Source organism: Theropithecus gelada, chromosome 6, assembly GCF_003255815.1.
Source record: "Theropithecus gelada isolate Dixy chromosome 6, Tgel_1.0, whole genome shotgun sequence".
Classification (NCBI taxonomy): Eukaryota; Metazoa; Chordata; class Mammalia; order Primates; family Cercopithecidae; genus Theropithecus; species Theropithecus gelada.
In genome coordinates, this window is record NC_037673.1 from 826,997 (window position 1) to 966,507 (window position 139,511).

The window sequence follows — 139,511 nt, forward strand, 5'->3', positions numbered from 1 at the left end:
CTGTCTCTGTCTCTCTCTGTCTTCCTCTCTCTGTCTCTCCCTGTCTCTCTCTGTCTCTCCCTCTATCTCTGTCTCTCCCTCTATCTCTGTCTCTCCTTGTCTCTCTTTCTCTGTTTCTGTCTTTCTGTTTTTGTCTCTCTCTGTCTCTCCCTGTCTCTCTGTCTGTCTCTGTCTTTCGCTGTCTCTATCTCTCTGTCTCTGTCTCTCTATCTGTCCCTCTCTCTTTCTCTTTTCTCTCTCTGTCTCTCCCTCTCTCTCTATCTCTGTCTCTCCTTGTCTGTCTTCTTCTGTCTATCTCTGTCTGTCTCTATCTCTCCCTGTTTCTCTTTCTCTGTGCTTTCTGTCTCTCCCTCTCTATCTGTGTCTCTCCTTGTCTCTCTTTCTCTGTCTGTCTCTGTCTCTCTTTCTATGTCTCCCTCTCTCTCTCTCTCCCCCGTCTCTCTCTGTCTGTCTCTTTCTCTGTCTCTGTCTGTCTCTTTCTCTGTCTCTATCTCTCTGTCTCTCCCTGTCTCTGTCTCTCCCTGTGTCTCTTTCTCTGTGTCTGTCTTTCTCTTTTTCTGTCTGTCTCTCTGTTCTGTCTCTCCCTATCTCTCTGTCTCTGTCTCTCCCTCTCTCTGTCCCTGTCCCTGTCTCTCTTTCTCTGTCTCTCTTTCTCTGTTTCTCCCTGTCTCTCTCTGTGTCTTTCTCTCTCTCTTTTTTCGCTGTCTCTCCCTGTGTCTCTGTCTCTCCCTGTCTCTCTTTCTCTGTCTTTGTCTCTCTCTGTCTCTCCCTGTGTCTCTGTCTCTGCCTTTCTCTCTTTCTCTGTCTCTGTCTTTCCCTCTCTCTGTCTCTATTCCTGTCTCGCTTTCTCTGTCTCTGTCTCTCCTTGTCTCTGTCTCTCCCTCTCTCTGTCTTTGTCCCTGTCTCTCTTTCTCTGTCTCTCCCTGTCTCTCTTTCTCTGTCTCTATCTCTCTCTTTCTGTCTCTCTGTCTCTGTCTTTCTCTCTCTCTCTTCCCAGGTCCCCACCCTTCCCTCCAACCTGCACTGTGCTCGGAAGCCAGACGTCCTTAAATGCAAGCGTGATCCCTTCCTTCTGGCCTCCTGCGTCCTAGGGGCAAAGGTCAGGCGCCTAAACGTGCTCATCTCTGAGTGACGGCCCAGCGCCTTCATCTCCATTACTCAGCGAATGTCCAGTGTCGGTGAGCCCGTGGGGGGTGGGGGTGGGGGCGGCTCTGGGCCCTTATCGCCCAGCAGTTCGACTGAGATAAAGGAACCAGGAGGCTAGTGAGAGAGTCCCGTGCCTGCCTGCCTGCCGGGAAGGCCCCGACTGTGGAGGGAGCCGTGTGGGCAGTGGGGGCAGAGGGCCAGCGAGGGCCCCCAGGGAGCTGACCCCAGAGGCTGAACGGAGGCGACAGGAGGAAGGCCTGGGGAGGGGCAGGGTGTAGCACCGTCCCTGGCCCCACGAAGGCCAGTCGGTCGGGGGATTCCAGAGCTTGAGGTCTCCTGGATGGGAGAGACTTGAGGGGAGGCCAAGTTGGGGCCCAAATGGGCAGCGCCTGACACAGGAGGGGTCCCCCGACTCCCTGTGTGGAAAACCAGGAGAGAACCCCGCTCTGGCTTTGGAGACACAACCCCCGGGGTAGCAGCCTCTCCTGAACTCCCCGCAACGTTCCTCCAGCCTCTCCTGGACCCCGTGGTCAGCCCTGTGGCTTCCCTGCATGACCTCTCTGCTGGGGGGGCAGGGACACCATCTCCCCTTGCTGTCCCGTGCCTGGCACAGGACTGCCCCCCATGAAGTGCTCCACAGAAGGACAGAAACCCTGCAGTCCCCGGGAAGGCGGGGATCTGGGATGGCTGCAGTTTCCATGACGCGGGACACTGCGTCCCCGGTGACTCCAGAGGGCCCATGGGGACGAGGCTGCCCCAGAGGGTGGCTCTGGGTCCTGAACCTATGGCTGGGAGCTGGACTTCTCCCGCTCGGTGTTCTCCAGCTCAGCCAGGGATGGGATCCGGGCATCCAGGCTGGGGTTGGGCAGCGTAAGCTATTCATGACGAAGTTCATTACGAACCCCAGAATGAAACTGTGGCCCCGGAGACACAGCCATGGGAACCCCACTCTCAGGTTGATTCAGGCCACAACCCAAGCAGCCATGGTTCTGTGGGTACCGGTGAGAAGCCAGGCTCCGTTCAGTGCCCAGAGCCCCGAGGGGCCCAGGGTCTCACTGCCTGGTGTGAGCAGACCAAGTGCTGCCCCGGGGCCCCTGCTCCCGCCGAGCTCCCTGGACTGGGGTGGGGGCCGGGGATGCCTGTGCTCCAGGGAGCGGTGGAGAGGCCCACCTGGCTTCATGCAGGTGGGGGTGTGCGGCAGCCAGGGACTCTGACACTGTGGGGCAGAGCCAGCGTCCTGTGTCCTGTTTGTTTGCCTCAGTTCTTCCTCCCCGGGGCACCGGCTCACCTGTGTGCGTTTGTGCAGGGGGAGGGGTGGCCAGCGCCACGGAGCAGCCTCCGGTTGCCCGACGGCAGTGGGTGGCTCTGCTGGCCCCAGGGCTGGGCGTCTCTGCAGATAAGGCATTAACAGTCCCTCCGCGGACGCGCCCTACAGATCTGCTGACGGCTGGCTCCGTTCTGCCCAGGTGCGTGGGGCGAGGTGCCAAAGGTTCTCTATAAAGTGCCCTGCTCCCAGCCCACGGCCACTCGCCCTCCAGCTTCTGCCCTGCCTGCTGTGTGCGGAGCCGTCCAGCGACCAACATGGTGAGGCTCACGCTGCCCAACCCCGGCCTGGACTCCCGGATCCCGTCCCTGGCTGAGCTGGAGACCATCGAGCAGGAGGAGTCCGGCTCCCGGCCCAAGTGGGACAACAAGGCACAGTACATGCTCACCTGCGTGGGCTTCTGCGTGGGCCTGGGCAACGTGTGGCGCTTCCCCTACCTGTGCCAGAGCCACGGAGGAGGTAGGCTGGCCGGGCGGGGCTGCGGGCCAGGCCGTGGCCAGGGAAACTCAGACACATGCAGAGACCCTGGGCGGACGTCCTCCCTGGACCCTCGGCTCCCCAAGCACAGAGGGGAGAGGAGAAGCCGCAGGGCGTGGGGGAGCTGGGGCCCTCACCTGCCCTTGTGCCCAGTTCCTAGGCTGCTGGTGAGGAGATGGGCCTGGCCGGCACGACCCCAGGGCTTCGTGTGAGGCTCCAAGGAGGACCCCGAGTTCCAGACTGGCAGTCCTGGAAGGTTCTGGCCCGAGGGTGGGGCCGGGGAAAGGTTGCTTCTCCTGGTACAGCCCCTCCTCGGAGGACGCAGGGCCAAGCCCTCCTGGGCATCACCTCTCGTCCCAGCCCCACAGGCGGGCACCTGCCAGTGCAGGGGGCAGAGGAGGTAGCTGGGTTGGGGGCAGGTGACCCTACAGGAGCAGAGTGGGTGGCCAGAGCCTGTGGACTTGGGCCTGGAGGCCAGCGAGCCGCTGTGCCCCCCGACACACAAGCCTGGTGCTCCTCGTTCCTCTGGCTACTGGGGCCGAGGTGGGCATGGCCGCTGCTAGCATGGAGGTGACATTTGTGTTCCTGCTCAGTGGCCCTGAGCATCTGAGAAGTGGCTCCCAGGCCTGGCAGGGGGCTGCACGTAAGACCCACACTTGGGCTCGGCCTTGGGCTTGGCGAACCCTGAAGCTGCTGCCCCCATAAACCTGCTGCTTTCTCGGTGGAAGGTCCAGAAGGGCCGGGCGCCCTCAGGAAACAGGCTTCCTGCTGCCCTGGGGCTGTTCGTGGTGGGCCGTGAGGGTCTCAGCCTCCGTTCAGAGCCCTCCCTCGGTGGGCCCTGCTTTTTCTCACCGTGGAGAGCTGCTGTCTCTCATACGGGCTTTGTGATGGGAAGGTTTTTAAAGAAAAACAGAGATGGGCTTTTCCTGAATCCGTTTCGCCTCCAGTGTTGTTGAGGAGTTGATCATGGCCTTGGGGGGTGGGCGCTTCACGAGCCTCCGGTCCAGCCGGCACTTCCCACTGGAGGCAGGGCGGGGTCCTCGGCCACTGCAATGCTATAGTCCCTGACAGTCCCCAAGTCTCAGCTCACCAAAGCCTCAGGGACTTCCTAGCCACTGTCCTCACTCCCTCCCCCAGGGCCCTGTCCTGTGGGGAGGATCCCTGCTCTGACCCACACCCCAAGTTTGTTTAGCTTGGAGGAGAAACTGAGCCACAGGCACTGGGGACGGAGGGGCAGACACATGCCTCCTGGGAAGAGGAGGGGGTGGGACTGCCCGAGCCTGCCTGGGAAGTTACTTGTCTTTGCACAGACGGGCAAGTTCTAAGATGTAGGTTTGGGTGGGAATCTGATGGGGCTCCCAGCACCTCAGATAGTCCAGATAGTCCCCAGTCTGACACTGAGAGACCAGCCGCTGTGCACAGTGGAGCCTGGGAGCGAGCAGCTTTCAAGCAGCGGATGCTGGCGCCACACCCTGGGCCATGCTGGGGTGGGCAGGTGCGGGCAGCAGGCAGCGGGCTCCGGGCAGGCAGGCCCAGGTGAGGAGGGCCGAGCTGGGCTCTGGGATGTGCTGGGTCTCAGACGGTCCCGCTCCTGGGGTGGACACCAGCAGGCCCTTCTCCCCAGACCCCAGACAAGCTGCCGCTGACCTGGCCTTTCTGCTGGGCCACCAAGTCACCTGCTAGACTCTGAGGGCCACTGTCACCTGGGCCCCCATCAGCTGCAACATCACAGATGGCTCCACAGGGTTCTGGCAGTGCCCCCGGCCTGGAGGAACCCCGTGCCTTTTGGTCACGCTGTGGGGGCCGACCAGGACCCCACACACCAGACCACCAGGCTAAAAGAGCTGAAGCCTGCGTTGCAGCCGGAGGGACTCAGGCCAGCAGGGCAGGACCCTGAGAATGGGAGACAGCTTTGCAGGCCACTGGGTTTCCCACCAGGGCACTCGTCTCCTGGTGAATCTAATCGGGGCTGCAGCTCGGCCGCCAGGGAGCTTTCAGGGAGGCAGCTGAAAGGACCTGGGGACACAGGGTCCCCGCCTCCGGCTCCGGGGGCCTCGTGGGCGCCAAAACAGTGGAGCAGGCAGCATTCCTGGGAGGCCGCACCCACAGACAGCACGCCCTCTCTCTGTGCATCTTAGGGCTCCAGCATGCACGCCGTGTCAGTGACACCAGATTTCCTAATTTACGCGGGTCACCAAGACCAAATCGAGGGGAAGCAGGCAGCCGGGTCCTCCTGGCTTCCCTCCTGGAAGCCTCCTGAGTGTTTGGGATTGTCCTTCGAGGTTAAAAATCATTACGCCTCTGAGTCTCCTGTGTCTTAACAGATTTTGCTGTCCTTGGAGAGCCTGTGCCAGGTGGGCAGGCTCAAGGGACCCTTTCCCAAGGAAGGGCATTTCCAAACTCAGCCGCCGCTCACCTGAGCCAGCTCAAGGGCGTGCTGTGCCTGGGCGTTCTCACCTGGGAAACGGGTGTGATGGCAGAGCCCCCCTAGGGCGGTGTTCAGGTGGGGGGCGGGTGTGCAGGAACAGCAACCGAAAGCCGTGAGACGTGGTCAGCCAGGGCTCACCCCACTCACCCCCACCTGGGAGCACCACGCCCCCACGGCGGGGCCCCACAGTGCCGGCAGCCCAGGCGGAGACGCATTCACGGCCCTCTGAGTCTGTCCAGAAACCTCGGCTGCCCCGTGTGTCCCCGTCAGTGGCTGCTGACAGAGCCCACTCCACAGCTGGCCCCTCAGGGGCTGCCCCCCAGCTCCTCCGCACACGGCAGTGACCAGTGACGATGCCTGTGAGAGAGGCGGGAGCCTGAGGAGCTGCCCCTTCCAGGACCGTGTGGCCCCAGCACAGCTGTTTCTGGCTGTTTCTTCTTTGCTGCTCAGCACCTGGCCCCGGCGTCAGCTTTTCCCTGAGTCCGTCTACAGCTATTTCTTAGCAAAAATCCAGGCAGCATTTACTTGGTGCCACAAACACCACCTGCTGGAGAGAGAAAAACGTCCCTTAGTCCCTGCGAGAGAACTGCAGCTCCCTCCTCCCCGCTCCTCCCTCTCCTGGTTTCCCACTCAGGACAGACAGGAGGAACTGTGTGTCTGTGCTCAGTGTCTCTTTCCCTCTGGCTGCTTTCCATCTGGCCACGTCCCCCTTCCCCACCCCATTCTCTCCGTTACCTGCTTCCACCTGAGTGAGCCAACGTCTGCAGCGCAGCAGACAGGCCTGGTTTCCAGGGACCTTTGCAACCACATCCAGGCGCCCTGCACTGCCCCATCAGGTGAAGCCACGCAGTGTTGTCTGGGCGCCGGCAGCCCTCTCTCCTTCTCTCCTTCCTCTGCGCCTCACCCCACACTAGGAAGAAGTCGCTGGGTTTAAAAGACAAATGTTCATATTCTGGTGGCTTTAATTGTCGAGAATGCTTGGCTTTCCTTGAGTTTCTTGGGGCAGGACAGCCCCCTTCATTGGGAGCAAGGGAGGGCCCGGCTGCCTCCGGGCTGCGTTTGGGGTAGAGTGGGTGTGTGCCCCCCAGTCCTCTCTGTTCACTGCTCCATGCTGAGCCTGAACCCCAGGGGTCGGGGGTTTGAGGGTCTCCTGCCCCAAGGAACTTTCAGAAAGGAGAGCCACCAGGAGCAAGGGCAACAACTGAGACTCTCAGAAGAGGGGACACCCTGGTGGGGTTTTCAAGGCTGAGTAGGAGTTTTCTCAATGGAGATGGAGTGGTAGGAAGACCCAAGCATTTAGGGTTAGGGCATAGTGGAGGGAAGGGAGGAGATGGAGGATGTTTGGGATCATGCACTTGCTTTTTCCCTGGTAATTTTGTCTGGAAGAGTTTCAAATCAAGCTCTTGGGAAAAAAAAATTGGAGGAGCGAATCTTTTCTTATTTTAACCCAATGAGCAGGCCCTGCTGAGGTCTTGGGTGTCCCTGCAGGTGAGCCTGCAGCCCCCACCCCCTCCCATAGGGAACCTGCTGGTGGGCGTCTCCTGCACCTGGCCTCGGGGACCGGCTGGTGGGCGTCTCCTGCACCTGGCCTCAGGGACCGACTGGTAGGCGTCTCCTGCACCCAGCCTGGGGAACCTACTGGTGGGCGTTTCCTGTGCCTGGCTTTGGGGACCGGCTGGTGGGCATCTCCTACACCTGGCTACCATTCCCCTCTGCCTTTCATCTCACGATGAATCCAGCATCCCGGCAGCCCACCCTACATACCTGGCTCTCCTGGAATTCCCCACCTACAGCTCCTGCTTCTGAAGGAACCTGTCCCCGGAGCCCCAGCTCAGAGAGAGGGACCTGTGCACAGGCCAGGACCTGTGTGGGGATAGAGGCCTCAGGCTCCAGAGGGCCCTGTTCCACCCAACAGGCAGGCACCAGGTGGACAGAGGGAGGAGGAGAGAGAAGAGGCTGGTGTTAAACTGAGAGAGGGAGGAGTGAGAAAGGCTGGCAAGGGGCAAGTAGGGAAGTCACGGCCGCCAGTACCTGGCTCCTCCCTCCCGCCTCTACCCACCCCTCCCTCCTCTCTCTCTGTCTCTCTCTCTCCATCGCCCTGTCTCTATTTCTCTCCTTCTCTGTCTCTCTCTGTTTCTGTCTGTGTGTGTGTCTCTCTGTCTCTTTCTCTGTGTCTCTGTCTCCCTCTCTGTGACTCTGTCTCTGTATGTCTGTGTGTGTCTCTGCCTCTCTCCCTGCTTCCCTCTCTGTCTCTGTCTCTCTGTGTCTCTGTCTCTGCGTGTGTCTCCGTCTCTCACACACGTGCAGTGCCATCCCCTGAGGATGGTAGTTTGGGGTCTGACATGGCCCTGCTGGCTGGGGAGACAGTGGCTGAGTCGGGGAAGGGAGGCAATGGAGAGGGAATGGGGGGAGCTCAGGGTTTAAGCGATTTGGTGGGAGAAGAACAAATGGAACACGTGTGTGGGGAAGGAGAGTGAGGGAGCCCGGCCTGGGGGCGGGAGGATGATGGGGGCTTGGCTCTGCTGGTGGGGCGGGTGCAGGCGGGTGTGTCACGCATCCCGTCTGAGAGGCCCCAGGGACACGCCGCGTGAGGAGGGGCTGTTGCTGGGCCCCCAGTGTCATGTGAGCAGCCCCACAGCCCTCCCTCTCAGGGTCAGTCACCACGGGACAGAAAGGTGGCCCAGGGGACAGGACCTAGGTTGGGATCAGGCTCATGGGGGTTTAGGACTTGCACACCCCCAGGCCCTTCAGCCACAGCTGTGTTTGGAGTTCTTGCGCTGTTGCAGCTGCTGACCCCGGTCCCAAAGGCTGTCGGCTTCGCTGTGCTCACCCCGGCTGCAGCGCGGCTCTTCCGTCCAGCCTGGGGTAGGTGCGACGGGAGCTGCTTCCGCGTCCCCATAGCAGGGTGCTCGGGTTCAGTTAGGAGACGCACTGCGTGGTGTCAGGCCAGCCTCGGAAGTCGGGCCCCGTGGCCTGCACTCCTCTCTCCTGTTCCCTGACCCTAGTCCTTCTCCACCTTTGGGCGAAGGACCCACCGGTGTCCACGCTGCCCTGGCTGGATGGGAGTCCTGCCAAGGTCGTGTCTCTCCTCGCCCTCTGCCAAGCACCTTGGGCACTGTCACGACGCCCAGGAGTGGCTGCAGCTCATCCTGTGTGTGTAGGCTTGGGGCCTTGTGGCTGAGCTGGGAGGCTGTGCGTCCACCCACAGAGGGAGCGGTCAGGGCCGCCCGCTTGGCCGGGCGAGTGGAATTCGTGGGCGCGGCCAGGCCCCTTCTCCGGGTGTTGGGCTCTGAGAGGAAGCCGACCTATGCTTTTCAGCTTTGGTTTTTCGAAAGAGACAGAATTTAAAGACATGAGGAAACGTGAGTGTGAAATCCTTCTAAGCATCTGCGATTTTTCCTGAATCTCTTCTCCCGGTCCCAGGCTGACTCTGAGCCTCTACGCCTGATGACCGCAGGAGCCACGTGGCTTCCTCTCAGGATCAGCACATCCCTATCTTTTATCCAGTTCAAACCAATGTTCAAACAAACAACTCTCCAGCCAGTTGAAACACTAAAAGTGGCCCTCGGTTTAGACCATGAGTGATCGCTCTCAGTGCCTGGACAGTCCCACTTTCCTGCTACAGTTCTAGCCCAGAATGAATGACTACAATTTCAGAAAGATTAAATAGCATCTTATGTCAAAGGTGATTTTTCAGTTTTCCACATTAGAGAATTAGCCCCAGAATGATGGCTGAAGCTGTCCTTTTAAGGCAAAGAGGCAGCAGAGCGGAGGTGGGTAGATCCCCCATAAGACAAAACCGTAGTCACAGCACAAGCAGAAATGTCTCAATGTAGTTTTCCTTTTTGCAATTTTTTATTGTTACTGAATACATATATGTAAAATTTGCCATTTTAATCATTTTTGCACATACAGTTCAGTGGTATTAAAGGCACTCACAATGCCATGTAACTAGCACCTGGACCCAGGTCCATCTTTAGAACTCTGTCTTAAGAACCAGAACGGTCCCCACTAAACCCTAACACCCCACTGAGGCCACACATGGTTGCCAGGAAAGAGTCCCTCCCCACAGGCATGCCAAATCCACAGAACGTTCATTAAGCCAAGGAAGGACGTGGCAGGTGCAGCCGGCGCAGGTGGGGCAGGGGCGGGCACGCTGCTGTTGGAAGCCCGTGGCTGGACAGGCAAAAGCAGCTCCTCCGTGGGACCCCTGGACTGCCAGAGGGTGGGCAGGGAGGTCGACTCACAGGCAGCGGCTGTAGATGCAGGTTGGTCAGTGCACGCGGGGCATGGACCACACCTCCCTTAACGACCACAACGTCCCGAGGTCCCACAGGTGGCCTCAGCCTGTGTGATGGTCAGGAACGGCCAGCTGCCCAGCAGTGCTTCCAGAACGTGGAGTCAGCTCTGGCCCTGATCCCATGGACTGGCTGCTCCATCTCAGCTCTGTTCCCCCCGGTGGGCCAGCCACAGGGGCTGCAGGGTGCTGTGAATGGCTGCTCCTGAGGGAGGCCTTCCTGCTGCCGGGGGCCAGCTCTCAGGCGTGGCGGACTCCTCCCGTTACAGGAGCCTTCATGATCCCGTTCCTCATCCTGTTGGTCCTGGAGGGCATCCCCCTGCTGCACCTGGAGTTCGCCATCGGGCAACGGCTGCGGCGGGGCAGCCTGGGCGTGTGGAGCTCCATCCACCCAGCCCTGAAGGGCATAGGTGAGTGCCTCGGAGCCGCTCCACCCGGGCCCAGGGGTCCCCTCTGCCATGGAGCCATTCCACCCGGGCCCAGGGTTCGCCTTGCCGGTCTCAGCGCCCCCGCTCCGCCTTCCCTGTCTGTGTCTGGCGAAACAAAGGTCCCAGGGTCGTCTCCTCCTGGAGGCCTTTGGAAACTCCAGGCCACTCCTGGTCACCAGGAACCAGACAGGCCAGCAGAGGCTGCCCGAGTCCCTGGCAGCCCAGGGCCCAGGAGGGTCCAGACTCTGGACAGCAGAGTGACCCCTCAAGCCCTGCTCAGGGCGGCGCTCAGCGAGAGCCCAGGGCCCAGGAGGGGGCGCCAGCCACTGCCCTCCCAGCCTCCTGTGTCCACTCCCCCACATCTAGTGAGGAGGTCCCCAGCACCGACACCCCCAGACATAGTCATTCATTTATAAACTCTGGGGCCCAGGAGCAGACCCAGTGCAGCCTCACCAAGAGGACACGGCTCATTAAGGCCTCAGAATATGGGCAGGCGGTGAAAGACGGAGGAGGAAAGGGCAGGGTCCAGTCCAGAAGGGGTCTGAGTCCAGGAAGCACCTGCCCTTCAGAAGCCTGCAGGCTGGAGCAGAGCCCACACCCTCATCCCGGCCTCTCCCTCAGTCTCCAAGGCCTCCCTCCAGGCCCAGGGCCGTGCCCACGCCCTCTCCTGAGTCTCCAAGACCTCCCTCCTCTCTCTCTCTTTCTCTCTGTCTCTGTCGCTCTCTCTTTCCCCTCCTATTCTCTCCCTTCCCTCCCTTCCTCCCCCCACTCTCTCTCCCGCTCTCATTCCCCTCTCTGTCTTTTCCTCTTTCCCCCTCCTATTCTCTCTGTCTCTTCCCTGCTCTCTGTGTGTCTCTCTCTCTTCCCCATCTGTGTCTCTCCCTCTGTCTCTCTTACCCATCTCACACTCACATATTCACAACACACATTTGGTTTTGAGTTTGAAACTTCGATAAAGCGTGTAGTACACAGCACACTCTCCATCCTGCCTAGTTGTCCCCAAATAATTGAGAAGATTCCCCTCTGCAGTTCCTGCTGTCTCCCCTCTCAGGAGTCCTCCACAGGTTTTCCTGAAGCCCACCCACCTGTCCTGGGCACAGGGGCTTCCTGGTTTGGGGCAGGGCCAAGTGGGCAGTCCCCCCAGCCCGTAGGCAGCAACCAGGCTACTGGTACATCAAAAGTTCTCTGCCAAGGCCGTGGCCTGGATGCACCTGCTGGAGGCTGCACTGGGCAGGTGAGACCCATGCCTGGGGCCAGCCAAGCAGGCATGTGCCAGGAAGGTGTGAGCTGGGAAGGCGTATGCAGGGGAGGCACGTGGAGGGGAGGTGTGTGCAGGGCAGGTGTGAGCCGGGAAGGTGTGTACAGGCTGCACCACGGCATCAGCTGCACAATCCCGGCCCGCACTGGGTCTGCCCCTCAGATTCTGGGGCAGCCCATCCCGGCCGCACCCTGTGCCAGCCCTGGGACCTCCTGCTCAGAGTGGGGACGGGCGGCCAGAGGAGGGCGTGCCTCGGCCCCAAGCCTCAGCAGCAGCCTCCCTGCAGGCCTGGCCTCCATGCTCGTGTCCTTCATGGTGGGCCTGTACTACAACACCATCATCTCGTGGATCATGTGGTACTTCTTCAACTCCTTCCAGGAGCCTCTGCCCTGGAGCGAGTGCCCGCTCAACGAGAACCGGACAGGTGAGTCCCTGCAAGCAGCCCTGTCCGTCTCACCTGTGGGCTGCCGCGCCTCTCCTAGCAGGCACATGGCCTCACGAAACTCAGGTCAGGTGTGGCAGAAACCAGAGCCCCAAGGCAACTGGGCATCAAAAAATGGCAGCGCCAGAGAAAAGGCCTTCAAAGTGGTGGCTCTTTTGTCGGGGGTGTGGTGGAGGATGAGGCCCTTGGAGGAAAGTGTGGGAGCCCAGCGGGGGCTGTGCCCGCTCTGAGGGCCCGTGGTCACCAGCCTGGAGTCCGGGGCTGCTGGGAGGCTGCTCCCTGTTCTCCAGGAAGGGACGTGGTGTCAGGACTGCCGCCTCCCGCCCCATGCATCCCTGCGTTGCTCTGCACAGGTGGGTCTGTCCTGCCCATGTGGGCCCCGCACCGCCATCTCACTCCAGCCCTTCCAGAACCCTCTTGCCCAGGGAGGGAGCGTAGGGGACAGACCCTCTAGGTGTGACATGCAGTCAGCTCACGGCGATTCACAAATGGCCCCGGGGCCTGAATGGCTTGGTCAGCACCGGCTTCTGGTCTGACCAGCACAGTGGGGCCAGCAGGACTTCCCTGCATGCTGCTGTTCTGTTGAGGCCAGCGAGACGGCCCCTCGGGTCGGAATAAGACAGGTCCTCTCACGATACGTGCAACCCTCACTGCACTCTGGGACTGTTGGGGCCCTTTCCTGCCTCTGGGGGTGTGGGGTCCTCTGGAATTAGACCACTTCCTCCTTAGAAGGGTCTCAGGGTGGTTCCACAAGCCCAGAGAGGCCCACGGTGGTGACAGTGTGTGGAGTGGGCAGTTGCAGGCGAGGGCCCCAGCCCAGGAGCACACACGCTCTGAGGCCACCAGACTTGCACAGAGAAGAGGGAGCAGCGTGAGGCCAAGGTGCACCTGAATGTTGGGACTGGAGCCTTCTAACCAGTGCACCTGTGTAGGCATGTGTGCTCATGTGCTCACAAAGGCGTGTGTGTACGTGGGTGTGCAGGTGTGTGTACCAGATGGGTATGCAAGGGCGCAGCTGTGCATGTGTGCTGTGTGTGCGCATATGCCTGTGTGTGCAATGTGTATGCACACATGTGTGTGCACATAAGCATGTGTGCTGTGTGCATGTGCATGTGGTGTGGGGTGTAGAGGTACATGTACCAGATGTGCACGCGAGGATACAGTTATGCTTGTGTGCTGTATGTGTACATGCATGTGTATGCACGTGAGCATGTGTGCCTGTGTGCACGTGTGTTGTGTGCATGTGTGTGCTTTGCGTGTCCGTGCATGTGAGCACGTGTGTCTGTGTGCATGTGCATGTGTGGGGTGTGCAGGTGCATGTACCGGATGTGCACACGAGGGGGCAGCTGTGCGTGTGTGCTGTGTGTGGGTGTGCTTGTGCATGCACGTGAGCACGTGTGCCTGTGTTCATGTGCGCGTGTGGGTGTGTCACTGGTGTCAAGGCCTCTGGAGCAGCTGGCATTTCTTCCAACTCAGGGCCTTTCATTCTCCTCCCTTGGCGGATCCGCACCCTGAGGTGTGTGAATGGCCCTTTCATTAGGGTACGTGGACGAGTGTGCCAGGAGCTCCCCTGTGGACTACTTCTGGTATCGAGTGACGCTCAACATCTCCACGTCCATCAGCGACTCGGGCTCCATCCAGTGGTGGACACTGCTGTGCCTGGCCGGTGCATGGAGCGTCCTGTACATGTGCACCATCCGCGGCATCGAGACCACCGGGAAGGTACTGCGTGGGCCCAGCGAGGCCGCAGGTGCTCCAGAGGGCAGGTGTGGGCAGCCCTGCATCTGGCCGGCTATACTCTAAAACCCAGTTCTGGGGGTCCCGGGCTCCGCCTTTCCCCAGACCCCACCAAGAGAGCTGCCTTTGCCCTTCAGCTCACTGGCCTGGGTGGCGGGAGGGGCCCTGCCTGCCCTAGGTTTCCTGAAATGACCAGACTTGGGGCCCCAGGAACTTGGCATTGGCCCACACGACACTTAGCATTGTGTAGGAGTAATACAAACAACCGAAAAGAGACGGCGACGATGATGATGATGATGATGATAAAGTAGGAAGGTGGAAATGGAAGAGTGAGGCTCCATCTTCCCTACATGGGAATCTTTGGTGCGAGGTCCAGAGCAGCCAGCCGGTTCTCCTGGTGGGCCAGCAGCCTGTGAGGCCCTGACCCCCTCCCAACTCATCCCATATGCCCTGCCCCCTCAGGCCTGGCCCCCCCCCCGACCCCCCCGTCCCACATGCCCACGCCCTGCAGGCCCTGCCCCCATCCCCACCCATTCCACATACCCGGCCCCCCACAGGCCCTGCCCACCAACCCCCACCAGTCCCACAGGCCCTGCCCCCCACAGTCCTGGGCCCCCTTCCCCACATGCCTCAACCCCCACAGGCCTGGCCCCCCTCGCACCATTCCACATACCGGACTCCGCAGGCCAGGACCCCATCCCCACCCATTCCACATCCTTGGCCCCCTACAGGCCCTGCTCCCCACAGCCCCTGCCCCCATCCCCACCTGTCCCACATGCCCTGCCCCACCACAGGCCTGGCCCCCTCCCTGCCCATCCCACATGCCATGCCCCCCCACAGGCCGTGTACATCACCTCCACGCTGCCCTATGTCGTCCTGACCATCTTCCTCATCCGAGGCCTGACGCTGAAGGGCGCTACCAATGGCATCGTCTTCCTCTTCACCCCCAACGTGAGTCCGCAAGGCTGCCCTGGGCCCAGACCCCAGGAGAGGCCTGGCTGCCCTGTGCCCCTGCCAGCCTCAATACCAGCTCTCTCACCCATGGAGACAGGCAGCCTGCTGCCCGACCAGTCCCAGGCCTGAGGAGGTCCACAGGGCCAGTGAGGGCAAGGCCTGTCCCTGGGGCCCGGGGCAGCTCCTGGGGGCATGGCTTTGCCCCTGTGAGCTGACGGAGCCCCCACAGGGAAGGAACTAGCTGCCACCCCAGGGGGACCGTGGCCTGTCCTGACCACCCCGATAGCCTTGACCCTCCCCAGCCTCCCTGGGACCACACCCTCCCAGGTCCCCATGGCCCCACCCACACCGCGAGTGGCTGAGGGTCTCCATGTGGTGCAGGTCACGGAGCTGGCCAACCCGGTCACCTGGCTGGACGCGGGTGCACAGGTCTTCTACTCCTTCTCCCTGGCCTTCGGGGGCCTCATCTCCTTCTCCAGCTACAACTCTGTGCAGTGAGTGCGGGCGTGGCGGGCCTCAGTTTCCCTCTCAGTCCTGGGGGGATCTTGCTGGGAGGATAAAAGACAAGGTGGAAAGTGCTCTGTGGCTGTGTGGCCGGGGCCTCCGTGCCCCGATGGGCCCGTTCCCTCATGCTTAGGGACCATGTGAGCTGAGTCTAGAGTACAGCGTGTGGAGGAGGGGCAGGTCTCCCTTCGAGGAGGGCCAGGAACCCAGGGCCTGCAGCTTTCCCCACACCCGTCCCTCCGCAAGCCTGGTGCAGGCCTCTCCTGTGCTCTCCCCAGTTCCCTGCTCCATGCCCACATCGCTTCCAGCCCACCCCTGGGCATCCCAGGTGCCCAGACATGTGGCGCCCCCAACGACCTCCACGTCCCTGACCAAGGTCTGATCCTTCCACTGCCCCTTCCCCACATAGCCACTGCGCATACCCTGGAGTCCCCAGCAGCATCTGGGAGGAGCACAGCTGGTGTCAGTTCATTTCCACTCGCATTTATGAAGCTCCTACTGTATGCCCAACTGGGTGCATCAGGGCCCGCCCTCAGTGACCTGCGGCTCTGCAGGTTGACAAGCAAGCGCAGAAATTGTCCTGTGTGTGGTGACCAGAATTTCAAAGCAGAAGGGGCTGGGGGTGAGGGAGGACTCCTAGGGGTCAGGGTGGCCCTCTAGGCTGGGAAGGTGCGATTGGAGTCAGACACAGGGGACCCTCAATGCAAGGGGGCAGGGCCTGGGCAGGGAGGGTGGGGCCTGGGTGTGAGGGGCGGGGCTGGGCAGGGAGGGCATAGCTGGGGCATGGTTGGGGCTTGGCAGGTGTAGAGCCCAGGCAGGGAGGGCTGGGGTGCAGAGACAGGTGCACTTGGAGGCACGTGCAGGATGGGGTTGGGGGCAGAGAGGGTGTTGGAGGGACAGGAAGGACCCTGGAGTCATTGTGCGAGCACTGGGTGGAGCGGCTGAGGTGGAACTGAGGGTTTTTTGTGGAGTGGCTGAGGTGGAACTGAGGGTGAATTATTTTTATAACAGCTTTATTCAGAAAACTTGTATACCACACAATTCCCCCATTTGGAGTGCCCAGTTCAATGGTCTTAAGTACATTCACAGAGTTGTGAAGCCAGTCATCACCACTGTCCAGTTCTAGAACATTCCAATCAGCAAAAGCCCCACATATGTGAGCAGCTGCTCCCCAGTGCCCTGTCCTCTGCCCTGGGTGAACACTGATGCGCTGTCTGCCTCTGTGGCTGTGCCTGGTGTGGACATTTTCTGCGAATGGCATGGCCACATTGCCACAGCCTTATGTCTGATCCTTGCATGGGGCACGACATCCTCAAGGCTCATCCCATCACAGTTGGCATCAGAGCGCCATTATTGTTTAGGGCTCAGCAATATTTCATGGTGTGCGTGGACTACGGTTTGTGCATCATCCATCTGTGGACATTTTCCACATTTTGGCTATCGTGAGTGATGCTGCTATGAGCCTGTGTACGCATTTTTGTGGATGCACACTTTCATTCTCCTGGGTGTGCACCTAGGAGTGTAGTTGCGGTGTCATATGGGCCTCTGTGTGCAGTCCTTGGAGGAGCTGTCAGGCTGTTTTCCACAGTGGCTGCTCCACTCACATTCCCACCAGTGTGTAGGAAGCTCCAGTTTCCCTATATCTTCACCAACACTTGTTATCATCTGACTTTTGTTTCTGGCCATCCCAGCAGGGATGTGGTGAGGTCTCACTGCAGTTTGATTGGCATTTCCCTGAGGCTAACACATTTGGCTTTTGATGGAAGCATCTGGAAGGATGGTGTCAGCATCAGCCAAAACAGGAAGGGTGGAGTGAACTGGCTGGGTTGGGTCAGAGAAGTTGGGGCTTGAGTTCAGCACACACTGAGCACAGGGTGCCTTTAGGAAATGGTGAGGTCTCAGCAGCCGAGCAACTGGACAGGACGCCTAGGGTGGGGACTGGGGAGAGCGGGTGTGATGTCTTTGGCCTGGAGCTGTCCCTAGAGGCCTGATGGAAGTTACCGCAGGCATGAGACGGGGAAGGAAGAGACCTGAGCTCTATAACCAGAGTGGTTTGGGGAGTCAGGAGCAGTCAGAGCCCCGGGCAGCCCCTAAGCTGAGACCAGGTCAGCAGGGGACCAGGCGCTGCCCTGGGGCCACCTCTGCATCCCCTGAGCCTGCTCAGAGTGGAGCAGGGGCTCCGGCTGCCTTCCTGTGTCACTCAGTGGCTCAGCCTCTCGCTCCTGGAGCTGGCGCCCTGGGCGGGACGTGGGTGCTGCCCTGTGCTGTGTCCTGACCCGGGGCCTCATCGCCAGCCGCCATGACACTGGTCTTGTCTGCAGCAACAACTGCGAGAGGGACTCGGTGATCGTGTCCATCATCAATGGCTTCACATCCGTGTACGCGGCCATTGTGGTCTACTCCATCATCGGGTTCCGCGCCACACAGCGCTACGACGACTGCTTCAGCACGTGAGTGGCCGTCCCACCTTCCAGGTGCCTTGGCTGCGCCTCCAGGAAGCCTCCCGGCCTCCCTGGCCCCAGCTGGCCATCAGCCTCGATCTGACCCACAGGAACATCCTGACCCTCATCAACGCGTTCGACCTGCCTGAAGGTAACGTGACCCAGGAGAACTTTGCAGAGATGCAACGGCAGTGCAACGCCTCCAACCCCGCAGCCTACGCGCAGCTGGCGTTCCAGACCTGCGACATCAACTCCTTCCTCTCGGAGGTAGGCCCGTTCCGGAGCTCGAGGCAGGGAGGGGACACCCCTTGCTGGCACCTCAGAGTCCGGCCACCCCTGGGCCCCTGGCCTGTGGAGGACACAGATGCTGAGCTTCTGCCGGGAGGCCCAGCTCCCATTGTCTGTTCTTCCTGGTGTCCAGGGCTCTTCCGTCTGGGGTGCTGGTGTCTGCCAGGCCACGAGATTTCACTTCTGAGGCTCCTGTTACACTCAGAGGCAGAGGCTCAGAGGCAGGAGCGGGGGAACACCATGGGCTGCCCCTGCGTTCTTTCCCATGAAACACACAAAACACTCCCTGGGACCATCTGTAATGTAACAACTTCTATCAACACTGAAAGAGTTTGTGTAGCTGTTTTCGAACTTGTGAGGCCACCAGGACAGGTTTTATTTTGGACCGGCTGGCACATCTCAGTCACGCCGATACTGAGGATACTCTATGTGATGAGCGCGTTTGAATACTCTTTCCATAGTTAATGAAGTTTAGATGCTGCTACAATTAAAGGTCGACATTTGCTGATTTTAATTACGCAGTTTTCTTTTGGGGAACCACCCCATATTTTGCGGGCATCAGGCACTTCAGGACCCAGCGCTGCTACTCCAGTGGCCGCGGGGAGAAAGCTGGGCAGAGCGAGTCATTTCCGCTCCAGCTGGAGCCAGGCAGAGGGCTCCACGGCCTCTCCCAACCCTGTTCCACCAACTGCCGGAGGCCTCCAAGTGCAGGATGTGCAGGCAGGAGGGGCCCAGCAGGGCCGTCCTGGTCTAAATGTCTTTTTTAAAAGCAACTTTAACGAGGTATAATTATGCACCATGAAATTCACTCATTGGCAGTGCCTTGCACAGCCATGTGCAGCACCCCATCCATGCCCGCAAGGTTTCCGTTTGCTGTCGCTCCCCACTCCTGGCAGCCCCAGGCACCCCCTCTGCTGCTCTGCCCACCTGCCTTTTCTAGAAACGCCACAGAAAGAAACCCCATGGTGTGCGATCTTCTGGCAGGGCTGCCCTCGGCAGTGCCATTCTGAGAAGCACCAGAGTTGCTACAGGTCGGCGCCTCCATCCTGGCACCTCCTCCCACCTCCTGCCACCTCCCACCCTGCACTGAAGAGCAGTGTACCTTGTATGCACGTGCTGCCGCCTGCTTCTGACAATTTCCTTTAAACTCTTCAGAGCCCTCCACAAGCCATGTCCTGCTGTGTAAGGGGTTACTCTTGTCCCTGGAGCTCACATAGATGTGTTAGGCGGCCATGAAGGACGCTGTCTTCGGGTGGGTCCTTGAGTCCTCCCACCTCCAATCCCTGAGCCAGTACCCTGCAGGGAGCCCCACTGAGCTGGGCAGGTCCCTCAGCCTCATGAGTGGAGGTTTTCCTCCCGAGATTCCACAGCCAGGACTGCTGATCACCAGGACCGTGATGGGCCGGGGCCTGGTTCTCGGTGATGGTCTGGGACCAGACACAGGAGCAGAAGGTCAGCCATGGGGCCTCCGGGTGGCCGCACCTTGGTGGTTCTTATCCAAGAGCCTGTCTGTGGGCACAGCCTGCTCTAACTCGGCCGTCGGCCACTTGACTTCCGAGCACGTCCAGGGCATGAGTTTATTAACAGGCGACTCACGTAACACCTCATGTACACGGCTCAGCCGCACTGGATCAGGGCTGTGTGGGCTGTGAGGTCTCAGAAGGTCCCTGTGTTGGGAGATCCCGTCTGTGGGCGGAACGGGGCTCTGAGTGCCGCTTGGTGATGGGATCCACTTGCTGGTCGTGATGCATAGTTTAGCCTTTGAAAATACACTTTGGGCCTGAAAGATAAGATCTAGCTATTTCATGACAACTCAGACCTGCCCGCCCCGTGCTGCGTGGCTTGGCGATGCACAAAACCTCGGGCAGGGAGGAGAGGGAGTCCGTGGGGGGCAGAGGCCCTGGTGACTGTCTGTCATCCGTGCAGGGTGTGGAGGGCACAGGCCTGGCCTTCATTGTCTTCACCGAGGCCATCACCAAGATGCCGGTGTCCCCACTGTGGTCCGTGCTCTTCTTCATTATGCTCTTCTGCCTGGGGCTGTCATCTATGTTTGGGAACATGGAGGGCGTCATTGTGCCCCTGCAGGACCTCAGAGTCTTCCCCCCGAAGTGGCCCAAGGAGGTGCTCACAGGTGCGTGTGCAGTCGGGTGGGGTCCCCATGGCAATGGTGCCACCTGTGGGGTGGCAGCCCCTGGGGGTGTGTGGGCAGCTCTGTCCCCCGGCCGTGTGTGCAGACCCCGGGTGTGTGGGCAGCTCTGTTCCCCGGCCGTGTGTGCAGCCCTGGGGGTGTCAGCATCTCTGTCCACCCGGCCTGCAGGCCTCATCTGCCTGGGAACATTCCTCATTGGCTTCATCTTCACACTGAACTCCGGCCAGTACTGGCTCTCCCTGCTGGACAGCTATGCCGGCTCCATTCCCCTGCTCACCATTGCCTTCTGCGAGATGTTCGCTGTGGTCTACGTGTACGGTGTGGACAGGTAGGGGCCACAGTGGGGACCGGTGCCTCTACTGCAGAAAAGCCAGGTCACAGGGCGTTCCTGTGAGGCGGACCCCGGCTGTGTTCAGGGTACAGAGGCAGAGTCTATGGCCGGGGGCCTCGGCTGGCCACAGAGGCAGGTGTACACCTCTCCTGGCCGGGGACCTCGGCTGGCCACAGAGGCTGGTGTACACCTCTCCTGGCGGCAGCAGAGGGCATCAGCAGCGCCCTGGCCTGCCGATAATGGGAGCTCCGTGTTGCTGGGAGCCAGGAAGCCCGGTGGAGCCCAGACCTTGGCAGTGCCCATGCAGAGAGCCAGAGCTGCATGCTCAAGGCCGCTGCAGGGCCCATGGCAGAGATGCTCCTTGTGTGTGCTGGGGGGTGGGGACTGCCTTATGTCCCTGGCGCTCCAGGCCCTTCTAGGGACACACAGGCTCCAGCAGTGTGGTAGAGCCTCAGACAGGGACTCTTGGTCGGAGCCACCACAACTTTAGAAATAATCGGACAAGGCCAGGCACGGTGGCTCACGCCTATCATCCCAGCATTTTGGGAGGCCAAGGTGGGCAAATCACTTGAGGTCAGCAGTTTGAGACCAGCCTGGCCAACACGGTGAAACCCCATCTCTACCAATAATACAAAAATTAGCCACACATGGTGATGCATGCCTGTAATCCCAGCTACTTGGGAGGCTGAGGCAGGAGAATGGCTTGAACCCAGGAGGTGTAGGTTGAGGGGAGATCACACCACTGCACTCCAGCCTGGGTGACCAAGTGAGGCTCCATCTCAAAAAAAAAAAAATAAAAGGAAAAGGAGAAGGAGAAGAAGAAGGAGAAGGAGGAGGAGGAGGAGGAGAAGAAGAAGAACAAGAGGAAGAAGAAGAAGAGGAAGAAGAAGGAGGAGGAGAAGGAGGAGGAGGAGGAGAAAGAAGAGGAATAAAGAAGAGGAAGAAGAGGAAGAAGAAGAGGAAGAAGAAGAAGAAGGAAGAAGAAGAAGGAGGAGGAGGAGGAGAAGAAGAAGTGGAAGAAGAAATAATTGGACAGACTCAGTTAACATTGATCAGGCACAGCCCTGCAGGCTCCTGGCTCGGGAAACCTGTCCTGCATCCCTGGCAGTGGGGTTTGCAGGACACAAGGACAGTAAGCTCTTCAGCACTGGATGAGTGAGGACAGAGCTCGCACCAGCCCGGGGGAGCCATGGAGAAGGCTGAGGGACACGGCACGCTGGCCATGCTATTCTAACATCACACAGATATTGTCAAAGAATGTTTAGGCCTGACGTGTGGGTTAGCTGCAGGCTGGTGCTGCCAGGTGTGAGGTGCATGCATAACTGTCTAAATGTGGGACATGTGGGACCAGCTACTCCTCACATGCTTCTGCAGGGACCAAGGGTACTCACCTGCACACTGCAGGCCTGGGACCAGCTTCGGTGTAACCTCCCGCCTGCTCCATCCTGATTTCTGCAGACAATAAACTCCTTTGCGCAGAAGAGGGTTCAGCAGAGGACGGGAATTGAGTAGTAGGGTGGGGAAGGTGTGGGGTTTTCCAACTTCAGGGTGCTGCTAAGGAAGGAGAGGCTGCGGGTGTCTGGTGGCGCTCCCTCCTCCAACCCCCCATTCTGCACCGGTGACCACCTCAGGCGTGGGTGTGGGCGGGGCACCTCTGACCATGGGCTTGCCGTCGAGCACTGGCTGGTGATGTCATAGGGCAGAGAGAGCTGCTGGCCGTGCCCACAGACGGCTCTGCTTGAGGAGGTACTCATGGGCAGGAGTGAGGGATGGGGCCCTGGCGAGGGGAGACTGGGCACCTCGCAGCACGATGCCGTCTGTTCAGGTAGCAGAACGCACAGAAGCTTGGCGAGTTGAAGCCCAGCTGGTAGCAGCAGCGACAGCTGTCTCTGGCCTTGGCAGGTTCAATAAGGACATCGAGTTCATGATTGGCCACAAGCCCAACATCTTCTGGCAAGTCACGTGGCGTGTGATCAGCCCCCTACTCATGCTGACCATCTTCCTCTTCTTCTTTGTGGTCAAAGTCAGTGAGGAACTGACCTACAGCATCTGGGATCCTGGCTACGTAAGTGCCCAGGCAGTCTCCTGGGGTGGGGAGAGGAACGGGAAAGGGGAAAGGAGGACACACATCCACACACATGGCACATGCACACACAACACACATACCCACATACATGGGCACACACGCTCACACTCAGGTGCAGTCCAGCCACCACCCCACACAACTTGCTGGTTCCCCCTCCCTGACACCAGCATGTCACGCCATCCCAGGAGGGAGGTGGGTGGGCTGGGAGTTGGGAGGCAGGGGAAAGAGAAAGCTGGAGGAGCCCCAGGCCACCCTGCCCACCCCACAGGACAGGAGGTAAGAGTCATGGGGCGAGGGACCTTTGCCCCAAAGTGAACCCCGCTGGCTCCCGAGGTGCTTACTCACCCATGGGACTCTCTCCCCAGGAGGAATTTCCCAAATCCCAGAAGATCTCCTACCCAAACTGGGTGTATGCAGTGGTGGTGATTGTGACCGGAGTGCCCTGCCTCACCATCCCCAGCTATGCCATCTACAAGCTCATCAGGAACCGCTGCCAGAAGCCAGGGGACCGTCAGGGGCTGGTGAGCACACTGTCCACAGCCTCCGTGAACGGGGACCTGAAGTACTGAGAAGGCCGAGCCCACCGCGTGCCACACACTGGTGTCAGGGAAGGAGGAAACGGCAAGACCTCTGGGGTGCACCTGCATGTGTGTGAGCGTCAATGTATGCTCATGTGTGTGTATTTGTATTTTATACACATGTGCCATGTGTGCAGATATGTGTCGTGTGTGCATCTACATGTATGGGCACCATGTGGGCGTACACATGTGTGCATGCATATACATGTGTGTGACTGTGTTGTACATGTGTGTGCCATGTGTGTAGATGTGTGTCATGTGTGCACGTACATGTATGGTCACGGTGTGAATGTGCACGTGTGTGTATTCATATACATGTGTGCACGTGTGTACCTGCATATTTACTGCCCATATGAGTGCGTGCATGTATATATGGACGTGCATGCCTGTGTTGTGTGATATATGTGAACACATGTGTATACATGCATGCACATGTGCTCGTATAATGGGTGGCCGCATGCATGCATGTATGTATACCTGTGAGTGTATATACATGCATGCAGTTGTGTGTATGTGTGTTCTGCGTGTGTGTGCATGCATGTACATGTGCACAGGTGTATATGTGCATGTATGCCTGTGTGACGTGTGTATATGTGAGCATGTGTACATGGGTGTGTGTCTGTATATGTGTGTGTTGTGTGTAAGTGTGTGATGTGTGCTCATGTGTGTGCATATGCAGGCATGTGTGTATCTGTGCATGCCTGTGTGTATGTATGTACACATATGGACATGTGTGGATATGTGTGCATACACGTCGATGGGACACATGCCTGCCACTCAGGGCCCAGCCGTCTTCTGTGTCCGTCCTTGCCACAGACACGGGGTGCGTGTGCAGAGGCCCGGGGAGCGGACCACTGGGGACGTGCTGCACCCTGCACATGCCCAGGGGAAGCGGAAGCTGCAGCCGGGGTGGGGGGCAGCACCTCTGTGCTTCCTCTCTGTGGATGGCAGGAGACGAAAGCACAGGTTACTGTCTGGGCTCCTGGGAGCGACTTTTGCTGCCCACCTCCACCCATCCCCTTCCCCTTGGTGTTGACCTTTGACCCAGGGGTTCCCAGGGCCCTGTAGCCCTCGACCGGGAGCAGCCTCTCAGAAGCCAGAGCGGGCAGTTGCTGGCGATTCTGAGAAAACTTGGCTGCATCGTCCGGAGCCGTGCCTCCAGTCGGTCTCTGCCAAGTCTCTGCGTCCTGGCCGTTTCCTGGCTTAATGAATGCCAGCCATTTAATCATTGCTCCTGCCACCACAAATAGATGAGCAGTTAAATAAAACTCAACTTGGCATAATTCAAGGCAAATACCACTCTGTGCATTTTCTTCAGAGGACACGAGCTGTGTGAATTTTTAGCCAGACTTTGGAAAAGATGGGTTACAGGGTAACTCGACCCTGGCACCATCCTTGGGCACTCTATGTGTCCAGGGCACCTTCAAGGACCATGCAGCCCCCAGAAGCCTCCAGTCCCTGCGCCACTCAGTGAAGCCCAGCCTGGCACCTGCTCTGCCCCCATCATGGGATGGGCCCCTGTTGGGGTTTGACGTTTCATCTCAGCCACAGGCAGTTGGCACTTGGGACATCTGCTTCGACGGACAGGTCACCTCTGCTTTGCATGGAAGAATCTGGATGCTTACATTAAACTGATGTTCTGAGAATTCCTATGGGCAGGACTGAAAGCCTGGTGTGTCCTGGTGTGACGTTCCACTCACAGAAACCTGGTCACACTTGTCCCTTCCAGCACCCCGTCCAGCGGTGACCGCACGCAGTGACAGCACCCCGTCCAGCCAGTGGCGACCGCACACACTGAGTCCTCCTACCAGCCTCTTCCACCCCTGCTGACTGTCGCTGGGCCCTGGGATGGGCAAGACTCCACAGCAGCAGACGTGGGAGGGGAAACATCACGGCCTCTGCCCCCAGCTGTGATGCCACTGAGGGGCTCGCCTGCTGATGACTTCAACAGGGTCTCACCTCATCTTTTCCTGCTCTTAGGCCCTCAGTCAAGAAAATTCCCATCAGTGCCCCATTAATATGCTGCCCTGTGGCACCTGCCTAGGAAGCCCGGCCAGGCGTGCACACGTGTGCATTGGTGTGACCTGGCGTTCATTGGTGTACCTTGGTGTGCCTGCCATAGGACCCTGAGTGGGAGCTCCCATCTCTTCTGCATCTCCTGATTCATGCGTTGTTTCGTAGATTTCAATGTCTCTGTAAATGTGGTAGAAATGCAGGTTTTGTGGGCATAAAGTATACGTTTCTAAATAAATCCCTTTTATTTAATATTCTCACCCTAAAAGTTACTGTTGTCCAGACGTGAGGGATGAGTGAGCCAGTGACCTCAGAGGAGATGGTGGGGACGGCAGGTCCAGCTCCTGCCTCCTGGGGGTCTGGCTTTGGAGGCTTGCTCTGAGGAGGCCATGGCTCAGGCCCGTGGCTTCGCGGCGGAGGCCAACCAGCTCTTCTCATCTTCTTTCCTCACACTTCCTCTCACTCAAATAAGAACCTTCCAGAAATGTGTCCACCTGGGCCCCTGCCCTGGGACTCATGGATCTGGAGTTGTGGCCACACGGTTGAAGGGCGCAGTGTCTGGTGGAACTGGGAAATTGCGGGCCTGGGAGCCCTTGGCCTGTCCCTGACAGGAGCATCTGCAGGGAGGAGCTCCAGAGTCCAGGGAGCACTGTGGGGAGCTCCTTAGAGCTGAACTCACCCGGTGTCAACTCATCAACCCTCCCTCCACGGGCGGGGGTGCCCCGAGCACAGGGGAGACTCACCCCTCAGCCCCCTGCCCCCACGCACAGTGGGTACGTGTCACCCCGTCCTGCCCAGTGGCCCGAGGGCAGCAGTGGGCGTGAGGGCAGCCCCCGGCCTCCCAAGAGCGGCCGAGAGGATCCCTGCGTGAATCCGGGCTTTGGGTGCGTGCAATCTGATCTGAGCTGTTTCTGACAGTGACAGAGTGAAAATCTACAAGTATCTCAAGATCAAAAGGTTAAATAAAACATAAGAAGAAATTTAAAACAATTAAAATATGCCTCAGTCTTGGGAGTCCTGGTGTCCACAACAAAAATCATGAGGCTGTCCTTGCAAACGGTCCTCATGGTGCTGGGGGTGGTGCCAGGCCTGGCATTTGCCTGGAACACAGAGCATGAGAGAAGGAGCAGAAGACGTGGGTGCCAGGGAAGGAGCCCAACGTCGGAGCCAGGGCCTGGGCCCAAGTTACCCATTAACGACGCGCCACTGGTTTTCCTTTAAAGAAATGAAAAAAGAAAACTGCAGGGGGGCTGCTTGTGGCTTCCAAACGCCGGCAGAGGCTGGAGACGGCTCTCTGGTGCTGGGTGTGGAGTGAGGCACCACCCTTGCCCTGCAGCCTGGGGCATTCAGTGGCCATGGCTCATGCCCCAGAACCAGACCCGGCCGCCAGCGACCTCGGGGAGGAGAGGCCCAAGTGGGACAACAAGGCCCAGTACTTCCTGAGCTGCATCGGGTTTGCTGTGGGGCTGGGGAACATTTGGCGGTTCCCATACCTGTGCCAGACCTATGGAGGAGGTAAGCACCAGCCTGCGTCCTGGGGCAGACCCCTAAGCAGGGGAGGCCGTCTCCACCCTGACCCGCCAGGCGCCTGCCACGCATCCCCAGTGCTTGGGCAGAGTCGCTCCTCCTGGAAACCAGGGTGCACCACTGCCCACGGCAGAGTCAGTCCCCTCAGGGTCCACTGTGGTCTTCCGGGACCTCAGGGCAGCTTCCTGCCAGGCGTCAGGTTGAGTGGGCCCCCCACCCGACACACACTCCAAGCAGTGAATGTCGTCGGTTCTGTTAAGAACACACATCCGCTCTGGGTTTCCTCGCCACAGCCTTGGTGTGTCCAGACAGGTGCTCAGGTGTTCTTCCCCGAGGTTCTTTGCGGGAAGTTGGGGGCCCACCCCTCGCCTCCCTGGCTTTGGTTCTCTGGGAGAGCCCTGCAGGGAGTACCGGGATGTTCGGAACTGTCTGGGTGACTTTACCGACCCTTGGACTCACCACCCCCAGAAGTGCGTTTTTGACTGAAATGGGCTCCCGCATGCCCCGAGCCTCCCCTCACCCTGTGCCTGCTTCTCTTCATGCAGGGGTCACACTTTGCTCTCCATGTGGGGACACAGGAGGTAGGGACAGGCATGAACCACCCCTCTCAGGGAGCCAACGTACAACATCACCCATGGACACCAGAGTCGTCCCCAAGCGCCACGGGCAGGGGCTTCCCAGGCCGCAGAGTCCTCCTCAGGCCAGGCCGGGCTGCTTGATCAGCCTGTTCCTGGGGCCTCAGCTCTTTCCCTGAGAGCCCTGCACAATTATCCCTTGTTATAAGGTTACTCCTTTAAAGGGTTTTTCCTCCTGGTTAAGAAAAGATTCTCAACCTTCAGAAGATGCTGGAAATGCGGACAAACAGAAAACAAAAAGAAACACCCGTCACTGCTGCCCTCGGGGCATTGGGGTCTCAGGGGCTGGAGAGTGCGTGTTGGGCCTTGGATCTTCTCATCAAGAAAGAGTCCCCTTGAAGGCATTTCTGAAAGCACCAAAGCCCTGAAGTAGAGGGCAGAGGCGTCCCTGGCTCCCGGGGCCCTCACTGCCTGGGCTGCGGCTCAGTCCGCTAAGAGTCACCGGAGCTTGCAAGGTTGTGCGGGCAGCAGGCTTCACGCAGAGCTGGAAATGCCGGCCAGCGATTTACCCGCCGACACCTTGTTCGCCAGCGCCTTGCCCGCCGATGCCTTGCCCACCGAAACCCAGTTACCATTGCTAATGTGTCAAAGTGTCTGCCACTAGCCTCCCTTAAACTCAGCTGCTCCACACTGGGGCAAAGCTGGGGAGGCCCCCACCTGGGGTGCTGCTGAGGAGGGAGAACAGCCCTGCCTGCCAGCTGCGTGGGGACTTCAGGGCTGCTCCACTCACGAACGACTGTACCATCAACTTCCCGATGGAAGCCACCGGGTCGCACGTCATGGAACATCCAAGTTTATTTAACTTGCACGTTTCCTAAGGGCTGTGCGGTCAGCATTCTCAGCCTGTGTGTGAACATGCCCTTCACTTTGTCTCACTGTGAGGATCACTCATGGATGATTTTGAAAATAAGGTATAATTAAGAAGCAGGTACTGTGCAGCTTTTAAAATTTGCATATACTCATGACTACCAAAGGCGAATATTATTTGCTCTTCCATTCATAAGTATTTAACTACATAAATGTTCTCTTCAAAGCTGACTTGTAAAGCAACATTGTAACAGAATGTAGCAAAACATTGCGGTAAAGATTTACAGTGATTTTATCACATCTATGACACTTCATGGCACCTGCTTTATTACATATTCAGCGCCTTTAAATCAAAGGAGCGTAGACCCGTAAATGCCAAGCGATGGGCTCAGGCCAGCTGCCCGGGACACTCAAACGCTTGTTGTGGTTTAAGGCTTTAGCCCAGGAAGCTTTGATGACTAAGCTGGTGGCTCTGGGCTGGCTGTGTCCACACAAGTGAGTTCACTCAAGCACGGCCTCCTCCCCACTACCTCCGTGTTCAATCAGCTTCTGTATCCGGTAGGTGCTGTTGAGATCTGTGGATTCTTGCACCAAAAACGACACTGTATTAATTACTACGGCTTTTTCGTAAGTCTCGATGCCTAGTAGTAGGGCAAGGCCTTCTTTTTTACTCTTTGAAATTTTGCCAGCTGCTACTTTTCCTCTGAGCTTTACACCAGGTTTTCAATTTCCAGAAGCGATTCTTCGGCACTGCCTCAGCCCTGCGCTGCTTTCCACACTGCCTGGGGGCAGTTTCCACCTTGACAGTTTCACCCCGAGGCAGGGCCCAGGCAGCAGGGCTGGTACGGGAGCACCGTCCACACCCTCCCGGCTCCTGGCTCGGTTTCCTTTCTGCCTTCCTGTGGGTCTCTCCACCATGACCCTGGGCGTGTCTCTGGTCCATTCTCAGGATTCCCTGGCCTTTGCCACTGCTCTGAGCAGAGCCTGCTTCTCCTCTGCATTTGCTCAGTGGCTGGACTGTGGCCTCTGCCTCTCGCAGCCTCGGTGCGGTGGGGTGCACGTTTCTCCCGATCCTGCGTGGACGACTGGAACAGCAGCCACCTGTTCACAGCCACCTTTCCCATCTTCAGCAAACACCACTGCGTCCTCCATGCTCATGCACGACTGTGCTAAACTTCACGTAATTGTTAAAACTAGGAGCTGCAGCCTGGGCAACATGGTGAAACCCCGTCTCCATAAAAAATACAAAAATTAGCCAGGCGTGCTGGCATCTACTTGTAGCCCTGGCTACCCAGGAGGCTGAGATGGGAGGATGGCTTGAGCTTGGGAGGTCGAGGCTGCAGGGAGCCATGCCTGTGCCGCCGTACTCCAGCCTGGGTGACAGAGTAAGATGCTGTCTCAAAGCAAACACTCAAAAAGGAGTCGTGTAGACACTTACCACGGGGAATCAACCCTTCTTCTTTCTTCAAATTCGTAAAGAATGCATGGACTGACTGTCTCTTCCTGCACGTTCAACGTAAAGGCTGCCCGGTGAGAGCTGGGCCCACACAGGCCAGGGAAAGCGCCCGCCATGCTGGGCTTGGGTTGGCCAACGGAGCCACCACCCCCAACCACAACACTCTGGTTGGTTTTTTATTTACATTCATGCCCACACGGCAGTCTAAATACGGCTCTAGATGCATCTGGTGTGCCACAGAGTCAATGCTCCTGTTTCGTGAAGATCCTAGCTGTGGCCTCAATCTCATATTCACAGAAAACCCTCTCATCTCTTCTCCCCTAAACACAGCAGATTCAACTTCCCTGAATCAGTCACAGAGAGAAGCTCACTTCTCCCCAAATCTTTCCCTTCGGCGATCTCATCAGGGTGGTCTCTGCCAAACTGACCTCAGCCTGGTCACCTGAGGCCCCAGCCCAGGCTTGATGGCCCTCCCCACAGAGCAGGGTCACTGGGACCCAGGGCACCTGCCGGCCTGGAGTCTGCAATGCTCCCTGGACAGTGGATCCCACATCTGGAACCCGGAGCCCCTGACCACTGTGACGCGATGCCTACACCACCCACGTCTGTCCTCCACCCTGCCACTATGCGCCTGTGGCCGTGAAGCCCCTCCTCCGGGATGGGTGGCTGGTCACACACTGGCTGCGAGACCTCAGGTGCAGGCTGGAGGTCGGGGAGAGGAGAGGGGCTCCACGGTGCAGGTTGGAGGTGGGGGGTAGTGATGTTTTCACAGTGCAGGCTGAAGAGGGGAAAGGTAAGAGGGGCTCTCATGGTTCAGGCTGGAGATGGGGGAGGAAGAGGGGCTCTCACAGTGCAGGCTAAAGGGAAGGGAAGAAGGGCTCTCACGGTGCAGGCTGGAGGTGGGGGAAGAGGGACTGGCTTGGGTGCGTCCCCCATTCACATGGGAACCTGGCCTAAGAAAAGCAGGTGTGGGGACTCCCTGCCATGAGCTCCCTGGGGTGCCTGGGTTTTGTTCCCCTTTGCTCCAGGCCCTGGCCACGGCTGTCCCCACTCTCCCAGGAGGCATCTCCGGGTGTCAGGTGCCTCCACCTGAGGCTGAGTCCGTAGACCTCAGCTTCCCCTCTTCAATGCTTGTCTTTCTGCCCCTGTGTAAATGACATGGACAAGAGCCATCCCGCCCCCACATGCTGGCCCTGGAGTCCTGTGCAGAAACCAACGGGGGTGAAGGCTCCCCTCCTGCTCTCGGGCTTCCCTGTTCCCGTGGCCATCACAGAACTTTCTCATGGTGACACAAACCCAGAGCAAGGTTGTGTTGATGACCTGGAAACGAGCTTGTAGAAGCTGGACCCTGCCTGGCAAAGTGGAGCTGACAGGAGATGCCAAGCGTGGAAGAGCACGGCGTGGAGGAGCGTGGCATGGAGGAGCAGGGTGGGGAGGAGCACGGCGGGGAGGAGCGCGGCGGGGAGGAGCACGGCGGGGAGGAGCGTGGCATGGAGGAGCATGGCGTGGAGGAGCAGCGTGGGGAGGAGCGCGGCATGGAGGAGCGTGGCGTGGAGGAGCATGGCGTGGAGGAGCAGGGTGGGGAGGAGCACGGCGGGGAGGAGCGCGGCGGGGAGGAGCAGGGCGGGGAGGAGCACAGCGGGGAGGAGCAGGGTGTGAAGGAGCGCAGCGGGGAGGAGCCCGGGGTGGAGGAGAGCGGCGGAGAGGAGCGTGGCGGGGAGGAGGGGATGAGCACGGAGGTGAGGAGCGTGGTGGGGAGGAGCACAGCAGGGAGGAGCGCAGCAGGGAGGAGCGTGGCGGGGAAGAGCACGGGCAGCCGGCGCCCATGTGGGTCAGAGTCTTAGGGCAGAAGGCCTGAGGTCAGTGCCACCCTGGAGCCTGTCCCAGCACCTGTGCATACGCAGTTGGGGAGGAGTCAACAGCCCTGGGCATGGAAGTGGAGCTGCACAGAGATCCGAACTCGTGCACAGAAGATGATTCGCTTTGGGAACAGTGCAGCTGCCAACCTGGTGAGGCCACCAGGAGGACCGAGACGCAGCATGCAGACACAGGGGCCTCCTCAGCAGCGTAGGGACGCCCACAGAACCAGGAGCCCGGGAGAACCAGCATCCTCCCAGCAGGTCTTGTAGGCAACAGCTGCACTTAGAGGTCATATTGCAGGACTCGATCATGCCCAGCTCTTTCGCTGGGGCCAGGAGGGTCTGTGGACTCCACGGGAAGCCAGCCCTGCTCGAATCCTCAGCACCAGGCCCTGGCACCTTGTCTGCCCCTTCCACTGCGGGTGCCCCAGGCAGAAGGCACGGCCACTCGTCTCTACTGGGTGCTTCCACTGACTCCAGGAAGTAGAGCCGGCCTGTTCCCCCTGCCCTGGGGCCCGTGGGGCCTTCATCCTGCTGTGCCTGTGGGCGACCCCATCGTGGCGCTGGATGGAGATACAGAGGCCTGAGGTGCCAGGAAGTGGGGGGACAGGTCCAGCCCTGATGCAGCTCTCAGGGCCTTGGTTGGAGACAGCACTCTTCTGCGGCATCCCCATGAGTAAAGATGGTTCCAGTTCCCAGGAGAGCCGGCCAGCCGCCCCGGGATCCCCGCAGGAACAGAGCAGCCCTCCGGCCGCCCTGGGGTCCCTGTGGGAACAGAGCAGCTCGCGCCGTCTGCCACATGAAGCTCCAACAAGAGCAGTGTGAAACCCGGGAGCCAACAGGTGGCCTCACACAAAAGCAGCCAGACCTCCTCCGGTGACGGGGGTGTTTAAAAAACATGCTCAGGCCGGGCGCGGTGGCTCAAGCCTGTAATCCTAGCACTTTGGGAGGCCGAGACGGGCGGATCACGAGGTCAGAAGATCGAGACCATCCTGGCTAACACGGTGAAACCCCGTCTCTACTAAAAAATACAAAAAAATAGCCGGGCGAGGTGGCGGGCGCCTGTAGTCCCAGCTACTCGGGAGGCTGAGGCCGGAGAATGGCGTGAACCCGGGAGGCGGAGCTTGCAGTGAGCTGAGATCCGGCCACTGCACTCCAGCCCGGGCAACAGACCCCCACTCCGTCTCAAAAAAAAAAAAAAAAAAAAAAAAAAAAAACATGCTCAGTCAGCACTTTATTTCTGCAAACTCATGAATTTTCTGAAAATCACGTTAATGAAAGGAGCTATTTTCCCATGGGGAGGCTGATGGCAGAGGGTTTGAGTGTGATTCTGCCAGGCCCCTGCACGCCTCCTTCCCACAGAGACTGAGTCCCCACTGCCAGCCACAGCAGCCCCCAGGAAAATGCGGGTGCCTCCAATAATGCTGGTCCCTCAGTAAATGCAACACAGGGGTCACACTTAGACCCCAAGTCCTCGTCCAGGGCCGGCTGCCTCCTTTTGAGCCCCCTGCTCCCCTCCAGGGCCCTACCCTCTTGATCAGAGGTCTCAGCAACTGAGCCGAAATCAGAGACAGGGTTTGCAACCCGACAGTGCCCCAAGGGTGTCTCCGCCACCCAAGTGGTGCCCCCAACATTCAGGTTCTGTCTGTCCCTTGAAGACCACTGGTGGCTCCCCCTGGCCTATGCCACAGTCCCTCCCTGCCCTCCAGCCTGGGCAGATACTGAGCACCCCCTCCTTACAGGGGCCTTCCTCATCCCCTACCTCATCGCACTGGTCTTCGAGGGGATCCCCATCTTCCACGTCGAGCTCGCCATCGGCCAGCGACTGCGGAAAGGCAGCGTCGGCGTGTGGACGGCCATCTCCCCGTACCTCAGTGGAGTAGGTAGGCCGCCGTCCTCCCGTGTCCTGACTGCGGCTGCCTGGGACCGGGCGGTGGGGTGGGGGCGGGTCCGTGCCTGTGGTACGCAAGTGGCCAGGCGAAGCTGGCGGGCGGGGTGGCAGGGAGCCCTTGGGTGTGTGTGAGAAGCAGCGGTGACTCGGGGAGAATCAGAAATGGAGACGGTGTGTGCCGGGACATCCTGGAAGGACCTGGAAGCTGGCATTGCCATTCACGTGTGAGGTGTGAGGGAGGCCTGGCTTTCAGTCGTGCCCCTCAGCATGTGTTATGTTTTGTGTTTTATTCTCACTGCTTCTGGGCAGAGGGAGCTGGGAAGAGCCCCGGGGCCGCCTGACATGGTCCCTGTCTGCAGGGCTGGGCTGTGTCACGCTGTCCTTGCTGATCAGCCTGTACTACAACGCCATCGTGGCGTGGGTGCTGTGGTACCTCCTCAACTCCTTCCAGCACCCGCTGCCCTGGAGCTCCTGCCCACCGGACCTCAACAGAACAGGTGAGCTGGGCACCGCCTGCTGTGTGGGTCTGGGCACGGCCGAGAGAGGCATGGGCTGCAGCGTGCCCAGCATCAGGGCAGCTGTGGGTGGTGGATGCTCACTGCAGGGGGAGGGCTGGGGAACCAGTCGCTCTGTGCACACACACACGCCTTGGTCTCCCCAGGAGCACACGTGCAGGGGGAGGGCTGGGGAACCAGTCGCTCTGTGTGCACACACACGCCTTGATCTCCCCAGGAGCACACGTGCAGTCCAGTTCTCATGACCTCCACGCTGCCTTCTGCTTTCCTCCCAGGCCTGGACCACCGAGGTCCCCTCATAGCCGTGTGCATGGCATGGTCATGCAATGGCACTGCTGTTGTTAAATTTAAGACTTTAGGCTGGGCGCAGTGGCTCATGCCTGTTGACCCAGCACTTTGGGAGGCCGAGGTAGGCAGATCACTTGAGGTCAGGAGTTCAAGACCAGCCTGACCGATATGGTGAAAGCCCATCTCTACTCAAAATACAAAAATTAGCCAGGCATGGTGGCGGGCACCTGTAATCCCAGCTAGTCAGGAAGCTGAGACAGAACTGCTTGAACCTGGGAAATGGAGGTTGCAGATAGCCAAGATCATTCCACTGCACTCCAGACTGGGTGACAGAACGAGACTCTGCCTCAGAAAAGAAAAAAAAAAAACAGACTTCGGGTCCAGACTTCAGCCAGGAGCTCCCTCTGGGGAGATCCTCGAGACATGAATGACAGTTATAGTTTCTTTTTTTTTTTTCTTTTCTGGGACAGGGTCTCCCTCTATCGCCCAGGCTGGAGTGCAGTGGTGTGATCACAGCTCACTGCAACCTCCAACTCCTGGCTCAAGTGATTCTCCTACCTCCACTTCCCCAGTAGCTAGGACCACAAGCAAGTGCCTCCATACCCAGCTGATTTTATTTATGTTTTGTAGAGACGGGGTCTCAATATGTTGCCCAGGATGGTCTTGAACCCTTGGGCTCAAGTGATCCTCCTGCTTCAGCCTCCCCAAGTGCTAGGATGACAGGCGTGAGTCACTGCACTCAATTAACAGTTGTATCTTTCAATGACTTGCTCAGAAGCAACTCTGACTTTCTTTCCTTCCTCCCTCTTGCTGACTAAAACTCACGCTGGGCTGGTACTGGATGAGACCAGCCTCGGGGACCAACACTGAGTCTGCACCTGGATGCCCTGGGCCAGAGCTGGGCACTCTGGGGAGGCCAAGAGCCCCGACGGTGACATCAGCCTCCTGGCGCCTCTCTGAGGGTGGGTGGTCCTGTCAGGGTTCCTCCCAGCCACACTCCGGAAGTGGCCTCAGGACAGGCTCTCTGCAGCCCGAGTTCCAGGATGATGGTTTGTGGGTTCCAAATTCCTTCTACCTTGTCCAAGGGTTTCCTTTTGGGGTCACTTAGGCCAGCTCTTTGATTTTCAGGCAGGCCTGGAGGGGTTAAGTCCTCTCTCAATGCACACGGCAGGGCCCTATAATTGCCCTTCCCACATCTGCCCCACGCTCCACTGAAGGAAAGTTTCCCCAGAAAAGGGCCCGGATGGCCGGGCGCGGTGGCTCAAGCCTGTAATCCCAGCACTTTGGGAGGCCGAGATGGGCGGATCACGAAGTCAGGAGATCGAGACCAACCTGGCTAACACGGTGAAACCCCGTCTCTACTAAAAAAAAAAATACAGAAAACTAGCCGGGCGAGGTGGCGGGCGCCTGTAGTCCCAGCTACTCGGGAGGCTGAGGCAGGAGAATGGCGTGAACCCGGGAGGCAGAGCTTGCAGTGAGCTGAGATCCGGCCACTGCACTCCAGCCTGGGCGACGGAGCAAGACTCTGTCTCAAAAAAAAAAAAAAAAAAAAAAAAAGAAAAGGGCCCGGAGGGGTCAGCTCTGCCCACACCCTTCTCTCAGTCAAGTGTGGGGCAGACAGTGCCCACTCAGAGCTGGGCTGTGACAGTGCTCGGGTCAATGACTGGCAGGGCCTTAGAAGGGGACTTGGGGCCAAAGGACAGTGTGAAGGGAGGAGCCTTGTGACATGGGCAGTGGCCTGGTTGGGATACCGGTAATCCTCAGACTTTTCCATGAGTGCCCCCCAACATTTCCCCAGTCAAGTGTCCCAGGAATGGGCTGCAGTGGGTCCTGAGAGATGTCGTGGGAGCCTGCTGCTGTCAGACACTGTCTCTGGCTCCCTGCATCGACTTGTGGCCCTGTCAAGGAGGAAGTGGGAGTCACAGGACAATCTGCCTGCCTGGCCATAGCCTCACTTTCTCCCCAGGCACCAGTCAGCCACATAGTTGACACACGCAGCCACTGCCCGTCCAGTGCTTCTGTGCCATCCTTGGGGGTCTGGGATGGTGGGTGGCAGGAGAAAGTGAGGGGACCAGCTTTACACCGTGACAGTGATGTCCAAGGGGCTGCAGGCTACCCGGGCTCAGCAGGGCTCATAAACCTTCTCAAAGTGGAGCTTCCCTTTGAGGTTCACTCAGCCTGTTCATTTTCATAGCCACGTCTGTTTCTCCATCTCAGCCCTGGGCCCAGAAAGAAGTGAAAGGGCACCTCAGCCCAAAAGGGCCGTGTTGAGAGCAGCCCAGGGAAATTGAGCTCAAGAGCCACATGGTGAGTGTGCCTATGCCCCATAGCCAGCCTGTGACAGGCTCCCTGGTTGCAGGGTTCGTGGAGGAGTGCCAGGGCAGCAGCGCCGTGAGCTACTTCTGGTATCGGCAGACACTGAACATCGCAGCCGACATCAATGACAGTGGCTCCATCCAGTGGTGGCTGCTTCTCTGCTTGGCAGCCTCCTGGGCAGTTGTGTACATGTGTATCATCAGAGGCATTGAGACTACAGGGAAGGTGAGAGCTGGCAGGGCCTGACCCCCTCTCTTGCTTCCTCCAGCCCCGAGGACCCCTCCCCATCAACCTGTGTTTGCTTTGTGTCTACAAGCTCTTATGGGGGCATAAACATTTAGGATGGCAATGTCGTCTTAGGGTATTGATCCCGTTATCGCTGTGAAGCAGCCTTTTTTATCCTGGTGATATTCTTGGCTCTGAAATTGACTTTGTTTTAAAACAGCCACTCCAGATTTCTTTGGGCTATGTTAACAGAGTGTACTTTTTTCATCCTTTTTCTTTTAATCTTTTTGTGTCTTTACGTTGAAAGTGTTTTTCTTGTAGACAGCATACAATTGGATTTGGCTTTTTAAACCAATGTGAAAATCTCTGCCTTTTATTTGGGGTGTTTAGAGCATTTACATTTAATGTGATTATTGATATGGTTGGGTTTAGCTCTATCCTCAGATGTGTTTCCATTTGCCCCATCTGTTTTTTTTATTCTTGTTCCTCTCTTTCTCTATGTATTTTTCAGGATCCCGCTGTATCTCCTTGGTTGGTTTAGCTTTAACTCTTTCTTGTTATCCTAGTAACTGCTTTAGAGGTTACAGTCTACATCTCTAGCCTGTCATGGTCAATCACTAAGTGATCTTGGGATAGTCTATGGTCATTTAAGAATGTCATTGCATTTTATCCCATTTTTCCCTCCCAGGCTTTGCACTATTGTTGTCATACATTTTACTTATAACATGTTATAAACAGCAAATGCATTATTGTCAGTTTTGTTTTAAACAAGTGATTATCTTTCAAAGAGGCTTAAATAATGAGAAAAACTGTATGGATGTTCACCCATGTGGTTTCCATTGGGTGCAGCAGAAAGGACCAGTAGAACCTGAGCCTCCTGTTTGCCTGGGCCCCTCAAGCCAGAAGAGTTCTCATCCTGTATTCTCTGGTGTGTGCTATCATCTCTAGTCTGGTATCACACATGTGTGGATTCTTTTCAAATGACGGCACTCAGTCCAAGCACCCTGGACCGTGCCTCCTGACCCACGGGCCTCAGACCCAGGACCCCAGTGCCCCATGCCCTGGGCAGTGTCTCAGTGTACTGAGGTTGTCATTCCTCTTATGGGTGGGGGTCTTCATGCTTGAGAGGACTGGAATTACTAAATTAGACAAAGCAGCCAGCCAGAAATTCCAAATAATCCTATTATAAAGGTCCTTAAAAATGCATCCCAAGCTGGGCACAGTGGCTCACACCTGTAAGTCCAGCACTTTGGGAGGCTAAGGTAGGCGGATCACATGAGGTCAGGAGTTCAAGACCAGCCTCGCCAACATGGTGACACCCCATGTCTACTAAAAATAAAAAAATAATTAGCCAGCTGTGGTGTTGGGAGCCTGTAATCCCAGCTACTTTGGAGGCTGAGGCAGAAGAATCGCCTGAACCCAGACAGCAGAGGTTGCAGTGAGCCGACACTGGGCCACTGCACTCCAGCCTGGGCAAGAGAGCGAGACTCTGTCTCAAAAAAAAAAAAAATGCATCCCAGATAATTCTGCAGTCAGTCTGTGTTGGGGGAGCTGAGAAGGGGAGTGAGAGAGGAGTGTCCACTTGTAGATGCTTTTCCATGTGGACACCTCGTGTGCAGACCCTTGTCCACAGCTGATGGGAGCTGGGAAATAGCTCTATGTGGACAGAAGGGTCACAGGGTAGGTGCAGCCAGGCGAGGGCATCAGGGTGGGAGGAAGAGGACTCCAGCCGCACAGTAGGGCTGAGAGCCTGAGAGTGAACAGGAGGGAGGCCGGAGAGGGGACCAAAGCAGGGAAAAGACACAGTCGGAAACGAGGGTGACCAGGAGAGAGGCAAGTGGCAGCAGGAGGCTTGGGAGAGGGAGGCCAGGGAGGGGCCACGGCTCAGACCCCTCTTCAGGGCCCAGCCCCTGTGCTCAAAGGAGGCCTGACTCTCCAGATGGCCAGTGCTCGATCGGGCACAAACGTGTAAACAAATGTGCATGTGACTGTTTCTGGTGAGCCCCAAACCCTCCGAGCTTAGCCTGAGCCTGCACCCCACAATCCCCCAAGGTGCCCCCCAATCCATCCTGGTCGATCCCATGCCAGAAGCGGCTACTCTGACCACCAGGGAGGTGTCTGGAGCCTGCCTGCTTCTCTAAGGCTTGTGGACAGACCAGAGGCCATTTCAAGTCTCACCAACTCCACCTTTTGTTTCAAGGTGATTTACTTCACAGCCTTGTTCCCTTACCTGGTCCTGACCATCTTTGTCATCAGAGGGCTGACCCTGCCGGGGGCCACAAAAGGACTAATCTACTTGTTCACTCCCAAAGTAAGTGGGTCTTGGATCAAAGTTCAGGGCTTCCAGCACACACATTTCAGGGCGGTGGCCAGCAGCTCCCTTCCTTACCTGGAGGCGTGAGAGGCCAGGAGCCACACATCCAGCAGCTGTGCTGTCTGGTAGTCAGGGGTGAGGTTGGCCCAGGATGGCGCGGGGGGAGGGGGGCCTTAGGAAAGAGGTCAGGTTTGGAATGAGCCTGGGGCCTCAGAAAAGAGGTCAGGTTTGGAGTGATCCTGGGGCTTCGGGAAAGAGGTCAGGTTTGGAGTGAGCCTGGAGGAGGACTTCGATCTGGGGCAGGTGGACTTTGGCACCTGTGGGACACCAAGTGGACATGAATGTGAGGGGCCAGGGGAGGAGGGACAGGGTTCAGGGAGAGGCTGACTGGGGACCGGATGTACCTGCTCTGGGCCTGACACCACCAAGGGCCTTGTCCAGCTGCACACACCCCACTGGGAGCCACAGGAGCTAGTGCCTGCTCAAGGAGCCTGCATGGCTTCTAGAGCATTCTGTACTATCCAAGATCACGGCACTGCCTGCCCATTGTCCTGAGGCAGCTTCCGGGGGTTGGTGTGGGAATGGGCACCTGGGTATGGGCATGGCTGCCTGGAGTCCTAGCAGAAGACAGAGGACACCTTCCCAGGTCCTGCAGAAACAGGAAAGCCAGGCTCCGTGCATGGGATCCTTGCCCTCGGACCTTCAAATCACCCAGAACTGCCAGGTTAGAGAGGGCACAGTAAACATGCCCACGCAGGAGCTGCTCAAACCCATCTCCAGCCCCGAAAACCCTGCCAGCTACACTCTCAAGCGGGCCTGACAGCCACCGGCTCATTCGGCCACATCCCGGACAGGGGCCTGGCATCTGCCATGTCCAGAGCTGCCACTCCACACCTGCACACCTGCGTGGTCCTACCCTGTTCCTGGCATCTGTACAGGTCCCACTTGCTCATGAGTGTCCCCAAAGCCGCCTTGGGAATGTTCTGGAACAGTCAGGGCCACCGGCTGGTGTGGTTTGCCTGCTGAGTGAGACGCTCTCCCTACTCGTTCCAGATGCACATTCTCCAGAGCCCCCAGGTGTGGCTGGACGCAGCCACCCAGATATTCTTCTCTCTGTCCCTGGCCTTTGGAGGACACATCGCTTTCGCAAGTTACAACTCGCCCAGGTAGGCAGTCGGGCTCAGGTGTCCAGCCCGAGAAGCTTTCGGGAGATGCCCCGAGCACTTCCTGATCTCAGGATCACACTGTGGATCCCAGGGTGGCCGTGTGTGAACCTGAGATAAGAACCTCATGCCACGGCCTGGGCCCTCGCGGCAGCTCCCAGCACGTCCGGAGCCGGCTGCAGGAAGACGGCCTGGATAATCACACCCAGGAACCAGGGTGTAACTGGGCATGACACCAATCAAAATGCACATGACACATGGGGCTGTAAAAGCCTCGATGGTCACCAGAAATAGACTCAAGGCCCCTTGGTGCCAACGTGAGCGGGTGCTGCTTTTATGATGTCATAATATGCACAGAACCCTACAAAGTGCAATTCCACAGATCATAAAATGCATAGCCCAGTGCACTGTGATGAACCTGAAACAAACTTTATTTCCTGTGGCTGCCAGAATTTCTGCCCCCTTCAGAGGCAGGCAGTTTGCATGAGATGGGAGGGGCAGGTTGGTCCCTGGGCAGTGCTGCCCGCTGGTGGCCTTTAGGGAAGGAAGTGCCAGCGGGGATGCCAGGGAAGCTTTAAATGTTTGTGATTGACACCTTACTTCCTTGACCTCACACTGGAGCTGAGCTTGTGTGCATTTCTCCTTTGGAGATGATTTTCCAAAACGTCTACATTTCAGACCCTCCATGAGTGCCCGGCCTCTCAGCGCCCCGTGGGCCCAAAGGCCTTGGTGGGGGTGTGAATGGGTTTCAGACCCTCAGCAGCCTTGAGCTGGGGCTGCTGGAGGAGACTGTAGGGAGGGGTCCGAGGCCATCCTGAGACTCCAGGACTGGCAGCAGCAGCCCCTGGGTCAGAGAAGGGGCATCCCAGGCAGGAGGGAGGGCCAAGGAGGGAAGCCCCCTCCTCACTTCCTCCCGTGGGTGAGGCCCAGTTACCGTCTGCAAAGCCCGTGACGAGCGTGCATTTGTGCCCAGGAATGACTGCCAGAAGGATGCGGTGGTCATCGCCCTGGTCAACAGCATGACCTCCCTGTACGCGTCCATCGCTGTCTTCTCCGTCCTGGGCTTCAAAGCAACCAATGACCACGAGCACTGCCTGGACAGGTGAGCGCAGGGGCCACGCCAGGCTCTGTGGGGCACGGCCGCCAGGCAGGTGCCTGCCGCACTGAGACTCCCACAGCATGAGGAAGGGTGGCGTGGGCACTTTTTGTTTCTCTAGGGGTGTGGAGTGAATGGTGTCCCCAGAAGGTCACTTCCACCCAAACCTTCAGAACGTGACCTGGTTGGAAAAGAGTCTTTGCAGACGTAATTAAGTAGGATCAGTCCCCCTGGAGTAGGGTAGGCCCTAAATCCAATAACCGGTGTCCTTATAAGAAGAGGAGACAGACACAGAGGAGGCGGCCACGTGAAGACAGAGGCAGAGGTGGCAGCGCTGTGGCCACGGCCCAGGGACACCTGAAGGTGCAGAAGCTGGAAGAGGCGGGAGGAGTCTCCTGTGCAGGCTTGGGAGGGGCCACACGGGGATTTCAGACGCCACAGTTCTCCAGAACGGGAGAGGATGAATTCCTGTGGTTTAAGGCACCGTTGCTGGTCGTTTGCTGTGGTCCCAGATCGCTCATGCAGTTAGGGTGTCCCCTGCACAGGCAGCGGCCTCGTCAGACCCACGGCCTTCTCAGGGCACCTGACTTGCTTGTGAACTACCTTCAGGCGGGTCCTTGAGAACCCACTGGCCAGAGAGCATGTCCCTACAACATGGGGTGACTCTGACCCCACCAGGGGACGTCTGGCAGCATATGGAGACAGTTTTGGTTGGCCACATTTGTGTGAGGGATGTGCCTGGCACCCAGTGAGTGGAGGCCGAGGATGCTGCACAGCACCCTACAGTGTCCAGGACGGCCCCACCCAGACAGTGACTGGCCCTGAGTGTATGCAGTGCTGCTGCAACTCCGTGTTCCACCCCAGCCTCCTGCGGTCGGCAGCACGGCAGCACGGCAGCACTGCACCCGACGGTGCTTTTCAACAGGAACGCCACCAAGAAAACGCACACAGAAGTGGAAAACGTGGCACTTGCAGGCCACGGAAAGGACAGTGGTTTACAGGATGAGCCGGGTCAGGGAGGACGGTGGTTTATAGGATGAGTCAGGTCAAGAAGGCAGAGCTGGGCTTTGTTCAGCCCCAGCCAGGGAGGTGCACGGCGACGACTCTGATTTCTGCTCACTCTTTGAATGTCGCAAATAACCACAAAAGTGCACAAATATTGACTTGGGGTTACAAGCACATCTTAGTGAGCAGGCGGATAAGGACCAGCTGTGTGCACAACAGCCTGCGCCGCACAGCCCAAGCCAGCCTCGCATGCCACATGCGGCTGGAATGAGGGGAAGGAGGCCTCTATCGTCAGGATTGTTCTAGGAACAGCTGGAGCCCCAAAAAGGTGTTTGCTGGTATAGACGTGCCCTGCCCTTAGGTGACTGTGTTTGAACCTTAAGCCCTGAGGACAGAATGAGCCTTTGGCAGTGGAGACAGAAGGGCAGGCGGGTGGGCTGAAGTCACTGCCGCAAACCTTCAGAAGCCCAGGTCCTTGCCTGCAGGGTGGCCCCTCAGGGCGAATCAGGACCACCCTCGAGGTGAGGAAGCTGCCACCACCTCCACCCCTTTGCACCCATGGGGGAGTGCTCCCCTTCCAAGCCCAGGGGGTTAGAGAACAGCTTCTCCCCCAACCAGCAGTGTGCATGGAGTAAACTGTGCCCCCACCAGTGCTGCCCTGTCATAGCACAGGCATGATCCCAACAGGGGCCGGAGGCGTCCACATGATCCCAACAGGGGCCGGAGGCGTCCACATGATCCCAACAGGGGCCAGAGGTGTCCACATGATCCCAACCGGGGCCGGAGGCATCCACACGATCCCAACAGGGGCAGGAGGGGCCCAGCCCTCCCAGGGACACTGTTCTTCCCAGCACCGACCAAGGGTTTCTCTGGATGTGTTTGGGAACCGGGGCCATCCCCTCTGTCCCCGCAGAAACATCCTCAGCCTCATCAACGAGTTTGACTTCCCAGAGCAGAGCATCTCCAGGGACGACTACCTGGCGGTCCTCATGCACCTGAACGCCACCTGGCCCAAGAGGGTGGCCCAGCTCCCCCTAAAGGTCTGCCGCCTGGAAGACTTTCTGGACAAGGTACCTGCACACCCACTGGGGTAGCCAGGCGGGGCCGTCCACAGGAGCACCAGGGTCGTACTGGCTGTGCCTCACTGCCAAAGGCTGCAGACAATTCCCACAGACCCAGGGCCAGGGCCTGTGAACTGAGGACCCCAGTCTGTCTTTGTCTCGGGTTGCCAGGCCTCCTGGAAAGCCCGAAGCCCCGGAAGCAGCTGTGTCCTGCAGACACTGTACCCAGCAGTCCTGGGGGTTGGGCTGACCTGAAAGAGTGGGCACTGCTGGTGCCCAGACCCCAGGAAAGTGGGTGACCAGCATGAGGGTCACAGTGCCAGGGCATGGCTGGAGTCCAGCCACACTCAGGGCCAGTGGATGCCTGGACCTGGGGGCACCAGGCAGGGGTGCACAGCCAGGAGGCAGGTGTGGGATGCATCTCAGGGTGCCTGACCCAAGGCATAAAAGGCCCTGCGTTCCAGGCCCAGTTGCCTGCTGTGGGTGTGGGTTATTAAAGGGGAAGGACCCTCCCCTGCAGAGATCACTGGCAGCCTGGTCTCTCAGAAGGCAGGGCCAGCCCTGAGCCACCTCAGCCCGACACAAGGAGGGGTGGTGTGCACTCGTGCCCTCAGCCTGGGAGAGAGTGTGTGCGTTCTGCAGGCAGGCGTGTGTGTGTGGTAGAGTGCGAGTGTGCGTGGTCCGAAGCCTGGGGCTCCATGTGTTGCAGAGTGCCTCGGGCCCGGGCCTGGCCTTCATTGTCTTCACGGAGGCCGTCCTCCACATGCCGGGGGCTCCTGCGTGGGCTGTGCTCTTCTTCGGGATGCTGTTCACCTTGGGGCTATCGACCATGTTCGGGAGCATGGAGGCGGTCATCACACCCATGCTGGACGTGGGGGTCCTGCCCAGATGGGTCCCCAAGGAGGCCCTGACTGGTGAGTGCACAGCTCGGCCGCCCTGGAGGACCCGTCCCCAGCATCCGGCCATCCACTCCCACCTGCTGTCCAGACGCCCCTCCTGGATGGAGAGCACAAGGGGCCAAGCCTGAGTTCAGGAGAAGTCTGAGCCAGGCTGCTCCTCGCTGACAGCCATCACCAGAGAGCCGAGGGTCGAGGGAGGTTCAGGGCTGCCCCTCCCCCACAGCCCCCGAGGCCAAATCCCCCATCTGGAGCAGGAAAGCAGGTCCCTCCTGCTCCTTGAGCACAGTACAGGAAAGAGACTGGGGAGGGCAGGGATGGAGGGTGGGAAGCCGAGAGAAGTCTCTAGCCCGGGTGCCCTGGCCCTCCCCGCTGTCTGTCCCAGGGCAGTTCTGCCTGACTGGCTTCCTCCTGACCCTCCCCACACTTCCGCCCCCCATCTCCTTACCCCCCACACCCCTCTCCCGCTGCCCCAGGGCTGGTCTGCCTGGCCTGCTTCCTCTTCGCCACCTGCTTCACGCTGCAGTCTGGGAACTACTGGCTGGAGATTTTTGACAATGTTGCCGCTTCCCTGAACCTGCTCATCTTGGCCTTCCTCGAGGTTGTGGGTGTCGCTTATGTTTACGGAATGAAACGGTGAGCTGCTGCCCCATGAGTGCTCCTCTGGGACCCACCAGGGTGGGAAGGGGAATGGGTGCCGGGCACAGGCACAACCCGCAACTGCCCAGACCGGCGAGAACGTTCTGCCCTAGGGAGCTGCCGAGGCACCACAGGGTGCAGGCTGGACGCCAGTTAGGGTCTGGTCCTTGGCTTGGAGTGTGTGGACCTTCCACGGGCCATATGGAGCCTGAGCCCAGCATCTGGTGCAGGTTCTGCGATGACATTGCATGGATGACCGGGAGGCGGCCCAGCCCCTACTGGCGGCTGACCTGGAGGGTGGTCAGTCCCCTGCTGCTGCTGACCATCTTCGTGGCTTACATCACCCTCCTGTCCCAGAAGCCACTGAGCTACAGGGCCTGGAACCCCAAATACGTAGGTCCTTCCGGCGGGAACCTGGGGAGTCCTGGGACCCCTCGGGCTCGGTGTGGCCCCCATGGTGCCATCCAGTGCCCGACAACCCATGCGGTGCACATTCACACCCCACTGACAATGTGGCGTGGTCACTTCTGCCTGGCAAACTGGGAAGCCAGGGATGTGAACAGGACGGGCTTTGTGTGGCGTCCCTGGGTGCCCGCTGGGATCAGAAATGGGATCAGGGTGACTATGGGCAAGCGCCTGGTCAGTGGAGTGAGGACCTGAGCAGTGCCCAGAGCCCAGGGACCCCACAGGGCCCTGGAGCTCCTTCTTGGGGATGTGGCTTCACCCTCCCTGCCTGTGTCCTGCCCATGTGGCATGGGGACGGGCAGCTGGACAACTGCCCATTCCTCGTCTGTGACGAGAGAGGTCCTGCGTGGACCCCTACTGCCACCCAGTGGGTCAGTTTGGCTGAGGCCATTTCCACACAAGAGCCTCCTGAGGAGGGATCAGAGTGCCAGCCACACTCTGAAAATGCCTCAAGGGCTCTGAGCAGTGCCAGCCCCTGACATACCCTGAGTCCCCACTGGTGGCCGCTCAAAACCCCTCCATGCCACCCCTTCTCGGGAATGTGGACGCCACTCCTCTCCGAACGTGTCTCGGAAAGTCCCTCCCTAGCAGAACACCAAGGGCAGGTGAAGGAGGAGTGACCACGTATTTTTGAAGAATTTCCATGGTACCTGCAGCCAGGTGGGTGGTGCCACCAGTGTATAGGAGAGAAAACTGGGGACATGGTCTCCAACGATGCCCAGTGGGTTGAGGCCATGTAGCCCCTCTGGTTCCAGAACATGACACCTAGGCTTACCTTGGGGAGTCCCCAGCCCCAAGAGAAGCTCAGCCCAGGTTCCCAAACTCCTGGCCCAGGGGAACCGCGGTGAGCTGCCACAAGTCCTGGCCACTGCTCTGGCCGCACCTTTTCCATTCCCATCCAAGTCCGGGTGGGCAGGTGGCTCTTGCCCCTTGGATTGAGGAGCGAGGGGTCAGCCTCACAGCCCAGGGTGGCCGGCATCACCTAACGAGGCTGTGGTCCCGCAGGAGCTGTTCCCCGCGCGCCAGGAGAAGCTCTACCCAGGCTGGGTGCTCGCCGCCTGCGTGCTGCTGTCCTTGCTGCCCTTGCTGTGGGTCCCGGGGGTCGCGCTCGCTCAGCTGCTCACCCGGTGGAGAATGTGGAGGGACAGGGACGCGCGCCCGGACACCAACACGAGCTGAAGCCGCCAGGAGTGGGACGGGGCCGGGGCCTGCATGGGCAGGTCTGGTGGTGGGTGGGGCCCGGGCGGGGCCCAATACACCAGCGACGCCGCCCAACACACCATGATACCGGTGTCCGCGTGGTTACTGCTTTCCCGACGCCCGGGCAGGGCTGCAGACCTAGCCCCCAGCGCTGCTGCTTGGGGCCCACCCCGAGGAAGGTCTTGCAGGGCCCCAGCATCCCTGGTGAGCCTGCGGCCTGGGCGTCCTGCAGCAGTTGGGGGCCCTGCACTTGGCTGGGCTGGCTCAGGGATCTTCGCAGGTGCGGGGCTCCCAGTCTCACAGCCTCTGAACCTAGCCTGACTGGCCTCTGGGGAGCAGTGGCCGCCCGGGTGGCTCAGGAGGCCGCCTGCACCCCGGCTCCAGGTCCTGGGCGGACTGTCCCCCTACAGCTTGCAGGCGGCAGGGTACCCAGGACAGATGTTCCCTCCAGCCTGGAAGTGGGGGTCTGGGGTCTGGAGTCTGTGGTCTAGTTGACTCTTCCTAACATTTCTGAGAAACACTGTAGGTTGCCACTTTTATTTTTCCAAACTGTTGAATTGTATTAAGGAGGTACCAAAAGGCTACTGCTGTCCCGGGGCAGAGGGGCGACAGGCAGGAGCTCGAACACGTGGGGCAGTCACCTGTGCCGCAGGCGCCAAGCGCACTGTGCAGCCCCCGTCCAGCCCGCCCTGCTCCGGAGTACCCCAGCTCCACGCGCTATGGGCCTGCTTCCCTCTTCCCTCTCCCTCTGTTCCCTCCTCCCTCCTGCCCCCTCTCCTCCCCATCCTTTTTCCTCCCCTCCTTCCCCCGCAAAAGCACCACGGAGCCAGGGATCAGGTCTCTGACTCGCCACGGAGGCCCCGCAGGTCCTGGCTTCCTGCCGCCTGGAGAGGCCCTGTGAAGACCCAAGGCACCTGCTCCCACCTTTGAAAAGAGCTCCCGGCCAGGCAGCACTGTCCGTGGTGCTGAAAAGTCCCAGCAACAAGGCGCGGCCGTGGTTCCCAGCGTCCATTACACGCATTCTTGTCGGGAACCCGTCCTTGCCCATGGCCAGCCCAGGCCCAGAGTAAACAAAAGCACGTGCACCGCTACCCACCTGCAGATAAACTGAGTGCTAAACATGCAATTAACGCCAGTGCACCCCACCTAAGCACGTCCTGAGCCCATGGGGCTGAGGGGAGCTGCCCACCCAAGCACATCCTGAGCCCATGTCAGGGGAAGCTGCCCACCTAAGCGTGTCCCGAGCCCACGGCAGGGGGAGCTGCACTGCGTCCCTCTGTCCTGCAGTTGTGATGCTCCCCACACCCGTGGTGAGGCCGGGGTACGTGAGGACGAACATGTCACAAAGGGAGTCAGTCCGCTGTGAGATGGGGCTACTGCAGAGGACAGTCTGACATCCCCCAGTTCAACCTCACAATCTTGCCGCAACTCCATACTTGGGTCTACCAGTCAGCCTTTTCCGTTGTAACTGACATAAACAAACTCAAACCGAATGTCCTTCACCAGCTCTCAGAACTGGCCAAGTCCAGGGTGGGCTTCAGGCCCTACTGGACCCAGGAGTTCACAGGATCCACGGGACTCTCTGTCCGCACTGTTCAGCTTTTTTAAGTAGGGCGTCTCCGTGACCATTCCAAAATCCTTTTGGTTCATGATCTGGGTGAGATGCTCCCCCTTCAGAGCCTAGACATCAAATTGCAGGGAAGAGTGATCGCAGAGCCTGGAGGGTGGGGTGGAGAGGGGGTGGTTCCCCAAAGGAAAGCCCCCAGAAGCCAAAGCAACAGCTGTGTTCCATGGCGTCAACACATGCAGAAGGTGGAGTAACCTGCTCAGAAGCCAACACTGCCAAGGGGCATGTGTCCCCAAAGGCAGCTCTTGGGACACCTTCCCCCACTCACCATAGAGCCTGCAAGTCCTTCATTGACCCGGACAAGAAAAACAGGCAGCTGTTGGCAGCAGGGGTGCTGAGAAGCCACTCAGACTTACCCGAGCTCACATTTTCATCAATACCATACTTAGAAAATAACTAGGATGTGAGCAGGTGCTCCCTGCTCCCATCCTGGATCAGACTTTTGGGTGAGGCACATCCTAACGAGGGCTGGGGCTCTGCCCAGCACTCTGTATAGGGGGAGCTGGAAGCAGCAGCATCCCCTGCCGTGGGCTCAGGGCACACTTAGGTGGGCAGCTCCCCCCGACGTGGGCTCAGGACATGCTTGGGTGGGCAGCTCCCCCCCAGCCCCACCTTGTGGACTCACGACACGCTTAGGGGGGTAGTTCCCTCCTGCCCTGCCCCACCCCATGGGCTCAGGACATGCTTAGGTGGGTAGGTCCCCCCGCTGTGGGCTCAGGACATGCTTAGGTGGGTAGGTCCCCCTGCTGTGGGCTCAGGACGTGCTTGGGTGGGCAGCTCTCCCCGCCCCGTGGGTGGGTTCAGGACACGCTTAGGTGGGCAGGTCCCTCAGCTGTGGGGTTGGGACATGCTTAGGTGGGCAGCCAGAAAATGCCACTCCACCCATGTGCCTGATGCAGCCATGGATAAAAATGGGTAGAAAGGAGGAGGGACAGAGGTGGCCCAATAGGTGATGATGGGTGGACAGATGGATGCCCCAAAGGGTGGCAGAGGTGCATCTGTCCCATCACATTGCCAGGGTTGTTCAGGGCCAGGGGTTGAGGCCTCATGGGCTGCGGAGGTACCCGAGCACCATCCAGGGAGCGGGCACAAGCGCCAGGTGGTGAGAGTAGAACTGGATGGGCTGACCCTGCGTGGCCACGCCCCACACTCAGCTCCTTCAACTTGTCCTCCACCCTTTTGGGAAAAACATTCCAGGGGCGGGTCTCTCAGACTGGCTAGTGTCGGGACAGGAACAAAATGCTCGTATCACCTGACTGGAAGTGGTTGGAATACAGGATCTGTAGCTCCACAGGGGCTGTCCCTTTCCAGGGGCAGCCATGTTGAACTGGAAATAAAGCCAGCTGCAGATGAGGCTAGCCGACCCCAGAGATGGACACAGCTCCCACGACTGTGGTGGTCACATGAGGACAGGCTGTCCCATGAGCTGGTTCCTGGCAGAGGGTGAACCCAGGGCTGCTTTGCCAGGCACGGAGAAGTCAGGGAGCACCTGACGGGAAAACAAGATTCAGGGTCCAGTTTTCAAAAGCCTGATGGGGCTCATCCGCAGGGTAGAGTCTGAGGTCACTAAGAACCAGGGGAGGATGCGTGAAGGACTAACAGCAGAAGGAGAAGTGAGGCGGGAGGTCATGGAGGGTGCAGCCAGCACTGGAGCTGCCCCAGGACTCACCCACCCAGCTCCAAGGGAAGCAGCCCCTTCCACCAGGGGTGGGACTGGGACCTGACAGAGAGGACCCCACTGCCATGGCCAGGGAGCATGAGTCTCTCGTCCACACAGGGGCTGGGGACACACAACTCCAGGTGGCGAGCCCAGGGCTTTGTGCCGTGTCAGAGAGGAGAAAGCCAGCCAGTCCCCCTCCTGCAAGACTCGGTTCTTTCATGCCTGCATGAGGCTGAGGTGAGGCCCAGGCCTGTCGTGATGCTCGCTCTCCGGGGCCGCAGAAATGGGACCATGGAACCTTTGCCTCCGGATGGCACCTTGGAGACCTGTCCAACCCTCCTGCAGGCCACAGTGGAATGCCCAGCACCAGGCTCCACAAACCTGGGGGACCTGCACTCGCCAGGGGCCGTGGTCAAAGCTGGACCCAGGGTGAAGAGGCTCCATCCCTGCCCGTCAGTGCGAGGACCCGCCAGCAGCCTTGGCCATTGGAGCTGGACGGGCACAAGAGCTCTGCTGTCCCAGCATGCACATTTCATCATGACTCCAGGTGACCAGTACGCAGGGAGGCTAGAAGCCCCACTCTGTTTCTCTCTCCCGCTCGGCAGCAAGGCCACCTGAGCTGTCCCACACGATCCCCAGGGGTGGGCCGGGAGTCTCATTCTGAGACGGTCCCTGTGTTCATTTCCCTGCACTGGTATTCCACGTGCTGCTGTAACACATCACTGCAGCTTAGTGGCTTCACACAAACAAATTATCTTACAGCTCTGGAGGCCAGAAAGCTGAAATGGGTCCCGCTGGCCTGAAATCGAGGCGTGGGCAGGGCTGCGTGCACTCAGGATGGGGGAGGATTGCTTGCTTTTCCAGCATGGAGCAGCTGCCCCCATTCCTTAGCTGGGGGCCCCTTCCTCCATCTCAAAGCCAGCAGTGGTCAGTGGTCTTTCTCACGTCCCCTCTCTGACTCTTCCCTCTCTCACTTCTAGGGACCCTTGTGGTCACATCAGGCACACCAGATAATCCAGGATGACCTTAAGATTGGCTGACTGGCAGCCGTGACTCCACCTGCAGCCTCCACCAGCCTCTGCCATGCAGGTGACACATTCACAGGTCCCAGGAGAAGGACGTGGGCAGCTTTGGGGAGGGACTGTAATTCTGCCTACCACAAACGCCTGGGGCCTCTGACACCCACCAAGGATTGGCAAGCCCCCTTCCCAGGTGAGCACCTGGCACTAATCCACATCGAGGGTTACAGCAGGTACAGGACCGGCAGGAGCGTGGCACTGATGCAGGAAAATAAGCACTCCCCTTCAGGGGTCCTGGCTGGCGTCACCCACAGCCTCCATCCTTGCCTGCTTCTCCTCCCTTTCTGCGTGGAACTCACTTGCTCCACACATGCTTGTCTGTGGACGGAAGCTGCTTGAGATGAAGTTCAGGCCTAAGGAAGTCCAAAGAGCTGGGGTTTTCCTTTCCTTTTAAAACTTCATTATTTTCATTTTGCCTTGAGGTTTGACAGTCTACCCAGCACCTCGAAGGCCTTCTTCTCCTTTTCTTTCTTCCTCCTCCTCCTCCTCCTCTCCTTCTTCCTTCTCTCCTTCTTCCTTCTTTTTCTTCCTCTTCTTCTCCTTCTTTTTTTTGAGACAGGGTCTCACTCTGTTGCCCAGGCTGGAGTGCAATGGTACAATCACAGCTCACTGCAGCCACGACCTTCCAGGCTCGAGCGATCCTCCCACTCGGCCTCCTGAGCATCGGGGACTACAGATGCTGGACACCACACCTGGCTAACTTTTTGTATTTGTTGTAGAGATGGGGTCTATGTTATCCATGCTGGTCTCAAACTCCTGGCCTCAGACAATCCTGCCTCAGCTTCCCAAACTACTGGGATGACAAGTGTGAGCCACCATGCCTGACCTTACCTAGTGGTTTTTAAAAGTGCCAGGCAGGGGCAGTGGCTCACACCTGTAATCCCAGCACTTTGGGAAGCTGAGGCGGGAGGATCACTTGAGCCTGGGGGTGTGTGGCTACAGCGAGCCATGATTGTGCCACTGCACTACAACCTGGGTGACAAAGTAGACTCCATCTCTAATAATAATAATTAATAAGTAAAAAGAGACAAATCAAAAAGTAGGTGCTTAGTGAGTTAAGCCATATCAAAGCAAATACCTTTTTCAAGGGTCTAATACTTTAGCAAAAAATGTAAGTAATTCCGAGTCAAATTTCAACAAACAGCACCTGGAGAAACAGGAGTCTGGAGCTTTGTGGAAAACGGATATAACTGAACAACGGCCTGACCTGTTGGTCTGTGGTTCAAACCCAGGGATGCCTGAGCAGCGGCCTCTGCTCCCAGGAGTCCCCACCCCGTTCTGTCCAACCTCCCACTGAGGTCGTCTGCCCACGGCACCCGGGGCCACTCCCTTCCGGTGTGCAGGGCAAAGGCGCCCCCAGGCTGCCAAGGGCCCCTCCTTGTCACAGTTCCTATACGGGGGCTCCAGGCATCAGTGTGCATTTATGACACGGTCTGTGGACTTGGGCCCACCATAAGCACATTAGGCTCGGTCACTCGGACACTCGCCGAAGCAGCAGCGATAAATGAGGCCATATCCAGCAGCCATAAGCCCCCACCTCGGCACCAGGCACGTCTGGGCTGCACTCGCACCAGAAGCCCTGTCCAAGGCACACTCAGCAGGACCTGGCCGTACCATAAGGCCCCACCAGGGACCTGCTGGAAGGCTCCGGAGTCGCTCACGCCGGGCCCTCGGTGTCATGTGGCCCAAGCCAACTTCCGAGGAGGGGCTGTTTCTTCACCCCAAGATTGTGTCCCTCTGAGCTGCCCCTCCCGTTCTCTGCAATCCTTCCAGTTCCTTCTGTCTGCTGAAGGACGTATGTCCAGCTCCACTGCGTGCCTGGCGCCAGCCCTGGGAGATAAGTCTGGAGGAGACTGGGAGATAAGAGGATGAGAGACGAGATTGGGAGATAAGATAAGAGGATGGGCCACCATCACCAGCCCCACCTTGAAGACTCCTGTGTCCACACCCTCCACTGCCCCACCCTACCCACCCTTCAGAGATCAGAATCGCCTGGTCCACTCTGAAGAGAACAGCCAGAGGGGGAACGTGACTTTCAACCTGAGTTGGGGGGCTCAGGAGGAGGAATCCTGGATTTTATACAGGATGGTGTCATGCTCCTGCCCCCCACTTCCATGAATGCTGACGGCCCAGAGGATGTGCACCAGGGAAGCACTTCCAGATCCACAGCTGCAGGTGGGAGGCAGGGGAGGAGGGGGCCCAGCCAGGTTTCCCCATCATCCCCGCCACCCAAGCTGGGTCCCTATCATCCCCGCCACCCCAACTGGGCCCTCCGTTATCCCCTCCGCCCAAGCCAGGCCCCCCATCATCGCCACCCAAGCTGGGTCCCCATCATCCCTGCCGTCCTTTGGGCCTGGACTTACTGTTCCCTCTTCCAGGGTGGGGGCTCCCACCATCTACCCCCGACCCTCCTTCCCCTCCTGCCTCACAGCATCAGAAACCTCCCAGGCCCAGCCAGGCCACGGGCCTGCACTGACCACCATGCCATTCACTCATACGCTTCCATAATCGCATACAGTGGAGTCTATGCAGTGCACATTAGGATTCAAACATGAGGCTTTTTTTCAAAACTGAAAAACGCATATATTGAGTATTTTACTCCCACAGCCCCCCAGTGTGGCCCACAGGGACCCCCATCCAGGTGCAGAGTTCTCGCCTGTGAACAGGGCACACCTTTGGTCACTCCAAATTCCCAGAGCTCCCAGGCTCCTTCTCAGGGTCTCCACCGGCCTGGTGGGGGGCGGAGGGCAAAGGAGGTCAGGGTGAGGGGTGGAGAACGGCAAGTGGGGGAAGGACTAACCCCGTGTGGGGAGTGGAAGCCAGGCTCCTGGCGAGGAGGAGCTGGCCCTGGGGTGGAGCCGAGTGCCAGCCTGCGGGGAAGTGAGGACGGCAGGTGTGCTGGACACTCAGCCTTCAGCCGGACACTTAGCCTTCAGCCGGACATGCAGGCCTCGGCCAGACACTCACTCAGGCCTCAGACTCCCAGCGGTACGGGCCTGGGTGTGGGCCACCCCTCCCTCCCTGGGATGTAGAGCCCAGCGTGACATGGCTGCTGGTGTCCACTCTCGGCCCGGCTGTGGGCGGGTGGCCATCAGTCCAGGATGGTCTTGAAGTCTGAGGGCAGTGCCGGGTTGGCTGCGGCCTCCAGGGCAGCCAGCGTCGTCCCCGGGAGCTTCCGACTCAGCTGAGTCTGGGCTGTGGGGCCAAAATCAGACTCTGTTCAGGAAGAGGCCAGAGCGGGCATCCTCCAGCCCTCCTGGGACATGTGGGCGGCCGGGCAGGCAGGGCCTGCACCTCGTGGCCTTGGGTGGTGGGAATCTCAGTGAAGGGACAGACACCCCTCCACCGGGGTGATGCTGGAGCGCCAGGGCAGGGAGAGAACTTAAAGAAAGACCCAGGAGCTCAGGACCCCATGGGGGTATCAGGGCAGCAGCCAGGGCAGACGCTGTGAGAGGACACAGGTCAGGGGTCAGAAGGTTCCCACGGGTGGGGATCTGCCCTGAGATGGGAGGCAGGGGTTCAGGAAGTCGTGGACCCTGCCAGGTTCCATGGCCTGGGGACACGGGCATTTAATCACACAGGGCCGCCAGCATGGCTCCAGCCCCAAGGCCAGGCCCGGGGCATCTGCATTGCAGCAGCATCTGAGGCTGCTCGCCCTGCAAAGGGCGTTCGAGGATGGTGTCTGGGCAGGTGGGCCCGCACTGGCCGCCACCCACACTTGCCTGTCCTGAGTGACCCCAGGAGTGGCACGTAGGTGACGCGGTGTTGAGTCAGCTTGAGCAGGAAGGCTTGGTGGCACAGCCACTGCACGGCCTCGGAGGGCAGAAGGCCGGCGGCGCCCTTGGCCCCCAGTGACATCCCTGGGGGACAAACAGAGGCTGAGGAGTCCACAGGCCCAGCCCAGCTCCCCTCCCGGGAGACACCGGAGAGCTGCGCACACCCGACGGTCTGCGGGGCGGCTCCATCTCCAGCTGCCCTGACCCAAGCACCGCAGGAGTCACTACTGAAGTGTTTCCTTCAGCTTCTCCAAGTGAAATTTCCACAACACAGAAATAACAGAAAGTAGAAGCTCTTAAGCTCAGGACGGCAGGTTCGACGTGGCTTGAATTTCAGACGGATCAGAAACCTCCCTGAGGCTGGACAAAGTGTCCAGAGGCAGAGGACGGTGACCGGGGAGCAGAGGACAGCCCGGGGCTCTGCGGTGGCGACGGACGGCCTCTGCTCCTGAGAGGGATAGGGTAGCCTGGGCCCAGCCTCCTCCTAAGCCCTTGGCCTAGGTTTGCACAGGGGCCCTAAGTGCCATGGACAGGAGACAGCCCAATCCCACCACAGGGCAAACGGGAGAGGCCAGGCCCCCCGAATCCCACCATGGGGCAAGCAGGAGAGACCAGCCCTCCCGGCACTTCCCCAGGCAGAGCAAGGTGGGAAGGATGGCAGTTCCCAGGCAGCTCCTGTCCCTTCCATCGGGTACCCTGCTCACCCCACGAGAGGGCGGGCAGACGGGCCTGCCGGTGGTCGGGTTAAACTACTTCCCGATGTGAAAAGGGGTGAGAATGTCCTAAGCCCGGATTCACTCAGTCTCCTGACACACTAACACCAGCAGGCAGGCACTGCTGCCACTGAGGCCAGGCACCTGTGCGTACCTGCGTTCTTGGCTTTCAGGATGGAGTAGCAGAGGGAGGCCGTGTCAGAGATGACACGCAGGAAAAACGCGGGGTTCTTCCAGACTTGCTGATGAAATGGGAGCTGCAGCACACACGCATGGAACCTGAGGGGATGGCGGACATCGTCAGAGGAACGGCCTCCTAATTAGACGGTGCTCACGGGTGTGGGCACGGGCCCGCCGGTGCGTGTGTGCAGGCATGAAGGCATGTGCATGGGTTTCCTCGTGGGCACAGGTGCACACACACGGATGCATGCGTGCATGTCTGTGTGTGTGTGCTTGTGTGTGCAAGTACCTGCGTGTCTGTGTGCGTGCACAGGTACTCTGTGCGTTTCTGTGCACTGTCTGTATGAACGCACACACATGTGGAGGCTGAAGCAGCTCCATCCTGGATGCTAACCTGCCATGCTGGCTTCTGATTAGCTCCTGTTCTGGGAAGGCCTCTAAGGTTTCCAGCTTATCCATTGTTCCTTGTGAACCAGAAGGTACTTACCGTAAATCCCGCCCTTCGTCAAACAACCTTCATGTCATCGTGTGTCAACGTCCTGCGCATCCCTTCTGAGTCAGCCCACCCCTGTGGTGCGTAAACCCTGTGTCTGAGGCGATGGTGCGGGGACCCATCATCTCATCTCACTGCCACCGGGACACCGACTTGGCTTCTGTGTGTAGGTTGAGTCCCTACTGAATGTTTCTTTCCCAGAAACTGCATTTGTCAGTCTTTTCTGTTGCTGAGATGGGGTCTCACTCTGTCTCCCAAGCTGCAGTACAGTGGGGTGATCTCAGCTCACTGCAACCTCCACCTCCTGGGCTCAAGCCATCCTCCCACTTCAGCCTCCCAAGTACTGGAACTACAGGCGCACTCCACCACACTCAGCTAATTTTTGTTTTTATTTTTCATAGAGATGGGGTCCTACTATGTTGCCCAGGCTCGCCTTAAACTCCCGGGCTCAAGCGATCCTCTCACCTCGGCCTCCTAAAGTGCTGGGACTACAGGTGTGAGCCACCGCGCCAGCCCTGTCAGCCTCCTTCTTTGGCTTCTCAGCTTCCTGGGACTTTGGGGCAGGTGTGCATGGACCTGGCCACCATGAAACAGCACATGTGCACATGTGCCCACGTGTGTGTGATCAGGACACCTGTGCACCTGGTCTCACCGACTGCCGGAGCCCCTTCTGGAATGACCTGAGATCCCACCAGTTAGGCCAGCACTCGGGTTTCAGCCTCTGAAAAACTCTGCTGAGGTGGGATGTCTTCTCCCCACTTAGCAACGAGGGAAGCCAGGCCCAGACCGTTTTTTAAACAAACAAATATGCCTAAGGTACTGGGGTTGCCACAGGGTCACACTCCTGACCCAGGAGGGAAATACCTAGCATGGGTGAAGGGCTCTCTTCCAAAGGGAGAAAAAGCCACCTGCTAGAGGTCAGGGCATCCGCCCCCCGCGCGTATGGAGGCGTGGCCAGCAGGGGCCGGGAAGGCTGAGCCCCAGCGGATTGGAGTCAGGTCCCACCCCCAGTGCCACACAGACCACCACAGCCTCACCTGCTGCAGCCTGGCTGCTGTGAAATCGGGGCCCAGCTTTCCGTTCTCCCACTCCTGCCTCGAGGGAAGGGGGTTCCTGGGCCTTCCAGGTGCCTGGCTTCGTGTCTGGAAATGGCCCGTGGCTCATCGCACCTCTGCCTCCTCAGGGCTACCCAATCAAGCGACTACCCAAGCGCCCCCACGTGGGTGGGAAAACTCAGCCACCTTGCCCGAGCCCAGGCCCTCTACGGGAGCTCCTTGGAGCCTGGGACCCTGGTGGGGAAATGACAACAAGGCTGAGCTGAATACGGGAGGAGCAGGTGGCAGGTTACATGGCCCATGCCTGGGAAAACTCTTCTGACCTCATCATGGCCCAAGGAGGCCCCAAGCACGCCAGCTGGACCCTGGGGTCGACCACGGTGTCAGACACCTCCCGTCCTCAGCGGCGCCTGTCTCCAGCACACTCCACGGGTTTCCAGAAGGAGTCAAGCGGCTTGCATGAGGGCCCAGGCACACGTCAGGGAGACGCAAACGAGGGAAGACTCAAGGCAGAGAGAGAAGACAGAGGAGGGCGGCCTGAGCCGGACGCACCCTGGAACAGAGAGCCTGGTCCCGAGTCTCTGGAGCCAGCGCAAAGGCGGTAACACACAGCTGCGGCTCTGCCCTCCCTGCCAGAGCACGAAGGCACAAGCACTCGGGTTAAAAACCACCTTCGTGGGGTGAGCTTGTAACGGAAAATCTCTCCCGTGAGCCCTTGCTGGGTTCCCACGATAGACGACCTCGTTTCACATCAAGTGTGCACGGTAATTCGCGCAGCCTCGGCCCTGGCCCTGGGTAACACAAATTCTCACACTCATTCTCAGCCCTCATGGGGCGAGGGCTTCGGACTCCTGGCACTCGGCTCCCAGTGGCTCGGGAGGCCTGTTCAGGTGGAGGCCCGGGCCTGTGGTGCCCGACTACCCTTTGGTACAGCCCAGAGGTTTGTGCCACCACCTGCCCTGACGCCAGGCAGAAGCTGGCCCTGTGGCCTCCACAGATTGGCCCTTTCTTCTGTGATAAAGTTGTTGATTCTTGACAGGGGGGACCCCTGACCAGCCATGACAGGGAATGTTCCAGGAGCACAGCCATGCCCAGAGCACAGGTGCCGGCCGGCCTGTGTGGGGAGCCACAGCTCTGCTGCACCTTCCTGGGGGTGGGGACAGCAACCCTCATCTGCACCCACCTCGGCCCTCTTTGCTCTCTGAGACCCCAAATCCTCCCAGTGTCTGATCTCCCACCTACTGTTCAGACACCTTCCCGGCCTCCTCTGCTAAGACTCCTCACAAACATCTCTTTACTCCATGCCCCTCCTGCCCTGGGTTGGCCTCCATGAGGTCCCACAGTCAGTGCACAGGCACAGCGGGGACACCTGGGGCCACGTCGGTTCCTAGCACTACCCAGAGACGGAGAACAGGCGCTTTGCACAGGGCCACGCGAACACAGAACAGGGCAGAGGCAGCAGCATCGCTGAAAACATAAGACACTCCTTGCCCCTAAAACCCAGGTGTAGCCCCCAGTCAGAGGCGAGCAGAGCGCGGCGGGTCCCTGGAGGCTGGGCCTGTGCCCCCTTGGTGACGGCTCACCTGTAGGCCTGCAGCAGGAGGATCTTGTAGACGTTGGTGCACACCGTCTGGAGGCTGTTCACCTAGAATCGCCAGGAAAGAGTGAGAAACGGCAGAAACCTCTCTGGGATTTTAAGTTTTTACTTTTTACTTTATCATCCATTCAGATGGCACAAGAAAGAGGAACATTTTAACAAGAAACCATCCCTCTCCCCAGTGAAATCCGGCCTGACCCTCACCCGGCAGCTGTCAACCACCCTGGGGGAGTCAGGACTCCCTGTCGTCTGCCTGCCTCCGAGGCTTGGCCAAAAAGGGAAGGCACCAGGAGAGGGAGTGAACGCAGATGCCCACAGGAGAGGGGAGTGGACGCAGATGCCCACAGGAGAGGGGAGTGGACGCAGATGCCCACAGGAGAGGGGAGTGGACGCAGATGCCCACAGCAGAGGGGAGTGGACGCAGATGCCCACAGGAGAAGGGGGGAGTGGATGCAGATGCCCACAGGAGAGGGGAGTGAACACCCACAGGGGAGAGGGAGTGGACGCAGACGCCCACAGGAGACAGGGAATGGATGCAAATGCCCATAGGAGAAGGGGAGTGGACGCAGATGCCCAGAGGAGAGGGGAGTGGATGCCCACAGGAGAGGGGAGTGGACACAGATGCCCACAGGAGAGGGGGAGTGAACGCCCACAGGAGAGGGGAAGTGGATGTGGACCCTCACAGGAGAGGGGGAGTGAAGGCATGGCAGTGTGTACACAGGTGTGCAAGGGCACAAGTATGAATGTGTACACGCAAATATATACCTGACATGCATGTGTTCGTGTGCAGTCATGCGGCATTCACGTGAGGTGCATGCATGTAGGTGTGCAGTGTGAGTAGCATATGTGCACATAACCTGTATCGAGGGCCCCTCATGTTCACCCTGATAGGTCCTCAGCACCAGCACCCCTCCTTACAGGGTGAGACAGGGTCCCAGGCCCCAGTGGGCTGTGGCTCTGAAGTTGCAGTCCTGAGAGCATTGTCCCGTCTGGACATCTGCGTCCACTCCCTCTCCTGTGGGTGTTCACTCCCCTCTCCTGTGGGCATCTGCGTCCACTCCCCTCTCCTGTGGGTGTTCACTCCCCTCTCCTGTAGGCGTCCACTCCCCTCTCCTGTGGGCATTTGCATCCACTCCCCTCTCCTGTGGGCGTCCACGTCCACTCCCCTCTCCTGTGGGGGTCCACCCCATCTCACCCTGTAAGGAGGGGCGCTGGTGCTGAGGACCTAGCAGGGTGAACATGAGGGGCCCTTGATACAGGTTATGCGCACACATGCTACTCACACCGCACACCCACACGCATGCACCTCACATGAATCCCACACGAATGCACATGAACACACATGCACGTCAGGTATGCATTTGCGTGTGCACATTCATACTTGTGCCCTTGCACACCTGTGCACACACTGCCATGCCTTCATGTACACACACACACGTATGGCTCGCGTGCATCTGTGCACATGTGCACTCTTATGTGCAGCCAGTCACCGTCAGCCTTGCAGGCACGCACACACACACATACACATGCGTGCACACAGTAACACACATGCCCCCCGAACTCTGAACTCTGTGCTGACCGTCAGCCTGCTCACCTGCAAATCCAGAAACAGGCTGTGACACTTCAGCCGCAAGACCCCAAAGAGTTTGCGACGCATGTTCCTCCCGGCCTTGAAGCCGCGGTTGAAGGTGAGACTGGCTCTGATGGAGGTCCGGGCGTAGCTGAGACACAGGGGGGACGTCAGACACGGGTGCCTGCCCCACACCCAGCCCCCTCCTGCAAAGCTTGCTCCAAAGAGCCTCCTGCCTTCCTCCTGCTTCCTTGTCCTGCCTGGGGCACGCGCTGTAGCCTCAGGGAGTTGGGTGCTCTCTCCATGGACTCAAAACGCTACACGCCATCCGGACCCTGCATGGCCAGACTCCACCAGGACGTGGCTAGTGATGTTGAGTGTATCCAAGCCTTGCACGGACGTGTGTGTGCACTCATCATCTGCCCTGATGAGATCTGCACATAACTCGGCCAAAAACACATAATAAACTGTGTAGCCCTGACTCTCGGGCATCCCTCGAGTGGACACGGGTGTGACTCAGCTTCTCTGTGGGAGAACACTGAGTCGGGCATGGGGAATCTCACTGTGTTTGAATCTCATGGATGGAAGAGCCAGGTGGCGCCAGCTAAAGAGGGCTCCAGTGAGTGCACGTGGCACACACAGGGTATCTCCAGAGGGGCAGGATGGAGGCATCCCACCGACGTCCTCCAGGGCCCTGCCACCACTCACTGCCCGTGTACATCCGTGTCCAAAGACGAACACACGTGACATCCACAGCGGGCTCCCTGGGCTGCGTTCTTTTACATCCAGCTTTGAACACTGCTACATTGAAATAAACGTTTTGTGCCATTAAACATTCTTCAAAAATTCTTTGAAAACATGTCTAACGGCAGAGTAAGTTTTGTGATACATAGTATCTGCTTAGCCCTGGATTTGGGCGGGTTGGCGACTTGCTGTGGCAAGCCCCCCTCCCCTCCACCTGGATCACTGGAAATGGGAAATAAGACCCGTGATAATGTCTGGTCACTTCAGAAGTGGAATTACTGGGAAAACACAGGACATTGTAAGGACTTCCATGCAAACAAGCTGCTTTCCAGAAAAGTCTTTCCAACTTGCCTCACCCTGATGCTGGTTCTTGGGAAGCCCAGAAAAGGAGCCAGCACAAAGGACGGGTCTCGCTGTCAGTTTCACACACATTTCTTTGATGCTGCTGGTAGAACCTTCCCAAGTGTGCATCAGATGTCCGTTTCTTCCTTCACAGTTGTCCCCAACACAACCTTGGGTTCCGGCTCGCCCCGAGCCTGTGGGTCTGACCCGTATGGAGTCCTCAGGCGGAGCAGGACCCCAGAGCAGGAGGCCAGGCTGCAATCACACACGCCCCTTGCCAGCTGGGTGCTCCCCTGGAGGCTTTCTTCATTTACCTCTCAGGTGGTTAGGAGAACAAAGTGAGAGGATGAATGTGCAGGACCTCACAGGGCGCCTTAAATAAATCGTGTGCACAAATGCTCCAGGGAACAGCCATTTTCACTGCGGCTCAGGCAAGCTAAGTTCCTCTGCAGTGAAAGCAATACGTGTTGCCTCACTGGTTTCATCCACTTCCCTCCGTGTCCATCCCCAACGCCAAATCAGGGAACGTTCACCTCCCTTCCCTTTGAGTCTTCCATTTTGTTTCTGTTGCTGCTGCTGTTTGATGTCATTCCTCTTCTACCTAGAATCTGCTCTGGTATATGTTGTAAAGACACAACTTATTTGCTTCCAGTCAGTTTTCTCAGAAAAAAAATTAAACACACACTCTCTTTTCCGTCAGCTGTGCCACATGCCACATTTAACACACGTTTCTGAGAGGTAGGGCTTCTGTTTTGTTCTATTGTACTGTCCATCAGTTCTCACCACATTCTGCCATCTGAGCTATGGTTTGGGAGACTAAAATCTGGACAAGAAAATTCCCATCTTAACACTCTTCCTTTTTCACTTTTCTTAATCATCTTGCCTGTTTTCTTCCCCCAGATGCCCTTCAAGCCTTTGTATGCTTCAGACACAGAGGACGTGTGTTCACCCTGAGTGCGGCGAACCACTGCCTCTACTGCTGAGCTTTTACAACCACCTCTGCAAGCAGGCACTCTGACCAAGTGGCCTTTGGGAGCACAGAATATTCTGGCATTGAACCCACATCTGATGACCTGATGCCCACCCATCCTGCACTAGCCTTTGTGGCTTTGCAATGTGTTCAGAGAGAACCCATTTTCCTGATTCGTTTGTCTATCTGCTTTGTCCTTCAGTAACATTCACTGATGCTGTGCCATAGGCCGGAACCAGGGGTGCCTGTCCTAAAAAATACATTTCACGGGGAGCAAAATAAATAGTGGACAGTTCACGGCTGATGGTATGGCCAGTGCTGCAGAGGTGCCTAGGGAGAGGCAAGGAGGTGCCGGGAGCCCAGGAAATCTGCAAATCACTCAGACAAAGCCAGCAGAGGCCAGGATCAGGTGAGGCTGGGAGAGGGAAGCAGGGACTGTGGGGAGCACAGGGGACCGGTATCCTGGTGGGGAGGGAGCTGCAGCAGGGATGTGCTGGGCACCATGCACAAGGGCATCTACACCTGCCACTCCCCCAATACGAGGGTGTCCGCACCTGCTGCTCCCCTGTTAAGCAAACCCCAGGGAGCATTCTGGAAAGAGGCAAAGTCCAGATCCGGACTGTTCAACTCAGAATGACAGGACCCCAGTTTAAACCACTGGTTTAACAATCATCCAGTAAGGGATTTAAAAATCCCTTATTTCTCTTCCCATGAAGCCGTGCCTTTCAGAGGAAGGCACCCCCAGTTCCGGCCTCTAGCACAGCACCAGTGGATATTATTGAAGGACAGAATAAAAAGCACCTGTCCACCATGGTTTCGGAATGCTGATACTTTTTGCCTTTTTTTAAGATAAAGTCTCGCTCTGTTGCCCAGGCTGGAGTACAGTGGTGTGATCTCAGCTCACTGCAACCTCTCCTGATTCTCAATGATTCTCAACCTCTCCTGAGCCTCAGTGATTCTCCTGCCTCAGCCTCCCGCATAGCTGAGACTACAGGCGTGCGCCACCACGCCAGGCTAATTTTTGTACTTTTTAAGTAGAAACGGAGTTTCACTATGTTGGCTAGGTTGGTCTCAAACTCCTGGCCTCAAGTGATCCACCCATCTCGGCCTCCCAAAATGCTGGGATTACAGGTGTGAGCCACCTCGCCCTGCCTGGAATGGTGATACTTTTTACTCATAAAAGAAACAGCACAGATTTCTGCATCTGTGTCCATCTTCAATCCATCTGTGTCTGAGCCTGAGGTGGGGCCATGAGCTCTCAGGCTCGGGAGAAATGAGACCCCAGATTTTTGTAGAGACCCCCACACACCACAGCCCTGTCCCCTGATGGGTCACACATGATCATGAACTCATGGCATCATGTAGACTGTGGATGAGCCTCGGAGTGTGGGCCTCACAGTGGAGAGACTCACGTCCAGCAGGGCCCCAGTGTCTCAGGTTCGCAGAGACTCAAGCCCAGCAGGGCCCCAGTGTCTCGGGTTTGGAGAGACTCACACCCAGCAGGGCCTGGGCATCTCGGGTTCAGATCCAGATTGCTCTCTGAGGACACCTCAGTGTTCCCAGGTCTGGTGCACAATTTCCTTTTACAAAAATAGCACAGAAAACCTCTCCCCTTGTGACACCCTCACTCCCACAGAAAGACGCATTTCTGCTCAGCCCTGGATGGGACAAGGGGCACCCTGTGGCCTCCGACCCTTTGGGATTGGCAGTCGCCTGCCCCACACGGAAGCAGGGGCGGACAGGACGGCCCTGCAGCACCATCTGTCCCTGCCGGGCACAGGCTCCGCTTCCGGCCAGGTGCGCTCACCTGGAGTAGTCGCTCTGCACCTCCAGGGTCCGGGTGTCCAGCAGCAGTCCGCACCAGGGGAACAGGCCATGCGCCGGCAGCTGGACAAAAGCTGCGCCACCCAGGGCCTCGTCTTCCACAGGGAAGTTCACCACTGTCTTCCGCAAGTTCACCACGCAGCCGTACTCAGGGACACCTCGGACCAGGGTCCTAAGGCAGAGGCGCGATGTCAGCCCCACGATGCGGGGCCGTCACCCAGGAGGTGCCCTGACGCCCTTGTTAAATGCTTTGGAAAACCCCGGAGAAGTGGTGATCTGGAGAGGGGTGCTGGGCCTGGCAGCAGCTCTGAAGGGCCTGGACTCAGCCCTGCTCCAGACTTCACGGTGCTTGCCCTGTCTCCTGGGCAGGACAGGTAGGTGAGCGCGCAGGAACCTGGCCCGGACCTGGGACAGCCAGGACTCAGACGGGAGGTGCAGCCCCAGTGGCCTCTGTGATGGTCCATCTCATGTGTCCCCATGGCAAGACCACGATCCCGTTACAAAGACTCATCTGTGGTCTGGGGTAGACTAAAATCTGGACAAGAAATTCTCACTACACCACTCTTCTTTTAAGACATTGCTCAATGACTTTGCCTGTTTTCTCCTAGAGGCCCTGAAGGCATCTGCTGTGCTTCAGACGAGGGGAGGGTTCTGACTTCACGCTCAGGCGTGGGACCCGGCTGGGCTCTGAGCTGGGCAACACCAACCATCAGCTTCACATCAAGGAGGTTCCCTCAGCAGGTCATGATCCTGCCCACACAGCTCAGGGAGACCCCCTGTGCCCAGCAGCCTCTGCTCTGGCCCCGGGCGTCCCCCTGCCCTTCCTGAGGCCTGGCCCTGGGACCTCGGCCAGCTGCTCAGCTCCCCTGGTGCATTCCCAGCTCCCCACGGCCGCCCATTCCTGTGATGTGGCTGCCGACTCATCTCCTGAGAGAGTTCTGTCCCCGGGGGGACCCCAGCGTACACTCTGAGCCACCTCCCGGGCCAGCACCCTCAGGAACTTGCCACACAGAAGCAGCGTTCCCCGTCGGCTCCGTCCCCTCAGCAGCCTCAGGACTCCTGGGTTGGTCCTGAGTGAATCTGAGTGGATTTAAATGTGCGCGGCCTGCTGTGCTACAGGCTGCAGCACTAACGGGAACGCGGGGCATGCCCCCAGCCCGGGCGGTCCCGGAGGGTGAACTTGGAGGGCGGTTCGAATGGGTTTTCACAAACACAGCCCAGCAAAGCACCCGAAACCACCCCCGGCGGCCACATTTTCTGAGGGTTCCGTTTACAGCTTTCAAGGTTTCTCATCCCTTGTCAAATCGCACTTTAAAGCAAGCTCTGTGGGGCGCCCTTGAGGGGGACCACATTGGACAACCCCGTGCTGAAACCAGGTTCCCTGTGCCTGATTTTAGTTTGAGCCACAAAAATCAACTCTGCAACCCACTCCTCGCCATCTCCGTGGTTCAAGACAGCACCACTCGGCGAATCCAAATTCTCCCGCCAATCCCAAACCACCCCACGCGGGAACGTGACTGCAGCGAACGCTGTGGGCCAGCTCACTCGGCAGCTCCTGCTCTCCGCAGGCTCGGGCGCACCCTGGGGAGGAGGCTGCTGTCTGGGTCCGCAGGCCCTGTGCACAGCTCCGGGGGTTCTCACTGGGGCCGCAGGAGCCGCCACGCTTGAAGACTTTCCAGAGAGTGGCAGGAGCCAGGATACCGCCTGCATTCACCATGTGCGTAACCTGGGTGCATCTCCGCGGGACCCACTCTCTCCCGAAGGTGCCCATGCCCCCAGGCCGGGGTGCACGACCAAGCACCTTTGCTCTTGCGGATCCAGCACCGGCAGAGAGACAGGACCCAGCAGAGACAATGCTGCGGTGCCAGGGGCAGGACACGGAGGGCTCAACTCTGCAAAGCCTACAGGCCGTGGAGGTCGCCACAGACACATGGCACGGGCCTCACCTGAGGAAGGCTTTCGCGTGGGTGAGGTGAGGTGTCACCAACAAGAAATCATCCACCAAACGCAGGAGCAGCCTGAAATAAAGTAAAATACACGGGCAAGGTTAACTTTACACTTTTTACGTAGCATCTGTCTACGAGGGACTGAATGTCAAACAATTTACACAGGCAAAAATAAAGTAACATTCTCCAAAGCGGTTAAATCAAAAACTTAAATTTCTTTCCAACAGACGTGCTCTCTGCAGTTCACTGACAGAGCAATTCCTCATTCATTACAAGCACTCGGTGCTCAGCACTGGCTTGTGCAATTCCGCACCAGCTGGAGGTGAACAAAGGCCGCCAGGTGCGGCCCCAATTCTCAGACTCTTAGGGAAAAATAACCGAAGACGGTAAGAATGTTGGGCCGGGAACCTCGCCCCTTCTGAGCCACGTGGTGCCCTTTACCAGCAGGGCAACTGTGGTTCTCAGCATCATCCGAGACCCAGATCCTGCCCCCAGGAAGTGGGGCACGGTGCACTGTGCAACCCTCAGGCCCAAGCCCGGCGCCCCGTGACCATGTACCAGAGGCGTCCCGTCCCAGAGGGCTGACCAGGGTGCTGCCAGCTCAAGGACACTTCCCTCCAAGTCCCAGAGCAAGCTGTGTATACAAGAAATTTTTGTTTCTGTTACAGAAATGTATTTCAATCTATAACTTGAACCTTAATGAAGAAGAACCTTGATCCGCTATACATGCTATAATAGGAGCTAGAGTTTCAAAAGAAGCACAGGAAAAATCCGGAGACTTTGAGAGAAATGGCCGTATGACCTGCAGGCTTCCTGACGCATCCTTCACTAACTGCTTGTTCAATGATACTATTTTCATAAAAAAAAGTAACTGCTGTCCACATCCTCTCCAGCACCAGAACACTTCTACACTGTTGGTGGGAGTGTAAAGTAGTTCAACCGTTGTGGAAGACAGTGTGGTAAATCCTCAGGGATCTAGAACTAGAAATACCATTTGACCCAGCCATCCCATTACTGGATATATACCCAAAGGGTTATAAATCATGCTGCTATAAAGACACATGCACACATATGTTTATTGTGGCACTATTCACAATAGCAAGGACTTGGAACCAACCCAAATGTCCATCAGTGACAGACTGGATTAAGAAAACGTGGCACATATACACCATGGAATACTATGCAGCCATAAAAAAGGATGAGTTCATGTCCTTTGCAGGGACATGGATGAAGCTGGAAACCATCATTCTCAGCAAACTATTCCAAGGAAAAAAAACCAAACACTGCATGTTCTCACTCATAGGTGGAAATTGAACAATGAGAACACTTGGACACAGGGTGGGGAACATCACACACCGGGACCTGTCGTGGGGTGGGGGGATGGGGAGGGATAGCATTAGGAGATACACGTAATGTAAATGACGAGTTAACGGGTGCAGCACACCAACATGGCACATGTGTACATATGTAACAAACCTGCATGTTGTGCACATGTATCCTAGAACTTAAAGTATTAAAAAAAAAAAAAAGTAATTGCTGTCAACAAAAGCCAGCTGAGTTGAACCACATTAGGTTGGCACAATATTTAGGCGTGTGACGTCCTTGGGTGTAGACCCCATGCAAGTGGGATGGGCAATGGGCTGAAGGGGCGCCCAGTCCAGGCCACCTGTTGAGGGCCTGCCGGGAGATGCGGAGCCTTAGGCTGCACCAGCCTGTGTCCCCGAGGACCCTAAAGGAACCCGGGTGGATGTGACGGAAGCTGGTGTGCTTCCTCGGTGTTGAATTCACACGTGCGTCATGCAGGGCAGTGGCCCTCCTGCCTGCTGAGCCCCGAGGCCTCTGGACACGGCCGCTGGACAGAGTCCGCATGGAGCCCACAGTCCTCGGGCTGTGCAACCCCTCCTGTGTGGCTTCACACCAAGGAGGGGCTGCAGCCTTGTCTGGTTCCTCAAGACAGAGCAGTCATGGTATCCAGAGCACCAGGAATATTAATACTGAACACGTTAAAAGCAAATCGTCCCCCACCCAAGACCCCTAGGGAAGAGGAGGCCTCACCCGTCCCGCCGCATCCCTGCAAACAGCTTGTTCTCCATGTCGCCATAGCACAGGCTGCAGAGCAGCGTGGACAGGATGGAGCCCTGCGGGATCCCCTGGCACTGGATGTAGGACCTGGGGCGGGAAGACGCAGGTAAGCGATGGGCGGGGCATGTGTGGACATGTGTACACTCACACAGAACCACACACAGACCCTCATACACACCACCTCCACACACCAACGACATGTCTACCATTCAGCCGGCAAACACCTCACAAACACACCAGACGAGACCTCTGAACACAATCCCCGCGCCCACTCTCACTGCGAACTGGGGCGGCTTAGGGCAGATCCAGCCACAGCTGTGACCACATCCTTGTTCTCAACCATCAAGGCTTTCTTTCATTAAGGTTTCTTAAATCTTCGAGTTTATTCACAGAACCAGACACTTGACCCGGAAGGAATGCTTAACTGGACTCCTTTCTTTTCAAGGAATTTATCCACGGTGAAAGTTCACAGCCCTACATTAGCAGCTGTGTGCCAACCGATACAGCCTTGCCCCTGGTTTCACCACAACCAATGAGACGCAGACACTCTCCAAACAAACAAGGACACCAAGGGTGCGTTTTCAGACACACAGTGAGAGCAGAATAGCCCCTTGGAACCTGAAGGTGCACGTAGAAGGCATGGCTGCCACGTGACCCTCAGCCATCCCCAGAGCCCATAGGATGCCCACTCCTGTTGCCAAGAGACACTTGCAGCCTATTGCAAAAACAAGACCTGTTATTTTCGGGAAGTGCTGTAGGTGGTCACCTTAGAAAGAGGCTTTCTGGCCAGGCGTGGTGGCTCACGCCTGTAATCCCAGCACTTTGGGAGGCCAAGGTGGGTGGATCACCTGAGGTCAGGAGTTTGAGCTATCCCAGGCCACCTGCCCCATGGCCAGCACAGAGCCCCCAGGAGGAGCAAACTACACGGTCAACCTCCCACTTTCCAGATGGGAAATCTAGCCACAGAGAGAAGAGCCCGTGCCCTTGCGGGGGTCACGCGACAGGGACGGGAATGAGAATCAGATAAAATCCTCTTGTATATGGAGAGAGAGATACAGCGTGTGACAGCGGGGTGTCCAGCGTCAGTAGTAACTTGGAGCTGACAAGCTGCAGGCTCAAACGCTCGGCCGCACCCCCGACCCACACACACCCCACACCCCTCGTCCTCCGCACAGGAGCAAGTCCACACCCTGCTTGCCATTTCCAGGCCTCGCGTAGCATCTGCTCTGCTCCAGCAGCTGCAAGTCGGGCCATGTTCCCGGGGCCTCGGGCACCTGCAGCCCAGGAGCTGGAGGGGTGGGGGGCCAGAAAAGGAGACCCTGGTGGCCCCGGGAGAAGGGCAGTGGGGAAGGGGCAGGGGAGAGGTGAGCAGAAGCCCTGCCAGTCCGCCCACCCACCCGCTGGGCAATGGCACCCGGCCACCCGACTCACTTGCCCCCGATGCGCACGGCGTGGTGGCACACGAAGCGTAGGAAGACGTCGAAGAGGCCACTGCTGGTCTCGTTCAGGGAGGAACTCTGGGAAAGCAGAAGAGAGACACACGAGAGTGAGCTGGTGGGTACCAAGATAGGCAGGACCACGTGGCCAAGACCCTCCATCCCTTCTGGGGTCGGTGTTCGTGATGAAGTGTGGGCTGGGCTGGAATGCAGGGCCATCGTGGGCTGGCCGGCCGAGTCTCTGCAGACACACAGGGGCTTAGGCAGAGTGTGTGACACAGAACATCCCCTCTGAGCCACCTGTGTGTCCAGCTGGGCTCAGACCCTCACAGCCCACCATGGCCCAGATGGCACACGTGATCCATAAGTTGCTGCCCGGCTGCCGGGCACTGGGTCTGGGTCCCAGGAGCCCAGGCCACGCCCACCCCCACTCTGGGAGCCAAGGAAATTTGCCCAGAGGTCTCTGAGCCTCACTCAGTGGACACGACTGTCCCTTAAAGTGGAACAAGCGTTAAACGGGCATCTGCAAAGAGCCACAGGGTCACGTGAACAGACCCAGCACTGAGGGGCCAGCTCAGCGGAACGCAGCTCAAACACGGCCTGTCCTTCTAAGAAGGGGCACACATTTCCCTTGGCCTCGCACCCAGCACTGAGGGGCCAGCTCGGTGGGATGCGGCTCAAACATGGTCTGCCCTCCTAAAGGAGGGGGACACCTTTCCTTTGGCCTCAAGATCAAAATTGCCAGAGAAGACATTTAGCAAATCATGAATAAAGCCACTGCGGGGCTGGAGGGAGGCCAAGTGGTCAAACGTGAGCAGGTGCCTGAATGCAGGAGCTGTCACAGCCCGGCCCAGCTTAGATTCCGCCAAGGCACACAGCTCCTCATGCCCCCACCACAGCTCATTCCCCCGACCGCCCCCAGGGCCAACAGTCTGTCTGGTGATGAGCCCAGTGATGCCCCAGGTGAGGACCCACTGCTGGGGTCCATGCCCAACCCTGGGGGCAGTGCTCAGACCTGCTCAATGACGACGGCATCTCTCAGCGGGCTGGTCTCCTGCAGGTGAGCCACGAACTGTCGCATGTACGGCTGGAGGTCTGTCAAGGTAGAGACCTGCCGGCAGAGGAGAGGGCATGAGCCACAAATGTGGCCCACCCTGGCCAGAGCTGGGCACTTGTTTCTTCCAACCAGGACACGTAGACCTGAAGCCAAGCCCGATGGCAGGAGGAAGCCCAGGGAGCCCCCGGGGAGCTTGCGAAAGGGGAGCTGAGGGGCCGGGGACACAAAGCAGCTACAGACACACCTGGGACTCCATCTGCAGCCACCACACATCAGACCCCTGTGACCGACTGCCATCCACAATCACCACATGTCAGACCCCCACGACCGTCCCACGACCGTCCACCACCCACAGTCACCACACATTAGACCCCACGACCGACTGCCATCCACAGTCACCACACATCAGACCCCACGACCGACCGCCATCCACAGTCACCACACATCAGACCCCACAACCGACCGCTACCCACAGTCACCACACATCAGACCCCACGACCGACCGCCACCCACAGTCACCACACATCAGACCCCACGACCGACCGCTACCCACAGTCACCACACATCAGACCCCACGACCGACCGCCACCCACAGTCACCACACATCAGACCCCACGACCGACCGCCACCCACAGTCACCACACATCAGACCCCACGACCGACCGCCACCCACAGTCACCACACATCAGACCCCACGACCGACCGCCACCCACAGTCACCACACATCAGACCCCACGACCGACCGCCACCCACAGTCACCACACATCAGACCCCACGACCGACCGCCACCCACAGTCACCACACATCAGACCCCACGACCGACCGCCACCCACAGTCACCACACATCAGACCCCACGACCAACCGCCACCCACAGTCACCACACATCAGACCCCACGACCGACCGCCACCCACAGTCACCCCACATCAGACCCCACGACCGACCGCCACCCACAGTCACCACACATCAGACCCCACGACCGACCGCCACCCACAGTCACCACACATCAGACCCCACGACCGACCGCCACCCAGTCACCACACATCAGACCCCACGACCAACCGCCATCCACAGTCACCACACATCAGACCCCACGACCAACGCCATCCACAGTCACCACACATCAGACCCCACAACTGACCGCCAACCACAGTCACCACACATCAGACCCCACAACCGACCACCAACCACAGTCACCACACATCAGACCCCACGACTGACCACCATCCACAGTCACCACACATCAGACCCCACGACCGACCACCATCCACAGTCACCACACATCAGACCCCACGACCGACCGCCATCCACAGTCACGTGGCACAAGTGGTGCTCAAGCTCCTGGGCCTCTCCAGCCCAGCGCTGAAGGGATTGCAGGGAGGCAGGTGCAGCCACAGCACAGGCAGGAGAAGAGTCTGGAGACGTGGGAGAGAGACCAGCACCCCCACCTCCTGTTCTGCAGAATCCCCCAGGATGCTTGCCATTTACCACAGGACCCACCAAACCCCTGCGTCCCCAAGATAGGATGTGAGAAGGTATGCAGCACACGCTAACACAGACACAGGAGACCTTGAACTTGGGAGGCATTAAAAGAGGCACACGGCGACTTTGTGCTTTGGCATGTTCCCCGGCCCCCAGGAGCTGGCAGCAGGGCCATGGGCTAAAACCACATCGAGTACAATTCAACCCTGAGAACCGACCTGGAAGGCAGTAACAGGAAGGTACACGGGGGCCCTGCACCCTTCCCAACCCAGGAGCAGATAACACTCCCACAAATAGCCCATGGGTCTGAGGTCAGCGGAAATCATCCCAGAAATCTGTAATTATTTTGGACTCAATACAGGAAAGCCAATATATCAAAACTGGCAAGATGCCGCTGAAGCAGGTCTCCAGTGTGGGGTCCCCAGCCACTGTGGTACCAGGGAACGGTTTCATGAAAGACGGTTTTTCCACAGGACAGCAGTGGGGAAGGGGATGGTTTCGGGAGGAAACGGTTCCACCTCGGATCATCAGGCATTAGATTCTCATAAGGAGCACACAACCTAGATCCCTGTCTCGCACAGTTCACAGTAGGGTGTGCACACCTCTGAGCGCCGCATGCCCCTGCTGAGCTGAGAGGAGGTGGGCTCAGGCGGGAACGCTGGCTCACCACACCCCACCAGCCTCCCGCTGTGCGCCCGGTTCCTCTCAGGCCCCAGACCGGTGCCAGTCCATGGCCAGGGACCTGGGGACCCTTGCTTTAGAGGGAAAATTGCAACTTCAGATGCTTCTTTAGAAAAGAAAGTTCAAATGTCCATACTCAAAGCTTTTCCCTCAAGGAGCCGGAAAAAGAACAATAAACAAAGCCTAAAGGAAATGGAATGAGGCCATTGATAAATAGCAGACACCAATTACGCAGGAAACAGCCGGGAAATCAGCACACGTGAAACTCTTCTGTGAAGAGAGTCATGAAACTGAAAGACTCCTAGCGAGACCTGGAGAAGGAAACGGAGACCGTCAGCACCAAGGCTGGAGGCAGCTACCGCTGCAGATCTCACGGAACCTGCAGGAAGCGAGTCTCGGCCAGGCGTGGTGGCTCACACCTGTCATCCCAGCACTGTGGGAGGCCGAGACGGGCTCCCTGACCTGAGGTCAGAAGTTCGAGACCAGCCTGGCCAACATGGAGAAACCTTGTCTCTACTAAAATTACAGAAATTAGTTGGCATGGTGGTGGGCGCCTATAATCCCAGCTACCTGGGAGGCTGAGGCAAGATAACTGCTTGAACTCAGGAATTGGAGGCTGCAGTGAGCTGAGATCGCGCCAACGCACTCCGGCCTGGGCAACAGAGCGAGACTCCGTTACAAAAAAAGAAAAAAGAAAGAAAGCGAGTCTCCAACTCGCAGAGGAATTCCAAGGACGGAGCCCAGCCAGGGCCACATCCAGGCCAATGAGCACAGGGAGGCCTGGAAGTCCTGCCCACCGGCCACACACCATTGCAGGCACCTCATGACCCAGGAGTGGAAGGAACAGAATGGGGAGCCCAGGGGAGGCCCCCACACCCTGACTTACTATAAATACGCTGAAGGAGTGGTCTCCTCAACAAAGCTGTCAGAGCAACTGCAGACCCACTCCAGGAAGAAAGCTCGCCTTCAACTCTGTGTTACCCCACGCATGAAAACCAGTCCCACAGATCCCCACCTACCCCACGCATGAAAACCAGTCCCACAGATCCCCACCTACCCCACGCATGAAAACCAGTTCCACAGATCCCCACAGTTCCCACGCATGAAAACCAGTCCCACAGATCCCCACAGTTCCCACGCATGAAAACCAGTTCCACAGATCCCCACAGAGCCCCACCCACGTTTGAAAGCTGACACAGTAAAGGCTGTTCTAAAAGGAGACGCAGAAGCGATGTCACCACAACCTCAAGGTAAACAGAGTTCCTGAAGGGAACACAAACAGATTTAGCCACAAACAGCTGCTAAAGTGGACTGCATTAGTGGACTGCGTTAGTGGACTGCGTTAGTGGACTGTGTTAGAAGTACAAATTTCCAGTCCTCAAAAGGCTTGACTTAAGAGCACAAAAGCAAGACACACACGGCACAGACATTCACAGTGCACGCATCTGATGCCAGACTTGCACCAGAACACACAAAGAGCTCCTGCAAGCCGATGATGGGAGGCAGGCGCCCCGCACAGAGCAGGGCAGGATGGATGGGCACCTCCCGCAAGAGCCCCGGGGCGGCCAGCACGGGAACAGCATGGACACATGGGCATCAAGAGAGCCCCCTGCACAATCCCACGAGGCGGCTGCGACACCATCAGGCCGGCGGCCACCGGAGGCACCACCCTCGCAAGCAGCCAGCCACCCCCCTGGAAACTCCCACAATATCCATAAAGCACGTCAGCGACCCAGCAACCCCACTCCTGGAATTCACCCAGAGGTGAGGGCCTCTGACCCCTGGGACGCCCCCAGAACCCAGAACACTCACAGCCGTGCAGTCCGCACCCAGGAGCCTCCACAGCAGCGGGAAGGATACATCCACGTGGCGTGTTCCACAGCAGATGCCATACGTGGACAGAATACGCAGCTGAGGCGTTCAGCACAGCTGAGACTTGGACCCCCAAACCCACCTCCTGCCTGATCTCACTTGTGGAGACCGGAAGAGGGAGACCATGGAGGTCGGCACCAGGGTCACGGTGGGGGCGGCACCTTCCGCTGTGGTGGGGAGTTCTCCTGGGCTCTGGTGACTTTCTGTACCTGGGCATGGGTGGGTGGCGGGGAGGGGGGTCTCCTGGGCTCTGGTGACTTTCTGTACCTGGGCACGGGTGGGTGGCGGGGAGGGGGGTCTCCTGGGCTCTGGTGACTTTCTGTACCTGGGCACGGGTGGGTGGTGGGGAGGGGGTTCTCCTGGGCTCTGGTGGCTTTCTGTACCTGGGCATGGGTGGGTGGCGGGGAGGGGGGTCTCCTGGGCTCTGGTGACTTTCTGTACCTGGGCACAGGTGGGTGGCGGGGAGGGGGGTCTCCTGGGCTCTGGTGACTTTCTGTACCTGGGCACAGGTGGGTGGCGGGGAGGGGGGTCTCCTGGGCTCTGGTGACTTTCTGTACCTGGGCACGGGTGGGTGGTGGGGAGGGGGTTCTCCTGGGCTCTGGTGGCTTTCTGTACCTGGGCATGGGTGGGTGGCGGGGAGGGGGGTCTCCTGGGCTCTGGTGACTTTCTGTACCTGGGCACAGGTGGGTGGTGGGGAGGGGGTTCTCCTGGGCTCTGGTGACTTTCTGTACCTGGGCATGGGTGGGTGGCGGGGAGGGGGGTCTCCTGGGCTCTGGCGACTTTCTACACCTGGACGCAGGTGGTAGCCATCAGGTTTCCACGAGCGTAAAATTCTGCTGAGTCATAACTGAGATTTGCAAATAGCTGCAGTAGCCTCAAGAAGTCAGAGAAAGAGGTCCTTGCAGGTCTCCACATGCGCCTTTCCCCAACTGAAGCTCCAGGGACACTTCACCTCTGCACCCTGGCCTGGCACTACTCTGGGGGCTTTACCACTCCAGCGTGCTCATGACCATTGGGTGGGAACCCAAGCCCAGGGCCCCTTTCAACCCTGCTGAGCCCCAAGGCCTCCGGCCGCTCTGGGAGGAGTGTGTCCCAGGGAGCGAGGCCTGAATCAGCCTTCCTGTCTCTCATGGAGCCGGCACGGGCCAGGCTGGGGTCCTGGGGGTGCCGGGGGTCCAGGTAGGTACCACCCAGCGTCCCTACTCTCCTCTCAAACCCGGCTTGGAGTCTCCAAGGCCCAGCCCTGTGACAGGACAGGGGCACCCGTGCTGGAAGGGAGGACCCTGAATGTGGAGTTCACCAAATCAGCACCCAAGAGCATGAGGACAATGGTACGGACCATGCCCAGAAGAGGAAGGAGGAAGGCCAAGGGGCCACACACACCCACACCACAGACACAGCGTGGACATGCATGTGTCACGGACACATGCACACACACACACCACAAATATGCACGTCACAGACATGCAGCACAGACACACGCTCATGCACACCACAGGCACACACACCAGAGACACACCAGAGACACACCACGGACACACACGTGCCACAGATACACACACATACATCACAAATATGCTCATCACAGACACATGCACCACGGACACGCACGTGCCACACACATGCCACACATGTGCCACATGCACATATCACAGATACACACACATATCACTGATGTGTAAATCGTGGAAGTACCTCCATCACAGAAACACATCACAGACATGCCTGCATCCTAGACACATCCATATCCCAGGGACACACATCCTGGACACAGCTGTATCACACGTGAGCCTTACGTGGCTCTTGAAGGTCTTGCGGACGTGCCCGTGGGCGGCCTTCCGGACCACAGCGTACCGGCGCACGCAGTACGTGTTCTGGGGCTCGATGATGCTGGCGATGACCTCCGTGAGCCTGTCCTGGGGGATGGTGTCGTACGCGCCCATCACATCCACCTGCGTGAGTGAAGGCAAGGAGGCTGACCATGGCCACCCAGCAACTCAGACGTCACCTCTGCCCTCAGGGCCTGGCCGCAGCCACGTTCCCCCATCTCTCTCTGACCCCCACCTCTCCAGACCCCAAGGGCAGGGCGGGCTGTATGCCCTCTCTGAGCCTCAGGACAGGAGGGCCCTGGCTCAGGACTGGGGTGCGAGGCACCAGGGCCTGGTGGCTGAGCTGGTGCGGTTCCTTCTCTGACGGGAACTGGAATCCAGTGGGACCCTCCCTGGGAGGAGGAGCCCGGGGCAGTTGGGGGTGCAGAGTCGGGGCCCATGTGCTGCAGGAAAGGCTGAAGGCCTCCCTGCCAGGTGCCGGGTGTGTCCCCAACAGTGACCGGGTCACTGCACTCCCTGTGGCCCACCCAGCATGAGGTGTCAATCAGGCAGCCACCCCCAAGGTACAGCAGGGCTGCTGACGGGGTCCCAGCGCCCACCTTGACGAAGTATAGCTTGGGCGGCGGGTCCTGGGCCCGCACACGCAGCACAAAGTTGCGCCAGGCCCTGTGGATATCATCCAGGCCCAGCACAGAGGCACCCAGGAGGCCGGGGCGCCGTGCCCGCTCGTAGTTGAGCACACTGAACAGTGCCTTCACCCTCGAGGCGAGACGCTCGGCCTGGCGGGGACGGCACGGGAGATGGTCAGGACAGTGGACCCGGCCAGGTGCCCCGCCCCACCAGAGGGACCCAGGGGAGAAGCAGCCCCACCCCAGTGTCCCCAGCTGCCCAGACCTAGGTCCTTGAACCCCTCCCAGCTTCCCCAGACCCTGTTTGAAACGTGGTCCCGGCTGCATGTGTGTTGCACATGGGATGCTCATGCCATACCTCTGTCCACCTCACCCCACACTCCCCTCAGATGACGGGGTCACCACAGCCACAGCAGCCACACGGGTGGGGCGCAGGAGCCGTGGGGTGAGGGCCCAGGGTCCTCAGAGCCCAGTGGGGTCCTGGCAGCCATGGCCTGGTCCCTGGGCCCACATACGGAAGTACCCGGTGCCCGAGCACCACGGCAGGACACGAACCTGGGACCTCACGCTCTGCTGCGTCCAGGCCCCAGCCCAGCGACTGCTTGTGGTCCTCAGAGCCTGTCCCTGCCCCAGGACCTTCCCCAACACCCCCACACTGCTTTTCTGGAGGCACCAGCACCTCGGCCACCTCACCCTGCCCACAAATGGGTGTAAGCCGTGCTGTGGGCCTGGCTGGGTCCCGTGGCCCCTCCTCCGGGCCCTGCGTCTAAGCTGATACCAAATGTGGGGCTCAAATGCACTTCTATTTAAAAAGGACACTAAACCAAAGCACAGTCACCCTCTTTTCTCTGCGGAACGTTCTGGCTCCCACAACGTAGTCCATGTTCACGATCGGCCGGAGCCCGTCAGGCTTGGGGAGGAAGCGGAGTCTGGACGCCAGCAGGGTGGGCCTGGCTTCCCGATGCTGCCTGGCCTCTGCTTCCGACAGCTCCCGCAGCTGCACCCTCTTCAAGTGCTGTCTGCAACAGAGAGCCCCTCAGGACACGCTCAGCCAGGCGCCAGACTAGGAGGAAGCTCACGGGAAGCCACAAGCCCCCATCGACTCAGTGAGGGCTCAGGGCACCCACGGCAGCACACACTGAAGGCCATGCCCGGGGCCACGTCCTCCCACGCCGGCCAGACGCCTCCGAGAGCCCTCTACTTGCAGGGCACCTGGACACCTGGTCCTACAGTCAACCCTAGGAATGCACAGTCCAGTGGTCAACCCCCAGGGTGACTGTCCCACCATCAGCACCAGGGAGCCTGGTCCCATGATCAGCCCCCCAGCCTGCCTGTCCAGTGGCCGCCACCCAGGATGGGGTGCAAGGCTGCATCTGGGGACACATGAACTCATGCCCCCTCCACACAGGATGCCTGTCCCTCTGGTACAGCCACTGGGTAGCCCAGGGCTGGCCCCAGGCAGGACCCTCAGGCAGAAAGAGCCGCATCCCTTCCAACGGAGAGGGCAGGGGAGGCTGCTCAGGGCAGCTCAGCCAAGGAGCAGAACCAGCTCCCGTGAGCCCACCAGCTCCCTGACACGTCTGCCCTTTGGCGTTTTCTCCCAAAACCACCCATGGGGGAGCAGGGGGTTGGAGTGGCCACACCTGGACCTGGGCATCTGCGGCTGACGGCCTGGTGCTCTATGGTCGCTGGGCCTGAGGGTGCTCCGGGGCTGGTGCCCTGACCCCAGGCCGCAGAACCAGCCGAGCACAGGAGAGGCACAGTACCCTGTCCAGGGAGGAGGGGCCTCCGAGGCCCCTCAGGCAGAACATCAGCTCCAGCCATGACAAGGAGCGACTAGGGGACCACCACGTCTGTCTGCTCCTTCCCGTCACCCCAATTAAATTCTTCCCAAAACACTGGTCAAATGACCACGTTGGGTCACACACCATTCACTATGTGCAATGTCTAAGTAGGGCACATTGTGTATTAACTCGTTCCGACGGGGAAAGCCCTGACTCTCCCCCAGATACAGGAGGAAACGGCCCCAGCCCCACGTCGGGGTCCCCAGCCCAGAGGCCGTGTTACCTCTGATGAGGTCTGCCACCAGCTTCCTCTGCAGACATCATGATTTGGGGCATGGGGTGTGAGAAGCCCCCCAGGGACTCGAGTGTGCAGAGGAGCTGGGGAAGCCCTGACCTTGTGACTAAAGAGTCCTCACTGAGCCCTCCAGTCAGCCTGGGTGGGACACAGAGAAGCTAATATCATGGCCTGGGCTCAGCCAGGCTGATGTCTCCCAGCCCAGCACTCCAGTCCCTCACTGACGCAAATCCAGCTTGAATCTGCCACAATCCCTCACACTCTTATCAGCTGAACATTGCAGACAAAATCTCGCAGCCATTCAAACGCAGCAACCCATGAGTTAGCTCATGATGGACGTCTCCTACCCCGGGTGCTCCCCACACAGGTGCTCCCCACAGTGAGTCACCAAGAGGGTGGGATTTTATCCTCTCGTGACCTAAATCCAGCAGATTAAAGATTCATGCAGAACAGCATGAATTAAAAGAGAATCGGGGGCCAGGCACAGTGGCTCAGCCTATAAACCAAGCATTCTGGGAGGCCAAGGTGGGTGGATCACCTGTGGTCAGGAGTTCGAGACCAGCCTGGCCAACATGGCAAAAGCCCATCTCTACTAAAAATACAAAAATTAGCCAGGCGTGGTGGCAGGTGCTTGTAATTCCAGCTACTTAGGAGGCTGAGGCTGGAGAATCGCTTAAACCCGGGAGGTGGAGGTTGCAGTGAGTGAAGATTACAGCACTGCACTCTAGCCTGGGCAACAGAGCAAGTCTCCATCTCAAAAAAAAAAAAAAAAAAAAGAGAAAGAGAGAATCGGATCCACATCCCGAGGAGGGGCAAGGAGGCTGGTGGTAGTGTTTCCATCCAATATAAATCACTTCTGCTTTACAGACCCCAGAGACCACTTGGCATAAACTCCTGATTTTACAAGTAACAGAATGTGAGCTCCGGGCAATCAGAGCCCAGCACAGAATCCACTCGGGCCAGGCCTGTGACGGGGGCCCTGGCTCCCAGCCCAGAGCCGCACAGCCAGGGAAGCACCAGCAAGGGACGACAGGCGCACGCTGAGGCCGGGGCTGGTGCTGCAGGACTTCGAGAAGCAGAGGACCGGCGTGGGGGTACGCTACCTGATTCCAATGCTTTGCAACTTGCTCCAGACACTCTTCCGGTAGAAAAAGAGCCTGTTCTTCTGAAACGTGGTCTCCGTGACATAAAAAAAAGACCTGAGCAGCTCGACCACATACACACTCATCAGCCAGTGCAGGAACTTGGCCAGGATCTCCTCCCGTAGACGGTGCTCCGCGGCCGGCACACAGCCCACCCCTGAAACGAGAAGGACACCGCACATCCAGCTCACTGCAGGGCCTGGTGACCTCATCCCAGACCTGCACCATCTGGTACGACAGCCATGGCCACGGGGAGCCCAGCAGGTCCAGGCTGAGATGGCCGCACACGGGACCCACACACGGGATCCCGCAGATCAAGCACAAAAAACGTCACACGTCCTGTGAGTGACACTCCCACCAATGACACCCTAAATGATGAGCTGTGGATATGCTGGGCTTCAGTAAAATTATTATTACGTTAATTTCACCTTTTCTTGTTTACTTTTTCAACGTGGCTATTAGAATTTTTTTTTTCTTTTTCTTTTTTTTTTTTTTTTTGAGACAGAGTCTCCCTCTGTTGCCAGGCTGGAGTGCAGTGGCACAATGTCAGCTCACTGCAACTTCCAACTCCCTGGTTCAAGCGATTCTCCTACCTCAGCCTCCCAGGTAGCTGGGATTACAGGCGCCCACCACCATGCCCGGCTAATTTTTGTGTTTTTAGTAGAGATAGGGTTTCACCATGTTGGCCAGGTTGGTCTCGATCTCCTGACCTCGTGATCCATCCGCCTGGGCCTCCCAAAGTGCTGGGATTACAGGTGTGAGCCACCGCGCCCAGCTTAGACATTTAAAAATGATCCACGTGGCTCACGTCATGCTTCTGTTGGACGACAATGGCTCGGAGCCTCATCCTTTGTCCTGGTCCCTAAGCAGAAGGGAGGAGGCAGACACTTCCCCGCCAGGCAGCACATCGGGGCTGGCACCAGACCGTAGGTTTGCGTGATTTCAAACTCGTCACCACGGAGCCACCAGATCCCAACGTGCCTGGGGTTTTCCAGGCTGAACCCAGGCCGAGCGGACACTGCTGTCACCCACTGGCTAAGGAATGCCGGCCACGTGGTGCTCCAGACACTCACGGGCCAAGATGATCACCCTCCTCGTGAGTCTCCACATCTTCATCTGTGCATAAGCAGAGGTCCCTGGACGTCACTAGATGCCATGGAGGCCACAGCGCAGGTAAAGCTGGGGTTTACCAGCAATAACAAGACAGAAGAACCATGCACAGGACAAGGAAGGGGACCCCAGAAGGCAGGCCTGAGACAGTAGACAGATGGGGAACAAAGGAGGAAAAGCGGGGCAGGGACAAAGCTAAAGAAACACTGAACACGGAAAACAATATTAATAATGGTTACCTTTATTAACCATTAATAAGGGGTTATTAATGGGTGAGTGAGGCGCGGTCCCCGGGTGTCAAGATACCCAAGATAGAACTAAATCAGCAGGGAAAATAGCACATAGGCTGGGGGTGGTGACCAGAGTTAAAATACACTTAAGGCTCTTACTGCTCAGGACAAGGGTAGCAATGTTTCAGACTTCATTTTAAAAGATCAGGGTAGGCCAGGCACGGTGGCTCGCGCCTGTAATCCCAGCACTGTGGGAGGCCGAGGCGGGCAGATCACTTGAGGTCAGGAGGTTGAGACAAGCCTGGCCAACATGGTGAAACCTCATCTCTACTAAAAATACAAAAATTAGCCAGGCGTGGTGGCATGCACCTGTAATCCCAGCTACTCATGAGGTTGAGGAATGAGAACTGCTTGAACCCAGGAGGCAGAGGTTGCAGTGAGCTGAGGTTGCGCCATTGCACTCCAGCCTGGGTGACAGAGTGAGACTCTGTCTCAAAAAACAAAAGCAAACAGTGACAATGAAAAGATCAGGGGGTAACACTAAGCAAAGGGAAATAAAAGCAAATGCTCAGTGACCAGGAGGCAACGACCGGATCAACACACACTCGGCAGGAAACGCACACAGCAACCCAAGAGGTAGTGAGAAACAAGGGAACGAGGACACGCAAAAGGCAAATGGAGAATCACAGTGCACCAGACGGGTCTCTAGTGACAGAAAAATGAAAACAAATCAAGTTATCCAGTTAAACAACAACTGTCAGACTGGACTGGAAATTCACCTACACGCTGTTAACAAGACATACCTATACGGTAAGAACAAAAAAGTGTTGAAAATTAGGCCAGGCACGGAGGCTCATGCCTGTAATTCAGCACTTTGGGAAGCTGAGGTAGGTGAATCCCTTGAGTCCAAGAGTTTGAGACCAGCCTGGGCAACACAGCAAGACCCTGTCTCTAGAAAACATTTTAAAATTAGCCAGGTGTAGTGGTGCGTGTCTGTAGTCCTAGCTGTTCAGGAGGCTGAGGTGAGAGAATGGCTCACGCCGGGAGGTAAAGGTTACAGTGACCTGTGATCATGCCACTTCACTCACCCTGGGCAACAGAGCAAGACTCTGTCTCAACAACAAAAATACATATATATATATATAAGGCAGAAAACAGATACAGCAAGAAAATACTAATCAAATGAAGCCCAGTGTGGCAGTACTAAGGGCAATTTAAAAAAAGAATTACTAGATGACCAGAGACATAGAAGTCTACAAAAGATTCACTCATCAGGAAGATAAAAATTCTACCACGTGCATGCACCTAATAATGCCCCATATAAATGCCACCAAACAAGAAGAAATGAACAGACCCATCCCCCATGTGATGGACTGTGGCCTCCTTCTTGGAATTTCATGCATCTAGAAGGAGACAGAAGCTTTGCACAGGACTTAATAAGCTGGATATAGTGAACATGCCCTCTATTGGCAGGACGTCAAATTTACAATGGCTGATTCTGGAAACCATCCACACACTAGACCACAAAGCAAAGATCCACAATTGGTATTATACAGACCACCACACAACTGAGTTTGAAATAAATAACAAAATGATAACTTAAAATACTCTACATATCTGGAAAATAAACCATGTTCAAATAACTCACTGCTCAAAGAAATCACAGAATAAGTTAAAGAATACTTAAAAGTGACTGATACCAAAATGACTTCACATCAAAACACAGGGTGCACCAAGAAAAAAAAATCACAGTGTAAGAATATTTAAAAGAAGTATTAACACGTATTAACACTTTTAAGTATTTTAAGAACACTTAAAAGTGGCTGATGTCGAAATTCACATCAAAACACAGGGTGCAGCTAAGGCAGCACTTAGAGGGAAAGGCATAACTAAACTAAGAAGTTAGCAAAGGAATGAAAGAATAAACCAAAAGAAAGCATATAATGGAAAGATAGAAACATTAGAGGTAAGTCAGTGAAATTCAAAACTAAGACTCAAGAGAGAAGTCTGACGAAGGCCGGCGGAGACACCAGCCCTCCACGTAGGTCTCAGAGCAGGAGACAGACGGAGACGCTCCAACCTGTGGCTGAATGTCAATCCACGTGAGGGGGGCGACTGGAGGCAGAGCCCAGCCTAAGCAATGACCGGCAGGTGCCCAGAATAAGGTGACAAGGGTTGCCACCCACCCAAGGGAGCCAAGCTGAGGGGCAGCTTGGGAGAAAACAGGACAAGTGAGGGGGTTGGGGTGCCTTGTTTTCCTTCAGGCCACAGAGAATCCTTTCTGGGACGTCTCTAGCAACACTTGGCAGCAGACACAGGCAGCCCACAGTCCAGCCTCAGCACGACAGGGACCCCGGGGACCGCACCTCACTCACCCTGCACGTGACAGGGACACCCACGGACCGCGCCTCACTCACCCTGCATGTGACAGGGACACCCGGGGACCGCGCCTCACTCACCCTGCACGTGACAGGGACACCGGGGACTGCGCCTCACTCACCCTGCACGTGACAGGGACACCCAGGGACCGCGCCTCACTCACCCTGCACGTGACAGGGACACCTGGGGACCGCACCTCACTCACCCTGCATGACAGGGACACCCGGGGACTACACCTCACTCACCCTACATGACAGGGACAGCTGGGGACCGCACCTCACTCACCCTGCATGACAGGGACACCCAGGACCGCACCTCACTCACCCTGCACGTGACAGGGACACCCAGGGACCACGCCTCACTCACCCTGCAAGACAGGGACACCCGGGGACCGCACCTCACTCACCCTGCACGTGACAGGGACACCCACGGACCGCGCCTCACTCACCCTGCACGTGACAGGGACACCCGGGGACCACGCCTCACTCACCCTGCATGTGACAGGGACACCCGGGGACCACACCTCACTCACCCTGCATGACAGGGACACCCGGGGACCGCGCCTCACTCACCCTGCACGTGACAGGGACACCCGGGGATCGCGCCTCACTCATCCTGCACGTGACAGGGACACCTGGGGACCGCGCCTCACTCACCCTGCACATGACAGGGACACCTGGGGACCGCGCCTCACTCACCCTGCACATGACAGGGACACCCGGGGACAGCACCTCACTCACCCTACACGACAGGGCCACCTGGGGACCGCACCTCACTCACCCTGCATGACAGGGACACCCGGGGACTACACCTCACTCACCCTACACGACAGGGACACCTGGGGATCGCACCTCACTCACCCTGCATGACAGGGACACCCAGGACCGCGCCTCACTCACCCTGCACGTGACAGGGACACCCGGGGACCACGCCTCACTCACCCTGCATGTGACAGGGACACCCCGGGGACCGCGCCTCACTCACCCTCCATGACAGGGACACCCGGGGACCACGCCTCACTCACCCTGCATGACAGGGACACCCGGGGACCACGCCTCACTCACCCTGCACGTGACAGGGACACCCGGGGACCACGCCTCACTCACCCTGCACGTGACAGGGACACCCGGGGACCACGCCTCACTCACCCTGCACGTGACAGGGACACCCGGGGACCACGCCTCACTCACCCTGCACGTGACAGGGACACCCGGGGACCACGCCTCACTCACCCTGCACGTGACAGGGACACCCGGGGACCACGCCTCACTCACCCTGCACGTGACAGGGACACCCGGGGACCACGCCTCACTCACCCTGCACGTGACAGGGACACCCGGGGACCACGCCTCACTCACCCTGCACGTGACAGGGACACCCGGGGACCACGCCTCACTCACCCTGCACGTGACAGGGACACCCGGGGACCACGCCTCACTCACCCTGCACGTGACAGGGACACCCAGGGACCACGCCTCACTCACCCTGCACGTGACAGGGACACCCAGGGACCACGCCTCACTCACCCTGCACGACAGGGACACCCGGGGACCGCACCTCACTCACCCTGCACGTGACAGGGACACCCACGGACCGCGCCTCACTCACCCTGCACGTGACAGGGACACCCGGGGACCGCGCCTCACTCACCCTGCACAGGATGGGCACCCAGGGACCACGCCTCACTCACCCTGCACGAGACAGGGGCACATTGTGACCTCATCTGAAATCAGAGAATAGCAGTGATGACAGGCAGAGTCCTGATCAGAGAACTCAAACTCTCCTCCACGAAGGAAGCTGGAGCGCAAAAAAGCAAAAATGGGTTGCATGACGATTATCTGACTCGGCGTGGTCCACCTGAGCTGCAGCAGGTGTCAGGCAGCTGCTGTTCGATGGGTAGGGACTTCCAGTCACGCAAGACACAGCAGTTCAAGCAAACTGCTGGAAACACTAGGCCGACTTAGCCATTCTGCACTGTACACAGAAAACCGTGTTAGGAGAGCCAATCTCACGTTATATGACTTTTGCCACCATTAAAAGAAAAAAAAAAAAAGAGCCCAGGAAGGTCACCCTCCTTGTCTGCATGGCCAGAAGTCTTAAATGTCTAGGGAGTTTGTGGGGAGGGGGTGAAATCGGGGGGAGGGGGTGAAATCGGGGGGAGGGGGTGAAATCGGGACTTCTTCTGGCTGTCACTGTAGGGCCTGGGAGCACTGGGAGCCAAAAGGAGGCTGGAGCGGAGGTGCCTCAACATCAAATCCAGAAAAACAGGGTGGGGACACGGCAGGGCTCAGCAGCACCATCCCCTGAACACCTACAAGCACTGTCCCTTCCCTGAGCAGGTGGAGCCATTTGCTGTCCTCTGCTCCCACGTGGCCCTCTTCATACCTAAAGACAGGACCAGGATCTGTGCTGGAGGACAGTCTCATCTCCCTCCTTCTACCCTGTCCTGGCATAGTCAACAAACAATTTTTTTTTTTTTAAGACAGAGTTTCACTCTCATCACCCAGGCTGGAATGCAAGGGCACAATCTCAGCTCACTGCAACCTCCACCTCCCGGGTTCAAGTGATTCTCCTGCCTCAGCCTCCCAAGTGGCTGGGACTACAGGCGCACACCACCACGCCCAGCTACTTTTTGTAATTTTAGTAGAGACGGGGTTTCACCAAGTTGGTCAGGCTGGTCCTGAACTTCTGACCTCAGGTGATCCACCTGCCTCAGCCTCCTAAAGTGCTGGGATTAAGGCGTGAGCCACAGCACCTGGCCTTCAACACGCAATTAAATCTTAAACACAAACCTGCATATTGGCTGACCACGTGCACCTGCAACACCCTTACCTCCCACCCCCAGGAAGAGGGGGTTCTCCTCCCCACCTCTCATTCCCATCTTTGAAATTTCGAAGGGGATTATAAGTAATCCGCAGGGACCCTCGCCAGAGCGTCTGTGCTTCCAGACGCTTCTCCCCATTGCCGGCAATCCGGCTCCACTGCCGTGCCCAGCCTCCTCTGTTTACTGCTCTGGCCTCAGTGCCTGGAAACTGTGTGTCCATCAAAACGTGAAGGTGAACCTCGTAAGTTTATGCAAACTGGACAGGAGGGAGAGCAGAGGCAGAGATCACCTTGTCCACTCGACGTTCAGAGCGAGAAGCCACATATGCCCACTTGACGATGGAGACTGGGGGAACCAGGGCTCTGCCTGCCCCCTTTTCTGAGCCCCCTACTGCATTCAGCTCTGGGGCCTGGGCCCTCGGCGGCCACCACCTCCTCACCTGGGCTCCTGCGCAGCCAAGCACAGTCCCGCACGCTCATCTTCCACGTCAGCTCCCGCAGGCAGAGCTTGGCATGCTTCCCCAGAGAGATGAACTTCTTGGTGTTCCTGAGGAAGCGGCGTTGGTTGTGCCTGGAGCCCCAGAGGCCGGGGGGCACCAGCCGGCGCAGGCAGGCCCGCACGAAGCCGTACACCTGCCAGGGGCTGCTGTGCTGGCGAAGCAGCTGCACCAGGCGACGACGGTCTGTGTCCTCCTCCTCGGGGGCCGCCACTGAGCCCTGGGGCTTCTCCCGAGCACAGACACCGGCTGCTGGGGTGACCGCAGCCCGCAGCGGGCAGTGCGTCTTGAGGAGCGCCCCGTAGGGGCACTGCGCGTGGTTCCCAAGCAGCTCCAGAAACAGGGGCCGCATTTGCCAGTAGCGCTGGGGCAGGCGGGGCGGCCTGCGGGGAGTCCCTGGCATCCAGGGCCTGGAACCCAGAAAGATGGTCTCCACGAGCCTCCGGGCGCCAGTCAGGCTGGGCCGCAGGGAGTTGAGTAGGAAGGAGGGCCGCAGCTGCTCCTTGTCGCCTGAGGAGTAGAGGAAGTGCTTGGTCTCGGCGTACACCAGGGGACAACGCGTGTCCCAGGGACTTGGTGGCCGCGATGTGGATGGGGGGCCCGCGTGGTGCTGGCGGCCCACGGATGGGTGGGAGTGGCGTGTGCCAGACAGCGCACCCTCCAAAGAGGTGGCTTCTTCGGCAGGTCTGGCAGGTGACACCACACAGAAACCACGGTCATTCGGTCCACGCGTCCTGTCCGGGTGGGCCCAGGACCCCTGCCCAACGGGCGTCCGCTCCGGCTCAGGGGCAGCCCCACGCCTGGGCCTCTTGGGCAACGGCAGACTTCGGTTGGCACTACCCCGGCGCCTCCTCGCACCCGGGGCTGGCAGGCCCATGGGGACCCCGGCCTCCCTAACGCTACGGTTCCAGGCCAGTTCGCAGCCCAGACCCCTTCGGGTTCCACTCGCGTGTGGCGCGGGCCGGCCCTGAGTGGCAGCGCCGAGCTCGTACAGCGGCGGCCCGCACACCTGGTAGGCGCAGCTGGGAGCCACCAGCACAAAGAGCGCGCAGCGTGCCAGCAGGTGAACCAGCACGTCGTCGCCCACGCGGCGCAGCAGCAGCCCCCACGCCCCGCTCCCGCGCAGTGCGTCGGTCACCGTGTTGGGCAGGTAGCTGCGCACGCTGGTGGTGAAGGCCTCCGGGGGACCGCCGCGGGCCCCGTCCAGCAGCGCAAAGCCGAAGGCCAGCACGTTCCTCGCGCCGCGCTCGCACAGCCTCTGCAGCACCCGGGCTACCAGCTCCTTTAGGCAGGACACCTGCGGGGGAAGCGCTCTGAGTCGCCTGCGCTGCTCTCCGCATGTCGCCGGTTCCCCCCGGCCGCCCTCAACCCCCGCCGGACACGGACCCTGGGGAGGCCCACCTGGCGGAAGGAGGGGGCGGCGGGGGGCGGCCGTGCGTCCCAGGGCACGCACACCAGGCACTGGGCCACCAGCGCGCGGAAAGCCGCCGGGTCCCCGCGCTGCACCAGTCGCCAGCCCTCGGGCCCCAGGCGCTGCACGAACGTGGCCAGCGGCAGCACCTCGCGGTAGCGGCTGCGCAGCAGGGAGCGCACGGCTCGGCAGCGGGGAGCGCGCGGCATCGCAGGGGTGGCCAGGGCCGGGGCTTCCCACGTGCGCAGCAGGACTCGGCTCTGCCTCCAACCCGCGCCGCGAGGAGAGGGCGGGGCCGCGGAAAGGAAGGGGAGGGGCTGGGAGAGCCTGGAGGGGGCTGGGCCGGGGACCCGGGAGGGGTCGGGAGGGGGGCGGGGTCCGCGCGGAGGAGGCGGAGCTGGAAGGTGAAGTGGCGGGACGGGTAGCGCGGTCCCGGGCGTCTGCGCCCGCGAATCCACTGGGAGCCCCGGCCTGGCCCCTACCGCGGCTCCGGGCGGACCCCGGGGTCTGGGCCGCGCTTCCCCGCCCGCGCGCCGCTCTGGCTCCCAGGGTGCAGGGACCCCAGCGAGGGCCCCAGCGGAGAGGGGTCGAATCGGCCTAGGCTGTGGGGTAACCCGAGGGAGGGGCCGTGATGTGGGGGCCCTGGGAACAGGTGCGAGCGGCGACCCCTTCGCCGCTTTCTCAGCTGGGCCTGATCCCGAGACCCAGGGCTGCCCCCAGGTCCGGACGCGGGGCGTCAGGCTCCGGGCACCACGAATGCCAGGCGTGAAGGGGAGGACGGAGGCACGTAGATGCGGCTGGAGACTAACCCGAGGACACAGCAGCGCTCCTTGGACGGGCACGCGGGGGCTCCCGGAGCGCCTCCCTGCAACACTTCCCCGAGACTAGGGCTCCTTGACACAGGCCCGTCATTTCTCTTCGCAAGTTCTTAGGCGGCGAGGGGTCCCCACCATGAGCAAACCACCCCAAATCTGTTAATCACCCACCGGGGTGGTCCCGTCGAGAAAGGGTGGGAAATGGAGCCAGGAGCTCCTGCCGGCAGCAGGAGCTCCTGGAGCGCCTCACACCCGCGACAGCTGCCTTGACCCTGGGCCCGGGCACTCTGCTAGCAGATGAGGCCAACCTCTGGTCACATCCTGCCCGCACAGGGAGGAGAGCAGCTCCGGGGGGTCCAGGCACCTGGCTCCAAGCCTCGGACTGCAGAGCCAGGAGGCCCGACTTCCAGCCCAGCAGTAGAAGCCACACGGCTGCTGGGCCCCTCCAGACCTGGGGCCATGGCACATCCGCAGGACAGCTGAGGACTTCCCAGGAACCCAGACTCTGGGATGCTCAAGTTTGGATCTAAGGGGCGAGAAACTTCTGAGTCTCCCGAGGCCTTGCAGGGATGCTGTAGCTGAGGACGGCAAACACTGAAATGCTAACAAATGCAACCTTAAATGTAACCTTTCCTACTTTCAGAAACTGGCGGAGGAAATTGCTTTATTTATGGAGCTAGCATTTGAACAGGCCTGGCACCCTCCCTGGGCCGTCACACTCGCTGGAGGTTAGCCTCGTCTTGTAAATACTTGGGATTACAGGTCGCTCTTCTAGAAATCCCCTTAGTGAGCCCGAAGGCTTTTTAAAGGGCTGTGTTTGTGAACTGGCTGTGCCACTAGGGCAAAGGGGCGGTTTGGAAAATTTGTTCCAACAAAAGTTAAGGTTGTAGCTTACTCTGGTTCCCCCCAGAGAAACCAACATAGAAAACATAATTTTAAAAGAGGGAATAGAAGAAATGGAGGCAGAAGATTACACTGGAGTAATTAACACCATGTCCATGGTGAGGAAATGCCTCCCAGCGTTCGATGAAGATCGCTGATAGCCAGAAGACACCCCAGTATTACGGGCGCAGTTAGTCTGTCTTTAAACAGTTGATGATGTCTTAGTCATCACAGTGTAAAACATCAAGAATGTTCTAACAACAACAAAAAAATTCTATCATTGGCTTAAAACACGACACCTGAGTGGGGTGAGCTTCCTACCTCAGACCCAGATGTTTCTAACCAGAGTAAATTCTGAGCTGGGCGCAGTGGCTCACGCCTGTAATCCCAGCACTTTGGGAGGCCAAGGCTGGCGGATCATCTGAGGTCGGGAGTTCAAGACCAGCCTGGCCAACACGGTGAAACCCCGTCTGTACTAAAAATACAAAAAATTAGCTGGGCATGGTGTCGCGTGCCTGTAATCCCAGCTACATGGGAGGCTGAAGCAGGAGAATCACTTGAACCTGGGAGGCAGAGGCTGCAGTAAGCCGAGATCGCGCCACTGCACTCCAGCCTGAGCAACAAGAGTGAAACTCCGTCTCAAAACAAACACACACACACGAAACAGAGTGGATTCTGTACCAGCAGTGAAAAATAAAGTGTCATTCCTTCCTCCACAGGAGAGGAACTCCTCTGCCCTGGGGGGATGGGGAGGGGACGCATCTCCTGTAGAGTAGGAGGGATGGACTTCAATTTCTACTTTAATTTCAGTGTTTCAGCACACACGGAGACATGGGGATTCAGGACGGTGTCCACACTCACGCCCTGATTCTACATCGGGTTTCTCCTGGCAGATGAAGACCCGCTGGGACCTGAGGCCTGCAGCCTCCCAGCTGCTGGCAGAGTGGGGGGCATCCCCTGCAGTGGGTCCCACGGCATAACAGGCGGTCACAGAAACTGTGAATACGTCAAGAGATGGTATATCCCCAGTCTGTGAGGAATTAGAGAAAATAACAAAGGAGGGTAACTCCTGAGTAAAGGGGAGATTGAACTCCATGAACTCCCGACCAGTGGGTGTGACTTGAGCCCAGGGAAGTTTTAAAATGGTTAAACAGGCCGGGCGCGGTGGCTCACGCCTGTAATCACAGCACTTTGGGAGGCCGAGGCGGGCAGATCATCTGAGGTCAGGAGTTTGAGATCAGCCTGACCAACATGGTGAAACCCCATCTCTACTAAAAATACAAAATTAGCCGGGTGTGGAGATGCACACCTGAAATCCCAGCTACTTGGGAGGCTGAGGCACAAGAATTGCTTGAACCCAGGAGATGGAGGTTGCAGTAAGCCGAGATCACGCCACTGCACTCCAGCCTGGGTAATAAGAGCAAAACTCTGTCTCAAAAAGTAAGTAAATAAAATAAAATAGCTAAATAAATCACTCGTGCCTGCCCTGCCCCTGCCCAGAGGCGCTTCGGACCTGTCCTTGGATGTTTCTGTAAAGTTTTGTTTTGAAATAATCCTAGATTCGCAGTGCATGGGTTTCCTGCGACTTCTGCAAATCCCCACACACTTCATGCTAGAAGGGCAGCACAGGTGCCCTCCTGTGGCACAGAGGTCAGAGGTCCACGATGGGCCCTGGAGGGCTAAGGGCCAGCCGTGCCTTCCTGCTGCAGGCTCCGTGGAGGGTCCCTTCCCCGCTTTTTCCAGCTTCCGGAGGCACTTGCAGGCCTGGGCTCGAGGCACCTCCTCTCTTTTCAGCCTCGGACTGACTCTGCCTCCATGTTCCGAGGCTATCCCACTCTGACCCTCCTGCTCGCCTCCTCCCAGAACCCCTGGATTACTTTTCGGCCCTGCAGGTAATCCCAAATGATCCTGGACCTCAGGTTCCTCACGGTGATCACACCTGCAAAGGTCCTGGGGCTGGGCGGGTTCTGTCCACAGGTCTGGGGGAATCGGGATGCGGGCGTCTCTAGGGCATTATCCTGCCCAGGACATTCGGGCATGGCAAAGATGGCACAGCCTCCGGGTTCCCCCATCCCCACTCCCCCATAGTTAGTCTCCCATAACTGAGCCAATACTCTATCAGAACCAGGAAACTGGCTTTAGTAAGTTGAGCAGTAGCCCCCTGCTCCTGCCCCCACCGTCCCTAACCCCTTTAACCACTCCCCTGCCCTGGGGTGAAATTTTCTCATTTTGAGCATGTTGTGTATGTGGAGTCCTATCCCGTGGAGGTGGCAGTTTTGACTCGGCATAATTCCCTTGAGACGCCTGAAGGCTTTGTACACGGCGTGTTCCTCTTCACTGCGGAGGAACTGTCCACGGTGCGGATGGACCAGTTTGTTTACCCAGTTTGTTAAAGACGTTTTAGCAGGGCTTTCCCCACTTTGTAACTATTAAACTAAAACTGCAGTGGTCGGTCGTGGACGGGAGTTTGTACATGATGTGCGTAATCACGTGAATTCCTGGGGCTGTGGGATAAATGTCCAGGAGTACGATTGCCGGGTCTTTTGGGAAGAGGATGCTTAGTTCTTGTGGAAACTGCCACCCTGTGTTCCAGAGGGAGGAGGGCAGGAAAGTGCTGGGCAGAGAAGGGCGGGTCCCTGGCAAGGGCTCCATACCCAGGCCTGTGCCCATGGACCTAGGTGAGGACAGGCACTCCTACCTTCACACCCAAATGTTGCATTTCCCAAGAGCACCCTGGCCTGCCACACCCCCGTCCTGTGCCTATAAAAACCCGGAGACCCTAGCAGGCAGACACACGCGGCTGGACGTGGACAGGAGCACAGAAACAGAAAACACACCGGCAGGTCCCGGCAGATGACAGGAGCCGGGAGCGCCTGGAAATGGAGGTCAGCATGCAGCCAGACACCAGGAACCTGCACCAGGGGCCATGAGCCAGCTTCAGGCTCAGAGGAGCCGGTCTGGGAGGCGCAGAATCTCCTCCCTTCAATGCGTGTGAGTGTTGGGGAAGGAGACAGACACTCCATGTAAGGAGGAACCGTGCGCGCTGCGCTGCTGAGACAAGACAGGGGAGACAGCAGCCCTGGAACGTGGCCCACCCAGGGTTTAGGAAGCTGCTAGAGAAGCTGAGGCCTGGAGAAGCTGAGGCCTGGAAGCAGGGGGTGTGGGGACAGGGCTGGCCTCAGTGTGGCACCCCGGGGTAAGTCTCTAGGGCAGATGGCTCCCTTGGGAAGCAGCAACCAGGCCCTAGAGGCTGGGGGATTGCCTGCCAGGGCAGCCTCAGGGTCCTGTCTCCCAGGGTCTCCTACTCTAAAGAAACAGATTGTTCCACTCACTGTTGTCACCCCAGCCTGGTGACTGAAAGCAGCCTCATCTCTCTTGGACTCTAATACATGAGGGATGTGGGCAGGGCTCTATGGGCCTCGTAAAAGAATGGTGTTTGTATTGAGTTTTGTCATGCCTTGTCATGCCTGAAGAAGTTGCTGGAATCGTTCAGTCCTTAAGGGTGAAGACAGATAATGATGGAAGTAACGGTCCCCATCAGTAGGGTAGTATAATTTACACGGCCATTCCATGCACACGACTTCATTACCCTTGGCCCACCCAGGGAAGCAGGCAGGCAAGGGCCATGTTCGTGTCCACGGGTTCAGGGCCCCGTGACTTCCTGGGTTAGTGTGGGTGGGCCCAGGAAGCTGGTGTGGGGTCCTGAGTCGCACACAGCGTGGCCGCGTTCGCATTGCCCAGTGCAGCAGCTCCCAGGGAGGACGGTCAGCAGTCCTGCTGTCAGCCTCCCAGGCTGGGGACACGCTCCCTGGTGGCTTTGCCGCACTCATAGTCCTGCCGCCCGGTCCTCTCCTCGTGTACTTTCCCTTGCACCCTAAGCCACCTTATGAAAACCAATAAAAAGTACTTAGGGTGAAAAATCCCTCTGAACGTGGTTATTAAATCTTGGACCTTGGCAAACATAGCTCAGTTCCTGTTTTACGCCTTTGGATTTCTGCACTCCTGAATGTTATTTGATGAAATCTAAGAAAATAGTAAGATAAAATTATCCATTCGGATGTGGAAAGGTTGAATTTACTCATGGAATTAAGTCTTTCAATCCCGCCGTCGCTGTCCGCCCCCGGCCGCATCCCGGTTTGTTATTAAGCCAAGTTCAGACTCCTCTCTCCAGGGCGGGGGTCTGTGCAGCCCTTTGCAAGAGGTTCCTCTGCAGGGGCTTGGAGAAGCTCCGCGGGGTCACCCTGTCCCGAACAGAAACCACGAGGGCAACACAGGGAGAGAGGAAAGAGGTAAAAGACCGCAGAGCCAGGTGTCTGGTTTTCCCTTGAGAAGGGTGCTTCCATGACTTTCTGTTTTAAAGAAGGCACCTAACTCAAGCTTCCTTCAGAATACACCTCAGTCACTGCTTCAGATGAAAAACCGATTTAAGCCATACTGCGAGGAGCCTTGACTCCTCTCCCTCCGGCACGCGCCCGGGTGAGCACCCTGGCTGCTGGCTTGGGTTTAAGCAGGTTTCTGACTCCTTCCATTCCTGCCAGCCGCCTTTTCCAGGTGGTATCCAGAGCAATCTTTGAAAAGCATAAATAAGGGCACTTCCTGTGCTGCTCACCACTCAAGGCAGGCTTCTCATCACCCCTTCCCATCCTAGCTTTCCTACCCTCAGGTCATCGGGCCTCTGCCTTGCACCTGGGTCTTGGCCAGGGAGCTGAAGATCTGAAGTGGCTCAGGTCCACAGAGCTATCTGCTTCCTGCCAGATACTTTAATTCTTCTGGAGGAAATCACCAACATTTTTGGCTTCAGGATTCATACAGATTAAGTTTAACTAAACGTGAACATGCAATCAAAAATCTCCAAGCATACAAGAAAAACAGCACCATGAATGAGAGATGGAAGAAACAAGACAAACACAAGAACACAGTATAATCAGATATGCCAATTCTGCAGCTCGATTTTAGAGATATCTGTAATTATCGGTAATTAATAAAGATTACTTTTCACCATTATTAGCGATTGCTTTAAGGTTTATAGAATGCCTCTTTAACTTCTCCCAGCCTGTCTTTGGTTAAAATTAAGTCACTTGCAGAGAGTATGAGCGTCTAACAACAGTAACTTCCACCACTCCCTCCTTGCGTTTCTGCCACTGTGGCCATAACCTTTACTTCTTCAGAAGCTAGAAACCCCACAATACGTTGTTCTTATTTTAGATTAAGTGGTTACTCACCTTTTATAATTGTTTTACTTTTTAATTTCTAATATAGTAGAGTATAGATTTATAGGGTACATAACAATTAAAATTTTCATTTTCGTTTTTTTGCTTTTGTTTTGAGAGGGAGTCTTGCTCTGTTACCCAGGCTGGAGTGCAGTGGCACGATCTCAGCTCACTGCACCCTCCACCTCCCGGGTTCAAGCAATTCTCCTGTCTCAGCCTCCTCAGTAGTTGGGACTACAGGCATGCACCACCACGCCTGGCTAATTTTTGTATCTTTAGTAGAGACGGGGTTTCATCATGGTGGCCAGGCTGGTTTCGAACTCCTGACTTCAGGTGATCCACCCGCCTCGGTCTCCCAAAGTCCTAGGATTACAGACACGAGCCACCATGCTTGGCCATTCAAATTTTAATTTTTAATATAGTAGGGTTTATATTTATAGCGTACATGAGATATTTTGATACAGGCATATGATGTGTAATAATCACATCAGGGTAAATGGGGTATCTATCACCTTCAAGCATTTATCCTTTCTTTGCGTTACAAACAATCCAATTATACTCTCTTACTTATTTTAAAACATACAATAGGTTATTGTTGACTCCAATCACACTGTCTGCCACCCCTCTGGAACCACCATTCTACTCTATTTCCATGTCAATTGTTTTACTTTTTAGCTTTAATTTAATGAAAAGTTTGTCTTTCTGTGCTTGACGAATTTCACTTAACATACTGACCTCCAGTGCCACCCACGCTGTGCAAATGACAGGATCTCATTCTTTTTTATGGCTGCAGAGTACTCCATTGTGTGTGCACCACAATTTCTTCATCCGTCTGTTGATGGACACTTAGGTTGCATCCAAACCTTGGCTGCTGTGAAGAGTGCCGCAGTAAATGTGGGAGTGGAGATAGCTTGTTGATACACTGACTTCCTTTCTCTGGGGTATATACCTAGCAATGGGATTGCTGTATGGTAGCTCTATTTTTAGTTTTTTGAGGAACTTTCAAACTGTTCTCCATAGTGGTACCAATTTCCATTTCCACCAACAGTGTCCAAGGGTTTCCTTTTCTCCACATCCTCACCGGGATTTGTTATTGCCTGTCTTTTGAATAAAAGCCATTGTGACTGGGGTGAGATGATATAGTAGCTTTGATTTGCATTTCTCTGATGATCAATGACGTTGAGCACGTTTTCAGATGCCTGTTTGCCATTTGTGTGACTTATTTTGAGAAATGTCTACCCAGATCTGTTGCTTATTTTAAAAAATCAGCTTATTAGGTGTTTTTCCTATAGAGTAGTTTGAGCTCCTTTTATATACTGGTTATTAATTCCTAGTTAGATGAATAGTTTGCAGATGTTTTCTCCCGTTCTGTGGGTTGTCTCTTCTCTTTGTTGATTGTTTCCCTTGCTGTGCAGAAGCTTTTTAACTTGACATGATCCCATTTGTCTGTTTTTGCTTTGGTTGCCTGTGCCTGCAGGGAATTACTCAAGAAGTCCTTGCCCACTCCAATGTCCTGGGAGTTTCTCCAGTGTTTTCTCTTAGTAGTTTCAAAGTTTGAGGTCTTAGATTTAAGTCTCGAATCCATTTTGATTTGCTTTTGTATATGGTAAGAGATAGAGTTCTAGTATTGTTATTTTGCATATGGATATCCAGTTCCTCCAGCACCATTTGTTGAAGAGATCATCTTTTCCCCGAAGTATGTTCTTGGCACCTTTGTCAAAAATGAGTTCACTGTAGATGCATGGATTTGTTTCTGGATTCTCTATTCTGTTCCTCTGGTCCATGTGTCATCTGTTTTTATGCCAGTACCATGTGGTTTGGGTTACTATAGCTTTGTAGTATAATTTGAAGTCAGGTAGTGTGATGCTTCCAGTTTTGTTCTTTTTGCTCAGGATAGCTTTGGCTATTCTGGGTCTTTTGTGTAGTTCTATACAAATTTTAGGATTGTTTCTTCTATTTCTGTGAAGAACATCATTATATAGGGGTTGCATTGAATCTGTAAATTGCTTTGGGTAGTATGGACATTTTAATAGTATTTATTCTTCCAATCCATGAACATGGAATAATTTTTCTTTTTTTGTTCCCTCTTCAATTACTTTTATCAATGTTTTATAGTTTTCATTGTAGAGATCTTTCACTTCTTTGGTTAATTCCTAGGTGTTTAATTTTATTTGTAGCTATCGTAAATAGCATTGATTTTTTGGTTTCTTTTTCAGATTGTTTGCTGTTGGAATATAGAAATACTACTGATTTTTGTACATTAATTTTGTATCCTGCTTTACCAAATTTCAGTTCTAATAGTTTTTTAGTGGTGTCTTAAGTCTTTTCCAGATGTAACATCATATCATCTGCAAACAGGATAATTTGACTTCTTCCTTTCCAATTTGGATACCTTTTATTTCTTTCTCTTATCTGATTGCTCTTGCTAGGACTTTTAGTCCTATGTTGAATCACAGTGGTGAAAGTGGGCATCCTTGTCATTTTCCAGATCTTAGAGGCAAGGCTTTCAGTTTTCCTCATGATACTACCTGGGTCTGTCATATAGGGCTTTTATTATGTTGAAATATGTTTCTTCCTCTTCCTCTTTCCCTTCCCTTTCCCCTTCCACTTCTCCTCCACCTCTTCCTTCTCCTCCTCCTTCCTTCTTCCTTCTGCCTCCCTTCTCCTTCTTTTTCAATGGGATCTTGTTCTGTTGTCCAGGCTGGAGTACAGTGACATGTTCGTGGCTCACTGCAGCTTCAACCTCCCAGGCTCAAGTGATTCTCCCACCTCAGACTCCAGAGTTGCTGGGACTACAGGCATGTGCCATCATGCCTGGCTAATTTTTTTAAAAAGTTTGTTGTAGACCAGGTCTCATTATGTTGCCCAGGCTAGTCTCAAACTCCCAGACTCAAGCAATCATCCCACCTTGGCCTTCCAGAGTGCTGGGATCCCAGGTGTGAGCCACTGTGCCTGGCCTGTGTGTTTCTTGTATACCTGGTTTTTTGAGGGTTTTTATAATGAAGGGTGCTAAATTTTATCAGATGCTTTTTCTGCATAAAGTGAAACAATCATATAGTTTTTGTCCTTCATTTTGTTAGGATGATGTATCATATTGATTGATTTGCATACGTTGAACCGTCCTTCCATCCCTGGAATAAATCCCACTTGGTCACAATGAATGATCTTTTGAATGTGTTGTTTAATTTGGTTTGCTAGTGTTTTTTTGAGGATTTTTTCGAGACTTAAATCTAAGACCTCAAACTTTGAAACTACTAAAAGAAAACACTGGAGAAACTCCCAGGACATTGGAGTGGGCATCATCCTAACAAAATGAAGGACAAAACTATATGATTATTTCACTTTATGCAGAAAAAGCATCTGATAAAATTTAGCACCCTTCATTATAAAAACCCTCAAGAAGAAATAGATAAATTCCTAGATGCATACAACCTGCCAAGATTGAACCATGAAGAAATCCAAAGCTCGAACAGACCAATAACAATGGGATTAAAGCCATAATGAAAAGTCTCCCAGCAAAGAGAAGCCCAGGACTCAATGGCTTCACTGCTGGATTTTACCAATCATTTAAAGAAGAATGAATTCCGATCCTACTCAAACTATTCTGAAAAATAGAGGAAGGAATACTTCCAAACTCATTCTACATCGCCAGTATTACCCTGACTCCAAAACCAGACAAAAACGCATCAAAAAGAAACAAAAAAACAGAAAGAAAACTACAGGCCAATATCCCTGATGAATATTGATACAAAAATCCTCAAAAAAACACTAGCAAACCAAATTAAACAACACATTCGAAAGATCATTCATTGTGACCAAGTGGGATTTATTCCAGGGATGGAAGGACGAACCTATGCAAATCAATCAATATGATACATCATCCTTGTATACCTGGTTTTTTGAGGGTTTTTATACAAGAAACACACAGGCCAGGCACAGTGGCTCACACCTGGGATCCCAGCACTCTGGAAGGCCAAGGTGGGATGATTGGCTTTTCTACTTTTTTTGATGTAGCTGCTTATAGCTATAAACCTCCTTCTTAGTACTACTTTTGCTGTATACCATGCGTTTTGGGATGTTATGTTTCCATTATCATTTGTTTAAATACATTTTTCAATTTCCTTTTTAATTTCTTCATTGACTCACTGGTCATTCAGGAGTATATTATTTAATTTTCATGTGTTTGTGTAGTTTTCAAAATTCCTCTTGTTGTTGATTTCTGGTTTTATTCCATTGTGGCCAGAGAAGATGCTTTATATTATTTCAATTTTTTTGAATCTTTTTTTTTTTTTTTTTTTGAGACAAGGTCTCATTCTATCACCAAGGCTGGCGTGCGTTGTTGCAATCATGGCTCACTGTAGCCTTGAACTCTTGGGTTCAAGTGATCCTCCCACTTCAGCCTCCTAAGTAGTTGGGACTACAGGCAAACACCACTATGCCTGGCTAATTAAAAAAAAAAAAAAAAATTGTAGAGACAGGGTCTCACTATTTTGCCCAGGCTGGTCTCAAACTCCTGTACTCAAGTGATCTTCCCAACTCAGCCTCCCGAAGTGCTGGGATTACAAGCATAAGCCATCATGCCTGGCTCAATTTCCTTGAATTTTTAATGGCTTGTTCTGTGGTCTAATATGTGGTCTATCACTGACAATGATCCACGTGCTGAGGAAAAAAATGCGTGTTCTGCAACTACTGGATGAAATGTCCTGTAAATATTAATTAGGCATATTAGATCTATCTTATAGATTAAGTCCAATTTTTTGGTTGATTTTCTGTCTGGATGATCTGTCCAATGCTAAAAGTGGGGTGTTGAAGTCTCCAGCTATTGTTGTATGGTGATCTCTCTCTCTCTTTAGCTCTAATAATATTTGCTTTATATATCTGGGTGTCCCAGTGTTGGATGCATATAAATTCATAATTGTTATATCTTTTTGTTTTATTATTATATAATTACTTTGTCTCTTTTTATACTTTTTTTTGTCTTGAAATCTATTTTGTCTGATGTAAGTATAGCTATTCCTGTTCTTCTTTTGGTTTCCATTTGCACAGAATATTTTTCCATCCTTTTATTTTCAGTCTATGTGTATCTTTATAGGTGAAGTGAATTCTTGTAGGTAAAAGATCATTGAGTCTTGTTTTTTTCATCCATTCAGCCACCCTATGCCTTTTGATTGGAGAGTTTAGTCTATTTACATCCAGCATTATTATTGATAAGTAAGGAATTACTCCTGCTATTTTGTTGTTTTCTGGCTGTTTTGTGGTCCTCTCTTCCTTCTTTGTTTCCTTCCTGTGTTCGTTTTAGTGAAGGTGATTTCTTCTGGTGGTATGATTTAACTTATTGGTTTTTATTTTTGGTGTATCTGTTGTATGTTTTCTGATTTGAAGTTACCGTGAGACTTACATGTGCCATGAGACTTGCAAAGGTGCCAAAAGTTCTCTCTATATATGTATTTTGTTTGTTTGTTTGTTTTTGAGACGGTTTCACTCTGTCACCCAGGCTGCAGTGCACTGGTGCAATCTTGGCTCACTGCAACCTCTGCCTCCCAGTTCAAGCGATTCTCCTGCCTTAGCCTCCTGAGTACCTGGGATTACAGGCATGTGTCACCTCACCCAGCTAAATTTTGTGTTTTTAGTAGAGATGGGGTTTCGCTATATTGGCCAGGCTGGTCTCGAACTCCTGACCTCAAGCGATCCACCTACCTTGGCCTCCCAAAGTGCTGGGATTACAGGTGTGAGCCACCAAGCCTGGCCTCAAATATATTTTGAAATATACTTTCAGTGGGTAAAAAAAATTTAATTTAGCATTTTTTTCCTTTTGGTTTTAAAAAATGTTTTTTATATTGTGTTGTTTCCTACAAGAAATCTGTACTGTTTTCATTGTTTCTTGGTCTGTCATTAATCTCTTTTCCTCTGATATTCCCTTTGTTGCTGGTTTTCAGCAATTTGACTGTGATATAACTTTTAGTTTCTTCTTGTTTCTTGTTCTTTGTTTTGTTGAGCTTCTTGGATCTGTGGTTTTATGTTTTTCCTCATATTTGAAAAATTTTTGGACATTATTTCTTAAAGTATTTTCCCCCTGCCTCTGGTCCTACAGGGCCTCTACTTACACATATGTAAGGCCAATGGAACAGCTGCCGAGGCTCACTGATGCCCTTTTCTTTTCATTTCTTTATCTTTTTTTTCCCTGCATTTCACTTCACGTAGTTTTTGTTGCTGTGTGTTCAAATCCATTAATCTTTTCTTCTGCAATTGCCTCATCTTCCATTGATCTAATCCAGTGTATTTTTCTTCTCAGACATTACACTTTTTTCTGTAGAAGTTTGGCAAGGATCTTTTGCGTCTTCCGTATCTCTGCTTAACATTTTAATCTTTCCTCTAGCTGCTTGAACATGCAGAATAAAGGTTAATAACGGTTTTAATATCCTTTTCCACTAATTCGGTCATGTCTGTCATGCCCGGGTCACCTCTGGGTGCTTTTCTCCTCATGGCAGGCGTTGTTCCCTCACTTCCTCACCTGCCTGGTAACGTGGATGCATGCGGTGTGAGTTTCATCTTGTTCGGCGATGTGTATTTTTGTGTTCCTAAAAATATAGTTTAGTTTTTCCTGGGAAGCATGCGGTGTGAGTTTCATCTTGTTCGGTGATGTATATTTTTGTGTTCCTAAAAATATAGTTTAGTTTTTCCTGGGAAGCAGTTGCATTCCTTGGAAAAACTCGATCCTTCTGAATCCTGTGCTTGGGCTCCAGTAAGTGGGACCAGGGCAGGGGCTGGTCCATGAGGAAGGTTTTTTCTCCACTACTGAGGCCAGACTCTTCTGAATAGCCAGTCAGTACCTTGTGAATTGAGCGTTTCTAACTCACAGGGTATTGACCGGAGTACTCAGAAGAGTCATCAGGCCAAGATACTTGACATTTGGGCTGGGCGTGGTGGCTCACGCCTGTAGTCCCATCACTTTGGGAGGCTGAGGTAGCTGGATCAGGATCACTTGAGCCCAGGAGTTTGAGACCAGCCTGGGCAACATGGTACAACTCTGTCTCTACAAAAAATATAAAAATTAGCCAACTGTGGTGGCAAGTGCCTGTGGTCCCAGCTACTTGGGAGGCTGAGGTGAGAGGATCACCTGTGCCCAGGGAGGTCATAGCTGCAGTGAGCCAAGGTTGCACCCCTGTACTCCAGCCTTGGTGACAGTGAGACCCTGTCTCTGAGGCCAGGCTCTACTGAGTACTCCAGTCAATACCTGGTGAATTAGGGTTGGGTGTGGTGGCTCATGCCTGTAATCCCAGCACTTTGGGAGGCTGAGGTGGGTGGATCACTTGAGGCCAGGAGTTCGAGACCAGCCTGGCCAACATGGTGAAACCTTGTCTCTACTAAAAATACAAAAATTAGCCAGGCATGGTGGCATACACCTGTACTCCCAGCTACTCAGGAGGTTGAGGTAGGAGAATTGCTTGAACCTGGGAAGAAGAGGTTGCAGTGAGTCAAGACTGTACCACTGCACTCCAGCCTGGGCAACAGAGTAAGATCATGTCTCAAAAACAAGCAAAAACAAAAACAAAACAAAAAACAACAACAACAAAATGGTGAACTAGAAGCTTAGCTACTCTGGCTAATTAGAACTGGCACTATTCCTGTGCGAACACCATTCCTTCCAATCCTGTTGGGTAGTTCTTGGATCTTTTCCTGTAATCCAGTCGTTTTTCTGATACACATGCTGATCAACTATCAGCCACATACTGCAGGAGGACCGTTCGCCAGTTCCCGAAGCCCAGTCTCCACACAGCTCGCTCCTCCAGTGCTTTCTTGGACCTCAGCCACCTTGGCCTCCCTGGTCTCCAGCTCCATCTCCTCACCCCAGGGAGACGACCAGGTCCAGCCTCAGGCGGGCACCATTGCCTGGACAGTCTTCCCAGGTAGGCGATTGTAGGCTTGCTGCATTTGGCTCCTGCCTTTTGAGATTTACCTTCCTTGGCCGAGGTTCAGGATCTTTAGGGCTGTGATTTCATACATTTTGTCTAGTCTGTCAAATGGGAGGACGAATCCCATTCCTGTTGCTTTATTTTGTCCAGAAGTGAAAGTTCCTAGAGCAAGGCTGAAGATTAATGAGCTCATTAATCAGCTCTAAAGGTACGAAACAAAATATGAAAATAGGCCAATGAATGTACAAAGAAACGAGCAATGGATCTGAGCAGAAATTAGTGAAGGAGAAAACAAAATGTCAAGAATCAGCAAAGCTAAACATTTGCTCTTCTAGGAAAGACTAATAATAATGAAAATGACAAAAACAAATCACTCAAGAAAAATAAAGATACAAATAACTACGTAAGTGATGCAGGACAGGCAAGCCCCAAAGTGGGGCTTAGCAGGTGAGGGTTCTTGGCTTCACCCAGGGCAGAGCTCAACACTGCCGGTGGCAGTGTTACCCGTGGAGGGTGTCCAGGTTCTTGGTGTTTTGAACAAAGAATTGGACAAAATGCACAAAGCAATGAAAAAAAAGAAAAAGCACAGCTTTATTAAAACAAAAGTACACTCCACAGAGTGGGAGTGGGCTCAAGCAACTGGCTCAAGAGCCCAGGTACAGAATTTTTGGGGTTTAAATATCCTCTAGAGGTTTCCCATTGGTTACTTGCTATATGCCCTATGTAATTGAAATACTGGCCCACAATTGGTTGGCTCAGTTGTGGAAAGCAACCAATCAGAGGCTGAAGTGAAGTTGAAGTGTTATACTCGTATGCAAATGAAGACTTGGCCCTAGACCAATCTGATTGGTTGCAGGAGGGGACTAATCAGAGATACTTTCAGTTTTTCATCTGCCGCTCAGAAAAAAGGGGGAGGGGTGGCAAAGGGTGTAGCCTCTGGTCCTTTGGTTACTTGAGCTCCAAAAGTTGGGGTTTTCCTTTTGATTTAGTTCTAGCAAGTCAGCGCGAATCAGCCTTAGGTTCCCTGCCTCCAGACCCTATTCTCCTGCCTCAGTAGGGTGGAAGGAAACAGCTGTATGGAAGCAGCAGGGTTATAGGTCAGGCCGTGCGACAGCCCCAGGACTGCTCCTGTGGGGTAGTGCTCCCCACAGGTGGCACACTGAGGGCAGGGCTCCCCACAGGCAGTGTGACAGCCCCAGGGCTGCTCCCGTGGGGGAGTGCTCCCCACAGGTGGCTTGCTGAGGGCAGGGCTCCTGAGGGCAGGGCTCCCAAAGTCCGTGCGCCCAGAGCAGGGCTCCCCACGATCGGCATGCTGAGGGCAGGGCTCCTGAAGTCGGTGTACCCAGAGCAGGGCTCCCCACAGGCGGTGTGACAGCCCTGGGGCTGCTCCTGCCAGGCAGGGCTCCTCATAAGTGGCCTGCTGAGAGCGGCAGCTCAGGGCAGGTCTGCAGTTAGGTTTGTAACCACTTTTAATTACATGCAGATTAAGTGGCGGTTTATGCAGACATTTCTAGGGAATGGGTAGTAACCATTGGGTTGGGGTCATTGCTATGACGGGGGTGGTAATGCCCAGGGGTTGCCACAGCAATGGGAAACACTGGCGGGCACGTCTTATGGAAAGCTGCTTCCACCCGGGCCCTGTTTCAGCTGGTCCTCAGTTGGGTCCAGGGTCCAAGTCCCACCTCTAACCTCATAAGAAGTTGTTATGGGATGTACTGTGTCCTCCCCAAAATCTATGTGTTAAAGTCCTAACCCCCAGGACTTCAGAATGTGCCCTTAGTTGGAAATAGGATCTTTGCACTTGTGATTAGTTAAGATGGGGTCATTAGGGTGACCCTAAGCCAGTGACTGGTGTCCTTATAAGAAGGATAAATCTGGACACAGAGACAGACGGGCATCAAGGGAAGATGATGTGAAGACACAGAGAGAAGACAGCTGTGTGCAAGCCAAGGAGAGGCTGACACAGGGCATCCTTCGCAGCCTCAGAGGGAGCAGTCCCGCCCACACCTGATCTGGGACCGTGGCCTCCAGAACTGAGTTGGCCAATGTCTGCTACTGAAGCTGCCAGCCACAGTGCTTTGCTGTGGCCGCCCCCACAAGCTCACACAGGGTTGGAGAAGCAGACGTTGCCACAGGTGTCATGTAAATCAAGACAGTCCTATGCCAACATCATGCTGAGGCAGTTGATATTTGGGCTGGGTGCAGTGGGTGCACACCTGTAGTCCCAGCATTTTGGGAGGCCGAGGTCGTGGTAGATTGCTTGAGCCCAGGAGTTTGAGATGAGCCTGAGCAACACAGCAAGACCCTATTGCTACAAAAAAATAAAAAAATTAGCTGGGCATGGTGGCTCAGGCCTATAATCCCAGCAATTTGGGGAGCTGAGGCGGACAGACCACTTAAGGTCAGGAGTTCGAGACCAGCCTGGCTAATGTGGTGAAACCGCCTCTACTAAAAGTATGAAAATTAGCCAGGTGTGGTAGTGTATGCCTGTAGTCCCAGCTACTCAGGAGGCTGAGGTGGGAGGATCACCTGTGCCCAGAGAGGCTGAGACTGCAGTGAGCTGAGATTGCACCGCTGCACTCCAGCCTGGATGACAGAGTAAGACCTTGTCTCTAAAAAAAAAAGATAGTTGTCATTTTAGGTCAAACGGACAAATTATTTAAATAAAATATTATAATAAAACTTCAAGGGGAAATAGGAAATCTGCATGGTATTATTATCACAGAATTTACAGAAATTAAAACAGTAGTGAAAAAAAAATCCCACAAAGGAAACCGCAGACTTAGGCGGTTTCATCAGTTGCATCTACAAGTGCCTTAGGGGATGATTTTAGACAACAGGAGAAGAGGAAATGCTCTCAGCCTCACCGTCTGTGGTCGCGGCAGCTTCAGTGAGCCAGCCCTGCACGATCCGCTCTGCACAGTGTGATTGGAAGGAACAGGAAACGGAAAACACAAAGAGGGGCCACCCAGATGGTCAGTGAGGATACAAAAAGGTTTTCAACACCGCTAGTCAGCAGGGAAATGCATGTTTAAACCTCAGAAAGACTCCACTACACACCCACCAGAGTGGCCAAAATTAAAGACAGCAGCGTTGTGTGCTGGAGAAGGGGTGATGCCAGGGGGCTCATATGCCATGGTGCCCAGCCAGAGTGCACAGCCCCCTTAGAACATGGGTGACGTGTACTGGAGCTCAGCACACATGCACCACGACAGCCATGTCCCTCCCCCTGGGTCTGTGCCTCAGAGGCAGGCACAGCCACGTGCATGATTTGATCCATAACGTCCCGGGTTCATGCCATGGAATGCCACATGGAAGAAAGTTACAAATGAGTGCCACTTGCGACAACACAGATGGACGCCAGACAGAGCCCATCCTGAGAACCTGGGTACCAGAGCTCCCAGTGTGACTGTTCCAGTGTGGGCCTTGGACCCAGTGACCCTTGGGCGGGGTTCACCTGCGTGGTTTCCACCGAGAGGACCCTGTGGGGCCGGGGTCTGTGTGTAGCCTGACTCGGGTACTCGGTGCTGGAGTGTGGAAGCATGGAGGGCTTGTTGAGCTGCACAGAGTATATCTGCTACGACACTGTGTGGAAACTGTACAGTCACAAGTTTTTAAAAAGTGCCTGCCAGCCGGGTGCAGTGACTCACGCCTATAATCCCAGCACTTTGGGAGGCCGAGATGGGCAGATCACCTAAGGTCAGGAGTTCAAGACCAGCCTGGCCAACATAGTGAAATCCCGTCTCTACTAAAAATACAAAAATGAGCCGGACGTGGTGGCAGTTTGTAATCCCAGCTACTTGGGAGGTCTCTGAGGCAGGAGAATTGCTTGAACCTGGGAGGCGGAGGTTGCAGTGCCAGCCTGGGTGACAGAGCGAGACTCTGTCTCAAAAAATAATAGTAATAAAAGAGTCTGCCTCTCAGTGCACCAGCTGAGTTCAGCCAGCAGTACAAAAGCCACCGGGACATCACAACTGAAGGTTCAACAAGGGAAATGGCAGGATGAGGGGGAGGTGGGCGTGTCCCGCCAGACATTGGGGTCCAGCCCTAGAACCACGGATGTGACCCCACGCACTGGAGTGGCCTCTGCGGCCACCATCGCACTTGGGATCTTGGACGGGAGATGATGCTGGGTAATCGTCTGGGGCGGATGGAACCACAGAGGGTAGGGGTTAGAATCAGGGATATGACCACGGAGGCAGAGGTCAGGTGAGGTGAAGAAGGGGCCACGAGCCTGGGAACGCAAGGAGCACAGCCCTCGAGGTGGCGAACGCGAGGACCGGAGCACCTGTAGCCTCTGGAGGGCATGGCCTGCCCACACCTCAGCGGCCGCCCAGGGAGGTCTGGTCTGGACTTCTGGCCTCCAGAACCACAAGAGAACAAATATGCTGCTTGAAGCTCGGAAGCTGCGGGGATTGTGGCCGTGGCTGCGGGACACTGGGGGACACTCAGGCGGTGGCTTTTCCAGGACCAGCGTCTCTGCAGAGGCTGCTGCTCTGAAAGCTCGGTGGGCCACAGGGCGCCATGCCCCCTTGGGTCCTGTACCTGCTTCAGGAAAGGGGTAAACAGTGTGGTATGCCAAGACCTCCTCCTGGTTTCCCTCCTCCGCATGGATCACTCCTTGAACACAGCCCCCTTTGTCGGGGTTCCATAGCCTCACCTATCGTGGGCTGCACCCCATCCTTCCTCCAGACCCCTGGCCTGCAGGGCTTACCGAGGCCGAGGCCAACAGACTGATCTTGATGCCAAACACCTGACAGCCATCAAACTGGCTTCTATAGGGCCACGTGTGGCAGGTATTTCACAGGGGTACGAGTTCTCGTTTTCCTGGGCTTTCTAATAAACTCTGGTCTAAAGAAAATCTCTTCTATAAAATGAGTGGCCAGTGCCAAGGGGGAGAGACAGAAGCTCCTTCTGGACACTGGCTGCTTTGAGCCTGTCCCGCCCAGGTACGGAGCCCACCAGCTGCGATCAGGACACTGCAGTTCCACCGTGGGAGACCCCGGGCCCTCGCCATGTCAGTCCTGTTTCACAGATGCTGGCAACAGCTTCGACGGCTTTGACACATTCTAAAATCAACAGGTGGCCGGGTGCGGTGGCTCAAGCCTGTAATCCCAGCACTTTGGGAGGCTGACGTGGGTGGATCACGAGGTCAGGAGATCGAAACCATCCTGGCTAACACGGTGAAACCCCGTCTCTACTAAAAAATACAAAAAAAAAAAACTAGCTGGGCGAGGTGGCGGGCGCCTGTAGTCCCAGCTACTCGGGAGGCTGAGGTAGGAGAATGGCATGAACCCGGGAGGTGGAGCTTGCAGTGAGCCGAGATCTGGCCACTACACTCCAGCCTGGGCGACAGAGCGAGACTCCGTCTCAAAATAAAATAAAATAAAAAAATAATTTAAAAAATAAAATAAAATTAAATAAAATCAACAGGTACTTAGAACATTTCTCATGATCAATCATAAGACATGGCCTTGATGTTATGAAGAAATACCAATGAAATCCAAGAGGAAAACAGAACTAAACTCATCGGGATGAAGGATAAACCCTTCAAGCGTGTTTCAAGTCACTCAGCTGGAGCCTCCGTTGGGCAGTGAAGCTTCAGGGTTCCCACGAGATGGGATCGGCGTGAGGCTCAATCCTGGCCTCTCTTGAAACACTGCTCATTTGCAGGAGTGCCGGCCCACAGGGCAGGAAGTCAAGACTGTCAGAGCAAGTGCTGATCCTGAAGCTGGAAGGACTTGCAAGGCCTCATTCCCCAAACTCCTTTTTTTTTTTTTAAACCTCTGCTTATCTTAACAAATGGAGAGGCAGGTGCCCTAGCAACCTCTCAGGAGTAACTGACACACGTGACTTGCGGTGTCTTCAAAGGAACAATCTGCAACTTGCTACTATTTACACAGATCAAGACTAACAGTCGCCAGCAGCTGGTTCACGCATAATGTCCTTTGCAAGGGAAAGAAAACGGCACTGGAGGGCCGACTACAGAAGCAGACAGTGCACGGTGGACATCTGCCCCTTTTGGGAGCCCTCCCACGGTGCTTCCTGAAAAGTCAGGTTAAGCTGACTCTGCTGTCCGGCTGATGAGGCTCCTTTGCTCAGCACACCAGCCCAACTAGAAGAGCAGGTGCTATGGCAAAAATGAGTTCTTGTAGCGACTATTTTTCATACTGAAACTGAAAAGCGAGACCAGCAGAGCTGTCCACAGAGCCCCTGACAGTTAGGCCTGGCTTTGGCTGCTGATGCAAGTGCTGGATGACGCTATTTCTGCAGGAGCTGGCTGCAGGCGCTGATCCACTGCGGGATGTGCCCCAAGAGGCAGAAGAAATGCTGGGAACCGCACACCTGACCTTGCCAGCAACCCCCAGGCAAAGCCAGGCACTTTGGGTTCATCGGTGGAGTTGGGCGATACTCCTTTCCCGTTTGTGTGCTTAGCTGCTGCCAACAGGATGCTAGGTGAAGCCTTACAGAACACAGCCAGTTGTGTGTTTTATAAAGCAAGGCTCCCCTCCCCCAAAGACAAATAAAACCGCGGGTATGGAAGGGACACCTTCCACCACACCCCGCCCTAATAATCTGGCACCGCAGGCAAAGGCACGGCCTGTGTGGGTAACGTCCATTGTCGACGTTTACAACTTCCTGTTCCCTGATGCCTCAACTTCCCCACAGACCGACACACCTGTGATGGGCAGGGCCGTGACCTCGTGACCCTCACACACCAATGCAGCCCCTCAGCCCCTCACGTCTCCTGCTCTTTCCCCCACTGCTGACTTGCCCAAGGGTCCCGACTATCTGCCCTGCCTGTGGAGCTGCCTCCCGTGTGCCCCCCCAGGCCCCTTGAGGTGCTGTGCCTTCCATGGGACCTGCACATCTAATAAACCCCGGCAGTTCACCGGCTCTCCCAGCCACCCTTCCAGACCCCACTTACGACACACGACTAAGTAATGCAGTATAGGCCGTGTATTCATATTTGTTTTCCTGTGCCAACTCATCTGGTATCTTCGTATTTTAATGGATAAAACTAAAAGACGACAACCTGAAAGCCCAGTGCATTCCTCTCAAATTGAGTGACGTTTACAACACCTTAATTATAAAAGACTTATCTGATCTGCAAGAAAGCAGAGTGCACAGAAACTTCACTGCCAACTGCGGATGGCCTGAGAGCATCTGGATTTGGTTCTCGGCCTGAAGGAGCATCCTGGAATGGTGTGTCTCGTCCATTGACGCGGAGACACATGGAACAGGCTTGGAGCTCTGAGCAGGGCTCCCGAAGCCCCTCAGCCGGGAGGAAGCCAGGCCCACGAGAGGGGCGCCTGTTCCAGAAACACACGAGGATGAAAGCTGTTATTGGCAAAGGAGACTTAGAGCAAGGAAATGCCCAGGAATAAAAAAAAGACTACATATTTAGAGGCCAGGTGGGGAGGCTCATGCCTGTACTCCCAGCACTTCAAAAGGCTAAGGCGAGTGATCACTTGAGTTCAGGAGTTTGAGACCAGCCTGGCCAACATGGCAAAACCACATCTCTACTAAAAATATTAATACAAAAAAGCTGGATGTGGTGGCGCACACCTGTAGTCCCAGCTACTCAGGAGGCTGAGGCAGGAGAATCGATCACGTGAACATGGGAGGTGGAGGCTGCTGTGGGCTGAGAACAACAAACCCCACAAGAACTAACTTCAGCAAACATGAAACTTTACTATACACTGAGTCCAGCAGTTCTCTATCCATCTTTCTATTCCATTTCTCCCTCTCTGCCTCAACCTAGGGCAAGATAGGCTTGACCCAACGGGTCATGGCTCTGTACAATAATTTAGTCTTAAATAACTGAGATGCTAAGTATGTAAGAACACTCATGACTCAAAGGCTTGGGAAGGGCTCTTTAAATTTGCTCTTTTAATGCATAAATAAATCCATATTATGTATTACTTTCTGGAAAAGGGTTAAACTCAAACATCTGAAATACTTTCATTATACCAGGTCAAGAAAAATGCCACAGCCAGAAAAATTTATTTTAAAACAGAAACATACATTAAGCTTTAAAACAACCAACTCTCAAACAAAAGAGGAAAGAGCCTTTGATCCCAGAGTCCACGCGGAATGAATTCCGTATGTGTTTGAAATTCACATAAGGAGCACTTAGAAAACCACCTGAAATGGAACTCCCACAGCCCCCTTGCCTGTGAGGGCTCCCGCACCTGCCAGTGTGAGGACATGGCCGACCCCCGGACACTCGCGCGCCGGGAGCCACCACAGCTCAAGGTGACTGGCAGCGCCCAGCTCTGTGACCAAGACAGACGTTCACACATGGGGGCACCGTGAGCGCCACCAGCTCCAAATCTGATGTGAGGGACGTGGGAGATGTCTGAGAAATGTCCAAAGCGATTTTGGCAACACAGAAAATGCAATGTCTGGGAATTCCACCAAATGCTTCCAAAAATACTCATGGACAATTCAAGTTGCACATGGCCAGCGGCAGCCCGGGCGGCCTTCAGTCTGTGTGGGGCGCCCGTGTGGCCTTCTCCTCGTAGGACTCCCCGAACTCGTTCACTCTGCGTTTATCCACAGGATAAAGCCTACAACGACACAAATGAGCACATCAGCAAACCCCACTGCAGGGCCTATTTTCCTAAGAGGAGGACTTGGCATCCTTGATTTATTTTCCAGTGAGCGGCCACAGTGAGCAAATTAACTAAAAAGTCGATCCTCCGAAGTTTTACTGCCGAGGGCTGAGGAGGGATTTCTGAGTTGTGTTTTGTTCTGCATGGCCAGGCCAATGCACTGCTCTCTAGGAAAGGGAAGCTTGGCCAAATGGAGGACCCGGAGGCTGCACTGGCTGCCTTCTGGGAACTATGGAATCACGGAGACCTGCGCGATCAGAACAGGAACTGCCATGTTCAGGGAGCGCGTCTCCTCAGCTGTGAACACTTGGCAGGACACTGCCGCCACCTTTGATCCTGAGCCCCCGAGGCTTTGCCAACATCACCCCTACGTATGGATGAGGAAGCTGTGGCGTGAGGGGCAGCTCCACACAGCCACGAACAGTAGACGTACAGGGTTTCAGCTTAAAAACGGACCTGCTGCCCACCAAGGGCCCTGTGGTCCTGGCCAAACACCGTTTGCAGGTCTGGAACCAGAAACACACAGAGCCCGAGTGTAGCACAGTTTCAGGCATGCCCTGGGCCACCTGCAAGGACTTGGGAGCCACCTGAAGGGCTCACGGTTGAGATGGGACCCTGAAGAGTGACAATCACGCCAGGCGCAGCAGCTTCTGGGGCTCCATGGCTTGGACAACCTCAAGCTCTGCAGGGGGCAGGAGGCCAACTGGGGGATCTGAGAATGGTGAACGGGGGATGGGAACCAAGCCCCGTGTGAGCGTGAGTGTTGCTTACGGGGAAACAGCCCTTCCTGCTGAGACCCAGGCTGGAGCTCCAGTGCAGGGGCTGCACGAGACAGCAAGGGGGTGGGTGGGCAGCCGGCGGCCAGGCCTGGAGAGCTAGGCAAGGGCGGCCATGCGCCACTGTGTGGATGTGCCAACTGCACCTGAACAAAGAGTTAAAACAGGCCGAACAATGCCAGCCTCACGCTGGCCGGGACAGAGGCTCCGAAACACCCGGCGAAGCTGTGTGTGGAGACAGGCGGAGATGGGAGCACTGTGCTCCCCAAGGGCCGGCAGCCCAGACCGAGGCAGGACCCCCCAGGACGACCTGGGGGAAAAGGCTCTCTCTCCAGCACTAGGAGGATGCCCAGGCCTTGAGGGGGGCCATGGCCTGGGAAGGGCGCACGGAAGTGTCACAGCCATGGTGTATGAGTGGTGGCCTCCTGGTCGGGGCGGGGGGAGATAGGAAGAGGGATCTCGAGGGTCAGAGAAAGGACATAGCCAGGAGGCTCTGAGACACTTGGCAACAGGCCTTGGGGGTGACACACACTCCTTCCACCCCTGGACAAGGCCTGGGGCCGGGACTGGAGGTGAGGGCAGTGCTTGCAGTGGTCCGGATACAACCCTCCTGAGGGGAGCCCCAGATCCCTGGCTCCTACCCTGGCACAGCAGAGCTGAGGGAGCTCTTGCTGACTGAGAGGGCAGATGTCAGCCCTGGAGGGAAGCAGGAGGCCCGGGGCGGGACCTGAGCCTCTGCTTTTAGAAAATTCCGAGGCCCGGGGCGGGATCTGAGCCTCTGCGTTTAGAAAATTCCACAAAGCCTTTTCCTTAGCCGTCAGCCTTTGACCTGAAGGCCAAGCCGGGAGGTCAACACAATGTCATCTTCAGAGGCCCAGGTGGCTGGTTTAAGGGGTGTGGCCAATGTTGAGGTGAGCGCGCTCTCCAGTGACATTCTGCCCTGCAGGGACACACAGCCCAAGAGTGGCCCAGAGCCTGTTCCCGACGCTGGAGACCTGGACCCCAGGACTGCCAGCTGGACACCTCAAGGCTAGTGCCAAGTATGGATTAGTCGTGCTACGGTCTCTGTTCTGCTCAATAGCAATGACTGTGAATAAGTAAATAGCTTAAGGAGAGAAATTTGCTTTCAGTGGCTAATCAACAATTCACATAGAAATGAGCATTTCTAAAGCACAATGAGGAGACAGAGCTGCAACAGTTTCTTGCCAGGTCATATCATGGGCAACTGGAACCCAAGTTTAGGCAAGACAGGAAAAACCACCACCCGCAAATTATCTTTGCCTTCAAATGGACACACAGGCGCAGGGTGCCGTGAAAGCCGTCATTCTGTTCAGCAGCAGCGCCACGCCGCTGAGACGGACTAAGAGCTGAGTGTGCACAGCCGCACTCACCACCGCTGGTACAGGTAGACCAGGAACACCACGTCGTCCCGGAAGCAGGCCAGCCGGTGAGACGTGGGCATGGTGATGATGAAGGCAAAGACGTCATCAATGAAGGTGTTGAAAGCCTGCAGGGCCAGACGGGAGGAAGGTGAATCCCAGTTGCTGGGACTGGAATCCTATTGTTTCTGGTAACCTAACCAAGCAAATGGCTTTTGGCAGATACTTGGAACTAACTGGAACTCTTCACAGCAACAATGAAAAGAGCAGAAAGCCGGCAAGTGGAGACACAACGCTCTGTTCCCTCAGGGGTTCCCCACAGCCGCTGGCACCTGACACACTGCAGGTCTTGCCCAGGCTCCCACTCACATCGGGGAACCCAAAGAGAACAGCCTGAAACCAGAGCCAAGGGGAGAGCCAAGGGCAGAGCCGCCCGAGACAGAGCCAAGGGGAGAGCCAAGGGGAGAGCTGCCCGAGCATTGCCCTTTCCTCTGGGAGCTTGTACTTGACTTCAGAAAAGTGCAAATTACATCCCATTAACTCAGCTCCGCCTGCAATGCTGAGGCACTTCTAATCCCACAAGGAGCCAAGGGGGCCTCCACAGCTCTACCCGCGGGGAATGGCCACGGCCCACTGGGGCTTCCATTCCTGCCTGGGAGGCCTGAACCCACTGTCCCCAGGCACCGGTTACTGGGCCACAGGGGTCTGTGTCTTGACACACATGCTAAGAAACATAAAAACTAAAAAAAAACAAACCAAAACCAAATCTGTGACAAGTGAGAGAACCCCAGTCTTTCAGGGTCTGAAGTTCTCTACAGCTCTTCGCTTTTCTTAAAGGAGCCTCCTTAATATTTTTCAGTGGAAGGGATGGCTGCAGACGCACTCTGGGCAGAGACTGCCCCGGTAATGCTGGGGCTGGAAGACGCCCTCACTCATGCTCTGCTCAGTGAGAGGGGACTCCTCGGCAACTGTCACACTCACCTTGTAGGTGAATGCCTTCCAGGGCAGATGTGCCACTGACTTCAACTGAAACAGGAGAGACAGGCACAGGTCAGCTGCGGGCAGCACAGGAGACGGGGGCCGGGCCGCAGGCAGCACACATCACCTTACCTTGTAGTTCACAAAGAGCTGGGGCAGCATGAAGAGGAAGCCAAAGGCATAGACCCCTGCAGAGAGACAGACAGCACTCACCAGGCGTGGAGGGCCAGGCTGCCACGTCTGTGCATAGCGGGCAGAAAACAAGGTCTGCTATCCAGACAACTTCAGAGTCTGTCATTGTGTGAAGCAATTTTCTGGCTGGTAAGTTTATCAAGAGTCTGTGACAACTTTGGAGAGCAAAGCTCTTCTATTTATTAATCAGTGTAACTGCTGCCCATGGGGTCAAGTGAGTGAGGGCACTGGAGCACCCTGGGGCTGAGGACACGGCCTCCTGACCCACAAGGTCCTGCCCCAGGGGTCAAATGTGGGGCTCCAACCAGGTGTGGGACTCCCACCAGGGAGGACCGCAGTGCGGGACCCACCTGCTCTGCACCAGACAGGCCCTCGCCCTTAATGCTCACGGGACCACTTCCCAAAGAGACCACAAAGCTGTGATCAGGGCTGGTCTGGTGGGGCGGGGGAATGGACACAGCAGCCCATGCAGCTGAAGGTGCCACCTGGGGCAGGTGGGGGCAGGCGGGCCTCCCAGGACATGTGGCCCCGAGCACAGGGCCCTGCAGGGTCCCCACAGTGCATCGGCAGGAGAGCCTGGTGCTTCCATTTGCTCTAAGGAACCAGATGTGGATGGTGTTGTTTTAATGGTTACTTGTTTTCATGAAGAAAACAGACAACAGTCCCGTACCACACAACGCTGTTGTGATCAGCGACGCACATGGATACCAGGCGGCTGCACCACACAGCCTGGTGTGGAGTGGCTGCCGCATCTGGTGTAAGCACTCCCTGTCGCTTGTACAAGGACCTGTTTCTCAGAACCAGTCACTGTTGCGAAGCTACGCAGGGCTTTATCTGCTCACAGCCTGGGGGGAGCCCTGGACACCGCAGAGGCACCTGCCACACTGGGTTACAATGTGAGAACAATTAAATTGGTGCCTGCTGTAAATACTATTACTGAAGTAGGGAAGCACATGGACTCACCATTGACAAAGCTGTTGATTAACCAGGAGTACCAGCTGAAATGGAAAAAAAAAAAAGGAGAAGTCCCATTTCTTGCATAGCTTAGTATCTGTATTAGATTGACGAAAAATAATTCTTTCATTAAAAATTCTCTAAAAAAAAACCCCAGGTGTTCTCACTGCAGCTAGGCAGCCAAGAGCAGCAGTGCTGAGCCTGGTTCTCAAGCTGGAGACAGCGCTGAGCGCCCCCGCCTAGGCAGCAGAGGCCAGGGGCTCTGGGACCCCTCTCAGCTCAGGGCCAGCACCTTGCTCGGGCAGCAGAGGCCAGGGGCTCCGTCGCCTCTCGGCTCAAGGCCAGCATCCCACCCGGGCAACGGAGGCCAGGGGCTCCAGGACCCCTCTCAGCTCAGGGCCAAGCTTCCCATGAAGCCTGGTGGCCGGAGTCAGTCCTCTCAGCTACACCTTACCGGTGGGGGGACACTGAGGCCCAGAGCCCACCGTGCGCAGCTGCAGGGTCAGGATCCCTCCCAGGCACTCGCCCAAGTGCCCTGGCCCCTAGCTTGCCCTCCAGTCACACTCCGCTCTGGCTCAGTCATCCAAATGGCTTTCTCAGGGGAAAGACGGAGCAGGTGAAGCGTATGCAGCCTCCTACCTCTTATACTTGATATTCAGGAGGGAATACACAGCACCCCCGACACAGAGAGGGTACAGCAGGTATGACAAGTACTTCATGGCCTGCAGGGAACAAAGGGAGCTTCCAGTTAGAGGCCCAAACACCAGGCCTGTGTAAACGCACTGCATGGAGCTCACTACGACAGGGACAGACAGAACTCGGGGCGGCAGGGCTGCTCTGAAGGGGGCGGGCGGTGTGAGGGGCATACGTAGGGCTTCATGCACTCGCCACAGCCCAGGAGGCACAGCATGCGCCACAGCCCGGGTGTAACTACAGGCGCTAGTTAACAATAATAGATCAATTTGGGCTGGTCAAAACCAACCAATCCACAACAAATCAACAAACATAATGGAAAGACACCTGAAAAAACTGTCTACTAAGTAATGTAGTTACATCGCCAGCTGTATCTATTGATTTCAGCTTTACAACTCCATGAAAGTTAGATATAAGCTGGTGAACGTTAAACCAAACCAAAATCACTCCTGTGCAGAAATGTTCTTTTAACTTGAACTGAGACTTCCAGCTTCCCCAACAGCACTGTGCTTCTGGGGCCGATCCTCCAGGCCACCGAGCTGCCGAGGCCGTTACGGCCTTGGTGACAGCAAGTGCATTCCCAGCAACCACAGCAGACACCAAGGCCTGTGTCAGCTGCCTGGCAAATGTGACTTACAAACGATGAAAATACTCCTACTATACGGTGACACAGGCAGGCTGTGCCTGTAAGGACTGGAGAATGAGCGTCTCTGCAAGCCCCCGCCCTTCCCAGTAAGAAATTTGGGTTTTATGTGTTCACTCGGGATCCCTGCTCAAGGCGGGCTGACCCGTACTCCAAGGACACTTCCGCACTGAGCAGTGACAGCAAGAGCCCCGTCTTCGAGGATGTGGGATGTGCCTGGCATGCACGTGCCCTGAATCACATGTGACTTACCTGAGTATCGTACTCCTCGGTTTTCCTCTCAGATTCGCTGTAAGTGCCAAACTGTTGTGAAATTCAACACAGGGGATGTTAACAGACTCAGGGAGGATCTGAGCACAGGTGAGCTGTGACTAACGGGCGTCACACATGGCTGCAGAGCTGACCCAGGCCTCGCTACAGAGGGCGCTCAGGTCCCTACCGGCCGAGGAGAGGACCCAGAGGACAGGGATCTGCATGGACCCTTCCCACCTCACCCTGGCCCTGGGTCCCGCAGGCCTGAGCGGGGACAGCGCGGCCTCACTGCTGTTCCTCGTTGGGTGGCTCGGTTTTCAGTGCCGCTGCTTCACAGTGAGAACACTGCAGAGGGCACAGGCACAGCCGACAATGCTCTGAACCAGCCGGCCAGGAGTCACGGGGCCAGGCTGGAACACAGTGGCTGTGCTGTATCTGCTGGGCTTCCTGCCCTTCCTCTGCCCACAGCATGGAAAATCTCAGCCGTGACTGCTGAGGGCCCTGCCTCAATCAAGGTCCATCTGTGGGCATTGAGATTCAGCTCCAGCTCTGCCCCAGCCCTCATCTGCCTAGGGGCCTCATGAGCACCCAGGCACTGGGGCAGCCACAAGAGGCAGGGGTTCGCTCACTTGGGGATTGCCAGGACTGTACTGACCCCAGTCAGCACCAGCCTCGGGAGCGCGCTCTAGGCAAGGTGCCAAAACGAAGCACTCCCGCTGGCCGGCCAGCGTCCTTTCTCCCAGAGGCCGGCTCAGGCCCAGAAGCACTGCCATCGGCATCGAAGAGGGTCAGAACTAGGTACGTGACTGGGGAGTCCTCAGGCGAAGAGAGTGGCTGCGATCGGAAACCAGTGCTGCCTCCACCACGGAGGCTCCCGACAGAGGCCCACAGTGACTCATCCGCGGATGGCCACTTTACTCTGCGCGCAGGAGGCAAAACCACACTCTTCAGAGAGGGCGTGGGGTTCAGCCACTACAGTTAAATCCTACCTGAAATTCAGGTATCAGGCCTCTCCAAAGAATAGTCATCTTCAATGCCTTCTTCACTTTCCACAGCTGAGGGGAGAAATCTGGAAATAGTTCCTTTAATATTCCAAGGCCACAAGACCCCGAATGAATGACCCAGATGGTAACGGATAGGACCTGCCGCCCATGGCCCCGCCCAGCCCACTGTCCTCTTCCTGTCCCTCCCACAGCTCAGGGCAGAATGGTGGGGGCCGGACCTGGGCCTCTAACCCACACCCGGCAGGTATACCTGGTCAGGTGGGCTGCACAGCCACCGACCAGCAGACGACAAAACCAGCATGCAAGTGCGGTTCTCTAAACCACCCTGCCTGCACCCAAATTAGCCCCCACCTCCTTCTGCCTGGCACTTGGGCAGCCGTGGAGCCTGTTTCAGGACCTCTCTGAGAGCTGCCACCACCTGGCTGCATCCTTGGAAGGCATCGTTCACAGAGGACTGGTGCCTGAGCCGGGCGTGGCACTGTGACTCGTACCTATGGAGGACCCCGCCTGCGGTGCTCCAGCACCGTCTAATCCAGCTCCTCCTCACCAGGCATGACGGCCGTGCAGGCCCCCACCCACAAATGGGCCACCAACTGCGGGGCCCTCAGACTCTGGCTCCTGCCGGGGTGGCACAGAGCTCAGGGAGGAGCTAGGCGGGTGTCTGGGCCCTCTCACCCCGAAGGCCATCGGCCCCTCAAGTTTTGCTCCCAAGCTGGCCCTGCCCCATGAGGCTCCCTTTTGGCTGGCTTTTCTGAGCTCCGAACAGGGCTGGACCACAGGGCACCGAGTGATTTCCGTCACTGCCCACCTGGCCGCCGTGCTCAGCTCTGCAGCCACAGCACGAGCCTCTCAAGGCCCCACGGTTTATGCCTCTGCTTTGCGCGTGGTGGGATTTCTCAAACATGTAAACCACTCTGCTTGGTGGACAGGCCTCAGGAGCTGATGCCATCAGAACACCCATTTCCCTGCTCTCCACTTGTTCAAAGCCTTTATAGCCACCGCCTGCCATTCCACAGCTTCCAGAACACCGAGGCCGTCGGGAACAAGCACACAGGCTTCCACGGAAGGTCTCACACGCTGGGCCTGAAAGCCTTTCCCGAGTGTGCGGAGGCCCACGGACCTCAGACAGTTCAGGTCACTGCCCGGAACTCACCTCGATGGCGGCTCCAACGCCCGCCGGGACCAGCACCAGCAGGCTCGTCTGCTCGTCCAGCAGGAACAGGAAGATGACCACGGTGCTGAAGCAGCGCCAGAGCACTGGGGACAGGACGGTCGGGCTGGGAGGGGGTGCAGGGCAGACCCCGCCTGTGTGCCCCCAAGTCGCACACATACCCCCAGTCCCCCATCCCAACCCCTACGCCCGAGAAGCTTCACGTACTCCCCAGTCCATGTCCCCCTGTTTAAAAAGAACAGGGAAGTATCCAGCAGCCAGGAAAGTGTCTTGAAGGCTGCTGAACTAACAGCTGGCCCCACACCAGCTCCACAAACACGTGTCTGAGCCACACACACCAGCTCCACAAGCACGTGTCTGAGCCACACCTGCAAACGAGCACGGAGCGTGGGCAGAGGTCGGATGGCGGCCAGCACAGCTTAGATTCCAGGCAGGTCTTATGCTGGTTCTGTGATAAGCGCGTGGCTTTTCAAGTCCGGACTGGTTTCCTCCCCAGCCTGTACCTTAACAACCACTCCAGCTTATTCAACACGTCTTCCTCCTCCCGCAAACCCCCAGGGCAGGCAGGGGAAGCAGATCCATGGAGCCACACGACAAACAGTGCTCATGGCCACAGCGCTGTCTGCTGGCCACCCCAACCCGGGACGCCGGGAAAGGCATTAAGGGTTAGGAGACTCCACCACAGAGCACGGCAGGGCCCCCAGGCAGCCAGGGCCACCTGCTTGGGCATCTTTTCCACGTGAGAAAAACAACTTGTTTGGGTCTCTGATACTGGAGCCGAACACTCCTCATTCCTAACCAACAGGACTCACCCACTCCTCGTCCTCACACCGCCAACCCCTCACTGGAGCCGAACACTCCTACTAACCAACAGGACTCACCCACTCCTTGTCCTCACACCACCAACCCCTCGCCCCTGTCCAGACCGCCGCTCCCCACCCCACTGTGACAACCTCCACCCCTGCAAGGTCAGAAGGACCCTCACTCACTTGGGCCCCCTAACCACGGCAGGCACCCTTGGCCAGGAACATTGGTCCCAGATCTTGGCAGGCCTCCTGCCCGGGCTGCCTGGCCTCAGGGGTCCCTGACCGCCCTACCTAACAGCTGCACACTCCCTATCGCTGCCGGGCACAGCACCACGGGCCTATCAACTGCCATCACCTGGCAGGCCCCACACACCCAGGCCTGCGCTGGTCGGGGAAGGAAGACCCGCGGGAGGACGGGGCGAGGGAACTAAGACAGGGGATGTGAGGCCCCAGCCCCGCTCAGCGCCCGTGAGCAGCCGGGAGGGCTGGAGAGGTCCATGCTTCTCACTCCCCACAGCCCAGGTCCAAACCCCATGCACGCCAGAGTCCACAGCCAGGCCCTGAGCTATGCAGCCTCCGGCAGTCACACCACACGCATGCCACAGTTTGCAGCCAGGCCCTGAGCTGCGCAGCCTCTGGAGGCCCTGAGCCGCGCAGCCCCCGACAGTCCCACTGCAATTGCCGCAAAGGCTCTCTGGGTTTTACAGTGCCTGGTCTCAGAGGCTTCTCAAGAGCCAAGCACACACCCGGCGCTGTGTCTGCAGCCAGCAGTGAGGCGGGCAGCCCTCAACCGCAGGCTCCAGTGAGCATCCCCGGGGCAGAGGATCTGAGCAGGGCCACGCTCGGGGCGCCTACCTGCCTTGGTGGACATGCCGATCATGCTCTTCTTCTTCTTCCAGAAACTGATGTCATTTTTAAAGGCCAGGAAATCAAAGAGAAGCTAGAGAGAACACACACGACAGCAACTCACATCTCCTGCTGTTTCTATCTCCCGTGAGACAGAGATAGAGGCCTCACGTGTGACTGTGAGGCTGCAGTGTGCTCAGCCTCAGGACGCATCAGGACAGATGTCTACACTCGGGACCCGCACCTCCATGCACCTGGCCTGCCATGTCCTGTCAGAACCTAGAGTGCCCAGGCAGGCTTTGCAGGGGCCCTTCTGAAATAATGACTTGAATTGCTGGAAAGGCCCACAGACAATTGGAGGCTCTGGATTCCCCTGGACTGTGGGGCTGGCTGGGCGTCCCGACCCTGCTCTCGGGTTGTGGCTACTCAGGGCAGCCTCACCTCTCAACTGTGCTAGAAATGCAAGGGCTGGGCGTGGTGGCCCATGCCTGTGGTCCCGGCTACTGCAAGGCCAAGGCCAGAGGACTGCCTAAGCCCAGGGTTTTGAGACCAGCCTGGGCAACATAGTGAGACCTGTCTCCAAAAGAAAAAAAACTTAAAAAAAACCTAACCATGCATGAGCTCATCCTTAGAGACATCGACCTTTTAATAAAAATCATTTAATTCTCCAATGTGGCTTTAGAAAGTTTTAGCTTGATGGGCAGCCAAACTCCCAGGCACTCAGAACCAGCGCCAGCCGCACACCTGGGTGCCTCCTCACCCTTCCAGCCTAACCACAGGCCAGCCTACCAGCCACAGGATGGCTCTCCTCGAGCAGCTCAACTCCACGGGCGAAAATAAGAGCACAACAGCCTTGCTTTACCCATGGCTTGCTGTCACCCATGGAGCAGTGCGATGAGATATTCTGAGAGTGAGACCACTCCCATGTAACTTCATTACAGTGTACTGTCCTGTTTCTGTTACCAGTTATTATTGGTAATCTCTTACTGTGCTTAATTTATAAATTGAACTTTATCATAAGCATTATATAATATATATATTTATAAGAAAAATCAGTCTTTCTAGGTTTTGGTTTCAGGTATCCACTGAGGGTCTTTGAACATATCTCCTGAGGATAAGGGAGGACTACTGTATACACACTGGATGAGGATAAGGTACTACTGTATACACACCGGATGAGGATAAGAGACTGCTGTATACACACCAGATGAGGATGAGGTACTACTGTATACACACCGGATGAGGATAAGGGGGGACTACTGTATACACACTGGATGAGGATAAGGGGGAACTACTGTATACACACGAGATGAGGATAAGGGACTGCTGTATACACAATGGATGAGAATTAGGTACTACTGTATACACACCAGATGAGGATAAGGGAGGACTACTGTATACACACCGGATGAGGATAAGAGACTATTGTATACACACCGGATGAGGATGGGGGACTACTGCATACACACCGGATGAGGATGGGGGGGAACTACTGTATACACACCGGATGAGGATAAAGGGGGACTACTGTATACACACAGGACTTTTTACATTTAAAAATCAGTGTGTTAGAATTTGTACAAGTACTTTCTGCCAGAAGCTGCCCACCTCTGCATGGGCGTGCATGGGGTCGGGGCCCGGACAGGGGAGGGTGAGATGCCTGCACCTGTTCATCTCACTGGTGTGGACACTGCTCAGAGTACTCTGGATCCTTTTCAAAACCGCCCCCAAAGCCAGCACAGCACAGCCCAAGTCCCCAAGTCCCCAAGGCTGTGGACGGAGCTCTATGGTTCCTCCCTTTACAGAACTGGGAGAACTCGCCCACTGGGGCAATGGTCGCCAAGTGTCAGGAGCGCTGGCTGCTGAGCAATGGGAGCAGATGCTTGGGGCCACAGGGCTGGACGGCGCCCACAAACCCCAGGTCCAGGGCCCCTGCAGGAGGCCCGGGACCCAGGGAGTCTCCCCAGTGCCTGCGGCAAGCCCTCCTGGTGGACGACTCACGTGGAACGCTGCGACAAAGAAGGTCAGCGCCAGGAAGTATAAGTTGGTATCTACAAAAATTCCTTTCACCTCATCAGCATCTTTCTCTGAAAACCCTGCCAAGGAAAAAAAAACATACAATATAAAACAGGCAATATCAATCTTACCTAACATTACAAATACAGTTTTCAATATAAAAATTTAGGCCGGGCACAGTGGCTCATGCCTGTAATTCCAGCACTTTGGGAGTCTCAGGTGGGTGGATCACTTGAAGTCAGGAGTTTGAGACCAGCCTGGCCAACACGGTGAAACTCCATCTCTACTAAAGATACAAAAATTAGCTGGGCATGGTGGCACATGCCTGTAAATCCTAGCTACTGGAGGGACTGCGGCATGGGAATCGCTTGAATCCGGGGGGCGGAGGCTGAAGTAAGCAGAGATTGCGCCACTGCACTCCAGCATGGGCAACAGAGTGAGACTCTGTCTCAAAAATAAATAAATAAATAAATAAAAATCTCGTCAACAGTTAAGGTTCATTTGACCAAAATCATGGCATTTCACATATTATGTTCTTAATAAAGCCAATTTCCAGACAATCAACCAGGTCATCTCCAAGGAGAGAAGTGAGGCAGGTGCTGCTGAGCCTCCGATTCAACGTCTATGTGAGTATCTGCAGCAGGAGGCGTGGAGGCCTCGGCCTGTGTCAGGATTTGCACTCAGACGCCCGAGGGGCTCCAGGGCAGCCTCATCCTGACGCCGGCCGTGTGCAGCACGTACCGAACTGCTGCAGGGAGTACACGGCGTCCTGCATGTGGATCCAGAAGCGCAGCCGTCCCAGCGAGACCTTGTCGTAGGACACGGTGAGGGGCAGCTCGGTGGTGGAGCGGTTTATGACCTGATGAAGACAGCCACACTGAGGGCCCTGCCCTCACACCCTTGCGCCCAGCTGCTTGCAGCCCTCGTCAACCCTGCCATCCCCCTTCCCATCCTTGTGTGGCCCCATGTCAGACATGACGGGACCCAGCAGGTGTCCTGAGGTCCCTCCTTCTGTCACCACAGAACCCAGGCCCCAGCGTGCTGTGTCCCAGCACAGGGAGGTTCCCACCACCACCAGGACCCTGTGAGCTCAGCAGTGCTAGCACTGCCTGGGCTGTTCTGCTGCACATGCCCCTTCAATTTCAAGTGCACAAGTCCTGGTTCCCTGGAGGTGATGCTTGCCACCCATCTGCTAGGAATCCACGGCGCAGCATACAGCGCTGAGCTTGGCCTGCAGAGCGCTGGCTTGTCCTAAGAGTTGGGGACCACGGGACACGCACAGCCCTGCAGCACATGGGCAAAGTGCCCTCAGGGCCTAAAGCATGGAGCAGGCGGTGGCCATGAGGACAACAGAATGCAGAGCTAGCACAGGCAGTGGCATGGATGTGTGGGCCTCAGAACAATAAGCTTAGTCCTGCGGCCTGCCAGGGTCTCATGCACACAGGCTGCAGGCCAGGTCCCAGGGCACCGAGGTAGGAGGGTAAGGAACGGGTTCACAGGGGCAAGCCCACACCCTACAGCACATGCACAGTGACCACACCCGGTGAGCGCCGCCCCCCACATGCCGGAACGTCCAGCGAGGGCTGTGCTCTACTCCACCTGCCCTGCCTCACGCCCTGACCCGCCATGGCGGGCACTGCTGGTGTCAAGGGTGTGGTGGAGTCAGAGCCACAACCAGCAGGTGCCAGGTTGTCCTGAGAGCAGCTGTCAGGGCGCCCCACGCAGCCAAGTGGCATCAGTGCACGTGGACGGTGGCCTCCAGGCACCCCTCGAGCTGCCAAGCGTGTCTGAAGGGTGTCACTGCCTGCTCCATCTGGCAGTGCTGGGCCCAGCCACAGAAGGTGCTGACTTCCTGCGCCTGCTGCGTCCCAGCTGCCTGCTTCCTCTCTTAAGACAGCACCTCTCAAATCTGGCCCCAAGTGAGACACAGCAACAGAGACACAGCACATGAGAGACCGGGATTCAGGGAAGCTGCTGTCGGCACGTGTCTCCATAACTACTGCAGCGCGGGCCACCACCGGCACAGCTGTGCCACAAAGCCTGCCCCGGGCCTCTAACAGACAGATCTGCAGACACACACAGGGCAGCCTTCTGCAGCCGCCTGCCCCTTCCACCGTCTTTTGAACGCCTGCAAGGAGTCAGCAGCATGAGGCCTCACAAGAGGGGACCACGGGCTGGTGCCACAGCTCACACAACTCCGTATGGGACATTTTAGCAGAAGCTGTTGTCCTGAGGTTTGTCAGCGGCACACCAGCAAACTCCAGCCAACAGAGAAAGGCACTGGAATTGCAGGGCTGACAGAGAAACTGTTCAGGGAGAGGCTGGAACACCAGACCTGCTCGCCAGTCACTGCCTGTCCGGCCCCCAGTCTGCAGGTTGTATAGGAGCAATCGGTGACCCCAGAAGTGAAGGAGGCAGTGTTAGGGACCACAAGGGGTCTGAGGGAACAGCTGTACAGAGCGACGGTTCTGAGAGCCATAGTCAGCAGGAGGCAGCAGGGCCTGGGCAGAGATCAAAGCAGTCAGGAGGCTGCGCCCCCATTTCCCAGCTGCACCCACCCCCCCAGCAAGCTCCCTGCTCTCCAGGTGCCCACTCCCCAATTTCCCAGCTGTACCCCCTAGCAAGCTCCCTGCTCTCCAGGTGCCCACTCCGCAATTTCCCAGCTGTACCCCCTAGCAAGCTCCCTGCTCTCCAGGTGCCCACTCCCCAATTTCCCAGCTGTACCCCCTAGCAAGCTCCCTGCTCTGCAGGTGCCCGCTCCCCAATTTCCCAGCTGTACCCCCAACAAGCTCCCTGCTCTCCAGGTGCCCCCTCCCCCGTTTCCCAGCTGCACCCCCAGCAAGCTCCCTGCTCTCCAGGTGCCCACTCCCCCATTTCCCAGCTGTACCCACCCCCCCAGCAAGCTCCCTGCTCTCCAGGTGCCCACTCCCCCGTTTCCTAGCTGTACCCCCAGCAAGCTCCCTGCTCTCCCCAGGACTGTTTCCTCATCAACAAAAATGGGGAGAGGGCCTGCCTCAGAGCTGCCGAAAGCCGTAAGTGAAGCGGCCTGGCTCCTACTGGGTGGTCTAGAGTGACAGCGACAGCTTGCAGGGAGGCAAGGCAGAGCAGTGATCTTGCAGGGCCCCAGCTGAGCGTTCACCTCTGAACCCCAAATAACCTCATCCGTGCAACGATGCCACAGCTCCCAGCACGATTACAGAAAGTTCACAGAGTGCTTAGCACAGTGCCGCATGTGCAGCAAGGGACATTAAATATTAACCGCTTCTGTGAGTCTTGACACTGGCCAAAGGGTAGCCACATTTCATCTCCCCTCAAAGCAACCCTGGGAAAGCAAGCGCCATCACTGCCCGTAACCACATGGCGCCAGAGCCCAGAGTGCAGCCACTCCCCTCCCACACAGGCCTTCCGCCCTGCCAGGGGTCACCCCCAGAGCTGAGGAAGGCTGTCACCCGCTCCTCTGGCCGCCTGTGCAGGACTAGCCCTGGCGGGGAAAGCAGGAGTTTGCTCAGGACACTCTGAATTAATCTACATGGCACACCAAGAGCTCACACGCAGACGCTGTTTCACACAGCGCTCAGGTGCCTGCCCTCTAAGCGCTGCATAAACAATCTTTCAGGGGCCTTTCACCAGCGACAATCCAGAGGCTCAGGAGGACCCCACGTCCAGTCAACAGCAAACCCAGCGCACCACCAGGGCCGCCCCCCGTCACAGCCCTCGCACGCCCGAAGGCAGTGCTTCCCAGCACAGGTAAAAGCTCTGTGCTAAATGTCAGCAATGGCCCTGTCCATTAGGGTGCTGGGGCTGCGGGGCCAGTCTTGGGATCAGTCTCGCCAGCTGCACAACCAGTGGGCAGAGGCGTCACTCACCATCAGGTCCTTCACACGGTTGCTGAGCTGGTCGATGAACAGGATGGGCAGGTAATGCACGGTCTTCCCCAGTTGGATCCTGGGATTAAAGCACAACTTTCCAAAATCAGTCCAAGGTTTTTCCCTTTCAATGAACCAATACATCCAGGCACTGGGTTTACCCCAGAGAAGTCCCCCCAGCACCACCCTCAGCTGCTTCTCAGTCACAATGACCCCAGGGCACAGCCTCCCCAAACAGAATCAGAGAGCCGGACAACATATGCACGCTTCTAAGACCCACTCCCCAGGAAGTGATGGCCACAGGTGGGAAAATGCCTCCACGGCCACTAGGGGGAACTACAGGGACATGGCCGTACAGCAGAGCCCAGGGCCCTCTGTGCACGGACATGGAGCAATCCCAGGACGTGGCCGCTACACTTGGAAGGGCGAGTCACCTGCAGCCACCTAGGAGACGGAGCTGTGGTGTGGGAGTTGGGGGGGATCCCCAACACATGGGAGACACGGGGTGAGCTCAGGTGGCCAAACACGTAAATTCCAATAATTGTATTTAATTGATGGCAAGTTACACTAAAGTAATAATCTAAAGGTTAACTTTTAGGTAAATCTAAATGAGTCAAGTTAAAAAATCACAAGGGCAGCAAAGCAACACATTCCCGTGAGCGCCTTCCATTTTCTCTCCATGGAAGCCAGGAGCAAAGCGCAGGATGCTCCGGCTTGAATTCCCTTCTTCTCCCTTCCAGCCCTCTGGTAGCAGCACAACCTCAAGGAGGAAGTGGGAAGGGCTGGGCCCGGGCAGCGAGGGCCTCGGCACAGAGGGGGAAGAGCTGGGCCCGGGCAGCGAGGGCCTCGGCACAGAGGGGGAAGGGCTGGGCGAGGGCAGCGAGGGCCTCGGCACAGAGGGGACTCCAGGATGCAGGGGCAGCCCGCTGGCGGGTTCTGGCCAGCCAGGGTCCCAGCACCCTCCCGCCGGCGCTCCAGCTCTGGGGCCCCACTTACATCTTCATGTACCGATGCACATCGGCAGGCAGGGAAGACCCGTCGAAAACAAAGTTGTCTGCCATCACATTCAGCGCCAGCCGCGGTCTCCAGTGGGACACTGGCTCATCCAGTGCGCTTGTCGGCTTCTTCTCTGCCTCAAGCTGCTGCTAAGTGAGGAAAACAGAGGCCAATGCTAGGACAGAAAACCGTGCCCGGGACAGCAGGGTCAGCACCCTAACCTGTGAACAGACAGCCATGCACGGGCACAACTGGGGGAGAGCCTAGCAGAGAGGGCACAGTGGCCCCCCGGCTGCCAATTCCCCCAGACTCTCACCAAACACCCCCAATCCTTATCAACATGGAAGCCTGGGCATGCTGCTTTGCAACATGTGGTCACGGATCTCACCAATTCCTTTTCTGGGGTTCTCAAACTAAGTGGGCCCACTTCTCAGAAGCTGAGAGGGTGAGAGCCCCCTGACTTTGGCAGAAGACTGTGCAAGTCCAGAGCTCACACAGCCCAGTGGCTGTAAGGAGACTGAGAGGGAGATGGCTTCTAAAACCAAGCATGTGGGGCTGCCTAAAGGAGGAGACACACTGAGGACTATGCACGGCTCTTAAATGAAGTTAAACTTCAAAGGCACACTGACTGACAGGGAAATCTTAGCTCGTTTCAGATCTGATACATCCTAGGAAACACTATGATCTTACCCATTTCCTACCTAAAGATACAGTTTAGCAATAATTTACATTACAACTGGTTTTTCACACCTCGTCATATTTGCTACCTGGAAGGGAGGCTCCCTGCGCTACATGCTATGTACCCATCACCCCACCCACTTTTCAGGACACCGGTGAGGAGGGACGCGGGCCCCGGATGAGGGGGACACGGAGAGGGGCAGGTGCGGGATGTTCCTAAGGAGACACAGATACAAACTGGGGAGAGGCAGGAGCAGGTACTGGCAGGGCTTTCAAAACCACATGAACCCCGAGACACCTCTCTTTCTCTGTCTGGAACAATTTCACAGCCTCTTCCTGGAAAGCTGCCATCTTTCTTGTTTTGTAAACTTTTTTTCTGAGGCAGAGTCTCCCTCAGTCGCCCAGGCTGGAATGCAGTGGCGCCATCTCACCTTAAGGGTTCAAACGATTCTCCCGCCTCAGCCTCCCGAGTAGCTGGGATTACAGGCACACGCCATCACGCCCGGCTAATTTTGTATTTTTAGTAGAGACGGGGTTCGCCATGTTAGCTAGGCTAGTCTCGAACTCCTGACTTCAGGTGATCCACCCACCTCAGCCTTCCAAAGTGCTGGGATTACGGGCATGAGCCACAGCGCCCAGCCTTGTTTTACAAATTATCTCACTTTTCACTCAACACAAAGGTGGGTATCAGAATTCCCCTGCTTTATCCTTGGCCTGTGTTCATGATCACTTAAGTGACTTCCAGTTTTTATTTGCACATGCACCTTTCTACAGATGTACAAACTACAACTCGTATCTCTACCTTTTCCAGCAGCTCCAGTTATGTTCTTAGAATAAACATCTAGGAATAGTCCAGTCCTACAGAATGCAGAATGAGCCCAGCTCTCATCCCCAGAGCTCCTGGTGAGAAGCTGCAGGCCAGCTCTGCAGGACCAGCGCTCCATCCCACCAGGTGCAGCAGGTGCCTCCAGACGCTGAGAGGGCCCACTCCTGAGGGACTCTGCATAGAGAATGCCAGCGACCACTTCAACTGTCCCTAATTTTAGATAAAACTTGTCTGCAAACTCATGGATATGACTCAGCTGAAAGTCAGAAATGCATGCCAGTAACATTCCAATGGCTTTACTCCCAACAAAGTCACTGGAGCCCTAGACATCTCCTGCCTGTGTGGAGACAGACACGTCCGTTCTGACGGGGCGGCACAGCCTGTTGTCAGTAACCCACAAAGACCCTCACCTGTGCATCAGACTCCCCAGTGAGCAGGTTGATTTCTTCCGGCTTGGGGACCATGTAGGTGGTCAGAGGACTGACCAGGTGCACCTGCTTCCCGTCGTGCCACGGCAGGACCCCAGCGTGATGGAGGAAGATGTAGGCATACAGCGTCCCATTGTTTCTCGTTTTCTTTGGTACAGAAACATTAACTGTCCTGAAACAGAACAACCATTTACACCACATACGTATTACATTCTGTCTCTAGAAACTATTCAAATACCTTTACAGAGCTGTTTCAATAAATTAATTTCAGCTCAGAAGTACTAAATATGAAACCCACCTGCCCGGGGCTTTACGAGTCCTGGGTGTGTGTGTCCTGAGAACTCGGCACAGGTGTGGGCGCCTACAGCTGAAAGCAAGAGGGCCCGCACTTCCTGCCTCCATCTCGGGAGGCTGAGAGGTCAATGACCCGCCTGAGGCTACAGGGCTGAAGCAGCCAGCTGGACACCAGCTGACCACACACACTGAATCCCAGAACTCTGAAGCGAAGGGCAGCAGCCGCGAGGGCTCCGTACGCCCGCTACTGGAGTCTCAGAAATTTAATGTGGGTAGTTTTTTTGGGTGTTGCATTTTTAAAGATAAAAAGATGATCAGTCACAAAGGACTGACTTTCAAGCCTGTCTGCCCTGACTGCGCGGCCTCCAGTGCAAGCTGAGGAAAGGCCCGGTGAGCTGCTACAACTGTAGGCCTCGGACCAGGCGCTTGGCTCTTCACCTGCACGCTAGAGTCCGACGTCCACACTACAACCCCGTGGAAAACCTCACATGCCACCTGTTTATGGTTACACGGTTTATGGTTTATGGTTCCTCTTTATAAAAAAGTCTTTTTTTTTTTTTTTTTGAGACTGTCTTGCACTGTCACCCTGGCTGAAGAGCAATGGCGCAATCTCGGCTCACTGCAAACTCCGCCTCCCAGGTTCACGCGATTCTCCTGCCTCCGCCTCCCAAGTAGCTGGGATTAAAGGCGCACACCACTACACCAGGCTAATTTTTTCTATTTTTAGTAGAGACGGGGTTTCACTATGTTGGCCAGGCTGGTCTTGAACTTGTGACTTTGTGATCCACCTGCCCGGCCTAAAAGTCTTTTTTTGAGACAAGGTCTCGCTGTCACCAGGCTGAAACTGCAGGGGGTGCAATCATAGCTCACTGCATCCTCAACCTCCTGAGCTCAAGGGACCTCCCGCCTCAGTCTCCCGAGTAGCTGGGACTACAGGTGTGCGTGCCACCACGCCCGGCTAACTTTGAAAATTGTTGTAGAGCTGGGGTTTTGTCACATTGCCTAGGCTGGTCTCGAACCGCTGGGCTCAAGTGATCCTCCCGCCTCGGCCTCCCAAACTGCTGGGATTATAGGCGTGAGTCACTGTGCCTGGTCTCTCCTTAAAAACCTTATGGTTGGCCAGGTGCGGCGGCTCACGCCTGTAATCCCAGCACTTTGGGAGGCTGAGGCAGGTGGATCACGAGATCAGGAGTTTGAGACCAGCCTGGCCAACATGGTGAACCCGTCTCTACTAAAAATACAAAAATTAGCCAGGCGTGGTGGCAGGCACCTGTAGTCTCAGTTACTTTGGAGGCTGAGGCAGGAGAATCACTTGAACCCAGGAGCCGGAGGTTGCAGTGAGCAGAGATCACGCCACTGCACTCCAGCCTGGCAACAGAGCGAGACTCCATCTCAAAAAAAAAAAAAAAAAAAATCTTATGGCCAAAGTTCTAATGAGAAACACAAAGGCATCTACGGCTCCTCACTACCCAAGAAAGAATCCGTCTCCACCAGGACATCTTAACAGTCTCTCTTTAGGCGGGGGTGCAGGGCTGTGTATCTCTGATGGAACGTGCACTCAGAGACACTTGAGGTGGGGCTGTGTCAGAGTGCTCATTCTCCCCGCTACCTCCAGGCTGACACTGTGCCAGGTCAAATGGAAAACCTCACTAGCTGTCCTTGATAACTGGTCCAGGGCCCAGCATGGAAGATGCAGTATTCATGTCTGGGAAATTAAACCCAATGCAGATGAATCCTGAGCATTTTTGAAAGGTGTGGGCAGCTACAACCGACTGGTGACCAAACCAGCACTTCTGGCCTCTATTTCATGGAGGCAGAGAGAGGGCAGCAACTGGCTTGAGATCACAGGCCCAAAGAGGCCAGGCAGAAACCGCCTTGCCAATGCCTCCAGCTACCCACAGGGACTGGCCGCCTCGAGGGCGTGGAGTCCAGCTAGAGTCTCAAGCTTTCATTATTCTCTCCTCAGATACCTCCCAGGCAATGAAGGGAAATGGTTGACTTGTGAGAAGCAAATCACAGTTAAAATTATTCAATTAAAAAAAATTAGGCCATATGTTAGATGTAGTTTTTAAGTTACTCTACATATTTGGACACTGATCTATTCTAACGTCACATGTCACTTAATTATGATTTTCTACAAAATTGCTTCCTCCATCCCCATCCCTTTTCCTTCACAAGTAACTTAAGCGAACTACTTCCACCAGGAAAAGACAAGTCGGCCCCGGGTAGTGAAACTACAGAGCTGTCCGCTCTCAACTGGTTCAAGCGTGGCCCCTGCTCCTTCGGAGCCTCCCCGCCGCAGGACATCACACTGCCATCAGACTCTGCTGAGAGCTACCTCCCAAACGACATTCATCACCTGTCACCTTCCAGGTTGAATGTTTACAGGCCACGCATAGGCCTCCACTTACGATATTCTACTACTTCGAGACATTCGGTAAGACTAGTTCTCTAAGGTAAACACGTTAGGTACAGAAAGCTAACTTTCAAACGACCTGAACACAAGTAATGTTTTCCCTTTCACTGGCATTTTGCCCTACAACCATACCTTTCAAATTTGGACTCCACATCAAAGTCTTCCACATTCAAGACCAGGTCGATGTTATTCTCAGTACCCAGGTGGGACCTCGTCGTGGTGTATACGCTCAGCTGGAAAGGAGGGGGCGCCGAGAGTCAGCCCGGCCAGGCCCTGGCAGGGCGCACACGCACCCCACGGCCAGTCAGAGGGCGGAAGACCTGGCCGCTGGGGAACCAGGAAAGGTTCCATCTCGACTCGCGCGGCCACAGCTCCGAACTAAGACGCGACGGCGGCGTCTAGGGCCTGGAGGAGTGGCCCCCACTCCAACCCGCCCGGCCCCCGGCCCCCAACCCCCAACCCCCAACCCCGCGGACGCTCACCTGCAGCTTGGGCCGCCGTGCCAGGTAGGGCTGGATGCAGTTGGCGTCGCCGGAGCACGGGCGGGTGTAGACGATGCCGTACATGACCCAGCAGGTGTGCACCACGTAGACCACGAACACGCCCACCACCAGGCTGGTGAAGGAGCTGCGGCCGCTCCACATGGCTGCCCCGCGCCCGGCGCCCCCGGCCCGCCCGCCTCTCAGCCGCGGGCCCCGCCCGCCCGGCACCCAGCCCGCCGCTCCGGCCTCCGCCGCTCACTGGAGAGCCGCAGCGCGCCGCCGCCACCGCCGCGGGGGAACGAATGCGCCGCGCGCCGCAGACCGCCGGCCGCCCCGCATACTCCGGCCCCGCTCCGACCTGGCGCCGCGGGATTCGCCGGCGCCGCGCGCCGCTTCCGGGCCCCGCCGCCTGCCGGAAGTGGACACGCCGCGCGGCTCCCTGGGAAGCGGAGTCTCGGCCGCCGCCGCGCACGCGCGTCCGGGATGCGGCGCGTGTGTGACGTCACCAGCCCGCGCCACCCTCCGGATGTGCCTCCCAGGGGCCCAGGAGCTCCGCTGTTGGGGCCTCAGAGGGTGTTCGCGGGGCGCCGGGGAAGGCTAGGGCTTCGGGGTTCCCGGGACGCCGCCCCCAACCGACCACGCCTGCCAGACCACCAAGTGGGGGCCGTGTCGGGGAGCCTGGTGGAAGGCGGTACGGGAATTCCGGCACTGAGCCTGCAACCGTTTTAGTCCACGGCTGTCAAAATCTAAAGGGAAGAAAAACGAAATGCTCAGAACCCTCACCCTCACAGAAGCTGAGCACCTCATCCCGTCTGTGGATTTTTTCCCCAGTACAAGCCCATTGTGGGGACAGGCGCTTTTGAAGGAAGAATTCAAATTCCCAGGCTGAAGTGGCTCCTCACAGCCTTGAACCTGACCCCCAGCTTCCCGCTAAAGCCAGGCGTGCCCAGCACGGCGAGGTCAGCAGCGGCCCCTCGGAGGGCGGCCGTGGGAGGCCAGTGGGAGGCCCTCGGGCAGCCGGTGAATGGGCCGACGACCTCCCCGACTCCGTGAGAAGCGCTCAGTCCGTGCCCTTCAGGTACTGGAGCGGCTCCTGCCCTTTGGCCAGTTCTCTGGAAGGTCGTTTCATTTTCTGTGTCTGCCACACGCGCACCACAAGCGCACCACAATCGAAAACCTTGTTCGACATTTCTAGAAAGAGTAGATGCTACTGAAGACCCAATAGATTGCTGAGGGTTTTCGGAGCAGGGACAATTGCATCAGAGTGCTAGGCTCCGGGGTGAACTCAGGATTTGGCTGACTGGCGGATGGGACAATGATTGGTGCCGAGACTGGGCCGGAGAAGGAGGCCTGTCCAGAGCAGGCACCCGAGGCCGCGTGCAGGGGCAGTCCTGGGCCACCAACCCTTGGAAGCTGGGCCAGGAGCTTCGGAGCCATTCGAGTCTTTTTTTCGCCCCTCTCACTCTCATGCACCTAGTTACCTTCCCCACAGAGTCCTCTCACTGCGCGATTTTCGTCTACCGCTGCAGTGGTGTCTGACTACACCCAGTGCCTCTATCCTTCCCCCTTCAGTCTGTTCTCGCTTCTTGGCAAACCTGTCCTTGGAAAGCCCTCTGCTGACTCCAGTTACCCTGATCAAATGCATCCTCCTCGACGGGCTTGTGAGCGGTTTGCAGGGTGGCCCAAGAGGCATCACGCCTTGCTCTTCAGCCACTTTTGGGGCCCCCTACAGGGCCAAGCATCCCACACCGGCAGCAGGTGCTGGTCCTGCCACAGTCTGTGCAACATGTGAATGAAGGCTGTAGTCCTGTGGTCTGCGGGAGGCAAATTCCAACTCCAGCTGTCAAACATAAAGGGACTGGCAGGCTATCCAGGGTGGATGTCTCATGGCATCCAAGGCAGGGACCTAGCCAGGCCTCGGGAAAGAGCTACAAACCGAGGAGCTCTGGGGTGTGGCTTCATCTCCCTCTCCCTACCACCCTACCCCCATCTCTCTGTGTTCCTCAGATGCCTCATTTTCCTGTCAGGCACCTGGCCAGCTCTAGGAGCTGGAATCAGGTTGGTACCTTCTTGGTCAGTGTCCATCCCTAGTGTCATCCACAGTGGCCAACGGAAGGGGTGGCTGGTGGTGCAGGACATTTGCCATCTTGGGAAAGATCACAGAGGAAGGGCCTCTTTAGCTGAGCAGACGAGGTTCTGCAGTGGTCTGGACACATTTGCACACTCGTGGGCATCCCCTGCCCTGTTGAGCAGACGGGGTTCTGCAGTGGTCTGGACACGTTTGCATACTCTGGGCATCCCCCTGCCCTGTTGAGAAACCACATGAGGAAAGGGGACCCTTGCACCTGTCGCCTCCCCACTCTGACCGCCAGAGGCTGGGCTGCCAGCCAGCCGTGCCAGCATGTGACAGCACTTGACGGAAAGTCCCTGGAAAGGATGTGGATCATTGCAGAACTCCCTCGAGAAAGCGCCAGAGGAGGACCCCATTCAGCACCCCGCAGAACTCCTCAAACTCCTGCGTCCCCCTCAACACTCCCCGAGTGTGGTGGCTGCTTCTATCTCCCCAGGCTTAGCTGGCCTGGGTCTTGAAGGCCTCTCCTCCCGCTGTCCCCACGCAGCACCCTCTCGGCCACTGCACAGCTGGATGCAGTGAAGGCCAGGCAGCTGTGGCTGCTTGGGGAACAGGAGCTGCTTGACCCTGTTCTGCTGACTTTGTTGGCCTCATTCCCGTGGAGAGCCAAGGTTACCACATCCCTGAAGCTACGGCTTGCTTTCTAGGCCTGGGGGAGTCACATCTTGCATTTGTACTCACTGAGCTCCAAGTCTATGGTTAGAGAATTTATCAACGTTTTAAAATGCTTTTATCAATTCCATCATTTGAGGGCCCTCCAGCAAGGAACGTGTTAGTACATGGAGGGCCTGGAATGTTCTAGAAAGCTCACATGAAGAGCTGGCCCTTGCTGTCCTTATTCATTGAGGACTCCAATGGCCACTCAGGATGACAGGAAATGCAGGCTCCAAGAGATTTGGTTCCTTTGTGAGGCCCTCGGGCAGTGGTCAGACACGAAGGAAATAGGAATGGCACCCGCAAACCGCACTTCTCCCTACAGGCCATAGCTGCTGTGCAGCCTTGGGAGGTGGGTGGAGGGAAGAGGAGGGCATCTGAATGTGGATACTCCCTGCTGTGAGGGCTGTGGGGTGTCCTCAGACTGGAGCCCGGCCCCAGGCTCAGCTCAGCTGAGGGACCTCACACCCAGGCTTTTCTGGGAAGGAAGGTTTTGGATCTCCTGCCTCTCTGTATTCATTGACGCTGGGTTTCTCTCTCTTCCGCGCATTCTAACATCTGCAAGATTTTTTTTTTTTTTTTTTTTTTGAAACGGAGTCTCGCTCTGTCCCCCAGGCTGGAGTGCAGTGGCATGATCTCAGCTCACTGCAAGCTCCGCCTCCTGGGTTCACACCATTCTCCTGCCTCAGCCTTCTAAGTAGCTGGGACTACAGGCGCCCGCCACCACGCCTGGCTAATTTTTTGTATTTTTAGTAGAAACGGGGTTTCACCGGGTTAGCCAGGATGGTCGCAATCTCCTGACCTTGTGATCCGCCCACCTCGGCCTCCCAAAGTGCTGGGATTACAGGCGTGAGCCGCTGCGCCCGGCACATCTGCAGGATATATGGATGAAGGGCCACAAACCCATGTTTGGTCTCATTCAACAGATGTTGTGTCCGCCGGATCGGGTGGGACTCTGTCTCTGCCCACACCACCTGCCCCTGGGGTTGTAGTTCTAGGAAAGCAAGTCTCACACTGAGTTTTGATGTGGATTAGATTCTGTCCCAGCTGCAGATACTTATAGGCAAGCAGGGACAAGAGCCCTCAGGCAAAGCTGGGTATCCTGCGATGGGTGCCTCTGGGAGTTTGCAGATAACAAGGCCTTTTCCTGGAGGCAAAGCGGAAGCGTTCTGTGGCAGACCAGCGAGCTTTCTAGCAGGTCAGAGGCAGGGACATCTAGGCCCAAGGTGTGACCCCTGTGCCTGGCTGCTGGCTCTCCTCTTGCAAGGACACAGCTCTTACAGGACTTTCTAGCCCACCCAAGAGCATTTTTCCATCGTTGAAAAGTTACTGATAAGTGCCACCATGCGCATGAGCAGCCCTCCGGGGCTGGCTTGTGTGCTGGTGTTTGAGAATCTTGCCAGTTGAATGTGGGCATCTGCTTAGGGTTCCCCAAAGGCTAACCGTTCACACCAGAGGGAGGCTGTGGCTCATTCCTAGGGCCCTGCGTGAGACTGGGGCTCATGCACACACAGGTATCAATGGCATGGAATGTAACGAGCTGAGTGCCTACTGCCATTTCCTAGTCAGGGGGCTCCTAGAGAAAGAGGGGAGGCTGCTACTCTCCAGGGCCGCAGGGAGCCCAGAACGCCATCTCCTGGTGTCAGCAGCAGAAATCCATATGAGTCTGCAACAACTCAGCTTTTGCCTCTTCAGAGGAAGTAATTCATCTGGGGGCACAAGGCAGAGTGCAAGACTGAGGTAAGTTTCAGAGCAAGAGTGAACGTTTATTAAGAAGTTTTAGAGCAGGAATGAAAGGAAGTAAAGTACACTTGGAGGAGGGCCAGCGGGGCATCTTGAGAGACCAAGTACACAGTTTTGACCTTTGACTTGGGGTTTACATGTTGGCTTGCTTCTGGGGGGCTGCATCCCTTCTCCCCTGATTCTTCCCTTGGGGTGGGCTGTCCGCATGCGCAGTGGCCTGCCAGCACTTGGGAGGGCCGCGGGCACAGTGTGCTTACTGGAGTTGTGTGGTGCCCTCTTGAGGCAGTCTTCTCTTACCAGTTCCTAGGGGAAGGTCACACACTGGTTAAACTTTGCCACTTTGCCTCGTAGTGCGCGTGCTTGACCTCTCTCACCTGAGGTCTCCTGAGATTTTTTTTTTTTAAGTTCTAGGGTACATGTGCACAACATTCCGGTTTGTTACGTAGGTATGCATGTGTCATGTTGGTTTGCTGCACCCATTAACTCGTCATTTACATTAGGCATTTCTCCTAATGTTAACCCTCCAACCCCACGACAGGCCCTGGTGTGTGAGGTTCCCCGCCCTGTGTCCAAGTGTTCTCACTGTTCAATTCCCACCTATGCCAACACCTGAGACCTTATCGGGAAGCAGCTCATCACCAGCTTCAGGTGTTTTCTATCTATTGGGAGCCTGCCGTTTCCTGGCACCAGCTGCAACCAATAATTATTTTAGTCAGTTTAACAACTGCTTGACCATCACCTGATGATCGCCTGACATTTCTGTTGGGGTGCGGGCCCCTCTCCTGCCCTGCTCATGTGGGGCTCACTCTGCCCAACCTGTCCCCATGGGCCTGTCTTTACTTCATTTGTGGTAAGCCCCAAGCAGAATGGACTCTTGTTATGATCCCAGGAACTGCTCACAGCCACCTCTGTGAACGAACACCTAGCGGCTGCTCTAAATACATGCTGTGAAAGTTGTCAGAATCAAAATAGAGTCACTAATGTTAAGAAAGCCTGGACAAAGAGTGGTGGGGAAGGCCATGAAGAGAGGACACTTGGCTAATTTTTCAACTTTTTGTAGAGATGGGGTCTTGCTATGTTGCCCAGGCTGGTCTTGAACTCCTGGGCACGAGCAATCCTCCCATATCTCAAGTAGCTGTAATAGGTGTGAGCCACTGCCCAGCACAATTTATTGAAGAATCTGTCCTTTCTGCAGTGAGTTTGCTTGGCACCTTTGTTGGAAATCGGTTGACTGTAGAAAGTGGATTAATTTCTGGGCCCTCTGTTCTGTTCCATTGGTCCATGTGTCTGTTTCTA

The 139,511-nt window shown here is 56.4% G+C and overlaps 4 protein-coding genes and 1 pseudogene across 6 annotated transcripts; 3 read left to right on the forward strand and 2 right to left on the reverse strand.

Annotated features, from left to right (window-relative positions):
* Positions 1-2,677: 2,677 nt before the first annotated feature.
* SLC6A19 (solute carrier family 6 member 19) lies at positions 2,678-22,859 on the forward strand. Its single transcript, XM_025388850.1, has 12 exons — positions 2,678-2,929; positions 9,942-10,082; positions 11,645-11,782; positions 13,341-13,522; positions 14,378-14,488; positions 14,873-14,985; positions 17,317-17,445; positions 17,547-17,703; positions 19,651-19,855; positions 20,042-20,201; positions 22,107-22,269; positions 22,656-22,859. The coding sequence occupies exons 1-12, from the start codon at positions 2,728-2,730 to the stop codon at positions 22,857-22,859; spliced, it is 1,905 nt and encodes a 634-aa protein (XP_025244635.1). The 5' UTR covers positions 2,678-2,727.
* A 3,260-nt stretch (positions 22,860-26,119) lies between these two features.
* Positions 26,120-46,218, forward strand: SLC6A18 (solute carrier family 6 member 18). The gene is made up of 12 exons (XM_025387978.1): positions 26,120-26,396; positions 32,908-33,048; positions 33,416-33,553; positions 36,219-36,400; positions 38,601-38,711; positions 39,768-39,880; positions 40,851-40,979; positions 42,892-43,048; positions 43,749-43,953; positions 44,412-44,571; positions 44,805-44,967; positions 46,045-46,218. The coding sequence occupies exons 1-12, from the start codon at positions 26,237-26,239 to the stop codon at positions 46,216-46,218; spliced, it is 1,833 nt and encodes a 610-aa protein (XP_025243763.1). The 5' UTR covers positions 26,120-26,236.
* Positions 46,219-53,163: 6,945 nt separating this feature from the next.
* On the reverse strand, positions 53,164-88,836 carry TERT (telomerase reverse transcriptase). Of its 2 annotated transcripts, XM_025388358.1 has the most exons (16): positions 88,544-88,836; positions 87,086-88,439; positions 80,065-80,260; positions 77,721-77,901; positions 76,853-77,032; positions 76,221-76,376; positions 70,349-70,444; positions 69,329-69,414; positions 67,871-67,984; positions 65,816-65,887; positions 63,853-64,041; positions 60,014-60,140; positions 58,406-58,467; positions 55,249-55,373; positions 54,328-54,465; positions 53,164-53,800 (listed from the first exon to the last, which is right to left on the reverse strand). In XM_025388358.1, exons 1-16 carry the CDS (start codon positions 88,760-88,762, stop codon positions 53,697-53,699), a joined length of 3,399 nt encoding a protein of 1,132 aa, XP_025244143.1. In that variant the 5' UTR covers positions 88,763-88,836; the 3' UTR covers positions 53,164-53,696. The 2 variants fall into 2 exon arrangements, with proteins under 2 accessions (XP_025244143.1, XP_025244144.1); XM_025388359.1 differs by lacking the exon at positions 63,853-64,041.
* Positions 88,837-111,247: 22,411 nt separating this feature from the next.
* Positions 111,248-134,107, reverse strand: CLPTM1L (CLPTM1 like). 2 transcript variants are annotated; one of them, XM_025387669.1, is made up of 17 exons: positions 133,688-134,107; positions 133,338-133,438; positions 130,478-130,667; positions 128,564-128,712; positions 127,568-127,646; positions 124,443-124,560; positions 123,687-123,781; positions 121,695-121,779; positions 120,016-120,119; positions 118,848-118,913; positions 117,859-117,909; positions 116,910-116,992; positions 116,280-116,314; positions 115,257-115,312; positions 115,128-115,172; positions 114,159-114,274; positions 111,248-111,946 (listed from the first exon to the last, which is right to left on the reverse strand). In XM_025387669.1, the coding sequence occupies exons 1-17, from the start codon at positions 133,847-133,849 to the stop codon at positions 111,862-111,864; spliced, it is 1,620 nt and encodes a 539-aa protein (XP_025243454.1). In that variant the 5' UTR covers positions 133,850-134,107; the 3' UTR covers positions 111,248-111,861. The 2 variants fall into 2 exon arrangements, with proteins under 2 accessions (XP_025243454.1, XP_025243457.1); XM_025387672.1 differs by having other exon boundaries at positions 128,564-128,709; positions 133,688-134,078.
* Positions 134,108-135,479: 1,372 nt separating this feature from the next.
* Positions 135,480-136,104, forward strand: LOC112625876 (annotated as a pseudogene).
* Positions 136,105-139,511: the final 3,407 nt, after the last annotated feature.

Excerpts from the sequence above, each read along its gene's own strand:
- SLC6A19 (XM_025388850.1), top strand. The coding sequence starts at position 2,728 with ATGGTGAGGCTCACGCTGCCCAACCCCGGCCTGGACTCCCGGATCCCG. Across the intron at positions 2,930-9,941 it reads GTGCCAGAGCCACGGAGGAG|GAGCCTTCATGATCCCGTTC; the intron begins GTAGGCTGGCCG and ends CTCCCGTTACAG. Across the intron at positions 10,083-11,644 it reads CCCAGCCCTGAAGGGCATAG|GCCTGGCCTCCATGCTCGTG; the intron begins GTGAGTGCCTCG and ends GCCTCCCTGCAG.
- CLPTM1L (XM_025387669.1), bottom strand. The coding sequence starts at position 133,849 with ATGTGGAGCGGCCGCAGCTCCTTCACCAGCCTGGTGGTGGGCGTGTTC. Across the intron at positions 133,439-133,687 it reads CACGGCGGCCCAAGCTGCAG|CTGAGCGTATACACCACGAC; the intron begins GTGAGCGTCCGC and ends CCTCCTTTCCAG. Across the intron at positions 120,120-121,694 it reads CGGCATGTCCACCAAGGCAG|TGCTCTGGCGCTGCTTCAGC; the intron begins GTAGGCGCCCCG and ends TCCTGTCCCCAG.
- SLC6A18 (XM_025387978.1), top strand. The coding sequence starts at position 26,237 with ATGGCTCATGCCCCAGAACCAGACCCGGCCGCCAGCGACCTCGGGGAG. Across the intron at positions 33,554-36,218 it reads ACCGGACCTCAACAGAACAG|GGTTCGTGGAGGAGTGCCAG; the intron begins GTGAGCTGGGCA and ends CCCTGGTTGCAG. Across the intron at positions 44,968-46,044 it reads GGGCCTGGAACCCCAAATAC|GAGCTGTTCCCCGCGCGCCA; the intron begins GTAGGTCCTTCC and ends GTGGTCCCGCAG.
- TERT (XM_025388358.1), bottom strand. The coding sequence starts at position 88,762 with ATGCCGCGCGCTCCCCGCTGCCGAGCCGTGCGCTCCCTGCTGCGCAGC. Across the intron at positions 67,985-69,328 it reads GCCGTGCGCATCGGGGGCAA|GTCCTACATCCAGTGCCAGG; the intron begins GTGAGTCGGGTG and ends TTCCCGCCCCAG. Across the intron at positions 54,466-55,248 it reads CCTGAAAGCCAAGAACGCAG|GGATGTCACTGGGGGCCAAG; the intron begins GTACGCACAGGT and ends TTTGTCCCCCAG.